The sequence below is a fragment of the Oncorhynchus mykiss genome, chromosome 2 (assembly GCF_013265735.2).
Source record: "Oncorhynchus mykiss isolate Arlee chromosome 2, USDA_OmykA_1.1, whole genome shotgun sequence".
In the NCBI taxonomy this organism is placed as follows: domain Eukaryota; kingdom Metazoa; phylum Chordata; class Actinopteri; order Salmoniformes; family Salmonidae; genus Oncorhynchus; species Oncorhynchus mykiss.
The window spans coordinates 13,969,659-14,085,928 of NC_048566.1; the positions used below are offsets into that span (position 1 = coordinate 13,969,659).

Consider the following 116,270-nt stretch of genomic DNA (forward strand, 5'->3'; position numbering starts at 1 on the left):
CTGGCTGGAAGGGGCAGAACATCAATTTTCGGTATGGACTGACTAGAATAATTTAGAATAACTCTGCACTGCCAAGCGCCTTAACTCCAGGCAAGCCCGTTGGGCCCTGTTATTTACCAGGTTCAATTTCACCATCTCCTACCGCCCAGGGTCCAAAAATGTGAAGCCGGACTCCCTTTCCCGCCTGTACAGTTCCTCTGCCACACCCTCTGAATCAGAGACCATCCTCCCTGCTTCATGTTTGGCTGTGGTCCACAAAGCACAACGTACCCAGCCGGACGATGAGGTGGGGGCCCGTCTAACCGGATGTTTGTTCCTGATTCGGCCCAGCCTCAAGTCTCGGAAAGGGCTCACTCCTCCAGGCTTACCTGTCATCCTGGTGCTCGCCGTACCCTGGCTTCCTCCGACAACACTTCTGGTGGCCCACCATGGCTTCTGATGTCTCAGCCTTTGCCGCTGCTCAAAGCAAGACTCCGCGGCAAGCTCCATCTGTCCTCCTTCAGCCACTGCCTGTTCCTCATCGCCCCTGGTCCCTCATCGCCCCTGGTCCCTCATCGCCCCTGGTCCCTCATCGGCCCTGGTCCCTCATCGACCCTGGTCCCTCATCGCCCCTGGTTCCTCATCGCCCCTGGTTCCATATTTCCCTGTATTATGTCACTGGGCTTCCTCCATCAGATGGGAACACCACCATCCTGACAGTGATTGACAGGTTCTCCAAGGCCGCCCATTTCATCCCTCTTCCTAAGTTACCTTTAGCCAAGGAGACGGCCCAGCTCATGGTGCAGCACGTCTTCCGAATCCATGGACTCCCGGTCAACATTGTCTCGGATCGGGGTCCTCAGTTTTCGTCTCGATTTTAGGGCATTCTGCACCCTTATTGGGTAGTCGGCCAGCCTGTCCTCCGGGTTTCATCCCCAATCCAACAGCCAGCCGGAGCGAGCCAATCAAGACGGCACTCCGGTGTCTCGTTGCCAGTAAAACCCCACCACCTGGAGTCAGCAACTGGTCTGGGTGGAATATGCCAGGAACACTCTCCCCTGCTCGGCCACTGGACTCTCCCCCTTGTAATGCTCCATGGGGTATCAGCCTCCGCTCTTCCCAGAGAAAGAAGTTGAGGTCAACATACCTTCAAGCCCAGATGTTCGTCCACCGCTGTCGGCGTACCTGGAAAAGAACTCGGGCGGCTCTTCTCAAAACCCCCTCCAGGTATCGTCGACAAGCAGATCACCACCGGACTCCGGCTCTCCGCTATCGTATCGGGCAGAGGGTATGGTTGTCCACTCGGGACCTGCCCCTCCGGGTGGAATCCCGCAAAATTTCCCCCCATTTCATTGGTCCTTTCCCCATTTCTAGAGTCCTTAGTCCCACTGCTGTTGCCCCGTACCCTCTGTGTTCACCCTACTTTTCATGTGTTCAGGATTAAGCCCTTGTCTCACAGTCCTCTGTCTTCTATTTCTAGGTGCCATGTAAGCCTAGATACAATGTATTGTAATGACAAAGCGTTGTCTGCTTGTAATAATGATGCACAAAATGATCAATACAAATGATTGTGCTGTTTAAGCCGACTGTCATCGCTTGCACTGATGACTGAGTAATGTTTGTACTGATGACTGAGTAATGTTTGTAGTGATGACTGAGTAATGTTTGTACTGATGACTGAGTAATGTTTGTACTGATGACTGAGTAATGTTTGTAGTGATGACTGAGTAATGTTTTTACTGATGACTGAGTAATGTTTGTACCGATGACTGAGTAATGTTTGTACCGATGACTGAGTAATGTTTGTACCGATGACTGAGTAATGCTTGTACCGATGACTGAGTAATGTTTGTACCGATGACTGAGTAATGTTTGTAGTGATGACTGAGTAATGTTTGTACTGATGACTGAGTAATGTTTGTACTGATGACTGAGTAATGCTTGTACTGATGACTGAGTAATGTTTGTACTGATGACTGAGTAATGCTTGTACTGATGACTGAGTAATGTTTGTACTGATGACTGAGTAACGTTTGTACTGATGACTGAGTAATGCTTGTACTGATGACTGAGTAATGTTTGTACTGATGACTGAGTAACGTTTGTACTGATGACTGAGTAACGTTTGTACTGATGACTGAGTAACGTTTGTACTGATGACTGAGTAATGTTTGTACTGATGACTGAGTAATGTTTGTACCGATGACTGAGTAATGTTTGTACCGATGACTGAGTAATGCTTGTACCGATGACTGAGTAATGTTTGTACTGATGACTGAGTAATGTTTGTACTGATGACTGAGTAATGTTTGTACTGATGACTGAGTAATGTTTGTACTGATGACTGAGTAATGTTTGTACTGATGACTGAGTAATGTTTGTACTGATGACTGAGTAATGTTTGTACTGATGACTGAGTAATGTTTGTACTGATAACTGAGTAATGTTTGTACTGATGACTGAGTAATGTTTGTACTGATGACTGAGTAATGTTGGTACTGATGACTGAGTAATGTTTGTACCGATGACTGAGTAATGTTTGTACTGATGACTAAGTAATCTTTGTACTGATGACTGAGTAATGTTTGTACTGATGACTGAGTAATGTTTGTAGTGATGACTGAGTAATGTTTGTACCGATGACTGAGTAATGTTTGTACCGATGACTGAGTAATGTTTGTACCGATGACTGAGTAATGTTTGTACTGATGACTGAGTAATGTTTGTACTGATGACTGAGTAATGTTTGTACTGATGACTGAGTAATGTTTGTACCGATGACTGAGTAATGTTTGTAGTGATGACTGAGTAATGTTTGTACCGATGACTGAGTAATGTTTGTACCGATGACTGAGTAATGTTTGTAGTGATGACTTAGTAATGTTTGTACCGATGACTGAGTAATGTTTGTACTGATGACTGAGTAATGTTTGTAGTGATGACTGAGTAATGTTTGTACTGATGACTGAGTAATGTTTGTACTGATGACTGAGTAATGTTTGTACTGATGACTGAGTAATGTTTGTACTGATGACTGAGTAATGTTTGTACTGATGACTGAGTAATGTTTGTACTGATGACTGAGTAATGTTTGTACTGATGACTGAGTAATGTTTGTACTGATGACTGAGTAATGTTTGTACTGATGACTGAGTAATGTTTGTACCGATGACTGAGTAATGTTTGTACTGATGACTGAGTAATGTTTGTACTGATGACTGAGTAATGTTTGTACCGATGACTGAGTAATGTTTGTACCGATGACTGAGTAATGTTTGAATGGTTTTAGACTAGTTGTTTTGGTTTGACTGCTTTACCAATGAAAATGGTTGGCTACTGGCAGCTCAATGCAGTATGAACAAAACAAGCTCAACCACAGTTTAATTGTTTTCTAGGCCGATATTTATTATTGTCACGTTTTTTGTGTTGTTTATCAGATGATTTATTTTGGGGCTGTTATAATCAAGGATACTCATTTGTTAATATTTAGTTGTTTTTTTTATCACTTTTTTTTATCACTTACCATTGATGTGTCCCAAGAAACTTGAAAAAAATTTATCATCAGTCATTCTGTTCCAGTTCCTAATATTGTTCTATAGAAACGGTTATTTTATACACAATGTAGCCGATTTATTGTCCATAGTGTTTCCTGGTTTAGTTAAGTTTTAAGTGAGAATATGGAGCATACTATTGGTAGCGTATTAACAAGCTTATTTCCATTAGGGGGTAGATTATGACCTGGTGTAGCAGTCCATTTTAGAGAGTGTATTCTTCATTAGATTATGGTTAATCATTGTCCGATTTCTTATCAGATAAAATCTTTACATACAGTGTATAAAAGTTATGTTCCTCATCACATCTAATAGGATCACTTCTTATCAGCATACAGTCATAGTTACTGGTTGGTTTGTAGTTCCCCTTGATTCAATTAGCTATGCTGTTTTGCCTTTTTAAAGTCCCATGAACTATTACATACCTTCTGTGACAAGAGACAATATGGGAGTGACAGATATGAGGTAAGGAAAGTGAAACTTAAGGAAAGATAAACTCATACATTGTAATAATACTAGCCTCACTCAGTCAGTCCCATGACTGCTGAAACTCTTCACTAAGAAATACATCACATGCCAGACAGAGCACACCATGGGCGTCCAGGGATTGACCAGCTTTATGGAGGAGAATGGAAACATTTTAAAAGATGTTCACCTCAGAAACAGCAAGTTGATCATCGATGGTAGTAATCTGTTCAACTTGCTTTATTTTGACTCAGGTTTGGATCAGAGTCATGGAGGGGATTATGATGCTTTTGAGGACCAGGTCTGCAAGTTCTTTAAGGCTCTGAGAGACTGCGACATTGACCCCTTTGTGATTGTAGATGGGGGCTCCGACTACACCGACAAAAAGTTTGAAACAAAAAAAAACAGAGCTCTATCAAGGATCAACAGAGCGAAAAGCTTGTCCATGGGGCTTCAGGGGAGCGGTGGTATATTACCAACCCTCATCAAACATGTCTTCAAACAGGTCCTCATCAGCCTGAATGTGCCGTACGCACAGTGCATTTGTGAGGCAGACCAAGATATAGCCTCCCTGGCTCGAAGTTGGAACTGTCCAGTGCTGTCCAATGACAGTGACTTTTATATCTTTGACATCCAGGCAGGATTTCTGCCCACCTCCCATTTTCACTGGCAGAGAGTGTCTATGCAACGCGGGAGCTCTATAAGATACATTCCCTGCAAGCAGTACACCACAACAAGCTTCTGCAGACACTTCAACATCAACAGACAGGTTCTCCCAGTCTTCGCTGCCATGTTAGGAAACGACTACGTCAAGTTGCATAACATGGGTGTTTCCCTCAGGTGGGAAGAATACACGTCAATGGAAGGAAGGTTTGCCCGCTTCGACGGCTTGCTGAATTGGCTGGCCCGCTTCCATGGGCAGAAGGATGCCTTGGACTCCGTGCTCAGGCTCATCAGTCATTGTAACAACAGACAGAAAACAGGTGCTGTCCTCCATGGCCTCTCCCTGGGCATAGAAGAGTACCATCTTCCCCCTAGTTGCCTGGAGCGGTTCTTCAACGATGGAGTGGGACCAGGGCCCGGCCGTCTCCCAGAGCCTCTGAGGGTCCTTCCAGACTGGACCCTGCTGCCATTGATGGAAGGTAGACTTCCCTCCTGCATGGTAGACGTGCTGCTGCTGGGAAGGATGATGCAGGGTGCCCAGGTGGAAGATCCCAGCTTGCCATGTGGGAACAACACCTCTCGGTCCATACGACAGGTACTCTACGGGCTGCTGCTGGGTGGGAGGAGGGCAGACCACAGCCGTCAGAGACCCCCAGTGGATGAAGTGGAGGAGTATTACAGGGAAGGCAAGAGCCTGACCAGCAGCATGGTTGAAGCCATCCTTCCCAGTGCTGCAGAACATATACAGCTAGACACTCTGCATCAGGTATGTATACATGTGCATGATATAGTATACAGTATATTCAAACATACTGCTGTTGATTCTCATTATCTTGCTGTGTTCCTTAGGCTCCAAGGTTAGTGCAGCTTAAGGTGTTTTTGGAGACACTTGGTGTGTCCCAGTCCACTTTGAGCGGTGTCCCGCCTCATCTGCGTCTTCCTGTGGCTGTCACCTGCTACTGGCTGAGGCACGCCCATTCCCCTCCAGAACTCCCTGTCCTGCAGGCCCTGCTACTAGGATTGGTGTATGGAGAGCTCTGTAGAAAGAGAAAGAGCCAAAGAGGTATGGCCCAGAGCATCTACGAGAAAACACACCATTTAGAATTGATGAATATCGAAGTGTAGCCACTGACTCCTCCTTTTGTGTAACAGGGTTTATGGAGGGACCAGTGTTGGAGAGGCTGAGAGGGCTGATTCAGAGAGGTAGAAGGAGCCTAGACCTGGGTGTGGCCCACGCCTACAGCCAGTGGCAGTGCTGCCTGAAAGAAAGCCTTCACCTCAACCAACTGCTGTGCTTCCCTCTAGACGAGCCTCAGTGTGCCTGGTAAGGTGTCCCTTCCTAAGTCAACCCTTGGCCCTAAACTTAGAGCAGTGGGATTCATTCACATTGCATTTCATCCCAGCAGAAACAGAGATAATTCAACCATCTTTTGTTTCCTGGGTGGCGTCTAGGCTGTACAAGGGCACTCTGGTGCACCAGCTTGTGACCAAACTGAGAGGGGGGTTAACCCCGGATTCTCTCCTGATGGGAGACCTTGGCTCTGGACAGCTGTATAGGGCCATGCTGGGAGCCATACTCAACTCCCATGATTCTCATGAGGCAGCTGTCATCCCATTTGTGTCTGGGCTGCAGAGGGCCACACCTCCATCCTTGACACAGCCACTGGACGATCTGACGGCCCATCTACACATTCTGGCTCTGGAATATGATGATGATGATGGTGCTGGAGGTGGGAGCAAGGCCAAGTCAGAGGACGATCTGGGTTGGACTTTGGTCTCAGTGCGGACCCGGCACAAGAGCAAGGACAGATTCAACCGAGCTAGGAATCCAGAATTCTCCCGGAAGCAGGGGCGGATCGGCTGGGAATAGGGAGGGACCATTATATAACGGTTTAGATATATAGACGTTCTGCTCAACTCTTCAATGTTTTTATTGTTCTTGTGTGTACCTATTATGACTTAATTTACATTTTATTAGCATGAACTATAATAGAAGTTATGATAAGTTTGACTTTATTTAATATGTTTTTATTTCTTTGCTCTCTACTGTAAAAACTTATTTTGGTCTTTGAAAATAGCTCTATAAATCCCATTTATTGTTACGATTATATTACTGCTGCTCTTGAAATATTTTATCATCAAAATGAAAAATAACATTTAAACCAGCTATTCTTGAGAATGATTGGCTATACACACTAAAGTATATCTCTGCTTTGACAGTATATTTTAAATTAAATTCTTATTCTGAACAAATCTTAGATAGTCATTTTTACCTCTATGAGCAAAAAATGTGTTACTTCAGTGACGCTGAAAACGTATGCCACCTAAACTGATTATACAGTACCAGTCAAAAGTTTGGACACACCTACTCATGCAATGTTTTTTTAAATGTTTGTTTTTACATTTTCTACATTGTAGAATAGTGAAGACATCAAAACTATAAAATAGCACATATGGAATCATGTAGTAACCAAAAAAAGTGTTAAACAAATCAAAATATAATTTATATTTTAGATTCCTCAAAGCAGCCACCCTTTGCCTTGAAGACAGCTGCACACTCTTGTGAAAAGACTGCCTGCATCACTTCATGTTTTTATAAGAAACATTCATGTTTTGGAAATTCCAAATTGTTTGCATAGTCAACTTACACACTCATTCTCCGGACATGCTTTTTTTCCGGATGCCCCAAACAATCGGAAAGTGGATTCATCAGAGAAAATGACTTTACCCCAGTCCTCAGCAGTCCAATCCCTGTACCTTTTGCAGAATATCAGTCTGTCCCTGATGTTTTTCTTGGAGAGAAGTGGCTTCTTTGCTGCCCTTCTTGACACCAGGCCATCCTCCAAAATTCTTCGCCTCACTGTGCGTGCAGATGCACTCACACCTGCCTGCTGCCATTCCTGAGCAAGCTTTGTACTGGTGGTGCCCTGATCCCGCAGCTGAATCAACTTAAGGAGACGGTCCTGGAGCTTGCTGGACTTTCTTGGGCGCCCTGAAGCCTTCTTCACAACAATTGAACCGCTCTCCTTGAAGATCTTGATGATCCGATAAATGGTTGATTTAGGTGCAATCTTACTGGCAGCAATATCCTTGCCTGTGAAGCCCTTTTTGTGCAAAGCAATGATGACGGCACGTGTTTCCTTGCAGGTAACCATGGTTGACAGATGAAAAATCAAAATCAAATCTAATTTATTTATATAGCCCTTCGTACATCAGCTGATATCTCAAAGTGCTGTACAGAAACCTAGCCTAAAACCCCAAACAGCAAGCAATGCAGGTGTAGAAGCACGGTGGCTAGGAAAAACTCCCTAGAAAGGCCAAAACCTAGGAAGAAACCTAGAGAGGAACCAGGCTATGTGGGGTGGCCAGTCCTCTTCTGGCTGTGCCGGATGGAGATTATAACAGAACATGGCCAAGATGTTCAAATGTTCATAAATGACCAGCATGGTCAAATAATAATAATCACAGGCAGAACAGTTGAAACTGGAGCAGCAGCATGGCCAGGTGGACTGGGGACAGCAAGGAGTCATCATGTCAGGTAGTCCTGAGGCATGGTCCTAGGGCTCAGGTCCTCCGAGAGAGAGAAAGAAAGAGAGAGAGAAATAGAGAATTAAAGAGAGCATACTTAAATTCACACAGGACACCGGATAGGACAGGAGAAGTACTCCAGATATAACAAACTGACCCTAGCCCCCCGACACAAAATACTGCAGCATAAATACTGGAGGCTGAGACAGGAGGGGTCAGGAGACACTGTGGCCCCATCCGATGATACCCCCGGACAGGGCCAAACAGGAAGGATATAACAATGATTCCAAGCACCACCCTCCTTTTGAAGCTTCCAGTTTGTTATTCAAACTCAATCAGCCTTGTCCTCTTCAAGACTCACACCTGTGTTAACGAGAGAATCACTGACATGTCAGCTGGTCCTTTTGTGGCAGGGCTGAAATGCAGTGGAAAGTTTTTTGGGGGATTCAGTTCATTTGCATGGCTAAGAGGGACTTTGCAATTAATTACAATTCATCTGATCACTCTTCATAACATTCTGGAGTATATGCAAATTGCCATCATACAAACTGAGGCAGCAGACTTTGTAAAAATTAATATTTGTGTCATTCTCAAAACTTTTGGCCACGACTGTACTATATGTAGAGGACTTCTGTTGCCTTAGCCATAAAAACTAATTTCTCAAAGCAACATCAATGAATTAGCTACCTTTCCTGGTTCATATCTAAAGGTCGACTTGGAATGGGTATGACTCAATACTCAAATAACCCATAATCAACTGAACCAGTCTTTATAATCCTGGGAATTCAGTTATATTTAATCCAAATGATTATCAAAACAAGCTTGTTAATTGATCGATTCTGCATTGTGAAATTTAACCCACGAATGTCTCGCTGTACCAAACCAGGCAGAAATACAGTAAGCAAAATGTGTTTTTGTGTATGAGCCTGTGTTTGTGTTGCTTCACAGTCCCCGCTGCTCATAAGATGTATTTTTATCTGGTTTTTAAAAAAAATCTAAATGTACTGCTTGCATCAGTTACTTGATGTGGAATAGAGTTCTATGTAGTCATGGCTCTATGTAGTATTGTGCGCCTCCCGTAGTCTATTCTGAACTCTATTCTGGACTGTGAAGAGACATGGTGGCATGTCTTGTGGGGTATGGATGGGTGTTGGAGCTGTGTGCCAGTAGTTCAAACAGACAGCTCGGTGCACGCAACATGTCAATACTTTTCACAAATACAAGTAGTGATGAAGTCAATCTCTCCTCCACTTTGAGCCAGGAGGGGGTGTAAAGCCATAACACATACGTTTTTCCAGCACCAGACTATGATCGATAATTTCAAAAGCCGTACTAAAGTCAATCAATCAAATGTATTCATAAAGCCCTTCTTACATCAGCTGATGTCACAAAGTGCTGTACAGAAATCCAGCCTAAAACCCCAAACAGCAAGCAATGCAGGTGTAGAAGCACAGTGGCTAGGAAAAACTCCCTAGAAGGGCCAGATCCTAGGAAGAAACTTAGAGAGGAACCAGGCTATGAGGGGTGGCAAGTCCTCTTCTGGCTGTGCCGGGTGGAGATTATAACAGAACATGGCCAAGATGTACAAATGTTCATAGATGACCAGCAGGGTCAAATAATAATAATCACAGTGGATGTCGAGGGTGCAACAGGTCAGCACCTCAGGAGTAAATGTCAGTTGGCTTTTCGTAGCCGATCATTCAGAGTATCTCTACCACTCCTGCTGTCTCTAGAGAGTTGAAAACAGCAGGTCTGGGACAGGTAGCACGTCCGGTGAACAGGTCAGGGTTCCATAGCCGCAGGCAGAACAGTTGAAACTGGATCAGCAGCAGGCCAGGTGGACTGGGGACAGCAAGGAGTCATCAGGCCAGGTAGTCCTGAGGCATGGTCCTAGGGCTAAGGTCCTCCGAGAGAAAGAAAGAATTAGAGAGAGCATACTTAAATTCACACAGGACACCGGATAAGACAGGAGAAATACTCCAGATATAACAGAATGACCCTAGCCCCCGACACATAAACTACTGCAGCATAAATATTGGAGGCTGAGACAGGAGGGGTCGGGAGACACTGTTACCCCCGGACAGAGCCAAACAGGTAGGATATAACCCCACCCACTTTGCCAAAGCACAGCTCCCACACCACTAGAGGGATATCTTCAACCACTAACTTACCATCCTGAGACAAGGCCGAGCATAGCCCACAAAGACTGCCACCACGGCACAACAAAACAGCCCCCACAATCATCAATTTCTCTCAGACAATCATCAGTCATTTGTGTGGGGCTAGGGTCAAGTGCTGTGCTTGTTGACTCTCCTTTATAAGTGTGCTGAAGGTCTGTTGTCAATTTGTTTACTGTAAAATAGCATTGTATCTGGTCTACTAAGCTAATCTATATCGCTGGAAGTTTCCTTACTAAATAAGATCAAAAGGAAACTATCATAAGTGATCACATGCCAGACACTCCTCCACTAGAGCATTACTGGCATATTTGTTTTCATTTTCATACGGTCCATCACATTGGTAGGTGTTTTTGCCCTGTAGTAGGCCAGGTACTCTACGGGCTGCTGCTGGGTGGGAGGAGGGCAGACCACAGCAGTCAGAGACCCCCAGTGGATGAAGTGGAGGAGTATTACAGGGAAGGCAAGAGCCTGACCAGCAGCATGGTTGAAGCCATCCTGCCCAGTGCTGCAGAACATATACAGCTAGACACTCTGCATCAGGTATGTATGTATACATGTGTATGATATAGTATACAGTATATTGAAACATACTGCTGTTGATTCTCAAATTGAATCTCTTGCTCTGTTCCTTAGTCTCCAAGGTCAGTGCAGCTTGAGACGTTTTTGGAGACCTTGGTATGTCAGTCTACGTTGCCACGGGTTGAGGCATGCCCATCCCCCACCAGACCTGCCTCTTATTTGACCTGCCTCTACATTTTATGGCTGTCATTGACATATTTCATAGTTAATGCTAAAAACAAGTTTATAAAAGATAGATGTAGATTATAAAATGATAAAGACAGAAACTTTTATATATAAAAAGCTCATGATAAGTTTGACTTTGTTAAATTTGCTTTTATTTCTTTGCTCGTTGCTGTAGTGTATTTGGGCTTTGAAAATAGCTCTATAAATCCCATGTATTGTTACTATTATATTACAGCTGCACTGGAAACATTTTATCATCAAAATGAAAAATAACATTTTAACCAGCTGTTGTTGAGAACTATTGGGTATACACACTAAAGCCTCTCTCTGCGTTGGCAGTATATTTTATATGGAAATCTTAAACTGAAAAAAAACAAACAGATTTGTAAATTTTAGCTCAATCTGAGCAAAAATGAGATTATCAGAATCGGTGTCAGTGACACTGAAAACATGACACAAACCCTCCACCCAGTTAAAACACACTTCAAATATATATATATATATATACACACACACATTTTCATTAATGTACAGATTTATTCTCATACCATCACAACAGAGTACTGTCTTCAGCTGTGCAACACACACAACAAATCATAAATAAACAATTAAAATAATTGTAGCTGATTTGGCCTGTCAAATGGACCAAAGCAGAGAGTATAACCTCTTGTAAAATAAAGAACGTGTAATAGAAAGAGCTGGCGATGTTAGCCTGTACCCGCTAGGTGCTGCGGTAGGTAGAGGACTTCTGTTGCCATCCATAGCACAGACAAAAACTCATTTGGAAAGCAACATCAATGAATTAGCTCCCGGTCCTAAAAATGCTGAAACAACTCCATCTCCTGGTTCATAAAGAAATAAACCTGGAATGGGTATGACTCAAATAACCCATTATCAACTGAACCTGCCTTTATAAACCTGGGAATTCAATTATATTTAATGTAAATGATTATCAAAACAAGCTTGTTAATTGAGTGATTCTGCATTGTGAAATAAAACCCAGGTATGTCTAGCTGTACCAAAACAAGGCCTCGGAGGCTTCTGGAAAGAGCACGAAGAGAAAAATGTGCTTAAAATGGCCACTTTTGACCCAAGACACAAGCAAAATGTATATGAACAGTGCATGTACAGTAAATGGTTGTCATGGAGATAAATATTTGCACTTAATTTACAGTGTGTAAAATAGAGGCAGAATATTAAAAGGCCCATTTTTTTTTATCTCAATATCAAATCATTTCTGGGTAACAAATAAGTACCTTAAAGTGACCTTCTTCAATCAAAAAGCAGTCAAAAACAAACTAAAATAGCTTCCTAGCAAGAGGAATTTCCTCAAGCTAAAATGTTGCTATGACTGTCTAGGAGTGGCTGAGTGGGGAGGGGAAAACTGAAAACCAGCTATTATTGGCATGTCATCAGGCAGGCCAAAACTCCATTCCACCAAAACAGGCTGGCATTTTTCAAACAGCTCTGACACTAAAAGAGCACTAATCATCATTTCACAGTACTATTCCAACCTCATAGTGTGAAAATATATATAAAACACAGGAAAAATAACATGTTTGACAGCACTGGACCAAATACCTCTGTGCCTTTCATTCAAGGCAAACAGTTAATTCCCTAAATGGAAAAAATAATGTAGGTTTGATACAGGGCAAGTGAAAGATTTTGGGGAGGCAGACCGTGGCTGGGAGGGTGGGGACTGGGATAGAATTAACTGTATAGTACTGCTTGATCACTGGGAAAATAAACTGCTGAGTGATGGTCCAAAACACAGAATGTCTCCAGGGGCAACTAAATAGATAGCCAGAGTGGAATTAAATGACGCCAAATGAAGGCCATCAGCCCTAATATGTGAGAAAAACCAAACCAAACGTATCTTCTGAAGAAAATGTATTATATTCATCCACCAAAATAACACGGTTTAGTGGTCAACTCTTCCTAAAGTCTATACCAAAACAAAAGTATGCTCACAATTATCAATCCTAAATTGGTTGGAAGTTGATGGTGAGATTGCTACTAGCATGAAAAGCTGGAATGCATGAAAGTAACATCTCTAGACTTCTACAAAGCTATGGTTAGCTACCTGCACTCGAAGCAAGGTGATGACGAATAAGAACAGTTACAAAATTCCATTTATGTTCATGAACCCCAAGACATGAATAGTTGCTCTACAAACAATTATGCTGTCCTTAATTGGTCTTAAAACCTAGACGTGAGTAGTTGATCTACGAGCAGTAACATTGTCCTCTCAGATCACGACACCATAGACATGAATAGTTGCCACATGAACAACAGTTACAATGTCTCATAAATAAATCCCCTCCTGAGTTCCTGGAGGATGGTACAGTCTGAAAGCAGCACGCCAATGCTTCTTGCAGGGGAGAGGTGGAGGGCAGGGGGGCACTGTAAGGTTGAGATCCTCTTCGCCCACTTCCAATCCATGACTGAACAGTGAATACCAGCGAGGGACAGCAACTGTTTGAGTTCTCTCTCCAGTCCCTGTGTTCAGACCAAATAACCATTGCATCCCATCTACATGTACCCCCCCACCCACAAACAACCCAGCCCCGCCCCCTCCTCTCCCCTATCTACTCTGTCACACAGAACGCAATGTGCGTCATACATCGTGGAAGGAGTCTTCTTCAGACACTGTGGTTCTCCTCTCCCTCACTGCTCTCCACCTCTCCACCCACTTTATGGCCTCAGAGACCATGCAGACAGAGGACGTGAGGCCCACCAGGAACAGCAGGTCTGGAAGGGAAGAAGAGATGGACTGTTACTACAGCACATATAAACCATCACCTCCATCACTAACAGACCAGGGTCCGTCCCAGAACAGGAGAGCTGATGTAGGGATCAGCCCCCCCCCCCCCGTCCATTCATTACGGCGGCAGGAAGCCGAGGTTAGAGCGTTGGGCCAGTAACCGAAAGGTCGCTGGTTTGAATACCGTGAAAAGTATGTCGCTGTGCCCTTGAGCAAGGCACTTACCTAATTTGCTCCCAGGGGCGCTGTACAATGGTTTCCATTTCACACTCGTGTGTAACAGGACAAATATAAGCACCCTCGAAATGATTGTGATCTAAAAAGGCTAAACTGATCCTAGACCAGAACTCCTATTCTGAGATGCTTTATGAATACAGGCCCTGAAAGCTTAGGTTTAATCTTTAGCTCAGTGGGCTAACATGTATTTCTTACCAAAGATGCTGAGGCTCTCTGTCTGGAAGACACTCTGCAGTGGAGGGAAGTAGATGACCGCCAGCTGGCCCATGATGGAACCCAGCACCGCGTAGCAGAACATCTTGTTACTGCACAGGCCCATCTCATGGACCATACGAGTCTGACAGACAGATAGCGAGAGAGACAGCGAAACAGAGACCGTCATCATGAATCAACAATAGATCCTAGGTGACATGTTTCTGCCCACTAATCTCTCAGATCCTTCATCCTGTACAGGGTACAGCAGAGCACCAACCTGTGAGCGTGAGCTGAGGGCGTTGAACATGTCGAAGAACACAAAACAGGTGAAGGTCATGGTGGTGTCTCTGGGAGTGATCAGATTGTCCTGCAGCTGAGAGGAGGAGAAACAAACACATTGATGGAAATAGAAGTCAACTGATACAGGAAATAGGTAGGGATTGGCTTCGATTCACTATTAAATGTGATCAGTGTGTTTTATTTTTTGGGTTCACACATTTATTAATCTGAAAACACACGTTCCACATCAAAAGTAAATCAGCAGACCGCGTCATTACAGTACACAGTAGACCGCGTCATTACAGTACACAGTAGACCGCGTCATTACAGCACACAGTAGACTGCGTCATTACAGCACACAGTAGACCTCGTCATTACAGTACACCGCGTCATTACAGTACACAGTAGACCGCGTCATTACAGTACACAGTAGACCGCGTCATTACAGCACACAGTAGACCGCGTCATTACAGTACACAGTAGACCGCGTCATTACAGTACACAGTAGACCGCGTCATTACAGTACACAGTAGACCGCGTCATTACAGTACACAGTTGACCGCGTCATTACAGTACACAGTAGACCGCGTCATTACAGCACACAGTAGACCGCGTCATTACAGCACACAGTAGACCGCGTCATTACAGTACACAGTAGACCGCGTCATTACAGCACACAGTAGACCGCGTCATTACAGCACACAGTAGACCGCGTCATTACAGTACACAGTAGACCGCGTCATTACAGCACACAGTAGACCGCGTCATTACAGCACACAGTAGACCGCGTCATTACAGCACACAGTAGACCGCGTCATTACAGCACACAGTAGACCGCATCATTACAGCACACAGTAGACCGCGTCATTACAGTACACAGTAGACCGCGTCATTACAGCACACAGTAGACCGCGTCATTACAGCACACAGTAGACCGCGTCATTACAGCACACAGTAGACCGCGTCATTACAGCACACAGTAGACCGCATCATTACAGTACACCGCGTCATTACAGTACACAGTAGACCGCGTCATTACAGTACACAGTAGACCGCGTCATTACAGCACACAGTAGACCGCGTCATTACAGCACACAGTAGACCGCGTCATTACAGCACACAGTAGACCGCGTCATTACAGTACACAGTAGACCGCGTCATTACAGTACACAGTAGACTGCGTCATTACAGCACACAGTAGACCGCGTCATTACAGCACACAGTAGACTGCGTCATTACAGTACACAGTAGACCGCGTCATTACAGTACACAGTAGACCGCGTCATTACAGTACACAGTAGACCGCGTCATTACAGTACACAGTAGACCGCGTCATTACAGTACACAGTAGGCCGCGTCATTACAGCACACAGTAGGCCGCGTCATTACAGTACACAGTAGACCGCGTCATTACAGTACACAGTAGACCGCGTCATTACAGTACACAGTAGACCGCGTCATTACAGTACACCGCGTCATTACAGTACACCGCGTCATTACAGCACACAGTAGACCGCGTCATTACAGCACACAGTAGACCGCGTCATTACAGCACACAGTAGACCGCGTCATTACAGCACACAGTAGACCGCGTCATTACAGCACACAGTAGACCGCGTCATTACAGTACACAGTAGACCGCGTCATTACAGTACACCGCGTCATTACAGTACACCGCGTCATTACAGCACACAGTAGACCGCGTCATTACAGCACACAGTAGACCGCGTCATTACAGCACACAGTAGACCGCGTCATTACAGCACACAGTAGACCGCGTCATTACAGCACACAGTAGACCGCGTCATTACAGCACACAGTAGACCGCGTCATTACAGCACACAGTAGACCGCGTCATTACAGCACACAGTAGACCGCGTCATTACAGCACACAGTAGACCGTGTCATTACAGCACACAGTAGACTGCGTCATTACAGTACAGAGTAGACCGCGTCATCACAGTACACAGTAGACCTCGTCATTACAGTACACCGCGTCATTACAGTAAACCGTAGACCGCGTCATTACAGTACACCGCGTCATTACAGTACACAGTAGACCGCGTCATTACAGTACACAGCAGACTGCGTCATTACAGTACAGAGTAGACCGCGTCATTACAGTACACAGTAGACCTCGTCATTACAGTACACCGCGTCATTACAGTACACAGTAGACCGCGTCATTACAGTACACAGCAGACTGCGTCATTACAGTACAGAGTAGACCGCGTCATTACAGTACACAGTAGACCTCGTCATTACAGTACACCGCGTCATTACAGTAAACCGTAGACCGCGTCATTACAGTACACCGCGTCATTACAGTACACAGTAGACCGCGTCATTACAGTACACAGCAGACCGCGTCATTACAGTACACAGCAGACCGCGTCATTACAGTACACAGCAGACCGCGTCATTACAGTTCACCGCGTCAATACAGTACACAGCAGACCGCGTCATTACAGTACACAGCAGATTGTAACAGGCCAGTCATACTACTACTGATTGTAACAGGCCAGTCATACTACTACTGATTGTAACAGGCCAGTCATACTACTACTGATTGTAACAGGCCAGTCATACTACTACTGATTGTAACAGGCCAGTCATACTACTACTGATTGTAACAGGCCAGTCATACTACTACTGATTGTAACAGGCCAGTCATACTACTACTGATTGTAACAGGCCAGTCATAATACTACTGATTGTAACAGGCCAGTCATAATACTACTGATTGTAACAGGCCAGTCATACTACTACTGATTGTAACAGGCCAGTCATACTACTACTGATTGTAACAGGCCAGTCATACTACTACTGATTGTAACAGGCCAGTCATAATACTACTGATTGTAACAGGCCAGTCATAATACTACTGATTGTAACAGGCCAGTCATACTACTGATTTGATAGAAGTTTGAATGATGAAGAACACTACTATGATTATAGCTACTTGCCTCTCTCCAGAAGACGAACAGGGTGCCGCATACGATGACGAGTGCCGACACCAGCACCTTGACTAACAGACTGCGTGTGAGGATGCTGTCCTGCACATTCCTCGGAGGCTTCCGTATGACATCCTTATCCACTGGCTCCACTCCCAGACTACGGATGACAGAGGATTACATGGATTTCCATCTACGGTAATTACCACTAACTATTTTTACACAAAGGATCAGTAATTGTGACTTTAAATCTGGTAGATTTAAATATGAAAGCAGCACGTAGCCTAGTGGTTTGAGATTTGGGCCAGTAAGCGAAAGCTCGCTAGTTTGAGTTCCCGAGCTGACAAGGTGAAAAAAAAAAATCTGTTGATGTGCCCTAATTGCTCCAGGGTTACCGTTGATAATGGCTGACCCTGGCCGTGACCCCACTCTCCGAGGGTTGGGATATGCAAAAAATACATTTCCATTTCACACAAATGCGTATAATACACACTTGTGTGAAACAGGACAGATATAAATCACCCACCAAATTCTTAAATTATTATTATATAAAATCTTGTGAAACTGAAACAAGACCATTTTCATGACAAAAGAATACAGTTCCCATAATGCTTTGTGTTGTCTCACCTCTGAGCGGGAGGTCCGTCCATGATGATGTTGATCCACAGGATCTGCATGGCGTTCAGAGGGTTGGGGAAGTTCATCAGCGTTGCCAGGGAGATGAGGGTGAGCGCTGCAATGCTCCTAGGAAACACAATAATGCCAATTTAATAATATTTACAAGAAAGTGGCCCATATAGCATTGTTTCAAGGAATCTCTTTATCAAAAAGGTAGCTCTCCATCACTCACGTGCTTAGCTGGAAGCGGACAAAGTTTTTAATGTTGTTGTAAATGCCTTTCCCTTCCTCGATGGCAGACCTAGGACGAAACAGAATGACAGAAATATAACTCATTTAGCTAAAGACACATTTCTCGAAATCATGATGGCTTTGAAGACCAAAATAATGAACAAACTGGGTAACATTATAAAGTGTTACTGCAAACTGTTTCCTCACAAGATGGTCTGAAAGTCATCGTCCACTAGGATCATGTCTGCTGCCTCTTTACAAACGTCAGTGCCAGTCTGGCCCATGGCAACGCCGATGTCTGCTGCTTTCAGCGCTACGGCATCATTCACACCATCACCCGTCATCGCCACCACAGCACCAATGTTCTGGAGAGACTGGAATGAGAGGGAGCGAGCAGATAGAAGTCAACCCTTGTAATAAATCCACATTATAGTCATGAATTAAACTCCTGAAAGAACACAACAGTTTTTAGTTAATGAATCGAGTTCCCTGATCTTGGTTGAACTCATTCCTTTAGATTAAAGGGATCTGAAATGATGGAGTGTATTTTCTAATAATTGTGTGATTTTCATTTTCTTCACTAGCACTCGCAACACTAGCGACTGGAAAACTACCAGGTATACCGTAGACACTTCCCCGTGACTGAATGTCACAAATTGAGGTGGGAGTTTCTAGAGACTTCCCAGGGCTTTGGAGCCACATGCTGCCAGGCCAGGCTCTGCCTACGCAGAACGGGCATTCACACATCATCTCATGCCAGCTGGCTGACACTTGGCTGGGTTCTCACCTTGACTATCTTCAGCTTGTGTCTGGGGCTGGCCCGGTAGAACACCACGATCTGGAGGAGGCAGAGACATCACCCTGTTAACCCAGCCCTGTTGGACATCACCCTGTTCACCCAGCCCTGTTAGACATCACCCTGTTCACCCAGCCCTGTGATAGTGAGTGATATCAGCAAGAGCAGCGTGTGGGTTTCTCTGTTTCTTGATGCGAACATAATGAAGGTATTCAATTCAAATCCAACAACTTAAATTGTCCACTTAGGACAATTACTATGTGAAGCCGGTACACTCTGTACTATTTAAAGAATAAGGATTGTGAGTCGGAGAAAGTCACAGTGTATTAGAGCCTGCGTTTGTTGATATGTTCCTACCCTGGGCACCATCTGAGACAGCTGTTGGAGGTCCATCTGGTCCACCTCCTCTCCAGACAGAGACTGGGAGCCCTTGGTGTAGATTCCCAGACGGCCCGCTGAGGACACACAAGGACACACACGCACGGTCAGATATTGCATCCCCATTTCATCATACGTTCTTGCAAAAAATGTATCTCGGAGGTTGCAAGAGGGAGATTACAAGTTACAAGTGGGGGGAGATTACAAAAGGGAGATTACAAATTACAAGAGAGAGATTACTAAAGGGAGATTATAAATTACAAGAGGGACAGAGAGATGAAGATAGAGAGGAAAAAAGTGCGCCTCACCTATGGACACAGCGGTCTCCTGGGAGTCTCCAGTGATCATCTTGATGGCCACTCCTGAGCTGATGAGCGTGCCCACAGCCTCTTTGACCCCTGACCTGGGCGGATCGATGATGCCCACCAGGCCCAGGAACGACAGGTTGCCCATTTCCGAACCCGACGCAAAAGCCAGAACTGCACCGGAAAACAAGACAGAAGATTACATTGTTGTTACTTTAGCGACCCCGAAGGAGAAAAAAAGGTAGGGCTTTACTTGGAATCGGGAATGACACCAACCCCCCTTTACCTCTGAGGCCTGAGGATCCCATGTAACTCTTCTGCTGCTGGTAGAGCTCCCTCTGCTGGTGGTTGAGAGGTAGTGTTGCACCTTTGCTGTGGTAGTAGCTACAGAATCGGATGACCTGCTCGTAAGCCCCCTTCATGTAATACACACCTGGCTGGTCCTGAGGTAACACATCATCAAGGACAGAAAACACCATGACACATTCATCACACTGAACCGCGTCGGACAACACTACTACAGATAAAATGGCTCTTCGCTGTGTCCATGTTACGTAGAAGAGACAGTGAATGTGGAAAGGAGTAAGGGTGTTGGCGCTCTGGACTGACTGACCTGCTGAGTGCGGTGGACACAGCGGACGGCCATCCACTTCTGTTCTGAACTGAAAGGGTTTTCCTCCAGACGTACATACTCCTGCTGCTGCCCTTCTAGACCCATCTGCAGGGAACGTACTTTAGTGACTGGCTTCTGTTCATCTTTGTGTGTGTGTGTGTGCCAGAGAGAGTGAGCATGTAATAGTTTCTCCCTCTGCGGACTGGTTAGTTTTCTAGTCACACCTGTAGGAGTGTGTATTCTCGTTGGTGACACACAGTCATCGAACCGAGTCTGGAAGTGTCTCACCCACATACATACGCGCACACACACACACACACACACACACACACACACACACACACACACACACACACACACACACACACACACACACACACACACACACACACACAGAGTGAAGAGCTACAAGCATTTGGGTCTTTAATCTGTCACTAGTTTGGGCATTTCCATCTCCAATTGTAATAATGATGCATTGTCAAGTCCCACACTGTTACCAAGGCAGTCGCTACCACAGGGCATGAAACTTGGTCCTGCTAGTCTACTGCTTTTGTCTGTGATACTGTGTTAATAATCTGAAGGGGTCTCGCAGACACACATATTTATTTAACCTTTATTTAACTAGGCAAGTCAGTTAAGAACAAATTCTTATTTACAATGACGGCCAACCGGAAGGCAAAAGGCCTCCTGCGGGGACGGGGGCTGGGATTAAAAATAAAAAAAATAGGACAAAACACACGTCACGACAAGAGAGACAACACAGCATATAACCCCTATGTGTTAATAATCTGAAGGGCTCTCACAGACACACATATAACCCCTGTGTGTTAATAATCTGAAGGGCTCTCACAGACACACATATAACCTCTGTGTGTTAAATAATCTGAAGGGCTCTCACAGACACACATATAACCCCTGTGTGTTAATAATCTGAAGGGCTCTCACAGACACACATATAACCCCTGTGTGTTAATAATCTGAAGGGCTCTCACAGACACACATACAACCCCTGTGTGTTAATAATCTGAAGGGCTCTCACAGACACACATAACACCCCTGTGTGTTAATAATCTGATGGGCTCTCACAGACACACATATAACCCCTGTGTGTTAATAATCTGAAGGGCTCTCACAGACACACATATAACCCCTGTGTGTTAATAATCTTAAGGGCTCTCAGACACACATATAACCCCTGTGTGTTAAATAATCTGAAGGGCTCTCACAGACACACATATAACCCCTGTGTGTTAATAATCTGAAGGGCTCTCACAGACACACATATAACCCCTGTGTGTTAATAATCTGAAGGGCTCTCACAGACACACATACAACCCCTGTGTGTTAATAATCTGAAGGGCTCTCACAGACACACATAACACCCCTGTGTGTTAATAATCTGATGGGCTCTCACAGACACACATATAACCCCTGTGTGTTAATAATCTGAAGGGCTCTCACAGACACACATATAACCCCTGTGTGTTAATAATCTTAAGGGCTCTCAGACACACATATAACCCCTGTGTGTTAATAATCTGAAGGACTCTCACAGACACGGATATAACCCCTGTGTGTTAATAATCTGAAGGGCTCTCAGACACACATATAACCCCTGTGTGTTAATAATCTGAAGGACTCTCACAGACACGGATATAACCCCTGTGTGTTAATAATCTGAAGGACTCTCACAGACACGGATATAACCCCTGTGTGTTAATAATCTGAAGGACTCTCACAGACACGGATATAACCCCTGTGTGTTAATAATCTGAAGGGCTCTCAGACACACATATAACCCCTGTGTGTTAATAATCTGAAGGACTCTCACAGACACGGATATAACCCCTGTGTGTTAATAATCTGAAGGACGCTCACAGACACGGATATAACCCCTGTGTGTTAATAATCTGATGGGCTCTCACAGACACACATATAACCCCTGTGTGTTAATAATCTGAAGGACTCTCACAGACACGGATATAACCCCTGTGTGTTAATAATCTGAAGGGCTCTCAGACACACATATAACCCCTGTGTGTTAATAATCTGAAGGACTCTCACAGACACGGATATAACCCCTGTGTGTTAATAATCTGAAGGACGCTCACAGACACGGATATAACCCCTGTGTGTTAATAATCTGATGGGCTCTCACAGACACACATATGACCCCTGTGTGTTAATAATCTGAAGGGCTCTCACAGACACACATACAACCCCTGTGTGTTAATAATCTGAAGGGCTCTCACAGACACACATAACACCCCTGTGTGTTAATAATCTGATGGGCTCTCACAGACACACATATAACCCCTGTTTGTTAATAATCTGAAGGGCTCTCACAGACACACATATAACCCCTGTGTGTTAATAATCTGAAGGACTCTCACAGACACGGATATAACCCCTGTGTGTTAATAATCTGAAGGGCTCTCAGACACACATATAACCCCTGTGTGTTAATAATCTGAAGGACTCTCACAGACACGGATATAACCCCTGTGTGTTAATAATCTGAAGGACTCTTACAGACACGGATATAACCCCTGTGTGTTAATAATCTGAAGGGCTCTCACAGACACACATAACACCCCTGTGTGTTAATAATCTGATGGGCTCTCACAGACACACATATAACCCCTGTTTGTTAATAATCTGAAGGGCTCTCACAGACACACATATAACCCCTGTGTGTTAATAATCTGAAGGACTCTCACAGACACGGATATAACCCCTGTGTGTTAATAATCTGAAGGGCTCTCAGACACACATATAACCCCTGTGTGTTAATAATCTGAAGGACTCTCACAGACACGGATATAACCCCTGTGTGTTAATAATCTGAAGGACTCTCACAGACACGGATATAACCCCTGTGTGTTAATAATCTGAAGGGCTCTCAGACACACATATAACCCCTGTGTGTTAATAATCTGAAGGACTCTCACAGACACGGATATAACCCCTGTGTGTTAATAATCTGAAGGACTCTCACAGACACACATAACGCTTGTGTGTGCTTACTGTTTTGTGGCCAGGGTGCTAACGGCGTCGGCTAGCAATGTAATGTGTATATATATGTATGTATGTATGTATGTATGTATGTGTGTATGTATGTATGTATGTATGTATGTATGTGTACCTTCATGGCCAGGGCGATGAGGGCCCCCTCAGTGGGGCGTCCCATCAGGGTGTTGTTCCTGATGACAGCATCATTGCATATGCAACCAGCCTATCAGAGAGCAGAAGGACAGGTGGTTATGACATCAGATGCTAGCCCAGATCCTTTACACATGCCGTCGTAGAGGGACAGTTCACCACATGTTCTGTGTCTCTCCAGCGGTATTAAATGAGTGCAGACCAAGTCGTCACTTCAGAGTATTGAGATTTACCACAATGAGCACGTATCTGTCCCAGTTTCTCACCTCTACAATCTTGCTGACGGAGATGTTTGAGAAGCCGTGGATCTCCTCCCCGTGCAGTAACACCTCCCCAGCTCCGTTGTAACCCACGCCTGTCACCTGGCAGAGAGGACAACATGGAGGACACAGCAAAACAATGAAGATCAACAAACATCCCCCCAAAATATTTTTGATGTAAACCCTCATTTCACAAGATAAATTGACTGTGAACACATTCTGATTTACGGTAAGGACCTTGCCAGATGACTAAATAACAGTCCTAAACTAGGCAGGAGGAACTAGCCTCACACACAGTGTACCTCAACATGAAGTCCATCGGCGGTGAACAGGTGAGTGACGGTCATCTCGTTCTTGGTCAGAGTCCCCGTCTTGTCTGAGCAGATGACGTTGCAGCAGCCTGGATGATGGAGGAAGTGATGGGGTCAAATTAAACTAGACACACACACACACACACACACCAAACTGAGTGTTAAAGGCAGAGCTCGGCTCATTTCACCTCCGCCAGACCCTACCAAGTGTCTCCACGATGGGCAGCTTCTTGATAATTGCCCTCTTCTTGACCATCCTCATCACTCCGAGGGCCAAGGTGACCGTCACCACGATGGGTAGACCCTCGGGGATGGCTGCCACCGCCAGGCTGGGGTAAGAGGGGAGGAAGGAGACGAGAGCGGAAAACAGTCTTTACTTGAAGAGAGTGCACAGTGTGTACATTGGTATTCCTACCAACTTTATTCACAACACCTCACTTCACCTTCCAGGTGTGAGAAAAGAACACTTTCACTGTAATGTAAATACAGGTTAACAAGGTTAGCTGCTCACCCCGAGGTACTGACGGTGCAAAGAAGAGATATGGAACGATAAAATCTCTGATCTCTTGATAAAATCACTGTCTTGCTAAAATCACCACAATGACGTGACCCCAATTGTGTGGCTGTATTAAATTGTTTTCTTTACTTAAAAAAAAAAACAAAATGCACTGACATGACAGTGTAATCTTAACCCTTACACTACTGCGCTCACCTCCGTATCCAGGCACATGACAACAACCATCAAATCCCCCATTACTCTCTGCTAACCTACTCAGATGTCACACTGAATAAATGAGTGTTATCAAAAGATCTTGCACATGGCATTCTACCCTGGGGAACACTAAACATACTGTGTTGTTGGATTAGACGTCTATGGGAGAGAATATGCCCATATATTGGGATATGTTGACAACGACAGAAACAACGGCAACACATCTTTTATACAAACACTGTACTATTTGCATATATGGAATATACAAATTGGGGCTCACCTGACACCGATGGTGAACATGTCTAATAAGCGTTTCCCCTGGAGCCAACCAACCAGCATGATCACCCCTGAAACCCACGGCAACACTCATTAGTGGTGGTTAGCCATGTACTGGCTGGGAGCATTAACACTATATAGACGGCATTAACACTATATAGACGGCATTAACACTATATAGACAGTATTAACACTATATAGACAGTATTAACACTATATAGACAGTATTAACACTATATAGACATCATTAACACTATATAGACATCATTAACACTATATAGACAGTATTAACACTATATAGACAGCATTAACACTATATAGACAGCATTAACACTATATAGACAGTATTAACACTATATAGACAGCATTAACACTATATAGACAGCATTAACACTATATAGACAGCATTAACACTATATAGACATCATTAACACTATATAGACAGTATTAACACTATATAGACAGTATTAACACTATATAGACAGTATTAACACTATATAGACAGCATTAACACTATATAGACAGTATTAACACTATATAGACATTAACCGTCTGGGAGCATTAACACTATATAGACAGCATTAACACTATATAGACATCATTAACACTATATAGACATCATTAACACTATATAGACATCATTAACACTATATAGACAGCATTAACACTATATAGACAGCATTAACACTATATAGACAGTATTAACACTATATAGACGGCATTAACACTATATAGACAGTATTAACACTATATAGACAGTATTAACACTATATAGACAGCATTAACACTATATAGACAGTATTAACACTATATAGACAGTATTAACACTATATAGACAGTATTAACTCTATATAGACAGTATTAACACTATATAGACAGCATTAACACTATATAGACAGTATTAACACTATATAGACATTAACCGTCTGGGAGCATTAACACTATATAGACATCATTAACACTATATAGACAGCATTAACACTATATAGACAGCAGTAACACTATATAGACAGCATTAACACTATATAGACAGTATTAACACTATATAGACAGTATTAACACTATATAGACAGCATTAACACTATATAGACATCATTAACACTATATAGACAGCATTAACACTATATAGACAGCAGTAACACTATATAGACATCATTAACACTATATAGACAGCATTAACACTATATAGACATTAACCGTCTGGGAGCATTAACACTATATAGACAGCAGTAACACTATATAGACATCATTAACACTATATAGACAGTATTAACACTATATAGACAGCATTAACACTATATAGACAGCATTAACACTATATAGACAGCAGTAACACTATATAGACAGCATTAACACTATATAGACAGTATTAACACTATATAGACATCATTAACACTATATAGACAGCATTAACACTATATAGACATCATTAACACTATATAGACAGCATTAACACTATATAGACAGTATTAACACTATATAGACAGCATTAACACTATATAGACAGTATTAACACTATATAGACATTAACCGTCTGGGAGCATTAACACTATATAGACAGTATTAACACTATATAGACAGCATTAACACTATATAGACAGCATTAACACTATATAGACAGCAGTAACACTATATAGACATTAACCGTCTGGGAGCATTAACACTATATAGACAGTATTAACACTATATAGACAGCATTAACACTATATAGACAGTATTAACACTATATAGACATTAACCGTCTGGGAGCATTAACACTATATAGACAGTATTAACACTATATAGACAGTATTAACACTATATAGACGGCATTAACACTATATAGACAGTATTAACACTATATAGACGGCATTAACACTATATAGACATCATTAACACTATATAGACAGTATTAACACTATATAGACATCATTAACACTATATAGACAGCATTAACACTATATAGACAGCATTAACACTATATAGACAGTATTAACACTATATAGACAGCATTAACACTATATAGACATCATTAACACTATATAGACATCATTAACACTATATAGACAGTATTAACACTATATAGACAGCATTAACACTATATAGACATCATTAACACTATATAGACAGCATTAACACTATATAGACAGCATTAACACTATATAGACATCATTAACACTATATAGACAGCATTAACACTATATAGACAGCATTAACACTATATAGACAGCATTAACACTATATAGACAGCAGTAACACTATATAGACAGCATTAACACTATATAGACAGTATTAACACTATATAGACAGTATTAACACTATATAGACAGTATTAACACTATATAGACAGCATTAACACTATATAGACAGTATTAACACTATATAGACATTAACCGTCTGGGAGCATTAACACTATATAGACAGTATTAACACTATATAGACAGCATTAACACTATATAGACAGCATTAACACTATATAGACAGCATTAACACTATATAGACGGCATTAACACTATATAGACGGCATTAACACTATATAGACAGTATTAACACTATATAGACAGCAGTAACACTATATAGACGGCATTAACACTATATAGACAGCATTAACACTATATAGACAGCATTAACACTATATAGACAGTATTAACTGGCTGGGAGCATTAACACTATATAGACAGCAGTAACACTATATAGACAGCATTAACACTATATAGACAGCATTAACACTATATAGACAGTATTAACACTATATAGACAGCAGTAACACTATATAGACAGTATTAACACTATATAGACAGTATTAACCGTCTGGGAGCATTAACACTATATAGACAGCATTAACACTATATAGACATCATTAACACTATATAGACATCATTAACACTATATAGACAGCATTAACACTATATAGACAGCATTAACACTATATAGACGGCATTAACACTATATAGACAGTATTAACACTATATAGACAGCAGTAACACTATATAGACGGCATTAACACTATATAGACAGCATTAACACTATATAGACAGCATTAACACTATATAGACAGTATTAACTGGCTGGGAGCATTAACACTATATAGACAGCAGTAACACTATATAGACAGCATTAACACTATATAGACAGCATTAACACTATATAGACAGTATTAACACTATATAGACAGCAGTAACACTATATAGACAGTATTAACACTATATAGACAGTATTAACCGTCTGGGAGCATTAACACTATATAGACAGCATTAACACTATATAGACATCATTAACACTATATAGACATCATTAACACTATATAGACAGTATTAACACTATATAGACAGCATTAACACTATATAGACATCATTAACACTATATAGACAGCAGTAACACTATATAGACAGCATTAACACTATATAGACAGTATTAACACTATATAGACAGTATTAACACTATATAGACAGCATTAACACTATATAGACAGTATTAACACTATATAGACGGTATTAACACTATATAGACGGTATTAACACTATATAGACAGTATTAACACTATATAGACAGTATTAACACTATATAGACAGCATTAACACTATATAGACAGCATTAACACTATATAGACATCATTAACACTATATAGACAGCATTAACACTATATAGACAGCATTAACACTATATAGACGGCATTAACACTATATAGACAGCATTAACACTATATAGACAGCATTAACACTATATAGACAGCAGTAACACTATATAGACAGCATTAACACTATATAGACAGTATTAACACTATATAGACAGTATTAACACTATATAGACAGCATTAACACTATATAGACAGTATTAACACTATATAGACGGTATTAACACTATATAGACGGTATTAACACTATATAGACAGTATTAACACTATATAGACAGCATTAACACTATATAGACAGTATTAACACTATATAGACAGTATTAACACTATATAGACAGCATTAACACTATATAGACAGTATTAACACTATATAGACAGCATTAACACTATATAGACATCATTAACACTATATAGACAGCAGTAACACTATATAGACAGCATTAACACTATATAGACAGTATTAACACTATATAGACAGTATTAACACTATATAGACAGCATTAACACTATATAGACAGTATTAACACTATATAGACGGTATTAACACTATATAGACGGTATTAACACTATATAGACAGTATTAACACTATATAGACAGTATTAACACTATATAGACAGCATTAACACTATATAGACAGCATTAACACTATATAGACATCATTAACACTATATAGACAGCATTAACACTATATAGACAGCATTAACACTATATAGACGGCATTAACACTATATAGACAGCATTAACACTATATAGACAGCATTAACACTATATAGACAGCAGTAACACTATATAGACAGCATTAACACTATATAGACAGTATTAACACTATATAGACAGCAGTAACACTATATAGACAGCATTAACACTATATAGACAGTATTAACACTATATAGACATCATTAACACTATATAGACATCATTAACACTATATAGACAGCATTAACACTATATAGACAGCATTAACACTATATAGACAGTATTAACACTATATAGACATCATTAACACTATATAGACATCATTAACACTATATAGACAGCATTAACACTATATAGACAGCATTAACACTATATAGACAGCATTAACACTATATAGACAGTATTAACACTATATAGACAGCATTAACACTATATAGACAGCATTAACACTATATAGACAGCATTAACACTATATAGACAGTATTAACACTATATAGACAGCATTAACACTATATAGACAGCATTAACACTATATAGACAGCATTAACACTATATAGACAGCATTAACACTATATAGACAGCATTAACACTATATAGACAGTATTAACACTATATAGACATCATTAACACTATATAGACATCATTAACACTATATAGACAGCATTAACACTATATAGACAGTATTAACACTATATAGACAGTATTAACACTATATAGACAGCATTAACACTATATAGACATCATTAACACTATATAGACAGCATTAACACTATATAGACATCATTAACACTATATAGACAGTATTAACACTATATAGACAGCATTAACACTATATAGACATCATTAACACTATATAGACAGTATTAACACTATATAGACAGCATTAACACTATATAGACAGTATTAACACTATATAGACATTAACCGTCTGGGAGCATTAACACTATATAGACAGCAGTAACACTATATAGACAGTATTAACACTATATAGACAGCATTAACACTATATAGACAGCATTAACACTATATAGACATTAACCGTCTGGGAGCATTAACACTATATAGACAGCATTAACACTATATAGACAGTATTAACACTATATAGACATTAACCGTCTGGGAGCATTAACACTATATAGACATCATTAACACTATATAGACAGTATTAACACTATATAGACAGCATTAACACTATATAGACAGCATTAACACTATATAGACAGCAGTAACACTATATAGACAGTATTAACACTATATAGACAGTATTAACACTATATAGACATTAACCGTCTGGGAGCATTAACACTATATAGACAGCAGTAACACTATATAGACAGCATTAACACTATATAGACAGTATTAACACTATATAGACATTAACCGTCTGGGAGCATTAACACTATATAGACAGCAGTAACACTATATAGACAGCATTAACACTATATAGACAGTATTAACCGTCTGGGAGCATTAACACTATATAGACAGCATTAACACTATATAGACAGTATTAACACTATATAGACAGCATTAACACTATATAGACAGCAGTAACACTATATAGACGGCATTAACACTATATAGACAGTATTAACACTATATAGACAGTATTAACACTATATAGACGGCATTAACACTATATAGACATCATTAACACTATATAGACATCATTAACACTATATAGACAGTATTAACACTATATAGACGGCATTAACACTATATAGACGGTATTAACACTATATAGACAGCATTAACACTATATAGACAGTATTAACACTATATAGACGGCATTAACACTATATAGACGGTATTAACACTATATAGACGGTATTAACACTATATAGACAGCATTAACACTATATAGACAGCATTAACACTATATAGACGGCATTAACACTATATAGACAGTATTAACACTATATAGACAGTATTAACACTATATAGACAGCATTAACACTATATAGACGGTATTAACACTATATAGACAGCATTAACACTATATAGACAGCATTAACACTATATAGACAGCATTAACACTATATAGACATCATTAACACTATATAGACAGCATTAACACTATATAGACAGCATTAACACTATATAGACAGCATTAACACTATATAGACAGTATTAACACTATATAGACATTAACCGTCTGGGAGCATTAACTATAGATACAGTACCGTTCAAAAGTTTGGGGTTACTTAGAAATGTCCTTTTTGAAAGAAAAGACCATTTTTGTCCATTAAAATAACAACATATTGATCAGAAATACAGTCTAGGCCTTGTTAATGTTGTAAATGACTATTGTAGCTGGAAACGGCAGATTGGCGAGTTTCAGAATAATTTGTTTCTGGTCATTTTGAGCCTGTAATCGAACCCACAAATGCTGATGCTCCAGTTACTCAACTAGTCTAAAGAAGGTCAGTTTTATTGCTTCTTTAAATCAGTACAACAGGTTTCAGATGTGCTAACATAATTGCAAAAGGTTTTCTAATGATCAATTAGCCTTTTAAAATGATAAACTTGGATTAGCTAACACAACGTGCCTTTGGAACACAGGAGTGATGGTTGCTGATAATTGGCCTCTGTACGCCTATGTAGATACTCCATGAATAATCTGCCGTTTCCAGCTACAATAGTCATTTACAACATTAACAATGTCTAGACTGTATTTCTGATCAATTTTAAATGGACAAAACAAGGACATTTCTAAGTGACCACACACATACACACACACATAATTAACTGGCTGGGAGCATTAACAGTCTCAGGGTTCTCCACAGGATTTTTAATAAGGTGGTGTTTTTTCAACACCTGTAACTGCCATTTCATGCAATCTAGAGCAAAAAAATGCCTTAATGATATCAAATAAAGTTACAAAAATATATAAATAATGATATATTTTTATGATTATATAGTGGCGCTGCCTGTCCGGAAGGTGGCGCACTGCCCGCCTTACATTCTTTGGGGGGGAACTCTGAGTATACAATATACCTGTATATACAGTATAAACTGGCTTGGAACCGTATATATACACACAGTATAAACTGGCTTGGAATATACTATATACACAGTATAAACTGGCTTGGAGCAGTATATACAGTTGAAGTCAGTTTACATACACTTAGGTTGGACTCATTCAAACTCATTCTTCAACCACTCCACAAATTTCTTGCTAACACACTATAGTTTTGGCAAGTCGGTTAGGGCATCAACTTTGTGCATGACACAAGTCACTTTTCTAACAATTGTTTACAGACAGATGATTTCACTTATAATTCACTGTATCACAATTCCAGTGGGTCAGAATTTTAGATACAATAAGTTGACTGTTTGGAACAGCTTGGAACATTACCGAAAATTATGTAATTGCTTTAGAAGATTCTGATAGGCTAATTGACATAATTTGAGTCAATAGGAGGTGTACCTGTGGATGTATTTCAAGGCCTACCTTCAAACTCAGTGGCTCTTTGCTTGACATCATGGGAAAATCAAAAGAAATCAGCAAAGACCCCAGAAAAAAATTATAGACCTCCACAAGTCTGGTTCATCCTTGGGAGCAATTTCCAAATGCCTGAAGGTACCATGTTCATCTGTACAAACAATAGTACGCAAGTATAAACACCATGGGACCACGCAGCCGTCATACCGCTCAGGAAGGAGATGCGTTCTGTCCCCTAGAGATGAATGTACTTTGGTGCCGAAAAGTGAAAATCAATCCCAGAACAACAGCAAAGGACCTTGTGAAGATGCTGGAGGAAACGCGTACAAAAGTATCTATATCCACAGTAAAAACAAGTCCTATATCGACATAACATGAAAGGCCGCTCAGCAAGGAAGAAGCCACTGCTCCAAAACCACCATAAAAAAGCCAGATTACGGTTTGCAACTGCACATGGGGACAAAGATCGTACTTTTTGTAGAAATGTCCACTGGCCTGATGAAACAAAAATAGAACTGTTTGGCAATAATGACCATTGTTATGTTTGGAGGAAAAAGGGGGAGGCTTGTAAGCCAAAGAACACCATCCCAACTGTGAAACCGGGGGGGCAGCATCATGTTGTGGAGGTGCTTTGCTGCAGGAGGGACTGGTGCACTTCACAAAATAGATGGCATATTGAGGAAGGAAAAGTACGTGGATATATTGAAGCAACATCTCAAGACATCAGTCAGGAAGTTACATCTTGTTTGCAAATGGGTCTTCCAAATGGACAATGACCCCAAGCATACTTCCAAAGTTGTGGCAAAATGACTTAAGGACAACAAAGTCAAGGTATTGGAGTGGCCATCACAAAGCCCTGATCTTAATCCCATAGAAAACTTGTGGGCAGAACTGAAAAAGAGTGTGCGAGCAAGAAGGCCTACAAACCGGACTCAGTTACAGCAGCTCTGTCAGGAGGAATGGGCCAAAATTCACTCAACATTGTGGGAAGCTTGTGGAAGGCTACCCGAAACGTCTGACCCAAGTTAAACCATTTAAAAGGCAATGCTACCAAATACTAATTGAGTGTATGTAAACTTCTGACCCACTGGGAATGTGATGAAAGAAATAAAAGCTGAAATAAAATCATGCTCTACTTTTATTTTGACATTTCACATTCTTAAAATAAAGTGGTGATCCTAACTGACCTAATACAGGGAATTTTTACTCAGTAAACGTCAGGAATTGTGAAAAACTGAGTTTAAATGTATTTGGCTAAGGTGTATGTAAACTTCCAACTTCAACTGGCTTGGAGCAGTATATATAGACACAGTATAAACTGGCTTGGAGCAGTATATCTACACAGTATAAACTGGCTTGGAGCAGTATATATACACAGTATAAACTGGCTTGGAGCAGTATATATACACACACAGTATAAACTGGCTTGGAGCAGTATATATACACACACAGTATAAACTGGCTTGGAGCAGTATATATACACACACAGTATAAACTGGCTTGGAGCAGTATATATACACAGTATAAACTGGCTTGGAGCAATATATCTACACAGTATAAACTGGCTTGGAGCAGTATATATACACAGTATAAACTGGCTTGGAGCAATATATCTACACAGTATAAACTGGCTTGGAGCAGTATATATACACAGTATAAACTGGCTTGGAGCAGTATATAGACACAGTATAAACTGGCTTGGAGCAGTATATATAGACACAGTATAAACTGGCTTGGAGCAGTATATATAGACACAGTATAAACTGGCTTGGAGCAGTATATATACACAGTATAAACTGGCTTGGAGCAGTATATATAGACACAGTATAAACTGGCTTGGAGCAGTATATATAGACACAGTATAAACTGGCTTGGAGCAGTATATATACACAGTATAAACTGGCTTGGAGCAGTATATACACACAGTATAAACTGGCTTGGAGCAGTATATATACACACACAGTATAAACTGGCTTGGAGCAGTATATATACACACACAGTATAAACTGGCTTGGAGCAGTATATATACACACACAGTATAAACTGGCTTGGAGCAGTATATAGACAGTATAAACTGGCGTGGAGCATACAGTATGTCTATAGAAAATACCTCTTGGAGAGGCAGACAAGAACATGCAATACCCTTTGGTAACGTTACCAATGTTCTTGAATGTTCTTGTCTGCCTCTCCAAGAGGTATTTTCTATAGACACATATATAAATATTTGCAAATAAATTCATTTTAAATCCTACAATGTGAACCTATCATGAAAATTACAGGCCTCTCTCATATTTTTAAGTGGGAGAACTTGCACAATTGGTGGCTGACTAAATACTTTTTTGCCCCACTGTGTGTGTGTGTGTATATATATATATATATATATAGCGACTTACAGTCATGCGTGGATACATTTTACATATGGGTGTTCCCTGGGAATCGAACCCACCAATCCTGAAGTTGCAAGCGCCATGCTCTACCTACTGAGCCATTCAGGACCATAAGAACATGTGCACATTTGAGAACAACAAAAAATATGTATTACCTATGATTCCAAAGGAATAAAGTGAGAGCTGTTTTCCAAGAAGGTCCATGCTTTTCTGTAAAGGTGTTTTAGGGGCCTCCTCTGCTTGCATCATCTTAAAAACCTCTCCAAATTCAGAATTTTCTCCTGTGCCTATGACGATACCCTATAAAGACAAAAACAAAAAAGTTACACAATGATATAAGACGTTATTAATCACAATCTGTAACTTTAATTTCCAGCCAGAAGTGCTGCTCCATAATTTATTGGTAAACTGTTGGGATGGGTCATGTGACATTGTGGTCAACCATGACCTTCAACAGACATCCTAGGTACCTTGGCTTTGCCACATCGCACCAGGGTTCCCATGAAGGCCACATTGCTGCGGGAGGTGATGTCATTGTTGGTGGGCTGGTGGGACGTGGACTTGGAGCAGGGCGTGGTCTCTCCCGTCAGACTGGACTCATCCACTGATAGGTCAGTTGCCTGGGAGAGAGAGAGGGGTGAAAGGGTTGCCAGTCACTTCAGCAATTATTTTGCTGCCAGCTTTTTGTTGTTGTGTAGAGCTAGTGAAGTCTCACCCTTTGCAGATCTATATTTATGTGTAAGAGTGAGGACGACAATATCTTTTACAGCTTCTGAACAGGTGTGAGTGTATAACATACCTCAAAGAGTCGTAGATCAGCTGGGACTCTCTCCCCAACAGAGAGACAGACCGTGTCTCCAGGGACCAACTCCCGAGCCAGCATGCGCTCCAGATGTCCTTCCCTCACACTAGAGGGGGGAGAGATGGAGAGAGACAGAAACGGGAAGAACAAGACAGTGAGCGAGACAGAGAGCGAGACAGAGAGCGCACGAGAAGAGAGAGAGACAAACAGGGAGAACGAGACAGAAGACGAGATAAAGAAAGAGCGAGACAGAGAGCGAGACAAAAGATAGAAAGCGAGACCGAGAGAGAGGAGAGGGAATTGAACTGTAATCAGCAATGACCATGCTAATGCTACAGTATGCAAGCTATCCTGCACTATGCTAGTTCCACCACCAGCATCCAAGGGCAACAGCTTGTAGCAGCCTGGGGATATGGAAGAGAGAGTGTGTGTGTGTGTGTGTATTTTGAGGGGAGGGGGGGATCTTGTGTTTGAAGTGCAAATCTGGCCCTCTGGATCCTGTTTGAAGTGGAAATTACATCCATATCTCCATGTCCCCTTTACACTTCTTTCAGGAGGCACCAGTGCTTTCTTTATCCCAGGATGTGTGCACTAAGTCTATGGGAGTGACGATGGTCCTAAGCTGCTTCCACTGTCATGTTTGACTGTCATTCCATATGTAGATACAATTAGTGATGGGTGAGTAAGAAAAACATAGCAGAGAGCATTGGGGCTGAGAGAGGCAGTGCTCACCAGTGGCATTCTGGAGGCACAAGTTTTCCCAGCTCTTCAAGGGACTTCTCGGAGCGGTATTCCTTCAGAGAAACAGAGCGAGCATAGCTGAAACAACTCTCTACGAATGTCTTTGATCAGTTCTCATGCCCCTCATAAATGATGGAACAGCAATGCATTTCCAATGTTCTCTCTACGGAGACGAGCCCCACACACACACACCCGTCTGTTCTGTACCACTGTGATCCATTTGGCATCTGGCTTTGTGCTCTGAGAATACACCATGACATCTGCACAGAAACACACTGACTGACTCCCTGTCACAACTAACACAGTTCACAGAGTGAAGGCAAATACAGAAGTCTCACCTGGACAAAGGCAACTGTAACCACTATTATAATGGCCTGTCAAGGAGAAAAAGAGGGATGGGGGAGAGAGAGAGATATATAATAGGTTAGCGCTTAACTCCCCATTCTCTGTAGTACCCAGTCTAATCCGTTGTCAGACACATTTCTGGAGCACCATAGAATTACTCACATTACTAAATGGTATACTATAAATAACCTGTGTGGTGATGGGGTTCCTTACCACTGTGATGCTGATGGCATCATCAAACTGGTGCATGAGCACACTGATGACAGCAGAGGCCAGTAGCAACATGATGAGAGGATCCTTAAACTGGGGGAGGGAGAGAGAGAGAGAGAGAATACCATCATTGAGCTGCTGCACTGCACGATCAATACCAATGTTCCACATCTGATGTGATCCGTAGTGACTTGTGTGAGTGTGTGTGACTGAATGAGTGAGTGTGTGACTATATAGAAGAGACACAGAATAAGGGTCTCTGTACAGAGAAAGTCAGAAGCCCATTCATTTGTCAAACAAGGTCCTGGAAGCTGCCGGAAGGTTGTCACACACACATAAGGTATACTGTATCTCAATGACACAGTAATACTTTCAATGACACGGCAAACCTCCAACACAGTCAGAAACTACATCTCCTCTACATGTGAAACTTCTCTGGCAGGCAGAGCGAGAGTAATTGCTGAATGTAGCCTGGTTCCTTTGGCGGACAGAGAGACAGAGAGAGACCAAGGGAGACAGACAGAGAGAGAGAGTAATGGTTGAATGTTGCCTGGTTCCTCTGGCAGATAGAGAGAGAGACAGAGACACAGAGAGAGACAGAGCGAGAGAGAGTGTAATGGCTGAATGTAGCCTGGTTCCTCTCTGGTTTCTTCCTAGGATCCTGCCTTTTAGGGAGCGTTTCCTAGCCACCACGCTTCTACATCTGCATTGCTTAGCGTTTGGGGTTTTAGGCTGACTTTAGAGGCGAGGGGAGACTGACTGATCTACAAATCACCTTGCATCATAAATAACTACTTAATATTATTTGCAGATCAGTCAGTCGGTCACAATGGACATCATGGCTTTGATGCTCTCAAATACGGCCACTGACTGCAAAGTGGGAGGACAGGTCCAATCTGTCATGTCTGGGCAAGACACTAATTAGCCAGCCAATGGCGCTGTCGCTCCCTTTGCCAGGATAATTGAGGCGGCATGGCGAGCGGACAAAGCGCTGAGTCTACAGTAATTGTGTTCAATACTTACATAGGGGTTCAAAATCAGGTAGGAGTGACAGTGTTTGATTAAAGGCCTCCAGAGCCCTGGTTTCCTGGTTACTTCTGACAAGAACAAGATCCCCCTATAGGCCCATTACCTTCCTAAATGCTGACATCACACTCTGGGATTTATCCTGTACACACAATTACCTCTGTAGTCAGTAGGGCTCCCTGTAGTCTACTAGCATCTGGAATTCAACTGCTCTGCAGTTACTTGTCTGTTCTGCCTTTCACATGAATTAACACAAGGACATCACAGTCTTTGACCACTATGTACCCACTGTTGGACTCTCAGAGAGATGGATTCAACACCACTATGTACCCACTGTTGGCCTCTCAGAGAGATGGATTCAACACCACTATGTACCCACTGTTGGCCTCTCAGAGAGATGGATTCAACACCACTATGTACCCACTGTTGGCCTCTCAGAAAGATGGATTCAACACCACTATGTACCCACTGTTGGCCTCTCAGAGAGATGGATTCAACACCACTATGTACCCACTGTCGGCCTCTCAGAGAGATGGATTCAACACCACTATGTACACACTGTTGGACTCTCAGAGAGATGGATTCAACACCACTATGTACCCACTGTTGGCCTCTCAGAGAGATGGATTCAACACTCTATGTACCCACTGTTGGCCTCTCAGAGAGATGGATTCAACACCACTATGTACCCACTGTTGGCCTCTCAGAGAGATGGATTCAACACCACTATGTACCCACTGTTGGCCTCTCAGAGAGATAGATACAACACCACTATGTACCCACTGTTGGCCTCTCAGAGAGGTAGATACAACACCACTATGTACCCACTGTTGGCCTCTCAGAGAGATGGATTCAACACCACTATGTACCCACTGTCGGCCTCTCAGAGAGATGGACCAATAGGTACAGTGCTTTTTAGAGCGCAGTCTGATAACAGTGATAAATGACTCTTCACGCCACCAGTTTATCCTTTGGGATGCTAAAAATTGATGAAAATCTGTAGCGGCAACGAGGTGCAGCGATGGGGGAGATAATGATGATGATGATGCCAAACTAAAGCCTTGTGCTGCTTTCTCACTTTGCTGCTAAAAATACTGGTGAGAAGATCACACACACAAAATTTGGATCTGAGCTTATAATGGTATCATCCAAGAGACAAGGGAGAGATGGAACTGATGGTGGGATCCTCCAGGAGACAGGGAGAGATGGAGCTGATGGTGGGATCCTCCAGGAGACAGGGAGAGATGGAGCTGATGGTGGGGTCCTCCAGGAGACAGGGAGAGATGGAGCTGATGGTGGGGTCCTCCAGGAGACAGGGAGAGATGGAGCTGAGCTGATGGTGGGAGCCTTCAGGAGACAGGGAGAGATGGAGCTGATGGTGGGATCCTCCAGGAGACAGGGAGAGATGGAGCTGATGGTGGGATCCTCCAGGAGACAGGGAGAGATGGAGCTGATGGTGGGGTCCTCCAGGAGACAGGGAGTGAGGGAGCTGAGCTGATGGTGGGATCCTCCAGGAGAAAGGGAGAGATGGAGCTGAGCTGATGGTGGGAGCCTCCAGCAGACAGGGAGAGATGGAGCTGAGCTGATGGTGGGATCCTCCAGGAGACAGGGAGAGTACCACATTGCTGCTCTGTTCTGTACAGATAACCTGCCTGACTGGCACAGCCCAAACTAGTGACAGATTAAAGACCCGAATGCTTGTAGCTCTTCACTCAGTGTGTGTGTGTGTGTGTGTGTGTGTGTGTGTCAATACTGCTTATGACAGATTTCACACACACACACACACAAACAAATTAGCTAGCTAGACTGGACCATCTCTGGTAGTTCAGTAACTCAGTAAAGGCATGTCAGGCCTCAAGCCATAACACAGAGGAGGAATCTGATCTGGCAACAGAGGAGGAATCTGATCTGACAACAGAGGAGGAATCTGATCTGACAACAGAGGAGTCAGGGGAGTGGGGGAATGGCACCCTCCCAAGTCAGACGATAGGGAGGGATGAATACAATAGTGGTGAATGAATACCCTGATTAATATTCTAGATAATTGTTATATGTAATCTTGAGTAGTGCCCTGTACTGGGCAGTACTGCCTTTCTATGGACGCTGACCCTGTCACCTAGGGGAGTTAGGTTTGGGTCTTACGCATTTTGGGACAAATGGTGTTGAGAAAATACCATAAAATGGAGAATGGAGAATGGAAAATGGTGCTACTGATAACCAGATCAGAGGCTGTTCTGGTTCAATCTGGCTAGATCCAAAGTGCCTCAGTACTTTAAAAAATATATATATATATATTTTTTTTTTTAAAAAGGATTTCCCCCCTGCAATTTAAACCAACCAAAGCTCCGAAGTACAGCAATGGTTCATGGCATAATTACGTATTTTTCTATATGTTTCCATGGCAACAGGAGGGTGCATCTCACGTCAACCACGTGATGAGTAAGTGGCTGATCTTTCATCTTCAGCAGGGTGTCAAAGGGGGTGAAACAAAGAAGGAACAGAGAGAGAGGGGGTGAGAGAGACGGGGGGGAGAGAGCGGGTGGGGGGGAGCAAGAGAGAGGGGGGAGAAAAGAGAGGGGGGGAATGAGAGAGAGGGGGGGCGCGAGAGAGAGGGGGGAGAGCAAGCGAGAGAGAGGGGGGAGAGCGAGCGAGAGAGAGGGGGGAGAGCGAGCGAGAGAGAGGGGGGAGAGAGATTGAGAGAGAGGAGAGGGGGGGGGGGGGGGCAGCATCCCTCATTCTCTCCATCTCTCAGTGTGAAGGAGAAAAACAGCCTCTCAGGGCGGCAGCTCTATATTTATCCGACCGCTCATCACTTTGCTTCTGGCCATGGAAGACAGAAACCAGGCAGAATAGAGCGGCCCAGTTTTTTCCTCCTCTTCTCTCCCTCCCTCCCTCCTACCCCAGAGGACACTGGGAGCTTTTGTCCTTGCAAAAGAAGTCAAGAGCAATCCAAGAGCGGGGCGGAGGAGGACAGCAGGTGATCTGTGATATTTCACATGTACTAAACACTACAGCATGTAGGGAGCTGCTTCTGAAACCTGAATCCCTACTGCAGCTTCGGCTTCAGCACTCGCTGGAAATGTCTTGTCAGTGGTGGGATGCTGTGCTAGAACTCCTGTATCAAAGCCAGGATGTATCAGGTGAGGGTGTTCCCCTTTCTGCTTATTTAGGCTTCACACACATGTACTACAACGCTATAATAACGGTATGAATTTCAGCTTTCGGTAGCTTCCCTTCACTCTTCAGGGAATTGTACTTTTTCAGCTTGACGTTGACAAGCGATTTGTAGTTCTATCCTTCACTCTCCAGGGAGTTGTACTTTTTCAGCTTGACGTTGACAAGGGATTTGTAGTTCTATCCTTCACTCTCCAGGGAGTTGTACTTTTTCAGCTTGACAAGACATTTGTAGTTCTATCTGCCACTCACCTGGGAGATGTACTTCCTCCAGAGAGGCTCCTCCTCATTGATGTCGAACTCATTCCAGCCATGGTAGGCACGGCGACGGGTGACCTCACTGTGGGTCAGGCCGTACTGCAGGTCAGCCTGAGGGAAGGAGCATGGTTACCAACAACAACGGTGTTAGGTGACTAGCGTGTGACGATGAGATGAGGGACTCACCCTTCAGTGTGCTGGTGCTGTTTGACAGTTCAGTGATGCTGACTAGGCCTAACTTGTGTCACCTAGCCATCTTAAGATGGATGCACTAACTAAGTCGTCTGGATAAGAGTGTCAGTTAAACGACTCAAATGTCTATGCACTAATGGTAATGGAATAAAATGTTAGTAAATTGTACATTTTTCACTGTGCCATACGTACCTGCAGGACACACGTTACTTCGTTCACTGGTAATTCACTGGCTTTTTTTGAAGTTAGTACTGGAACCATGGTCTCATCTTCACATTGGGGTTGTCTCTCAGAAAGCTGCAACAGACAGACAATAACATTAGGAGAAACAAGACATATCCATTATCCTTGTATATAGCCCCGGTATTGGTATTTTATCATGTTACTATTTCCTTTAGTTTATTTAGATCATTTTTCTTACTTTTTTAAAATTCTGTATTGTTAGTGAAAGGCTGGTAAGTAAGCATTTCACAGTAAAGTCTACATCTGTTGTATTGCACATGTGACAAACAATTTGATTTGATTTAACACAATCAAAAATGTAATCCCTTGCATATTTAGTGTAGTCCAGGCAGCATGATGCTAAAACTACACCCACAGAGATTAGATGGTAGCCCTTCTCATCACACCATGACCTTTGCTATATCATAGCTTGAAGATGAAGGCTGCACTTCGCTCCACTATGCTGATGTTCTGCCGTTAGGTCAGATGTTCTACTGACCCCCAGGTTCACCAGGCAGCATGATGCTAAAACTACACCCACAGAGATTAGATGGTAGCCCTTCTCATCACGCCATAACCTTTGCTATATCATAGCTTGAAGATGAAGGCTGCACTTCGCTCCACTATGCTGATGTTCTGCCGTTAGGTCAGATGTTCTACTGACCCCCAGGTTCACCAGGCAGCATGATGCTAAAACTACACCCACAGAGATTAGATGGTAGCCCTTCTCATCACGCCATAACCTTTGCTATATCATAGCTTGAAGATGAAGGCTGCACTTCGCTCCACTATGCTGATGTGCTGCCGTTAGGTCAGATGCTCTACTGACCCCCAGGTTCACCAGGCAGCCAAACAATATCACTCATACGATGTCACCAAGATCAGGCATACCAGGACTAAGGCTCAAACATGTTTCATGACAATCAACAAATCAACAGCTTTTTTGTGATAGTTTTTTCAAAAGACAAAAAAAGCATGCTGGGAAAAGAGTACTTCACAACAATGTACCATGTGCCAACTGGTTGCAATGCAGAGCTAGGTTATCTAATCCATCAACTGAGGTCCAGCAAAAGGCAGTCTGCTGTGCTCCCTCTGCCAACATAGACAGTCAACACCTGTGGTTACTCGTCAGTCCTCCTCGTCAAACAAACCATCTCACTCTGTTACCGTAGAGAGGATTGTAGGCAGGCGATGACACAGCAACCGTATGACAGGCAGGGGGATGAATGACCTGTTCTGTGCATCTTCATCTCTCCCGGCCACACCTCCTGGTCCTGCCCGTAACATCTACTGCTAAAAAGGTATCCAACCAACATCTGTCTGTGTGTCTCACAACTCCCCCAGAACAACCAAAATCCCACTCCTTCTCCTCCCTCGCCTGGTGTCTTCCCTCTCCTCTCCACCATTCAGATGAGACAAAGTATCTTACATAAGTAAGGAGGCTGGAGAGTGTTCTGTTAGCCTGAGAGGATTCCATCTAATTAAGAGTGACAAGAGCTTAAACATGGATCAGATTCTCTCTGTCTGTCTCCCCTCATCTTCACTCCCTCTCCCCTTCTCCCCCCCTCTCACTCCACTTGGTGTAGAATAATGAATGAAAAGGTCACACTTCTTTCTGTGGAACTGAAGAGCTCTAGAAGAAAATCTGTAGAGAAGGAGAGGGCCTAGAGGCATGGAGGAGTGAATGAGTAGAGAACCCTCGCTCCTCCTCTCCTCGTCCTTCCTCTCTCTTTACCATCTTCCAACCGCTCTTTACTGCTCTCTCTCTTTAGTCTTCCCCCTACTCAGGTTCTGACAAGAGGCAGAAATTCCCCCTCTACAGGGTTACTCATTTCCTGGCCAGCCAGATAGGCCTGCAGGTCTTCCAAACAAGTTGTGTTCTCATCTATAGATTCAGAATAATGAGGCAAGTCAAAAACCTACTGCTCGATCAATCAAAAAAGCCAACAAAACAAATGTTTATCTATTTTACACAGAAAGACACTATAGTTAGCTAAATTAAGAGATTAAGTGTCCTTCTTATACCAGGGGAACATCCCCAGAAAGGGTTTGCATTCACTTGGTGTAATATAACCTAACAGACACATACAATTGAATACACCCTAACAAACACACAATCTATCAAAGCTCTCCAATAGTGCTGAGCGATGTCTTTTAAACAACTAATTGACCTGTGTTTTTTTTCTGTGAGCTCAATGCACACATTGCACAGTTTCTCTAGAGATGAATCAGATCCAAGTCTGAACCGTGCGATGTAATGGGGGGTTGTAGTTTCCCACAGGCCAATAATATACATAGTTTAGAGCATAAAACGTGGTAATTAACTACAATGACCATAATCCATTGCGCATCTTCTTGTCCGGTCTGTGTTTATTTTACGCCTGCTACAGGAGAATAATGCACTATTGTGAGGGGATATAGAGAGCCGCTGTTGCATCACGAGGTATCATCTAAGTGATTGATAGTTGATAGTCAGCAGTCATAAAAGTATGTCTTGTTTACTTTGAATAACTACTCAAATATCTCTATAGAGATGAGATGACTTGGAATGAAATAATAAAGTCATCAAATAAAAAAAAAGTGTAATATACACTAATATTTTATTAAAGTAAAGTGTTGTGAATAACTGATAAGCAGTAATGGACAGTCACTAAAATCACGGGACTTTTATTAATTGTTTTATTCTGTGTTGTTACAGCATTTCAACCCACATAATGCATAGTGCATTTAATATTGTTTAAAAAAAATAAAAACCCTTGATAATTATTTATTTTAAATCGAACCGAAATCGAACAGACCTCAAAAAGCACTAATCACTCAGCACTACTCTCCAACCCTGGTCCTGGAGAGATACCCTCCTGTAGGTTCACACTCCAACCCTGGTCCTGGAGAGATACCCTCCTGTAGGTTTTCACTCCAACCCTGTTCCTGGAGAGATACCCTCCTGTAGGTTTTCACTCCAACCCTGTTCCTGGAGAGATACCCTCCTGTAGGTTCACACTCCAACCCTGGTCCTGGAGAGATACCCTCCTGTAGGTTTTCACTCCAACCCTGTTCCTGGAGAGATACCCTCCTGTAGGTTTTCACTCCAACCCTGGTCCTGGAGAGATACCCTCCTGTAGGTTCACACTCCAACCCTGGTCCTGGAGAGATACCCTCCTGTAGGTTCACACTCCAACCCTGGTCCTGGAGAGATACCCTCCTGTAGGTTCACACTCCAACCCTGTTCCTGGAGAGATACCCTCCTGTAGGTTTTCACTCCAACCCTGTTCCTGGAGAGATACCCTCCTGTAGGTTTTCACTCCAACCCTGTTCCTGGAGAGATACCCTCCTGTAGGTTCACACTCCAACCCTGTTCCTGGAGAGATACCCTCCTGTAGGTTTTCACTCCAACCCTGTTCCCAGGGAGCTACCCTCCTGTAGGTTTTCACTCCAACCCTGTTCCTGGAGAGATACCCTCCTGTAGGTTTTCACTCCAACCCTGTTCCCAGGGAGCTACCCTCCTGTAGGTTCACACTCCAACCCTGTTCCTGGACAGCTACCCTCCTGTAGGTTTTCACCCCAACCCTGTTCCTGGAGAGATACCCTCCTGTAGGTTCTCACTCCAACCCTGTTCCTGGAGAGATACCCTCCTGTAGGTTCTCACTCCAACCCTGTTCCTGGAGAGATACCCTCCTGTAGGCAGTGGCAAGTTGATACCGTGAGAAAGGGGCTTTGAAAGAAAGATGAGGTTGGTGATAGGGCTAGGTTACTGCTGTACGCTGACTCACCTTCCCCTATGCTCACTACCAGCTTCTTAGTGTAAACACAGAGCCAAATCAAACAGAAACGGAGCTATACGTCAGCGTTCCTACTCTCGCTTCAGAACAACTGTGATTAGGAAGACAAAGGAGGAAGGATTTTCCCTACTACAATTTGATCATAAGTTAATTCATCCACTCCATCCTGTGTCCCTGACTGTGTCAATCCATCACATTTCACTCCACATCACCTTGTCAATCCATCTTGTTGGAGACCCCTGCCATAAACTAACCCTACATGGACACAGTGACAGACTAACCCTACGGACACAGTGACAGACTAACCCTACGGACACAGTGACAGACTAACCCTACGGACACAGTGACAGACTAACCCTACAGACACAGTGACAGACTAACCCTACGGACACAGTGACAGACTAACCCTACGGACACAGTGACAGACTAACCCTACGGACACAGTGACAGACTAACCCTACGGACACAGTGACAGACTAACCCTACGGACACAGTGACAGACTAACCCTACGGACACAGTGACAGACTAACCCTACGGACACAGTGACAGACTAACCCTACGGACACAGTGACAGACTAACCCTACGGACACAGTGACAGACTAACCCTACGGACACAGTGACAGACTAACCCTACGGACACAGTGACAGATTAACCCTACGGACACAGTGACAGACTAACCCTACGGACACAGTGACAGACTAACCCTACGGACACAGTGACAGACTAACCCTACGGACACAGCGACAGACTAACCCTACGGACACAGTGACAGACTAACCCTAAGGACACAGTGACAGACTAACCCTACGGACACAGTGACAAACTAACCCTACGGACACAGTGACAGACCAACCCTACGGACACAGTGACAGACCAACCCTACGGACACAGTGACAGACCAACCCTATATGGACACAGTGACAGACCAACCCTACGGACACAGTGACAGACTAACCCTACGGACACAGTGACAGACTAACCCTACGGCACAGTGACAGACTAACCCTACGGACACAGTGACAGACTAACCCTACGGACACAGTGACAGACTAACCCTACGGACACAGTGACAGACTAACCCTACGGACACAGTGACAGACTAACCCTATGGACAGTGCAACAACAGTGCTGTTAATTTGACTAAACTTTCTAACCCATTGGCAAACCGCATTTAGGCTATGTTACCACCAAGCAAACAAAGAGAACTTAGTAACCTAGCCCACAGAGAACTCAGTAACCTAGCCCACAGAGAACTCAGTAACCTAGCCCACAGAGAACTCAGTAACCTAGCCCACAGAGAACCAAACACACAGAGCAATCTGTCTCTCACACACACACACACACACACACACACACACACACACACGGTGTTGGGTCCAGGTCCATTATAGGACCAAGCAGGCCAGGGTTCAAATGCATAGAGTATTTAAATATTTGTATTTAAAAATAAAAATGTGTCTGTGTATTTGAGTATTTTCAAATACATGCCCAAACATCAAGTTTATTTACAAATACATTCTAATATTAAAAATACTTGTATTTTCAAAGAGAAAATATCTAAATACTTACAACATGTCTTTGAAATAAGGCCTTATTGAAATAGCCTAAATGGTATTTAAACCCTGGTCTGTTTACAGTAGTGCATTCATCACAAGGTAGCTAGGTGAGAGAACAACACACTACAGGTGTTGTTTCCTGGTCTAGGTCAGTCATTATCTTTATAAATCAGGCTGCTACCTGTCAATATAAACAGGTTGAGTGGCTGAATCACAGTCTGGGGAATCTGTTTCTCCCTCTTTCTCAAGCAAACAAAGAGAAAATCAGTGGCCTATCACACAGAGAACCAAACACACAGCTGCAAATTGTCTCACGCACACCCTCTCTCACAAAAAGACAGGCTAGACTTGACAGACTGCACATACTATTATAGGTGTAGTTACCGGGTCCGGGTCCTGGATGGCCATTATCGTTGTAGATCAGTACCTGTCAATATCAACAGGTTGACTGGCTGAATTAGTTTGTCTCTCTCTCTCAAGCTAATAAGAGGCAATAGGTACAATCGGAGTATTGTGCTTCCACAGGGTCTGATCTGAACATGGTCAACACACGCCTACTTTAACACACGCCTACTGAGTAGCCATAGGGAGGAGGAGCACCAGGATCAAATAGGAGCAATCAGCTCAAATATGGAAAGGAAAGATCGGATCAAACAAGACCTGTTGAGAGGTCAATGGAAAGGAGAGATCAGATCAAACAAGACCTGCTGAGAGGTCAATGGAAAGGAAAGATCGGATCAAACAAGACCTGTTGAGAGGTCAATGGAAAGGAGAGATCAGATCAAACAAGACCTGTTGAGAGGTCAATGGAAAGGAGAGATCAGATCAAACAAGACCTGTTGAGAGGTCAATGGAAAGGAGAGATCAGATCAAACAAGACCTGTTGAGAGGTCAATGGAAAGGAGAGATCAGATCAAACAAGACCTGTTGAGAGGTCAATGGAAAGGAGATATCAGATCAAACAAGACATTGTGAGAGGTCAATGGAAAGGAGAGATCGGATCAAATAAGACATTGTGAGAGGTCAATGGAAAGGAGAGATCAGATCAAACAAGACCTGTTGAGAGGTCAATGGAAAGGAGAGATTAGATCAAATAAGACATTGTGAGAGGTCAATGGAAACACCACACGAATGCAATAGAGTTCAAGAGATGGCCATGAGTTTTTGGAACACTACAGGAATCGAGCTGGGCGGTACGGGCAAAAATCCATATCGCAATAAATTGCCCTGAATTGATGAGATAACGATAAATAGAATAATAGGTTTATGACATTTAAAAATATATATATGATATACTAGTTTGATGGTTGTAGCCATCAATTGTCCCATTAACAATCACCCATATTAGTAAACTTACTTCAATTCAAACTTCAAATGTTTCTAGTATAGGCTCGTAATGAACAATATCAGCAAAATGCCTGCGGTAAGTGATCGGTGTTGATCATTTTTGGTTTACTGTCCCAGCTCTATACTGGAATGTTTTGTACTAAAATATACAAATATTATTATCTGACATTGTCCAGACGTTCCAGGTAGAGGGAAGGAGTGTGCAGAGAACATTTCAATAACAGCTAGCCAGGCTAAGATGCTTTCATAGTGACTCAGCGAAACATAGAAGCCATGCCAATGAACAAACAAAGACTGCTCTTTGCACCGATAGAGGGCTGCTAGGGACTGTCACTGTTACTTGTGGGTAAGTCTGCAGTCAAGACAGAAGAAGAGACAGAGATTGGAAAATTCCTACAAATCGCATGACTTCCGCTTGTTTCCACCCAGAACAATGCTAGATGCTAGAGGTCGACCGATTATGATTTTTCAACGCCGATACCGATTATTGGAGGACCAAAAAGGCCGATACCGATTAAATCGACCTATTTTTTTTTGTTGTTTTTTTAAATAATAATGACAATTACAACAATACTGAATTAACACTTATTTTAACTTAATATAACACATCAATAAAATCAATTTAGCCTCAAATAAATAATGAAACATGTTCAATTTGGTTTAAATAATGCAAAAACAAAGTGTTGGAGAAGAAAGTAATATGTGCCAATATGCAATATGTGCCATGTAAAAATGTGTGCCATGTAAAAAAGCTAACATTTAAGTTCCTTGCTCAGAACATGAGAAAATATGAAAGTTGGTGGTTCCTTTTAACATGAGACTTCAATATTCCAAAGTAAGAGGTTTTGAGTTGTAGTTAATATAGTATTTATAGGACTATTTCTCTCGATACCATTTGTATTTCATTAACCTTTGACTATTGGATATTCTTAGGCACTATAGCATTGCCAGTGTAACAGTATAGCTTCTGTCCCTCTCCTCGCCCCTACCTGGGCTCGAACCAGGAACACATAGACAACAGCCACACTCAAAGCATCGTTACCCATCGCTCCACAAAAGCCGCGGGGGGAATAACTACTCCAAATCTAAAAGCGAGTGACGTTTGAAACGGTATTAGCGCACACCCAGCTAACTAGCTAGCCATTTCACATCGGTTACACCAGCCATCAGGCTGATAGGCTTGAAGTCATAAACAGCACTGTACTTGCGAAGAGCTGCTGGCAAGACGCACTAAAGTGCTGTTTGAATGAATGATTACGGGCCTGCTGCTGCTCAGTCAGACTACTCTATCAAATCAGACTTAATTATAACATAATAACACACAGAAATACGAGCCTTTGGTCATTATTATGGTATAATCCGGAAACTATCATTTCGAAAACAAAACATTTATTATTTCAGTGAAATATGGAACCGTTCTGTATTTTATCTAACGGGTGGCATCCCTAAGTCTAAATATTCTTGTTACATTGCACAACCTTCAATGATATGTCATAATTACGTAAAATTCTGGCAAATTAGTTAGCAATGAGCCAGGCAGCCCAAACTGTTGCATATACCCTGACTCCGCGTGCAATGAACACAAGAGAAATTACTAGGCAAGTCAGTTAACCCACAGTTCCTAGGCCGTCATTGAAAATAAGAATGTGTTCTTAACTGACTTGCCTAGTTATATAAAGGTATAAAAAAAAATATTTTACAAATATCGGAAATCGGAGCCCAAAAATACAGATTTCCGATTGTTATGAAAACTTGAAATCGGCCCTAATTAAATCGGCCATTCCAATTAAATCGGTCGACCTCTACTAGATGCTATTGTTAAAAAAACACAATAGCATGGGCGTTATAATATTTACCGTCACATCAGTGTGAATAATGATGTGTGCCAGCTGATGGGTGTGCCAGGTAAGCAGGCACACAATGAAGATTGTAGCCTAACTCTTCAGCCTATGAAAGAGCTCACCTTGCAGGTCATTCTTAAGGATTTGCAAAGAAAAAAACATTTCATCCAACGTTTTCTACATAGCAAAACACGCCTATACACAACACAGGGGCACAAAGAGAAACTGTTGAAAATGACTAGGATCATTAATGTTCTGACCTTGCAATACAGAGGCAGGGACTCAGGTGCCCTTAAGAAAGGCCTTATTATGTCCTTCTACAATGTGTTCAGAGGGGCCATTGTTGAACAAGACAATAGCGATTGAGATACGCAACCTGACAAGGGTTTCAGAAAAAGCCCACCCATTACCTACTGTAGGAAGTCGCTGGCTTCAGCCCACCCATTACCTACTGTAGGAAGTCACTGGCTTCAGCCTACCCATTACCTACTGTAGGAAGTCGCTGGCTTCAGCCTACCCATTACCTACTGTAGGAAGTCGCTGGCTTCAGCCCACCCATTACCTACTGTAGGAAGTCGCTGGCTTCAGCCCACCCATTACCTACTGTAGGAAGTCACTGGCATCAGCCTACCCATTACCTACTGTAGGAAGTCACTGGCATCAGCCTACCCATTACCTACTGTAGGAAGTCACTGGCATCAGCCTACCCATTACCTACTGTAGGAAGTCGCTGGCTTCAGCCCACCCATTACCTACTGTAGGAAGTCACTGGCATCAGCCTACCCATTACCTACTGTAGGAAGTCGTTGGCTTCAGCCTACCCATTACCTACTGTAGGAAGTCGCTGGCTTCAGCCCACCCATTACCTACTGTAGGAAGTCGTTGGCTTCAGCCTACCCATTACCTACTGTAGGAAGTCGCTGGCTTCAGCCTACCCATTACCTACTGTAGGAAGTCGCTGGCTTCAGCCCACCCATTACCTACTGTAGGAAGTCGCTGGCTTCAGCCTACCCATTACCTACTGTAGGAAGTCACTGGCATCAGCCTACCCATTACCTACTGTAGGAAGTCACTGGCATCAGCCTACCCATTACCTACTGTAGGAAGTCACTGGCATCAGCCTACCCATTACCTACTGTAGGAAGTCGTTGGCTTCAGCCTACCCATTACCTACTGTAGGAAGTCGCTGGCTTCAGCCCACCCATTACCTACTGTAGGAAGTCACTGGCATCAGCATACCCATTACCTACTGTAGGAAGTCGTTGGCTTCAGCCTACCCATTACCTACTGTAGGAAGTCGCTGGCTTCAGCCTACCCATTACCTACTGTAGGAAGTCGCTGGCTTCAGCCCACCCATTACCTACTGTAGGAAGTCGCTGGCTTCAGCCTACCCATTACCTACTGTAGGAAGTCGCTGGCTTCAGCCTACCCATTACCTACTGTAGGAAGTCACTGGCTTCAGCCCACCCATTACCTACTGTAGGAAGTCGCTGAAGTAGTTGAGCGGCCTTTCAGGTTATGTTGATATAGGCCTTGTTTTACTGTGGATATAGATACCTTTGTACCTGTTTCCTCCAGCATCTTCACAAGGTCCTTTGCTGTTGTTCTGGGATTGATTTGCACTTTTCACACCAAAGTACGTTAATCTCTAGGAGACAGAACGCATCTCCTTCCTGAGCGGTATGACAGCTACGTGGTCCCATGGTGTTAATACTTGTGTACTATTGTTTGTACACAAGTCAACTTAGTGTATGTAAACTTCTGACCCACTGGAATTGTGATACAGTGAATTATAAGTGAAATAATCTGTCTGTAAACAATTGTTGGAAAAATTACTTGTGTCATGCGCAAAAACTACAGTTTGTTAACAAGATATTTGTGGAGTGGTTGAAAAACAAGTTTTAATGACTCCAGCTAAAGTGTATGTAAACTTCCGACTTCAACTGTAGGTATTCGGTATAAACATGCAATCTAACCATGTGTAGAACAGAAACAGGTGATGACAAATGTTGATCTGTGGTGCAAATGACAGATCTGCTTGAGGGGGCATGAGGGGGCATGAAAATAGTGTGCTGCTGAATCTAGTTAGGTTAATAATAGAAAGTGGGCTATCTTGGACACTGGGCAGGGTCTGCTGGTCCAGTGTATAGACTCAATGCCTGAGGGCCAGATAAATGATTAGACCACAGGCTATTACCGTCCTTCTCTCACCCTGGGATTTACTGGCATGGGGGGGGGGTTGGGCGGCGGAAAAAAAGAAAGAAAGCATTCTGGTAATAGAGGCCCAATTTGCCTAACAAAATGTGCACAAACTAATAGCGAAATCACAGATGCTATTAGCTAAATGTTAACGAACGAACGAAAACAAACAAACTACTTGCAAAGACAGGCAAATCCAGCTCCTAATGCTATACAAGCATAGCCAGTAGCTACCGAATGTCATTTACAAGAAAGAGTGAATGAGAGAAATTGTGCAAATTAACAAAGTTGTGATGAAGGCTTTTCTGAAGGAAGAGCAGCGTGTTTTCGGGTGGCTCCAGAGTGGCGCAGCGGTACTGCATATTAGTGCAAGAGGTGACACTACAGTCCCTGGTTCGAATCCCAGCTGAATCACATCTGGCCGTGATTGGGAGTCCCATAGGGAGGCGCACAATTGGCCCAGCGTCGGTCGGGTTTGGCCACCATGGTAAATAAAAATGTCTTCTTAACTGACTTGCCTGGTTAAATAGAGTTTAAAAACAGAGGAGAGGGGAAGAAGAACAGAGGAGGAAAAAAAAAACAAGTCGGAAGCACAGGGAAAAATGGCAATGTACAGATAACTCACCCAGAACTTTTTGATTTCTGGCAGAAAGACATTATAAGATATCAGATGGCAAACATTTAATAGTGAATTGTAGTGTAAATTCATCTCATGTGCGCTGCAGATTTTGCAATTTTCAAATACCCCGGTATAAAGTACAGTGCATTCGGAAATACACCGTAGGGACGGTGCCAGGTTTCCTCCAGATATGACGCTTGGCATTCAGGTCGAATAGTTCAATTTTAAGTTTCATCATGAACTAAGAGTCCTTTAGGTGCTGCCATGTGCCTTTTACTGAGCAGTGGCTTCCGTCTGGCCACTCTACCATAAAAGCCTGATTGGTGGAATGCTGCAGAGATGGTTGTCCTTCTGGAAGGTTCTCCCATCTCTACAGAAGAACTCTGGAGCTCTGTCAGAGTGACCACTGGGTTCTTGGTCACCTCCCTGGCCACTGTGTTCTTGGGGACCTTCAAAACTGCAGAAATTTTTTGGTACCCTTCCCCAGATCTGTGCCAAGATGCTATCCTGTCTCAAAGCTCTACGGACAATTCCTTCGACCTCATGGCTTGGTTTTTGCTCTGACATACACTGTCAACTGTGGGACCTTATACAGACCAGTTTATGCCTTTACAAATCATGTCCAATCAATTTAATTTATCACAGGTGGACTCCAATCAAGGTGTAGAAACATCTCTAAGATGATCAATGGAATCAAGTCGCACCCGAGGTCAATTTCGAGTCTCATAGGAAAGGGTCTGAATACTTATGTAAATAAGGGAAGGTTTAAATGTTTTATACATTTGCAAAATGTTCTAAAAAACTGTTTTTGCTTTGTCCTTACAGGGTATTGTGTGTCCATTGATGAGGATTTTAATTTGAATTTAATCAATTTTATAATAAGGCTGTAACATAACGTGGAAAAAGTCAAAGTCAAGAACGCACTGTATATACAGTATCCCACCAAAGCCTAACACAAGTTCTAGGTGCTGCTGTCTGGAACAGGGGTCTGGAACAGAGGTGGGTTTAAGGCCACAGTGAGTGACAGCAGTCAGGCTGGGAAAGAGAAAGACAGGACTGGTAATAGAGACATGTCAGTCCACAAGGGAGTGATTAGACAGGTGGAAAGGGGTGGATTGAAGGATTGTGAGAGTGAGGATAAAGCTGTACAATTTAAGCCCTAAAGACATGGAGTTACAGGGAGAAAAGATGGACAGAGAAATATGGTGAGTGCAAGAGAGGGGAAGAGGGACAGTGAGAGCGAGAGAATATGGTGGGCCTGGGGAGTTGAGAGAAAAATAGAACGAGGACAGCGAGAGAGCGAGGACAGACAGAAGAGCAAAGAGAGCGAGGACAGACAGCAGAGCAAAGAGAACAGACAAGAGCAAAGAGAGCGAGGACAGACAGAAGAGCAAAGAGAGCGAGGACAGACAGAAGAGCAAAGAGAGCGAGGACAGACAGAGCAAAGAGAACGAGGACAGACAGAAGAGCAAAGAGAGCGAGGACAGACAGAAGAGCAAAGAGAACAGACAAGAGCAAAGAGAGCGAGGACAGACAGAAGAGCAAAAAGAGCGAGGACAGACAGAAGAGCAAAGAGAGCGAGGACAGACAGAGCAAAGAGAGCGAGGACAGACAGAGCAAAAAGAGCGAGGACAGACAGAGCAAAAAGAGCGACGACAGACAGAGCAAAAAGAGGGAGGGGGCTTGGGCAATGGCTGTACCAGTCCCGCCTCCCATTTCACTTTGCCACCACACCCCTCTCCCTCCCTTTGACAGGCAAACATAAAGAGCAAACACACTAACTCCACACCTATTCCCAACAACACGGATACAGCCCCCTTCCTGCCCGGCATCCTATCTGGACTGAATAACTTTACAGGGTCAAGGATGGTTGACTTTATTATAGGCGCCTAGCCGCCTACTATTTTGCTTTTGTTAACCTATCACCACGGCAACTTGCAGAGAGCAGATTTCATAACACTGCATCGAAGAATAAACACAGGTGGTAGCCTAGCATACTCAACTGAACAACTTGAGTTACAGTGGGCACTGACACAGCCTAGCTCATTTTAAGGATACCATTCTCATCCTAAACAAGTAAAAAAATGTTTCTGCCGTTAAACAAAGTGGTGTGCATCTGACCTGTGAACGGAGAGCTTTTACTCATGAGTCAGGTTCTTGCCAGTTAGACACTGGCGGAATTTTCAGTTTGCAAAACAGCGCTGAAAGGCTCTGGCATTTCTCACAATACTTTGCAGTGGAAATGAACTAAACCGCTTTTTATGACGTCTGTGAGATGAGGGCACCAGGTCTAATTTTTCAGGACAAGTGATTATCTTAGACACCCACTGTAGGATATGGCTGTTAATGCCTGTTTCATAACTATTTAATTATTTTGCGTAAACTTATCACCAAGGCAACATGCACTGAGCAGATTTCATAATACTGTCTCTCTTTGCATCAGAGAACAAACACCCTGACTAACCTGGTACATGACCCTCTCAGAAACACCAGGTAGCTTAGTCTACTCAACTGAATCAACTTCAGTAACAGATGGCATGCATACTAGGGAAGGTCATTTCGGGGACATAATATTATTATCCTCCTCCACTAAAGAAAACAAAGTTTCCCACACAAAGTAGTGCATATGTGTGTGTGTTCGCAGTGTTTCCCCTGCATGCATTTAGCAGATGGTAAAATGTTTTCAGTTTAAACTTCAAAACGACTAAAACCAGATATAAATTATGTCAAAAATATAATTGAACAATGTATTTTTAAATAACATTGTCTTTGAGAACTAACAACACAAAAATTGTTAAACTAGACATTCAGGGAGAACCTAAAATGTAAAAAATAAAAAATGGCATGGGACCCATTGATTTTGTTATAATGTTTAAGTCACTCAGATAGCATAGGAACATGACATAAGCCATGGCAAAATGGCTTCTGTAGGATGTGTAGGAAATTAGATTTAACACAGAAACATGTTGTCTCTGCAGCCAATAGGAGGGCTGTGGTTAAAAACGTTGTGGGATAGGCTAATCAAAGTTCAAAAAGGTCAATATGAACTCTTGTCCATCGTTTATAGGCCCAGTTATTAACACAGGTCTAGTTTATATGACGTTATTAATCTATGTAAATGGTGCACACACCAACACGTACATCTAGCTATTGCCAAACTGGTCATTGGAAGTGTTGCAAATGTGCAGGCCTAATTATAAACACGGTTTAGCTAAGTACACAGTCTAAATGCATCACAAAAGTATTTATATACATTGTCAAGGCAATTTTGAAGCTACAGCACTTAGCCTAGTCTGCAGTTGGCTTACTGTGCACGCCACGCTAGTTGAACATTTTTCTGTTGTAGTAATGGGTGGTCCTCTTTGACCCCAGAGGCTCTCTCTCTGAGAAAGAATAGCATGTTTGTCGATAATGATAAACTTCAGGTTGCTCTCTCTCTCTCACACACACACTCTCTCTCTGATGTAGGCTGTCTGTCTGTGAATGACTTGATACACCCATGCAGCCCCATTCAAATGACTATGTATGTATGTGTGTCTGTAGGCTAATTGTTCGTGTTTGTTTACATGGCTGGTTGCATTGCCTTGCTGGATTCTGAATTTAATTCAGTCAATTGGCAAACACCTCCTGAATTAAATTCAGTCAACATCCCCTGAATTAAATTCAGTCAACTTTATGAACCTGTCAGAAACAAAAACACAATGCTCGATAACAAGGACACCGTGAACACTGAATGCAACCAGGCTTAGCCAAAGCTACACCCTCGTGGTTAGTGTGTGTTGTGCTATCTAGGTCATTGCTCTACCTACTATTGCATTGACACATTTTATTGATCAGCAAAATTCAACATGTTGTTTAGTTGCTTGCAAATAGATTTGTTTAACATTGTAAGAAGAACAAAACTATTCGTGTATTTAAGGTAGTATCACCAGGGGGTTAGTAACATCGCCGTTCCGTGCTAGTGGAAAACGACAGCAATAAAGTGGGCCGGCCAGGGCAATATAACGCTAACTTTACTTTATATAACCGTCATAGATAGCTATGAGGATATGGTTGTTGGGCTATGGCAAACTACAAGCTCTTGTACCTAGATAGCTATTGTTGGTTTTGTTGTTCTTTGACATGAAGCTGCACATGTATCCCTGAACCAGCTCAAAGTTCGCTGTGACAACAAACAACTAACGTTATCCTGTATGACAGCAATTTATACATGGCAAGTAAACAGTATTTTTAGCGACACAACACCACGCTCACCTCTCGTGATCATGGAGCTCTCGACAGTAACATTATACTGTACTGTAGCTAGCTAACGTTACATTGTCTTTCCTTTGCGCCAGCTCCCCCCACTGTCCTTTTAGAACAAAACCATTGTCAACACATTGCTTTATATCTAAATACAACTCACTATTGGGTATATACTATGTTTTAAATATATGAAGATATGAATATAACATTCAGAAATCCGGAAACTTACCAGCCGCTCCTGTTTCTTCAGCATCTTCCGTAAAATCCACTGTCGCTTCTCTCTGACGGACGGTCACCGGTGAGATCAGCACGCTAGTCGCGTAGAAGGGGCGGGGATAAAGGGCTGTATTTGAATCATCTAAACAGTTCCTCTCCTCGTCCCTTTTTCTCGTTTATTGACATTAGGCAACTTATCAGACGAAAGCATCAAACAAAAAACATGTAACGTTAGGCTTCTAACATATTGCTTTCGCATCTAGTTTGTGTTTTGAAAGTGAAATCTAGAACCGGAAGTGACGCTTGTTTACGTGTCTATGCACCCTGCGGAGGGATATTATATATATATTTTTGTATCTTATTGGATTTTACAGGAAATGCTACTTTCCTTCAACTGTCAGCTGAACCCACGGAATAAGCTAAATCTCGACGCTCAATTTATATATTTTTTCAAATTGAGTCGTCTTAGCAAAATGCATGGGGATGACATATTAGAACCGATGAAGTTAGCTAGATGCTAACCAGATACGAAGCCAAACAGCACTACACCGCATCTCAACCATCTGGTAAACAATACCCTGCACTGTAATTTCATCAACGTCACGTGCATTCTGTGTTCCATTTGTATTGTAAGTATATCAAACTGCATGTACTATTCGGTTTTTATGCATTTTTCTTCTTTGTTTAGTAGACTGACATATTCATGCGCATGTTATTGCACTGTCATCATCACAGTGTACCGTCCTTACATGATGAGCCAATGCATTTGATCCCAATTTCATGGCAGAGTAAGTAGCACTTAACGAGTTTGAAAGCAGCTAACTAGATATCAATTTGTAGCCAGTACTGTAACCACAGTTATTATTTACCTAGCTGTGCTATTTACATTCATACATACTGTTGCTGTTGTTATACATACACATGTTTAGCAATGTTATTGCGGGTATGTGACAAATAAAATTGGATTTGATAGCCCACCTTTGTGGTTGCTCTCTGTAACTGTGTAGCGAATCCTTTTTTTATTGTATGGGAAGGGTTTCCGGCTAGGTGTATTGTTTATTTTGAGCCGGGTAGTTTGGATACTGGATGCTGATTGGCTAAAACAGCATTCAGCCGTGTGTATGAGAGACCATATACCACGGATATTACAAAACATTTATTTTTACTGTTCTAATTATGTTTGTAAGTATTTTATAATATCAATAAGACACTTTGGGTGTTTGTGGAATATGACCAACATACCACAGCTAAGGGCTGTATCCAGGCACTCTGCTTTGCGTCTTGCATAAGAACAGCCCTGTGTTTGATTGTTCATGTCTATGTCAACCCAGGACCCTGGTCAGAGTGAAGCAGAACCATGGGGAATCAGCTGGCAGGGATCGCTCCTGCCCAGATCCTATCTGTCGACAGCTACTTCTCTGACATCAATGATCACGAGTACGACAAGAGCCTGGGCAGCACCCGCTTCTTTAAGGTGGCCCGCGCCAAGCACAGGGAAGGCCTGGTGGTGGTGAAGGTGTTTGCCATCCAGGACCCATCTCTACCTCTCACCAGCTACAAGCAGGAGCTGGAGGAGCTAAAGATCAGACTGCACTCGTGCCAGAACTGCCTGCCCTTCCAGAAGGCCTCCCTCACTGAGAAAGCAGCCATCCTCTTCCGCCAGTATGTCCGGGACAACTTGTATGATCGCATCAGCACGCGACCCTTCCTCAACAATGTGGAGAAGCGCTGGCTAGCCTTCCAGATCCTCACCGCCGTAGACCAGGCGCACAAATCGGGCGTGCGCCACGGTGACATTAAGACAGAAAACGTGATGGTGACCAGCTGGAACTGGGTGCTGCTCACAGACTTTGCCAGCTTCAAGCCCACCTATCTGCCTGAGGACAACCCAGCTGACTTTAATTACTTCTTTGACACGTCTCGACGGAGGACATGTTACATCGCCCCCGAGAGGTTTGTGGATGGGAGTATGTTCACCACAGAGAGCGACCAGAACACCCCTCTGGTGGACCTCACCAGCAACAGCCAGAGGAGCAGGGGAGAGCTCAAACAGGCAATGGATATCTTCTCAGCAGGTAACTTTCATAGCTGAAACATATTTTCTGTTTAGGGGCAATAGAGAGAGAGATAAGTGGATGCCATGGACTCTGATCGACATTGAGAGTGTTTAAACATCTAATGTACATTCAAATTCCCTGGCTGTTATTTCATGTGTTTTTTAGGTTGTGTGATCGCAGAACTCTTCACAGAGGGAGTACCACTGTTTGATCTCTCCCAACTTCTGGCGTATCGCAAAGGACACTTCCAGACAGAGCATGTTCTCATGAAAATAGAAGACCATTACATCAGAGAACTAGTAATAGTCTATATGTTTTATCTTCACGTGAAGATGTTCTTGTGAAATACTAAATTCATCCAGAGCACCAATTGTTAAGTGTACCGCTGTCTCCTGGTAACCACCAAAACCCTCTTTTCGCCTCCTAGGTGGCCCAGATGGTGCAGCGGGAGCCGGAGAAGCGTCTGACTGCGGAGGAGTACCTGAAGCAGCAGAGAGGTAACGCCTTCCCAGACATCTTCTATACCTTTCTGCAGCCCTACATGGCCCAGTTTGCCAAGGAGACCTTCCAGTCGGCAGACGAGCGTGTGCTGGTCATCCGCAAGGACCTGGATAACATCCTCCATAACCTCCGCGGGGGAGGGTCAGGTGGGTCGACGGAGAAGCCTGAGAAGGGGGACCAGGAGTCTAGTGTGGTGTCGACCAAGGAGGAGCAGGGTCTGGTGGTGCTGGTGTCTGTCATCACCTCCTGCCTCCAGACGCTGCGTTCGTGCGACTCCAAGCTGGCGGCTCTGGAGCTGGTGCTGCACCTGGCGGGCCGCCTCAGGGTGGAGACGCTGCTGGACCGCATCACGCCATACCTGCTGCACTTCTGCAGCGACCTGGCGCCACGGGTTAGGGCCCAGGCCGTACGCACCCTAGCCAAGGTGCTGGCGCTGGTGAAGGAGGTTCCCCGTAACGATGTCAACATCTACCCAGAGTACATCCTGCCAGGCATTGCCCACCTGGCGCAGGACGACGCCACCATCGTCAGGCTGGCATATGCAGGTCAGTTGGGCTGACAATGACCACGGGTCGCTCTAAATATGATTACACACTTAATTGTCCAAAGGTTGACAGTATTTATGTTGTTTGTAATGCCTATCCATTCGCCTCTCTCCTTTTCTCAGAGAACATAGCACACCTGGCTGAGACAGCTTTGCGTTTTTTAGAGCTCGTTCAGGAGAATAACCTGAATATGGAGCACGACTTGAATGGGGAGGACACAGAGGAGACCCTCCACCCCAACGAGAACTACGACTCTGGTAATTTTAAGGCCTCCTCTCTCTCAAATATCAGATCGGAGGTAGAGGTTTATCACCGAAACATGGATACTGAATGCCCCACCGAACGCTCCCTTGGGAAAATTATATTCTGTTCTGACTTCCTGTTCCTCCTGACAGAGCTGCAGGCGCTTCATGAGATGGTGCAGCAGAAGGTGGTTACGTTACTGAGCGACTCGGAGAACATCGTCAAGCAGTCTCTGATGGAGAATGGCATCACGCGGCTCTGCGTCTTCTTCGGCCGGCAGAAGGCCAACGACGTGCTCCTGTCCCACATGATCACTTTCCTGAACGACAAGAATGACTGGCACCTCCGGGGAGCCTTCTTCGACAGCATCGTGGGTAAGGGGCAGGACTGTGTCACAGACACGGTGCCCACACTTAGTCACTCAAATATGCTAATGGTCAAAGCTGGATGTGTACATGCAGGAAGTCTCCGAGATATAGAGATCCTAAAATGTATTTTCTCTTCAATGACCCGTCTTTCGCTTTCCACTCTCGCCCTGCCTCCCCCTTCTCCCCACTTCCTCTTGGTCTCTGTCTTTTAATTTTCTCTTTTACTCTCCCTCTTTCCATCTCTCTCCCTCTCTTTCCATCTCTCTCCCTCTCTTTCCATCTCTCTCCCTCTCTTTCCATCTCTCTCCCTCTCTTTCCATCTCTCTCCCTCTCTTTCCATCTCTCTCCTGCTCGTTCCATCTCTCTCGCTCTCTCCCTCTCGTTCCATCTCTTTCCCTCTCTCCCTCTCGTTCCATCTCTTTCCCTCTCTCCCTCTCGTTCCATCTCTTTCCCTCTCTCCCTCTCGTTCCATCTCTTTCCCTCTCTCTCTCTTTCCATCTCTCTCTCTCTCTCCATTTCCTCCAGGTGTGGCGGCGTACGTGGGCTGGCAGAGCTCATCCATCCTGAAGCCCCTCCTGCAGCAGGGTCTGAGTGATGCGGAGGAGTTTGTCATCTACAAGGCCCTCAACTCTCTCACCTGCATGTGCCAGCTGGGCCTGCTGCAGAAACCACACATCTACGAGTTTGTCAGTGACATCGGTGAGATGGGGTAGAGAGGAGCTTAGAGATGGCAGGAGAAGGATAATGTTGTCACTATATTATGTATAAAAGGCACTTTTTGTAATGAACTTTTCCCCTTATTTTGAAAGCCCCATTCCTGTGCCACCCCAACCTGTGGATCCGCTACGGGGCGGTGGGCTTCATCACCGTGGTGGCCCAGCATCTCAACATAGCAGACGTCTACTGCAAACTGATGCCTCACCTCAACCCCTTCATCACCCAGCCCATCATACAGGTAAGACTTCCACACACGCTCACTTACCATCTTCACGTGTAACACATTGAAAGAATCTCCCAGACTCTTATTAAATTATGTTATGTGGTGCTATTCTATGGTGTGCTGTACTTTGCTATGCTTGGTTATGGTGTGCTGTATTGTGCTATGTTATGGTGTGCTGTACTTCGCTATGTTATGAGGTGTTATGGTGTGTTGTACTGTGCTATGTTATGGTGTGCTGTGCTTCGCTATGTTATGCTCTGCTATGCTAGGTTATGGTCTGCTGTGCTTTGTTATGGTGTGCTTTGTTATGCTGTGCTATGCTAGGTTATGGTCTGCTGTGCTATGCTATGGTGTGCTGTGCTATGGTATGGTATACTATGCTATGTTATACTGTGCTATGTTATGGTGTACTGTGCTATGTTATGGTGTGCTGTGCTATGTTATTGTGTACTGTGCTATATTATTCTGTGATGTACTGTGCTATATTATTGTGTGATGTCCTGTGCTATGATATGGTGTACTGTACTATGTTATTGTGTACTATGCTATGTAATGGTGTGCTATACTATGTTAGTGTATACTATGCTATGTTGTACTGTGCTATGTTATGGTGTGCTGTACTATGGTGTACTGTGCTATGTTATGGTGTACTATGCTATGTTATGGTGTACTGTGCTATGTTATGGTGTATTATGCTATGTTATGGTGTACTGTGCTATGATAAGGTGTACTGTACTATGCTGTGTTATGGTATACTGTACTATGTTATGGTGTACTGTGCTATGTTATGTTATGGTGTGATACTGTGCTATGTTAAATGAGGCTGTGTTTCCTCTCAGATTGATAAAGAGATAGTACTTCTGAGTGTGCTGAAGGAGCCAGTGAGCCGCTCCATCTTCGACTACTCCCTGCGCTCCAAAGACATCGCCAGCCTCTTCCGCCACCTGCTGCTGCGGCAGAAGAAGCGCAGTGGCTCACTCCCAGAATGCCCCATTCCGGAGGACCCCGCCATTGCCCAGCTGCTTAAGAAACTGCTCTCTCAGGTCAGAGGGCGGGGTGATGTCTCAACGTTACATGGATGGGAAATGTAATGTTTCCATATAATGCACAACGTTTGACCATTATTGTTATGATGATGATGATGATCACAACGATGGTGATAATTGTTTATTCTAGGGGATGACGGAAGCTGAAGAGGACAAGCTGCTAGCACTGAAGGACTTCATGCTCAAGTCCAACAAGGCTAAGGCCAACATGGGAGACCAGAGCCACCTGGGGGAGGCAGTCCAGAGCGGGGTCATTGACCTGGCCACGCTGGGCATCATGGGACGCCAGGTGGACCTGGTCAAACCTAAACAGGAGGCCGAGGACAAGAGAGGTAGGGACGCCACTGACACCTGGTGGTGAAAGTACACCCCTGTAATAGCAGAGGGGTATACAAACCCAAAGGCTGCATTTACACAGACACCCCAATTCTGATCTTTTGCCCAATTATTGAAGAAAAAAAAAAACACTTGTGTGTAGACACTGAAAAGATTGGATCGGTTGATTTATAGTTGTTATATTTTCCCCATGTTTGATATCAATGACCTGTCATTTCTGTTTGCAGACTTCATCGCCACAGCATCTGGTATATTGCTGGTGTGGTTTAGCCTGTAATGATGTGCATAACAAATAATCCCATACAGACATCATTTCCCCCAGATTACCCACATCGCCTCATTACATTTAATTCACTAGATGGGTTAAACTGCATCAGGACAAGCAGAGTTTTCGCATTTTCTCATTACCTCTGTGGCTGTCTACACACGACAGAGCAGTACATGTTAGTGTTCAGTTCAAACCTTTATTTGGCTATTCCTGCGGCAGCACACAAACATCTTCTTTTCCCTGTAGTCAAATAAAATGTCCGACTGGTCTTGAGTTTTGTTAACATACCAGGCAGACTCCCCCTAGGGCAAATCACGTTTTGTTAAAAAGGCGTGTGTGCTCTCTGGCAGTAGTGTAAACAGTGGATCTAAGGCCCTTAGTCTGTTTAAGTAACACTATACCGGGTTAAATCCCATATGGGTCTAGACTCCATGGTATTCAATAGAAAGTATTTATTCAGGGACATACTGAAAGATTGTGTTGTGTATCTACGCCATAGGATAACAGGTACAGTATATTAACATCTAACCTGTTTGGCGTTTTGGAGTGTTTTTTTCATAGGCACTGTTAGTAGCTTGTCTGACACAATTTACCCTGGGCTAAAAGTAACTGTGTGTTGCAGCTGGTATGTTTCAATCGCATGGAACTGTCCTTTTGGAGTGTTGGACTGCTGCTGGTGACTAATTTAACTACTCACTATAACATGTCCTGTGATTAGCATATCTCCCAGCTCCCAATTGCTTCACGTAGTCTGGTGGTCTTAAAACCTGTTGTATCTGCATTGGCCTTCAACTCCTTTTAATGCCTGCCGTCTCCCGTTAGTATTTTCATTAGATGTTTGAAACCGTAGTGCCTTCCCCATTGCTTATTGGAATAGCTGAAAATAGGGAGCTCCCTTCAACTTAATGACTATTTAATCCAACAGTCCCCAAGCTTTTGACCTCCAGTGCTGAATGCTTCTTAACTAGTGTTTCTTAGCTTTTTCTGTATTTCTCTTTCTGTCTTCAGCCCGGAAACACACCAAACAGGACTCCAACATGAATGAAGAGTGGAAGAGCATGTTTGGCTCTCAGGAGTCAGCGGCTACGGCACCACAGCTCCCCACGGTACATAACGGGTTAACCTATGATGTCTGCTAAGAATAAGCGGGGACGAGGGTTGAATGATCTATTGATTAATATACTAATTGATTTATTTTATAGCCTGGTCCAGTCTGGTAGTCTACCTTCTATCTCTGTGTACTCCACCAGGTTCCTGAAGGGGCGGGGACTCAGACCAGGAAGACCACAGCCTCCCTTGGTGTCCCTGTGGGGCAGTCTGCAGGCGCAGTCTCAACCTATCAGCGTCGTCTCAACACGTGCAAGGCGGAGCTTCAACATCTGGTGCAGCAGAAGAGGGAGCAGTGCAGCGCAGAGCGCATGGCCAAGCAGATGATGGAGAGCGCTGAATGGGAGAGTCGTCCGCCTCCGCCAGGTAAAGTAGTGCCATAAAGTAGTGCCATGTCCCTGTAAAAATAAAATAAAGTCAAACTATTGACTCCACAAGGTATTCTTTTTTGGTCATTATATTATTGAATATACCACTAGAGGTGTGTTTCTTGCCAATTTGGACTAAGCACAGCAGAAATGTCAACAAGCAGTAGGTTTAGTCAGGGCCCCTCCACATCCACATTGTGTTGTTGTTTTGCTCTGCAGGGTGGCACCCTAAGGGTCTTCTAGTGGCCCACCTCCATGAGCACAAGTCTGCTGTCAACCGAATCCGTGTGTCAGATGAGCACTCCATCTTCGCCACGGCCTCCAACGACGGCACCGTCAAGGTCTGGGACAGCCAGAAGATGGAGGGCAAAACCACTACCACCAGGTACGCCAACCAAATAGTAACCAATAACCAACCAGTTAACCAAGTAGTAACCAATAACCAACCTGTTAACCAAGTGGTAACCAATAACCAACCAGTTAACCAAGTAGCAACCAATAATCAACCTGTTAACCAAGTGGTAACCAACAATCAACCAGTTAACCAAGTAGTAACCAATAACCAACCAGTTAATCTAGTAGCAACCAACCAGTTAACCAAGTAATAACCAATAATCAACCTGTTAACCAAGTGGTAACCAACAATCAACCAGTTAACCAAGTAGTAACCAATAACCAACCAGTTAATCTAGTAGCAACCAACCAGTTAACCAAGTAATAACCAATAATCAACCTGTTAACCAAGTAATAACCAATAACCAACCAGCTCCAGTTTAGCTAAAGCTGGAATCTGTAGCGGTGAAACTGACACGTCCGCTCGCAGTACTACAACAACAAAGACGTTACTTCAAACATATTTTTCACATCATTGAACGTGCGACAGAACAGCAGATTATGTACTGTGATTTTTGTTCACCACGATGCAGGATGCTCCGCTGCCACATTTAAAAACAATAACAAACGAGCCTGCGGCCACCAGTGGTGCTGCTTCACCTTATGCAGATCTCAGCTTTAAGGAGTGGCTCTGGGGTGGGTTAGACCGTCATTGGGGTGGCTTAGACCATCATTGGGGTGGGTTAGACCATCATTGGGGTGGGTTAGACCATCATTGGGGTGGGTTAGACCATCATTGGGGTGGGTTAGACCATCATTGGGGTGGGTTAGACCGTCATTGGGGTGGCTTAGACCATCATTGGGGTGGGTTAGACCATCATTGGGGTGGGTTAGACCATCATTGGGGTGGGTTAGACCATCATTGGGGTGGGTTAGACCATCATTGGGGTGGGTTAGACCATCATTGGGGTGGGTTAGACCATCATTGGGGTGGGTTAGACCATCATTGGGGTGGGTAAGACCGTCATTGGGGTGGGTTAGACCATCATTGGGGTGGGTTAGACCATCATTGGGGTGGGTTAGACCATCATTGGGGTGGGTTAGACCATCATTGGGGTGGGTTAGACCATCATTGGGGTGGGTTAGACCATCATTGGGGTGGGTAAGACCGTCATTGGGGTGGGTAAGACCGTCATTGGGGTGGGTAAGACCGTCATTGGGGTGGGTAAGACCGTCATTGGGGTGGGTTAGACCATCATTGGGGTGGGTTAGACCATCATTGGGGTGGGTTAGACCATCATTGGGGTGGGTTAGACCATCATTGGGGTGGGTTAGACCATCATTGGGGTGGAAGGGGTTGTATTTTAGAAGTGCTCTTACAAAGGATCTTGAGACTTTCTCTGCATGTGTAGAGTGATGGCAGTTCCAGATTGGTGTGTGTGTAGATGGTAGGTCCAGATTGGTTTGTGTGTAGATAGTAGGTCCAGATTGGTGTGTGTGTAGATGGTAGGTCCAGATTGGTTTGTGTGTAGATGGTAGGTCCAGATTGGTGTGTGTGTAGATGGTAGGTCCAGATTGGTTTGTGTATGTGTGTGTTTATTTATTTTTTGATTTTACCAGGCAAGTCAGTTAAGAGCAAATTCTTATTTTCAATGACGGCCTAGGAACAGTGGGTTAACTGCCTTGTTCAGGGGCAGAACGACAGATTTGTACCTTGTCAGCTCGGGGATTTGATCTTGCAACCTTTCGGTTACTAGTCCAACGCTCAAAACACTAGGCTACACTGAAACCAAACTATAGTTTTGCAAAGTGGTTTAGGACATCTACTTTGTGCATGACGCAAGTCATTTTTCAAACAATTGTTTACAGTCAGATTATTTCACTTAAAATTCACTGTATCACAATTCTAGTGGGTAGGAAGATTTAATGATGTAATGTTTCAACTAATTAATCTGGTTATGTTCTTAACTTTTTTTATTCTAAACCAATTAGATATTTTGTTGACAGTTATGTTTAAGTTCCCACTAGTGGACAATTTCAAACTGCAAAAAATCTTTGGTGTTAAGGTTAGCCTCCACATAAACACATTTTTCAGATATTTTTAGTTCCTCTCAGATAATTTTACATCAAATATGATCTCTTAAGAGATTCATGTGCTGATATGTGCACATGATAGTATATTTCATGAGCATTCATTACTAGTTCCTGCCAATTTCAAATCACATTTTATTTGTCACATACACATGGTTAGCAGATGTTAATGTGAGTGTAGCAAAATGCTTGTGCTTCTAGTTCCAACAATGCAGTAATAACCAACGAGTAATCTAACCTAACAATTTCACAACAACTATATTATATACACAAGTGTAAAGGGATGAGGAATATGTACATAAAAATATATGAATGAGTGATGGTACAGAATGGCATTTCACATGACTGGGAAGGGGTGGAGCCATGAGTGGGCCTGGGAGGGCATAGGTCCACCTACTTGGGAGCCAGGCCCACCCATTGGGGAGACAGGTCCTGCCAATCGGAATTAGTTTTTCCCCACAAAAGGGATTTATTACAGACAGAAATACTCATCACTCAAGACATTTCAGCTTTTCATTCAGAATTCATTCAGGCTGTATCACAACAAAATGTGAAAAAAGTCAAGGGGTGTGAGTACTTTCTGAAGGCACTGTATATGGAAGTGTATTAAAACCTGTTGCGACTCTAAGGGCAGTATTTTCATTTTTGGAAAAAAAACTTTCCCGTTTTAAATGGGATATTTTGTCAGGACAAGATGCTAGAATATGCATATAATTGACAGCTTTGGATAAAAAATACTCTAACGTTTCCAAAACTGTAAAGATATTGTCTGTGAGTATAACAGAACTGATGTTGCAGGCGAAAGCCTGAGAAAAATCCAATCCGGAAGTGCCCCATATTTTGAAAGCGCTGCGTTCCAATGAGTCCCTATTGAGCTGTGAATGTGCTATCAACCAGATTACGCTTTCTACGTATTCCCCAAGGTGTCTACAGCATTGTGACGTAGTTTTACACATTTATGTTGAAGAATAGCCGTAGGCGGCTACATTGCGTAACTGGTCACCTGATGACTCCCAGGGTGACTCTCGTGTAAAATACAGAGGTAGCCATTACTCCAATCTGTCCTACTGAAAAACGAATTGTCCTGACGGATATATTATCGAATAGATATTAGAAAAACACCTTGAGGATTGATTATAAACAATGTTTGCCATGTTTCTGTCGATATTATGGAGATAATTTGGAATATTTTTCGCCGTTTTCGTGACTGCAATTTCCGGGCGATTTCTCAGCCAAACGTGAAGAACAAACGGAGCTATTTCACCTACAAAAATAATATTTTGGGAAAACTTTGGCTCTCTACCTGGGAGTCTCGTGAGTGAAAACATCCGAAGCTCATCAAAGGTAAACAATTTAATTTGATTGCTTTTCTGATTTCCGTGACCAAGTTACCTGCTGCTAGCTGGACAAAATGCTATGCTAGGCTATCGATAAACTCTAGCTTTGGCTGTAAAGCATATTTTGAAAATCTGAGATGACAGGGTCATTAACAAAAGGCTAAGCTGTGTCTCAATATATTTCATTTGTGATTTTCATGAATAGCAATATTTTCTAGGGATATTTATGTCCGTTGCGTTATGCTAATTAGTTTCAGGCGATGATTACGCTCCCGCATGCGGGATGGGGAGTCAGTAGAGGCTCATCGGAGGAGGAACAGACATCAGCTCACCTTTTCACTGATGTGCTATACCTGTGTTGACCATCTTAGATTTCCTTGGAATGCACTTGGATAAGGGCGTCACTCTGGATAAGGGCGTCACTCTGGATAAGGGCGTCACTCTGGATAAGGGCGTCACTCTGGATAAGGGCGTCACTCTGGATAAGGGCGTCACTCTGGATAAGGGCGTCACTCTGGATAAGGGCGTCACTCTGGATAAGGGCGTCACTCTGGATAAGGGCGTCACTCTGGATAAGGGCGTCACTCTGGATAAGGGCGTCACTCTGGATAAGGGCGTCACTCTGGATAAGGGCGTCACTCTGGATAAGGGCGTCACTCTGGATAAGGGCGTCACTCTGGATAAGGGCGTCACTCTGGATAAGGGGTTCACTCTGGACAAGAGCGTCTGCTATAAATGACCAAAACGTTGATGGAAAAACGAATGAACAACAGGCCTCAATCCAACCTGTGTGAATGTTTTGATGCTGTCTTACAGGTCAGTGCTGACGTACTCCCGCATCGGGGGCCACGTGAAGACGTTGACCTTCTGTCAGGGGTCACACTACCTGGCTGCTGCCTCAGACAACGGTTCCATCCAGCTCCTGGCCATCGAGGCCAACAAGCCCCCCAAATCACCCAAAGTTAACCCCTTTCAGACCAGGTATGTACTATCCATCAGGGGTTGATCAAGCATAAAGTTGGTTTTATTTACTGTAGTTGATATAATTATTATTTATTGGATTTATATAACGCTTTTCTACTGAGGTACACAAAGCACTTTGGAGCTGGAGACTTATATTTCCCTCACTAACTTTAAACATCAGCCATCTGAGCAGCTAACCGATCGCTGCAGCTGTACATAGTCCATCTGTAAATAGCCCACCCAATCTACCTACCTCAAACCCCATATTGTTTTTATTTACTTTTCTGCTCTTTTACACACCAGTATCTCTACTTGCACATCATCATCTGCTCATTTATCACTCCAGTGTTAATCTGCTAAATTGTAATTATTCGCTACTATGGCCTATTTATTGCCTACCTCCTCACGCCATTTACACACACTGTATATAGACTCTTTTTTTTATTGTGTTATTGACTGTACGCTTGTTAATTCCATGTGTAACTCTGTGTTGTTGTATGTGTCGCACTGCTATGCTTTATCTTGGCCAGGTCGCAGTTGTAAATGAGAACTTGTTCTCAACTAGCCTACCTGGTTAAATAAAGGTGAAATAAAATAATGAAAAATAAATCAACTTTACATAGTAGGGGGAAACTCACCTCATCCACCACCAATGGGCTTGCAGTATCATGTAGTTATCATTATCATGCAGTAAATTCTGCATTATCATGTAGTTATCATTATCATGCAGTAAATACTGCAGTATCGTGTAGTTATCATTATCATGCAGTAAATACTGCAGTATCGTGTAGTAATCATTATCATGCAGTAAATACTGCAGTATCATGTAGTTATCATTATCATGCAGTAAATACTGCAGTATCATGTAGTTATCATTATCATGCAGTAAATACTGCAGTATCATGTAGTTATCATTATCATGCAGTAAATACTGCAGTATCATGTAGTTATCATTATCATGCAGTAAATACTGCAGTATCATGTAGTTATCATTATCATGCAGTAAATGCTGCTGTTCATGTGGTTATCATTATCATGCAGTAAATACTGCAGTATCATGTAGTTATCATTATCATGCAGTAGATACTGCAGTATCATGTAGTTATCATTATCATGCAGTAGATACTGCAGTATCATTTTGATGCCACAATGTAATATTGAGTTACTCCACATTTGACTGTTATATCGACTGTCCTCTCAGGTTCCTGGACCAGAAGGATGACGGCTGCGTGGTGGACGTCCACCATTTTAATTCTGGAGCCCAGTCTGTGCTGGCCTACGCCACGGTGAACGGCTCCCTGGTGGGCTGGGACCTGCGCTCCAACTCCAACGCCTGGACCCTCCGCCACGACCTCCGCCTGGGCCTCATCACCTCCTTCACCGTGGACATGCACCAGTGCTGGCTCTGCCTGGGTGCGTGGGTGTTGGTGTGAGCACGTGGGTGGATGTGGGTCATGTGTGGTGCATGTTGTGTGTATGAAAATGTTGAATGAATTTCATCTGAAAACTGCATTGAAAACTTAAACAGAGTTGTGACTTATCTGACATGCACTTAACAGGAGTCCACTGAATCCTATTCTGATTCGTCCACACACAGGTACAAGCAACGGCACTATGGCATGCTGGGACATGCGGTTCCAGCTCCCCATCTCAAACCACTCCCACCCTACCCGAGCACGAATCAGACGGCTGCTCATGCACCCGCTTTACCAATCCTCCGTCATTGCTGGTGAGACTCGATGTCATCATATTTTTAATCTTTATTAACAAAACCTTTCTTTGAGGGGCAAATCAAACTATTATTTGTGTGTTTTGTTGCTGTTTTGTAGCGGTCCAGGGCAACAATGAGGTATCCATGTGGGACATGGAGACTGGGGACAGGAAGTTCACGCTGTGGGCCAGCTCTGCTCCCCCTCTCTCAGAGATGCAGCCGTCCCCCCACAGTGTCCATGGGATCTACTGCAGCCCTGCAGACGGGAACCCCCTCCTCCTCACAGCCGGCTCCGACATGAGAATCAGGTATGTTTGCAATACTCTCGACTGGACTAACCATCCTTCTGATATATTTAACCCAGTTCTGACCATGTATGTTTGCCGGATGACATTTAAGTTTGTGTGTGACAATTTGGCTTAGCCAAGAAGTGTGTTGGATGGCGTTAGCTTGTTTGTTTTGTCAGTCAAGTCTTATTTCTATACTGTGTTCTGTGTTATTACCAGGTTCTGGGACTTGGCTTACCCAGAGAGGTCCTACATCGTGGCAGGTGGAGCCAATGAACCGCTGCACTGTCCCTCAGTCCTCTACAGCCGCAAGATCATCGAGGGCACCGAGGTTGTACAGGTATGCCCTGATAGGACGGTGGCAGTGTATTCAGTGTATTCCTCTAAGCACCTGGTCCTACAATGAGGTGTTCAATACATAATTTCTGTCCCCGGGAGAGCAATTTATGTGCAGTGTTATAAACATGTATGAATAAGAAACCACAAGACAGGTAGAGATTGACCTACATTCCCTGTCCTGTCAGGAGATCCACAGCAAACAGAAGAGTGGAGCCACAGAAGACGCACCCCGCAGGGGCCCAGAGTCCCTCCCCGTGGGCCACCATGACATCATCACTGACATCGCCACTTTCCAGACCACACAGGGCTTCATCGTCACTTCGTCCAGAGACGGCATCGTCAAAGTCTGGAAATAAACTGCCCCTTTCAGGCCCTCGCACTCTCGCTGACACACACTCACACACCCAACCAACCACACACACTAGTCCTCAACATCTTCACCCCAGAGTTTTGATCTATGTTGTAGACTTTTGTACATAGTATATTTTAAAGCTAATTAATATAAGAGAAGCTTCTGGAAATCCTGTCGCAAAATACGAGTAGATGTTAACCCTTTGTTTGTAATGACATTCACTGAAGTCACAATTATGCAATGCCTGATATCTGTTTATGTTAAACTGCTCAAGAAGTGTCAATTAAGTTTGGTATGATGAATGAACCCTTTATGAACTGCTATTATGAACTCTATAGTTTTTAGTGTTTATTGAGCACTATAGTCTTCTCTCATAGTCTCAAAGTTGTAACGTTAACAAACCAGGCCATGACCAGGACTGAAACCAACCCTTTGCATTAACAGTGTCCACATTCTCAAACCATAGCTGTTATCAATGACTGTCACAAGTTTAATTTGTATATCAAAACACAACAGCATATCCATTCAGGGCAGGATTAATGCAGGGGCTTACCGGGGCTGAAGCCCCTGGACCCAGGCCCGTAGGGGACCCAATAGGCAGCAAAAAATAAGGAAATATATACAGTATTATACAGTCTGTAATTACAGTGGGGCAAAAAAGTATTTAGTCAGCCACCAATTGTGAAAGTTCTCCCACTTAAAAAGATGAGAGGCCTGTAATTTCCATCATAGATACACTTCAACTATGACAGACAAAATGAGGAATGTAGGATTTTTAATGAATTTATTTGCAAATTATGGTGGAAAATAAGTATTTGGTCACCTACAAACAAGCAAGATTTCTGGCTCTCACAGACCTGTAACTTCTTTAAGAGGCTCCTCTGTCACTCTCACTCTTTACCTGTATTAATGGCACCTGTTTGAACTTGTTATCAGTATAAAAGACACCTGTCCACAACTTGAAACAGTCACACACCAAACTCCACTATGGCCAAGACCAAAGAGCTGTCAAAGGACACCAGAAACAAAATTGTAGACCTGCACCAGGCTGGGAAGAATGAATCTGCAATAGGTAAGCAGCTTGGTTTGAAGAAATCAACTGTGGGAGCAATTATTAGGAAATGGAAGACATACAAGACCACTGATAATCTCCCTCGATCTGGGGCTCCACGCAAGATCTCACCCCGTGGGGTCAAAATGATTACAAGAACGGTGAGCAAAAATCCCAGAACCACACAGGGGGACCTAGTGAATGACCTGCAGAGAGCTGGGACCAAAGTAACAAACCCTACCATCAGTAACACACTACGCTGCCAGGGACTCAAATCCTGCAGTGCCAGACGTGTCCCCCTGCTTAAGCCAGTACATGTCCAGGCCCGTCTGAAGTTTGCTAGAGAGCATTTGGATGATTCAGAAGAAGATTGGGAGAATGTCATATGGTCAGATCATATCAAAATATAACTTTTTGGTAAAAACTCAACTCGTCGTGTTTGGAGGACAAAGAATGCTGAGTTGCATCCAAAGAACACCATAGCTACTGTGAAGCATGGGGGTGGAAACATCATGCTTTGGGGCTGTTTTTCTGCAAAGGGACCAGGACGCCTGATCCATGTAAAGAAAATAATGAATGGGGCCATGTATCGTGAGATTTTGAGTGAAAACCTTCTTCCATCAGCAAGGGCATTAAAAAGAAACGTGGCTGGGTCTTTCAGCATGACAATGATCCCAAACACACAGCCCAGGCAACGAAGGAGTGGCTGCGTAAGAAGTATTTCAAGGTCCTGGAGTGGCCTAGCCAGTCTCCAGATCTCAACCCCATAGAAAATCTTTGGAGGGAGTTGAAAGTCCGTGTTGCCCAGCAACATCCCCAAAACATCACTGCTCTAGAGATCTGCATGGAGGAATGGGCCAAAATACCAGCAACAGTGTGTGAAAACCTTGTGAAGACTTACAGAAAACATTTGACCTCTGTCATTGCCAACAAAGGGTATATAACAAAGTATTGAGATAAACTTTTGTTATTTACCAAATACTTATTTTCCACCATAATTTGCAAATAAAATCATTAAAACGTCCTACAATGTGATTTTTTTCTCATTTTGTCTGTCATAGTTGAAGTGTTTTTTCTCATTTTGTCTGTCATAGTTGAAGTGTACCTATGATGAAAATTACAGGCCTCATCTTTTTAAGTGGGAGAACTTGCACAATTGGTGGCTGACTAAATACTTTTTTGCCCCACTGTATATATTTAGTATTTTTTTTACCAGCACCGCCAACGATGGGATGATTCAGGAGCCCACTCTCAAGGAGTGTAGACGACCTGCTGCCGCTCTGCTAATCATCAAATGAGGGGAGGAGGTAGGGGGCCCACATGGGTAACTGGGGGGTCCTGCCTTGATTGGGTAACTGACTAATACATCATTTCTTTGTGTGAGTCGGGCTGGGCCCAAGAGGCAAAAACAAATGCAAATAAAAAATTGAAATCTTTAAAAAAGAAATCCTGCACAGGAGCCCACACCAACATAAAGTGTTTTATAGGGGTGTTAGGCCACGAGCTGCCAGAACAGCTTCAATGCGCCTTGGCATAGATTCTAGAAGTGGACCTAAACCATGCCAGGAAAATGCATCCCACACCATAACATATACTTTGTATCCCTCATTTACTCAAGTGTTTCCTTAATTTGGGCAGCTACTGGTATGCCTACAGCCGGGAAGGGCACAATTTGGGCAGCATATGCACCAAATATAGGCTACAGCTTGTTTCGTTGTGGCCATAGACAGATAATCCATAGAAGAGTTTTGGAATCTCTTACCCTGGCAATTTGACTGTTATACTCATGGGTACTAGCAATAGCTACCAGTCCTGATTTGAATGGGAACAGCCATCTATGGATTACATTTCTATGGTAGGTTGCTGCTGTAGGTTTGCCTTTTGCAGATTAAAAAATAATATTGTAGGAAAAAAACGTACAGTTTGGAAAGCAAATGCATACACCTGAAAGAAGACTAATCAGCCTGTAAAACCAATATAAATAAATTAAACTCCCATTTTTTTTGTGAACAGCAGCACTGTTTTAAAAAGTAGCTCATCTTGAGATAGGCTATCGCCATGACGACGAGTGCATCGTCCATCACCGTGAGTAGCCCTTGGCTTCATCATCATTAGGTGAGTCAGTGTTCCACTGAAAATTGTATTTAGTAACTTACTGTATGTATACATACGCATGTATTTCCTTCTAATATTGGACATATCTGTGTCTCTTCATTGGCCTGGGCTATTGTTATGATTTCTTAATCCGGCCCAGTATCCATTCAGAATCAATATCAGTAGAATAAGGTCATAAGAGCATCAAAAATACACTGACCGCTAGGGAATTTGTGGAGTTTTATTTCCAACACTTAGCATCAAATCAAATGTATTTGTCACATACACATGGTTAGCAGATGTTAATGAGAGTGTAGCGAAATGCTTTTGCTTCTAGTTCTCATAATGCAGAAATAACCAACGAGTAATCTAACCTAACAATTCCAAAACTACTACCTTATACACACACACAAGTGTAAAGGGATAAAGAATATGTAGATAAAGATTAATGAATGAGTGATGGTACAGAACGTAATAGGCAAGATGGAGTAAATGGTATCGAGTACAGTATATACATATGAGATGTAGGGTATGTAAACAAAATGGTCAAGTTAGAGGAAACAGACACAGTGCAACAAATCCTATTTACAAACACTGAGCGGATGACATACAGCCTGAATTTACATCTACGGTTAACATCCAAGTTAACAGTGCATTGCCTGGTGCTGGACTTGGTTTGGTAGCTGTTGATCTGTGATGATGGAAAATAGCCACAAGAGACAACAGGTTATTTCATTGCTTTAAAGTCCTTCTCACAAAAGCAGCAGTGCCCTTATGCATGTTTGTTGCATGACTGCATGAGAGTCAGATCCGTTACTTAGGTCTGCTTGAACAGACTTGAATAAAAGAGAGAAATATTCATACTTCTGTTTCAGTAATTTCCATTTTTACCCAAAAGGAGAACAACTAAATGCTAAAGATAAGGGCCAGAGTTATTTACACAGACAGTGTTGTTTTTGATGTTCACACCTTGAATGAGACATTTGTTTGGCTGGTTTCTGGCGTGATCTTCTTCAATTCACTCTAATCAGGGTTTTACATGTGTGGAGTTCCTCCTCAGACAGAGGCCTTCACAAGCCTCCTGCGTCTCGAAACGGTTAGCGTTGCCGCCACAGCCGCCATACCAGAAACGGGAGCACTCGCTCTGTGTCGTGTCAAAGTACCACTTCAGAGTGTAGTTCTCACAACCTCCCTTGTCCTGTTTGAAGAAACATGCATCTGGGGAAGAGGGAGAGGAAACGGGGCAAAGGGGAGAAATGGGAGATAGAAAAAAGGGGATAGGATTCAGGAGAAAACAAAAGAAAGGGGGGAGAGGAAAGAGAGAGAGGAGAGGAAAGAGAGAGAGGAGAGGAAAGAGAGAGGAGAGGGGAAAGAGAGAGGAGAGGGGAAAGAGAGAGGAGAGGGGAAAGAGAGGAAAGAGAGAGGGGAGAGGAAAGAGAGAGGAAAGAGAGAGAGGAGAGGAAAGAGAGAGGAGAGGGGAAAGAGAGAGGGGAGAGGAAAGAGAGAGAGGAGAGGAAAGAGAGAGGAGAGGGGAAAGAGAGAGGAGAGGGGAAAGAGAGAGGAGAGGGGAAAGAGAGAGGAGAGGGGAAAGAGAGAGGGGAGGGGAAAGAGAGAGGGGAGGGGAAAGAGAGAGGGGAGGGGAAAAAGAGAGGGGAGGGGAAAGAGAGAGGGGAGGGGAAAGAGAGAGGGGAGAGGAAAGAGGGGAGAGGAAAGGAAAGAGAGGAGAGGAAAGAGAGAGGGGAAAGGAAAGAGAGGAAAGAGAGAGGGGAGAGGAAAGAGAGAGGGGAGAGGAAAGAGAGAGGAAAGAGAGAGAGGGGAGAGGAAAGAGAGAGGAAAGAGAGAGAGGAGAGGAAAGAGAGAGAGGAGAGGAAAGAGAGGAAAGAGAGAGGGGAGAGGACAAAGCCAAAGGTTGAGACTCATGCCTTTTACACTATTGTACAGACCCGAGCCTGCTGTCTTTTCACATGTATTATTGCATACAAAATTAGAGAGAGATGTGGTCCTTACCCTGGTTAAGAACTGTACTTTCCTCTGTCCTCAGGAGGGTTGTGTGATCTGTGAACACATAACATTAGAAGAAAATCTCTGGCGTAGTGCTGTGAATGATGACCTCGCAGCTGACATGACAACACGACAACACGACAACACGAAACAACATGACGTCATGACGTCAAATGGCATCACAACTTTTGTCATTTCAAACCTGCAATTGCCATACTGTTTAAACAAGGTATATTACAGTCACTAATGTTAGGGGTTCAGCTCATTAGAATTATCTCAACTGAAAGCCTCCTGATTTGAGAATGCAAATAGAACAACTAGTGTTCTCTTCTCATGCAGCATTTTGTGATTCAGCATTTGACAAACATCACAACAGTCGTTGTAACTCAGATTGTGGCTAACAGAGCTCTACATCTATGACCTCCACATGATGTTCAGTAGAGGGCTGGGGGGACTTCCTGGAAGTGCCACACGTCTCAAAACATTCGTTTTCCGTGCTAAAACGGTTGGCGTCAGCGTCGCAACCGCCGTACCAAAAAGGCAAGCATGCACTGTTGTAACTTTAATGTGTTACAGAGTTAATGTTTAAGTTTATTCTTTGAGCTGTATCTAAAGATATTTCTTTAGATTTATTTGCATATGTAATTGTATTGGGTTGTGTTGAATTACGCTTTTTGACTGCAAGTCCCAGAATGCATTGCGAGAGGAAGGAGAGAACGCGCCAATTATGTGCAGGTGCAGTGGATTGTGGCTGTCTTTCCGATAGCATCTTACCTGCATTGCTCTGAACCAAAACAAAGTTGTTAAATGTAACGTAAACAAGTATTCTTACTAAAAGAAGCTTTCGTATCAAACCCGACGTCCCGAGTCATTACTTTGAAGTTAGTTCATCTAAAATGCACAGAGCATTTTGTTAAAGTGCCATCGCTGGCCATAGTCCCCGCAGTTAGTGTCACTGTCCACATCCAACTTACAGTGGGCTAAAAGCAGAACAAGCAGGTTTGTAAACGGGGAGGAAGATATGCAGTATGAGGTTGCAAACTGAGACTACTCATGCAGTGGGATACGAGGGAACGTGAGGGAGAGAGGGAAATGTTATAAATGTGGGGTTACTGATTACCATTAGAGTTTGGCTGTGGCCGGGGGGGTGAAGTGGCTCCATCTCCCCTGGAGAAGGCATGTATAGTGTCAACCTGGTCAAGAGCTATCTGAGTCGGAAATACACCAGTGTGCTCCAGGAACTCCTCCTCATCTGTGTACTCCTCTTCCTCTTTCCACACATCCCACTCTGCCTGTCCTTGTCCCTGTCTGTGTTCCTGTCCCAGCATCAGATCACACTTGAGTTTGAGATGGGCAGGAGGGTAGCTGTTCCCTCCCTCTGAAATAGTGAGGGAGAAGTGAGAGAGTTAGGACACACAGTAACACTGCCTTGGCAGCAGCTAATGGGGATCCCTAATAAATACAAATGCAAATGTTAAAATGTATGATTTGTTCTGGCATAATTATCTCTCCCTCAAGAGACAACCAGATGAAGAAGCATGCTATTGTTCCTTACTACTGAGGACCCTGAGGAAGGCCCTGAAGAAGCGCTGTGCGTAGCCTCTCTCCCACTCCTTCACATGCCACAGATGGAGCAGGTGCTGCTCTGACGGCGTGCTCGCCAACTCCTCCACCTGAGTGCTGTTGTAATGGTCGCCCACTGCGATCACAAACAGGGAAACGCCCTGACACTTGGCCTTCTGGGAAATGTAGGCCAGCTTGGCCTGGTCCCAGTGGGCTGTCTCGGCCCCCACCACAGCCAGCACCACTCTACTCTTCCTGGGCCTGGTGGCCTTGAGGAACACCTTGCTCAGAGCGTACTCCAGGGTCTGCCCCAGAGACGACACTCCTCCATGCTGCTGCATGCTCCTCAGGTGTGTCTGTAGACCAATGTGGTTGTGGTACTTCTGCAGGTCAAACTCTACCGTGACGGCCTGGGAAGTCTGGGGGAGCAGAGAACTACTGGTCTGGAGAAGGGCCACTCTGGCCCGGCCGTCAGCCACGCTGGGTTTGGGGCTCCAGGCTACCTGCTTCACCACTGAGCCCAGAAGCTCCTGGACGCCAGCGTACTGATCGGCCCGGATCTCCCTTGAACCGTCCACCACCAGGGTCAGGTCCATATCCACCACCAGGGGCCGCTGAGTGTCAGTAAAATCACACCCCTGGGCTGGTTTACAGTGGTCTGATGGACACACAGAGTGTAGTAGTAGTACAGTAGTAGTACAGTAGTAGTGCAGTAGCATCAGTAGTAGTAGTACAGTAGTAGTACAGTAGCACAGTAGCCTCAGCAATAGTCGTACAGTAGTAGTGTAGTAGCATCAGTAGTAGAAGTATAGTAGTAGTGCAGTAGCAGTAGTACCAGTAGTAGTAGTACAGTAGTAGTACAGTAGCAGTAGTACAGTAGCATCAGTAATAGTAGTACAGTAGCATCAGTAGTACTGTAGTAGTAATAGTATTAGTAGTGCAGTAGCATCAGTAGTAGTATGAGGAGTAGTACAGTAGCATCAGTAGTAGTAGTAGTACAGTAGCATCAGTAGTAGTACAGTAGAATCAGTAGTAGCACTGCAGAAGTACAGTATAATCAGTAGTAGTACTGTAGTAGTACAGTAGCACAGTAGCCTCAGCAATAGTCGTACAGTAGTAGTGTAGTAGCATCAGTAGTAGAAGTATAGTAGTAGTGCAGTAGCAGTAGTACCAGTAGTAGTACAGTAGCAGTAGTACAGTAGCATCAGTAATAGTAGTACAGTAGCATCAGTAGTACTGTAGTAGTAATAGTATTAGTAGTGCAGTAGCATCAGTAGTAGTAGTAGTACAGTAGCATCAGTAGTAGTACAGTAGAATCAGTAGTAGCACTGCAGAAGTACAGTATAATCAGTAGTAGTACTGTAGTAGTACAGTAGCATCAGTAGTAGTATTAGTAGTAGTACAGTAGCATCAGTAATAGTAGTAGTAGTAGTATTAGTAGTAGTACAGTAGCATCAGTATTAGTAGTAGTAGTATTAGTAGTAGTACAGTAGCATCAGTAGTAGTACAGTATAATCAGTAGTAGTACTGTAGTAGTACAGTAGAATCAGTAGTAGTAGTAGTAGTACAGTAGCATCAGTAGCAGTACAGTAGCAGTACTGTAGTAGTACAATAGAATCAGTAGTAGTAGTAGTAGTAGTAGTAGTAGTATTAGTAGTAGTACAGTAGCATCAGTAGTAGTGTATTAGTAGTAGTAGTTGTAGTATAGTACAGTAACATCAGTAGTAGTAGTAGTAATGTAGTAGTAGTAGTACAGTAGCATCATTAGTAGTGTAGTAGTGTAGTACAGTAGCATCATTAGTAGTGTAGTAGTAGTAGTAGTAGTAGTAGTAGTAGTACAGTAGCTTCAGTAATAGTGTAGTAGTAGTAGATAATTATTTATGCCCAAGGGGAATATTGGTTCTACAGCAGAATTAACCATAAAAACTAAGACATACATTGATACCAAATAAGACTATATTTTATTTTGTCCCTGTGTGCTTACCGTAGCAGATGACGCAATTTTTGATTCTTGTCAGCACAGCATTTTGGTCCTGTGACCTATCCACCAGCCGAACAAGGATGAAGCTGCCCGTGTCATCAGCCTGCGCCACAACAAAACAAAAACATACATGGGCTGCATTTCAATTCACCAGCCTTTCCGCTGCCCTGTTCACTATCCCATAACCAGAAAGCATCTGTTAGCAATTGTACCTCAAAAGCCCGTTGAACATCGGGGGAGTTCCTCAGTGCGATGACAGCAGGAGCGATGTTCAAGGCCTTGAACTCCATGGCGGCCGTGACGATGGCAGCGCTGTCCACAGAGGGCCCGTTGGTGAAGAACACTGCCACCTTCCTCATCGTCAACGCTTTACGGGTTCGCTTGAAGACATGGCGCCCCACAAAGCGCATGGCCTCCCCAAGATGGCGCTGGTTGGACGTTCGTTCCAGTGCAATGTTTTGGATGGCCTCCAACAACTCCGGCTTGCGTTGGTAGTCCTGGAATCGGATCAGGTACTTGGTGTTGGCACTATAGGATACCACGGCAACACGTGCACCCGTCGGGCAGTTGCTCTCGGCGATGGCAACGTCATCCAATATGGAGAGGAGAGCGGAGCGCATCCTCTCAAACGTGGCAGGCTCCACATCCTGTGACATATCCAGAGCAAAGACCAGCTCTGTGGGGTAGGCTGGGCACGCTGCCTGGCCTGGGGGATAGAGTGAGAGAGGGACAGAGAGAGACAAGGGGAGAGGAAGGGAGAGAGGGACAGAGAGAGAGGATAGAGGAAGGGAGAGAGGTACAGAGAGAGGGAGAGAGGTACAGAGAGAGGGAGAGAGAGGGAGAGGTACAGAGAGAGAGAGATGGGGAGAGGGAGAGAGGGGGTGAGGGGGGCAATGGTATTTTTAAATGACACCCATTCATAACATCACTTTGCCAAGAGTTCTGGTTTGATTACACCAGAATCTTCAGTCAAGTACATACATTTATTTGGACGATGAATGGTTAATGGAGACATACCTTGAGAGCATGCTGTTTGGGGGAGAAAAATATCATAGTTTAGAGACAAAATTAGGAATGAATTCATCTTTGCTTATGAAAACATGACCTTACCAGCAATAAAGCAATTGACACAGCAGATCTTTTTTTACAAAAAATATAGAGTAGGAATACCAAGAGCTTACCACAGTTATCACGGATATAGGTGGTCAGCTGGCATTCCTAGGGAGACAAATAAAATAACATGTTAAATAGCTCTCAAGATTCTCTACATAAAATGTTTTAGCGTTAAATTGGAACAAAAATCAGACAGAATACACATACAGACATGGCTCTCTCTCCTGGTCTGCCTCTAGAGCCCTAGATAGAAATAGAGAATTAGTCAGAAATCCACATGGAAACAGTGAATATCTTACCAATACTTATATCTTACAATACAACCAAAACTACAACTACTATTATTATTCACTTGAAACAAATAACAATAATAAAACAACTAATACATGAGATTTGTAAAGTTCCTTTAAAAGATCCAAAAACGCAAATGAAATACTAACAGTGTGTCCCGGTGGTCCAATGGATCCGGGATCTCCTGACTCACCGGATCTGCCCGAGTTCCCCTGGTTCAATCACATCGTAACATATGGCCATTTTAACAGAAGATTGTATACATGTCAACACATATTAGTACCTGTGGCACAAGCAAATGTCACAATGTTTGAAGTACAACACCTGAGAATATAAGCAGTGGTGTTAGACACTCTTTGACTCAAGCATAGAGACTCTATGTGTGAGTATATACAGTTCTGGAGGGTGACACTTTAGTCCCACGAAGATAGTTTGTAGATGTTCAATAACTGTCAACAACATATCAACTAACTATCCACTAACCCTAGCCCTTACCCTTATTCTAAAACTAACCCTTACCCTTATTCTAAAACTAACCCTAGCCCTTATTCTAAAACTAACCCTAGCCCTTACCCTTATTCTAAAACTAGCCCTTACCCTTATTCTAAAACTAACCCTTACCCTTATTCTAAAACTAACCCTTACCCTTATTCTAAAACTAACCCTAACCCTTATTCTAAAACTAACCCTTACCCTAACCCTTATTCTAAAACTAACCCTAAATCAAAACCTAACCCTATCCCTAACTGTAACCTTAACAAGCAGTTGCTTATCAACAGATAGTTTGTTAATAGTATGACCATCTGTAGAGCATCTACACTGAGTGAACAAAACATTAAGGACAGCTTGCTACTATTGAGTTGCACCCCCTTTCGCCCTCAGAACAGCCTCCATTCGTTGGGGCATGGACAGTACAATGTCTCCAAAGCGTTCCACAGGGATGCTGGCCCATACTGACTGACTCCAATGCTTACCTCAGTTGTGTCAAGTAGGCTGGATGTCCTTTGGGAAGTGAACCATTCTTGATACACCCAGAAAACTGTTGAGCTTGAAAAACCCAGCAGCATTGCAGTTCTTGACACAAACCGGTGCGCCTAGCACATACTACCATACCCTGTCCAAAGGCAATTACATCTTTTGTCTTGCCCATTCACCCTCTGAATGGCACACATGCACAATCCATGTCTCGAGGCTTAAAAATCCTTCTTCAACCTGTCTCCTCCCCTTCATTTTAACTGATTTAAGTGGATTTAACAAGTGACATCAATATGGGATCATAGCTTTCGCCTGGATTCACCTGGTCAGTCTATGTCACGGAAAAAGCAGACGTCAATGTTTTGTACACTGGGATTATCCAAATAAAGTGTGACCGTTCTGGGCACTAAAAATGTAGCGGTATTGACTTAACAATTACAGCAATGCATGTGCAACAGGACACTCTGGGGTCTTCTAGCGATAGTGTGTGTGAGTCTCACCCCTCTGCCTCGGTTTCCTTTGGGGCCTGGACCTCCTTTGACTCCAAAATCACCACTTTCACCCTGAAGATGACAAACAGGAAAAGGGGATTGTTTACTTTTTGTGAGCTTCAGAATGCAATGTGCCATGATTGGATTCCAGCCTTGTTCTCTTATCCATTCTGAAAGGGGAGATTTTATATCAATAACTGACCTGTAATCCAGGGTAACCATGGAAACCAGGCTCTCCCTTTAAAGTAATCACAAAACACAAGGAATCATTTATTAGTGTCCATCAAACATGTCTGGAATACAAATCTACTGTATATTAAAATCCTTTAATTTGAATGAAAAGATAATAGGCAGAATCTAGCACACAACCAGATCTGATTAGTGAAGGTGCTGGAGGAATAAAACGACACTAGAGAAGTAGGAAAAAGTCTCTGAACACTTCCAGTCAGATGCACATTTATTTCATTTAGCTGAGCTTTCGGTCAGTCGACCATCATTTAGATGAAAAGAGAAATTTTATTTTATGATCTACTAAGTACATGAACAATATTTTCCAAAGGGGAAAACCTCATCAACTGCTAGGATGTCTATGGACAGCAGCTGTTGATCTGAGTACTGAGTAAGTGTACCTTACCTTCATTCCCTGGGGTCCGGGAGGCCCATGGCCGTCACTGCCATCAAGACCCTGTATTAAAGAAAACACACCATCATGTCCCATTCTTACATGACCTTACAAACACATACAGTCTTGCAGTGTGTGTACAGCATGTGCATGTCTACCTGCAGGTGAAGTGTGTAATGACAAGGCAACACCTTACCGGCATCCCTCTTGGCCCAAGTGTTCCAAGGGCTCCGTTGACCCCGAGGTCCCCAGGTTGGCCCTGTGAGGAAACCACACAGTATTGGGTTGGAAGAAGGGCTATAAAACATTATTTTACAGACATGTTTTAATGTATACTTTTTATGTGTCTATATGTAATATGTTTCTGTTGCTCTGCAGGCCTGGTAACAAATTGTCCTACCAAGACGGCCAATGTTTTGTATTGTAATGTATTACATAACTGTAGGTCAAAGGTAATGGAATATTTAGAAGATACACAATGCAGAGTTTGAGGGTTTGAGAGGACGAGCGTACTAAAAGTCCTAATGGTCAATAGGGAATTGGGTTTCAGTTCAACATCTGTTTAGAATCTGTCGAATGTCACTCCTGAACTCAGAGTGACGTGTGCTACGTTCTATACATGGAGTCTGGGGCAGGATACTATTTATTTGGCCATTGGCTAAGTTGTACTGCAAGGACTTCTGATTGGTCAACCCTAAACTAGGATGGGGGTTATTAAATGGCATCTTGTTCCTTTGTTCAGTGGGGAAAAGCTGAGGACAGGGGAGACTGAACATCTGAACATCTACCTCCCAGCATAACATCTTGATTTATCCTTCTCAAATAAAACTATTTTTCTCCCCCTGATTTGCTTTGTAGTTTGTGTTATTCAAGAATAACATAAATTGCTAACAAAGGCAATGCACCTTCTGTCCATTCATCCCTCGTCTTCCTGTTGAACCTTTGCCACCCATAGTTCCAGGTGTGCCCTGAGGGAAAAGCCATTCATACGCCATCATTACATGTCAACATCACATAACAGTAGGATTTATGCATCAGGCATCCTCAATGTGGTCAGATGGGATGGAAGTAGAAAGGTAAGAAAAGTGACCTGAGGTCCAGGTAAACCCTGCAGGCCCCTGGGTCCGGGCTGGCCCAAGTCTCCTCTTATACCCTGTGCACACAGGAGAGAAACATGTTCAGCAACAGTAGGTATTGGGGGGACTGTTCCAAATGCAACAGAAGTGCATCAGTAGTAGCATTACTGTGGAGTTGTGGATGAGGGGAATGGGTATATATTACTTACCTGTGGTCCAGAAGGGCCAGGAATTCCTTGGAGGCCTACAACTCCTGGATCCCCTGGTGTTCCCTAGACACACACACGCAGGCAAACATACACACAAAACACACATACACACACAAAGAACACAGTAATGGGTACATACAGTAAATATAGATAGTAATCCTAGGGACTGTTATTCATGAAGTAGCTTTGTTGATAATGCTGCCTACTGTACATTTGGACCAGGGAGACCTCTTCTTCCTTGAGGACCCTACAAAGCAGGACACAGGACATAATCATCACTTGACAATTGACCAAAAAGGTGAGACAACATCAGTATAACAGGACAAGGACAGCTTAGCAGAAATGAAACTTCGCTCACTGGGTTTCCGACGATTCCACTTTCTGCTCGACTGCCCTCCTCTCCTGGGTCTCCCTGTCGGTGTGGAAAGGGAGACGAGAAAAAAGGTGTTTTTTAATGTTTTTGAGGGAGAGAGAGGATGAGAATAACAGCAGTGTTGTCACCCTCCAGGACGGTAAGGGAATCCTGCTTTACTCACTAGAAAGAGCCAGTCAAAATTATTTTTTTTTTATTTTTTTTATTTCACCTTTATTTAACCAGGTAGGCTAGTTGAGAACAAGTTCTCATTTGCAACTGCGACCTGGCCAAGATAAGGCATAGCAGTGTGAACAGACAACACAGAGTTACACATGGAGTAAACAATTAACAAGTCAATAACACAGTAGAAAAAAGGGGAGTCTATATATACATTGTGTGCAAAAGGCATGAGAAGGTAGGCAAATAATTACAATTATGCAGATTAACACTGGAGTGATAAATGATCAGATGGTTATGTAAAGGTAGAGATAGAGATATTGGTGTGCAAAAGAGCAGAAAAATAAATAAATAAAAACAGTATGGGGATGAGGTAGGTGAAAATGGTTGGGCTATTTACCAATAGACTATGTACAGCTGCAGCGATCGGTTAGCTGCTCAGATAGCAGATGTTTGAAGTTGGTGAGGGAGATAAAAGTCTCCAAATGATCTGGTACTTGCAAATGAACTTGGTGAATAAGCGATTCTGATTCTTAGATCAGTACATTGACAGTGGCCAACTACAAGCTACATACCGGTAGTCCTGGGTTTCCCCTTCCTCCTTTGGGACCCGCGACAATGCTGTCCACTCCAGAGTCTCCCTAAAAGACCAGAGACTAACTTTTAGTAGCAGTTAGAAAATAAGATATAGAAACACAGCATTTGTTACAGTCTAAACTACAACTGTCAAACTCATTCCAAACTCGTTCCGAGTCTCTGTGGGTTTTTGCTCCTCCCTTGTACCTGATTGATGAATTAAGGTCACTAATTAGTGAGGAACTGCCCTCCTCTGGTTATCTAGATCTTAATTGAAAGGAAAACCTAAAACCAGCAGATACTGGTCCTTGAACCATCGTAAATCATTTGCACTGTTAAATGGCGTCCATAGTTTATGTGACTTACAGGGTCACCTCTAAGTCCACGCTGCCCCTTCACTCCTGGCTCTCCTATGAGGCCGCTGTTGCCCTGCAAGAGAACCCACCATCAATAGGTTAGACATTAGAGAAGAGAATCTAGTAAGAGTAGGATATTGGGGACATAGGAGAAGTATATTGGTGACAGGAAAATGACATTAGTGATATAGGAGAAGTAAACTGGTGACATAGGAGTACTATACTGGTGACATGGAAGTAGTATATTGTTGACATAGGAGGATGAAATTAGTGACATAAGAGCAGTATACTGGTGACATAGGAGTAGTATACTGGTGACATGGAAGTAGCATATTGGTGACATGGAAGTAGCATATTGGTGACATGGAAGTAGCATATTGGTGACATGGAAGTAGCATATTGGTGACATGGAAGTAGCATATTGGTGACATGGAAGTAGCATATTGGTGACATAGGAGTACTATACTGGTGACATGGAAGTAGCATATTGGTGACATAGGAAAAGCATATTGGTGACATAGGAGTAGTATATTGGTGACATAGGAGTACTATACTGATGACATGGAAGTAGTATATTGGTGACATAGGAGTAGTATACTGGTGATGTAGGAGTAGTATATTGGTGACATAGGAGTAGTATATTGGTGACATAGGAGAACGATATTAATGACATAGGAGTACTATACTGGTGACATAGGAGTACTATACTGATGACATGGAAGTAGTATATTGGTGACATAGGAGTAGTATACTGGTGACAGGAGTAGCGTATTAATGACATAGCAGTAGTATATCAGTGACCTAGGAGTAGTATATTAATGACATAGCAGTAGTATATCAGTGACCTAGGAGTAGTATATTGGCGAAATATATGTAGAATATGAGAAAATGTGTTTACTGGTCTTCCTGGGTTTCCTCTCTCTCCTGCAGCTCCAGCTGTTCCAATCAGACCCTGTTCACCGTCAACCCCATCAAGGCCATGGTCTCCATCATCACCCTGCCATGGTAATGTGCACACTGATTCACAACACACTCAACAACAGCAGACGTCCACACAATTAAAAAAAGAAAGCACCATGGTAAACCTGGTTTTCCATCGGTTAAGACAAAATACCTAGTATACTGCACATAGAAAGGTTTCTACTGTACACTACATTTAGCTGTGTGAACGTGGTATCAACAGCTTCATTCACTTACCCTGTCCCCTCTGTAGGCTCTTGAGCCCTGTAAAAAAACAGAGATCAGATTAGATGGGATTATTTTGGACTGGTAACTCCAGCGCATCATGGTTCAGAGATCAGATGGGATTATTTTAGACCGGTAACTCCAGCGCATCATGGTTCAGAGATCAGATGGGATTATTTTAGACTGGTAACTCCAGCGCATCATGGTTCAGAGATCAGATGGGATTATTTTAGACCGGTAACTCCAGCGCGTCATGGTTCAGAGATCAGATTAGATGGGATTATTTTAGACAGGTAACTCCAGCGCGTCATGATTCAGAGGTCAGATTAGATGGGATTATTTTGGACAGGTAACTGCCCCAGGGTCACGATTCAGAGGTCAGATTAAATGGGATTATTTTGGACAGGTAACTGCCCCAGGGTCATGGTTCAGAGGTCAGATTAGATGGGATTATTTTGGACAGGTAACTGCCCCAGGGTCATGGTAAAAGGTGATCTAAAAGCAGATGTCGGGAAGACATCTAATGGGAAACATTCCAGACCAGACGGTCTATAAACATAGATTTTTGGTTAGTCAGTAGTCCATCTGCTCACCTTGAGGCCTCTCCTCCCAGAACAGCCCTGTAGTCCCTGTGGGCCAGTGGGACCTGGTGGACCTCTCTCGCCCTGTGGCAAATCAGAGAGCGAGGACAAGGGTCATTGGTTTTAAGGTCAAAGGTCACAGGTTATTAAACTGACTTGTAGACCTTGCCCACCATCCACGATTCATATGTTTTGATTTGTCAGATGTCTGAATACCACACTGAGAATTATTCTTCCCTCCCTGAAAATACACACTTACAATTCCCCCCTCCTCGCCAGGGAAGCCAGGGTGTCCTTTCAGTCCTGGCTGACTCTGTAAGATGAGAAACAAAAAACAAATGAGGAAACTGAAACTGGCAAAGGGAGGACTGATGAAGTACATAGGCCCACATCTTCTTTACAGTATTTTAACAGTGTTAAATTACTGTGTCACGTCACATCTTAAACACTGTATAATTTTATAAAGAAGGCTCAGAGGGCCTCACCTTTGTCCCTGGGCGTCCTCTGTTGCCACGGATACCCTCATGTCCGGTGCACTTACACATCACATTGCAGCACTCCCTCTCAGCCACTGTGTCCTGGAGAGAGAAAGGGAGAGGGGGAAGAAAGAGGGAGAGAAGGAGAGAGTGGGATAGAAAGAGAGAGAATGAGACCATGTGTTATTAAATCCAATATGTCATTTGTTGACATACCCTCATAATTGGAGACACCTTTGGAGGCACTCATCTCAAAAGCCAATCTAAAAACAACCAATCACGTCACTGCTCTGTTTTTCTTGTCTCCAGTGGCTCCTGTTGCTAAGTACATTTCTAGCAAGTGACGACTCTATTTCATGGTGTACTATATCCCATTTCCCATGACCTCAGAGTTCTAGTTTTGATGCTTCCAACCTGACTGACAATTCCTTTCTGTCATTTCTGACATCCTTCAACAATGTTTCTGTTTAAAAAAGCAGAAACATTTGTCATTGTACTGTCATTGTACTGTATGACCCAAAATACGCATATCAGAAATACTTCTCTATCCCTACAGCTGGGAATATGACTGGAAATGGAATTACTGTAGATAGAGACATAAAGGACTTACATGTCAGCCCAAAGAGTCTTAGCCAGTCTAAGTGACATACAGTATTACTACAACACAGGGAGATACAACTAAAAGGGTTGTTCTGATCCTGTTGTCACAAAATGATGAACCACTTACTATTTGTGTCAACAGGGTGTTTCCCAAATTGTGCATGCCAATGTTGAGCGGCTGCTTGTAGCCAAATCCTCGCCCAAACTCCACCATCTGAAAAAGGTTGGCATTTTGGACCCCTTCTAGGGCGACTGTAAGCAGGGCGTTGATACCTTTTCCGGAAATGTGACATGGAAGACAGAGATAAAAGTATAACCGATTTGAATGTTAATTTTTGTCTCATGAATGTTCTTAAATTTGTCCGTTTCGGTGAGTTTCCCCTGGTTCTTTAACCTTTAGTGCGGAGAAGTTCCGACTCCTGCTCCAGTTTCACCACGTCATCATCGAGTCCGTCTGAGAAGATCACCAGCACCTAAAGGACAGAGTAGTTGTGACATTGTAATTACAATGTGAAATAACCAACAAAATATGTTATGAAATTAACATTTTTGGAGTCTGGGATCAACCACACAGGAGACATAATGTTTGGGCCCACCTTCACGCCAGCATTAGATTTCTGGAACTTATCACTAAAGGAGCGCAGGAGGAAGGAGTTGAAGTATGTTGTCTGGGAGGTCTGCAGGGCCATAACCTTCTCCACAATTTTCTCGTCGTACTTCTCGAAGTTGTAGTCGTAGAGAACCTTTCCATCCTGCTCCACCACGCGGAAGCCAATGTTAGTCTCAATGGAACCATCTCCCGCCACGCAGCACAGGCCCTTCAGGTTGGACACATAGCGGATGATCTGTGGCAGGAAGGCCTGTAGCTGGGCTTGGCCATCGAAGAGCCCCTGGGCGTTGGCCCTGCGTGTAATATCGAACCCCATGGCGATGTCTATGGTGCAGCCTATTGGACACAGACACACTCATTATTACTTATCATCCAAATGAACCCCTTTAACAAGTCCAAAAGCTTTATGTGTTAGGTTTACTCAAGGATAATATGAGACAATGTAAAATAGCCTGTTTTTCAAACACTAACAAGCATTCTTTGACGAGGATTTTACATTGAGTCAGGAGAGACAGAGGAAATAAAACGTGCATACGGTTTACTCACCCGCTGGAGTGGAGGAGCATATAGTATCCACCACCTTCTTCTTGATCTTGTCCAGGCTGGCAAAGTCCTGCACAGAGAAGACCCTTTCCGGGTTGAGAGTGATTTGCCCAAGCTCAACAGGTTTGTGGTCTTTCCCGATACCGATGGCAAACACCTCAATGTTCATGGCCTTGAGCTTCTCTGCTGCATCAACAACATTATCATCTGAACGTCCGTCAGTGATCACAACCAGGTTCTGAGAGACCTTGGCATTGATACGGCTCCCTCTAGCTGGTTGGAAGTACTCTGTACGGATGTAGCGCAGGGCCTTTCCGATGTTCGTTGTGTACGGAATCTGCATCGTATTGTTTATCTGGATGTTCACCTCTGCTTCTGTGTAATATTCATTCAAGAAGAACTCCTTTTTAGGATCACTGCTGAACTGGGCGACTCCCACCCGGAAGGACTGCTCTGCAATGTTGAAGCTGGAAACAAGGTCTGTGGCAAACTTTTTCATGATAGTGAAGTCGGTGGTGCTGATGCTCTCTGAGCTGTCAATCAACAGGACCAGATCCCCCTGCGTTTTTTCACAGACTAAGAGGAGAAGAGAAGACGTCAGATCATGTTGAACCATCTAATTTCAAAATGCTTATGCTACAAGGCTTTGTACTTTCAGCTTAGATGTTTTTACAGTTGGATTCTGTCTTACCTGGTTTGCTGGTTTGGCAGAATTCAAAGGAAATATTTTTCTGCAATGTATTTAGTTTATGGAAGTCATCCACAAAGAAAACCTTATTCGTGTCCCCTGCCATGAGCTCAAGCGCTTGCTTATTTGCTCCAACCACTCCGATGCTATAGACTATGATCCCATTGTCCCGTAGCTCCTTGGCTGGCCCAGCTAGGCTATTGTGGTCAGTAGCCTCACCATCTGTGATCACCATCAACCACTGGGGAACATTTAGGGCCTTTCGCCCACCGTACTGTGCACCAAAATAACCCAAGGAATACTTGAGTGCCTTTCCAGTGTTGGTGTCTCCACTGGGCTCTCTAAGCTTTGTGATGGCACTATTGACGTCTCGCTTAGATTTGTATTCGTTGAGTGTGAATTTAGACTCTGGGTTGTCTGAAAAGACAATCAGACCATAGCGGGTCTGCTTCTCCCCAACAGAGGTTTCATTGACCACGGACATCATGAAGTTTTTCATTATGTCAAAATTATCTGAGCTGATGCTGGTGGAGCCGTCCACCAAGAAAATTATGTCTGCGATCTCCGTCGTCACACACTCTGGTGGAAGAGAAGAAGAGATAGAGGAAAATATCAATGTCAAAATCTAAGAAATGTGAACTCATTGTTGCTTTTAAGTAATGTTTCTTGAACCAAGTGACACTCACCTCTCTCCGGATCACAGATTGCCAATGCCAGTTGGCTATCCAAAGCCTTGAGTGCATCAAAGTCCCTCTCGGAGTAGACCCTCTCCTGTGCGCCACTGATCTCCAGTAACTGTGTATTGTTGGCATTGACCACCCCAATAGCGTAGATGATCACACCCTTGTCTTGAAGTTTCTTGGCTGGAGACATTACCTCATCCTGCGCCTCACCATCGGTTACAACAATCAGGAACTGCTTCACGTTAGTGCGCCCTCCTTTCGGTGGGTCAAAGAACTGTGAGGTGTAGGACAGGGCTTTGCCGGTGTGTGTGCCCCCGCCTATCTGTTGCATCGTTTGTAAATCCTGCAACATGTCTTCCTTATCGTTATGCTTGTTGAGAGGGAAGATCACCTGTTGGCTGGTGCTGAACTGTATGATGCCCACGTGCACTTTATCCAGGCCTATGTCAGATTTGTTGATGATGGATTGCATGAAGACCTTCATCTTCTGGAAGTCTGGGTTGTTAATGCTACCTGAGCTGTCGATCAAGAAGAGGACGTCCCCCTTCATGTCCTTGCATACTATGAATAGAGAACAAATATTAATTTAGCTGTTGTTATAACTCAATGTGTGCTCATAATCAATCCCTGGCAAGAGACAAGGTGTTTCATATTTTTACTGAAATCAGAAAATAAATAAGATGTAACACTTAAAAACAATAGAGATGCCCTTACTATCAGGGGAGCAGATATCTGTGATGATGTCATTTTTTATTGGTTTCAGAGCGTCAAAGTTGTTGACAAAGAACTTCTTCTCTTGGCTGCCAGCAATCTCCAGCAGCTGTGTATCATTAGCTAGCTTCACCCCAATGGCATATATGGTGACGCCCTGCGCCCTCAGCTTTGCTGCTTGATCCTTCACGTTGTCTTCAGACTCTCTGTCTGTGATGACAATGAGGTACTCGCGAACTTTGTTACTACGGGTGGCCTTAGCCCGATCAAAGTGGGGACCCATAGAGTTCAGCGCTAATCCGGTCTTTGTCCCGCCTCCAAGTTGGATGATACCATCCACTGCTTTCTCCACTGAAGGTTTGTCAGGGTAGGTTGTCAAATCAAACTCAAGAGCTGGTGTATCAGAGAACTTTACCACACCCACGCGGATATGATGCGGTCCGATGTGGAATGTGTTTATGAATTTGTTAATAAATGTCTTCATGTCAGCAAAGTCTGGATATTTAATACTCCCTGAGTGGTCGATCAGGAAGAACATGTCTGCTTCATCTGTCTGCAAACAGCCTAGAATCAAAAGAGAAAAGAAAGCACTAGTGTCATCTCGGAGATCACATTATATCTGTATCAACATTCTTCTACAATTTAAACAACAAGAAGCATTGTTACAGTCATTTTGATCTCACTTTGCTTGGCAGTGTATGTCCTTGCGTTGTCTTTGACTGCTTTTTTAAGGATGTTGTAGCACACGCTCCTCTTCAGGCTCTTCTCCAGGGTCTTGAGCTTGGCATAGCTGTCCACATGCAATACGTGCTTGTTAGGGGGATCTGAAGCGATCTGTCTCAGCTCGTTCTCGTCAGCATCCTTGATCCCCACTGCATAGACAGTGACACCAGCTCTGCGCAGTGCAGCGGCATGAGAAGTTACGTTGTCCTGGGACTTTCCGGTGATGACTATAGCCACCTGCTGCACCCCCTGTTCTTTCCGGCTGCCCCTCTCCTTGATAAACATCTTCTCCCTGGCATACTCCAGGGCCTCGCCAGTGTATGTGAGACCGCGACGGTAGGGCAGGATCTTGATGAACTGAAGGATATCTGTTTTTTCTTTGAAGGAGTTGAGGTAGACCTGGGCCGAGGCCTTGTTGCTATAGAGGACAATGCCCACCCTCACCCTGTTGCAGTCTATATCTAGGCCGTCCACTATCTTGTGGATGAATCCACGAACCAGCTGGAAGTTTGCAGTACTATTGCTCGAAGACTCATCAACTATAAACACAATGTCAGCCAGTGAAGCTTCACTGCAATCTGCAATAGATAGGAAATTGTTAGTCAACAGCAATCTGTTATCCTTTGTGTATAATGAACAACTATTTCACAAGAGATCAGATATTCACTTAATTCAGCAAAAATCCACAAATGCCCTTACCGTCAGTCACAGTGACCACCTCTTCAGTCTCAAAGACAGTCTTTAGCACAGAGGTGATGGATGTAGTCTGGTAAAAGAATGGCGAAGTGGCCATTAACTTTAGCTCTGGAAGTGTAGATTCACCCAACCCGATAGACACAATGGTTGTCCCTTCAGATTTGATAGTACGTGCCACCTTCATCACGTTATCCTTCGAATCCCCCCCTGTCACCGTGACTAGAAACTGCCGGTAGCCTTGTTCATTACGGCCACCAGACGCTGTGGTGAAGAAGTGTGCACGGGCGTATTCCAGGGCATCGCCCAGGTGACGAGACCTGTTGGGACGCAGCGGCAGCCTGAATTTCCTAAGAGCTGCCAAGTACTCTTCCTTGGTGTTGTGGGTGTTCAGTAAGAACTCCACCTTGGTGTCCTGGGCAAACTGGGCCAGACCCAGGCGCATCGTTTTAGTGCTCGGGTTGAGTTGGTTGACCAGTCGCATCAGAAGGGTTCTGACCAGCTGGAAGTCTGCCTGCATCATATTGCTGTCCACCAGGAAGAAGATATCAGAGAACTTTGGGATTAGAGCTGAAAAAATAAAGAATAATTGCTATGACAACAGTGTGAATGTATGTCATATTTTATTTTCATTTTTAGAAATGGTCCTTTGAATGTTGACTTTAATGTTGGCACAAGCGGCCGTAACCAATGTCTGCTTCTCAAGGTTGCATACTTTTGCTTAGAATGGTATCCCATGGTAGAACAAGTCACTTGGATTACATAGTTTGCAAGTTCAACATTCACAATTTGTTACAACATACAGTATGTTTCCTTATAAAAGTCCCTTACCCATCCTCTGGTTCTCCATGGTAACACAGACAGTCTGCAACAGACCCTGAGAAAGTGTTTGTAGGGCCTGGAAATGTTCTATGTTGACCACGAAATGATCATGGGGCCTGTTAGCGATATCCTTCAGCTCGGTGATGTTGGCTGCTCCAACTCCAATAGCAAACACAATGACCCCTTGCTGCCTTAGCGCCTTGGCTGGCAGCGTTACCTTGTCCGCAGACGCCCCGTCGGTGAGCACCACAGCAATCTGAGGCACCCTCTGATCAGCGCGGCTACCGTTGGCCTTGGTGAAAAACTCTTCCCGAAGGACAGTAATGGCTTTGCCGGTGGCTGTGCCTCCCTCGAGCTGTACAAGCCCGTCCACATGCTCCAGTAGGGCCCTTTGGTCCATATGTTCCCCCAAATGGAATTGCTTCTGGATCTCATTACTGAACTGGGCCAGTCCTATGTGAACCTTGTCCGCTCCGATATCCAGCCCCTCGATGAAGCTGTGGAGAAACCTCCGAACCTCCTGGAAGTTGTCTTTGCTGATGCTGGAAGAGCCATCCACAAGGAACACAATGTCAGCCAATGTGGCGTTGAGGCACTCTGGAGATTAAGGAAAATAATAATATAATTTATTTTGTAAAGAATATTTTTCAAATGGAAACAATAAATACACTGTTATAGTACCTTGTACCACTTTGGATATTGATCTCTTTGCCTCATCTACGGTAGTACATAGCCCCTGGATGAGGCTCTGGGAGATCCCCTGCAGCGCAGCAAAGTCCGACACGCTGTACACGTGCTGGTTGTGAGGTGTAGTGGCAATCTCCTTCAGCTGATCTTCGTCTGCTTCTTTGATCCCGATGGCGTACAGCGTGACGCCCTGCTTCTTCAGCTTAAGGGCATGCAGCCCCACATTGTCCATTGATTTACCGTCAGTGATCACCACGCCGATCTGGGGCACGTTCTCATTCACCCGGCTCCCTGCGCGGTCAACAAAGAGCTCGTTCAGTAGGAAGTCCAGGCCCAGGCCCGTGTTGGTTTCACCACCCATATAACGCAGGTTGTTAATGTACTGCAGGATGTCCTGTTTGTCCTGGAAGGTGTTGAGGAGGAACTCGGTGCGTGGTGTGTTGCTGTACTGGACCAAACCGATGCGCACCTGGTCGGGGGCCACGTCAAAGCTGTTGACCAGCGTGTACAAGAACTGGCGAATCTGTTTGAAGTTCTCTGAGCCGATGCTCCATGAACCGTCCACCAGGAAGACGATGTCGGCCACGGCCTCTTCCTTGCAGACTGGGAGGGGTAGAAAACAATCGTCAGCCTATGGAATTCCGTACAAGTGTCTAAACCACAAGGTTTTTTGTGCATTGGATGAGCAATGAAAGCAATTAATCAATAAATCAATCTATTAATCAAATATTATTTTTATTGTGCTTTTATAAAAACCCATTTCTTATAACTGCTCAGCAGTCTAAAGCCCCAAAGAGTTGGTCATAATTTTGCATTTGTGTGGTATTTCTTCAATGCTTCTATGTTTATGCCATTCTGGACTGTGGTCTGCATTCTGGAATGATTCAGATGTCAGGAGACAAACATGCTTACCTGCTTTTTGTGCTCCGTTAACCAGAAAACATGTTGCTATGGTGAAGATGGCCAGGAGGCCCTGTGTCCCCTCCATGTTGGAACGTTTCTCTAGTCTCTCTCCTTGAACACAAACATGGACAGATCAACTGTTGGAACACAGAAAGTTGCTGTTTATCAGATCAAGTTGTGTTGACAACAGATTCAACTGAAATGTGGTTAGATCTAATTTAAACATAGCATCCTGTGACATCCTGGCCTTCATTTATAAATGTTTCTTACACGATAACAGATTATTTTGCTCTACTCATGCTCATGCTCAGGGTTGGGGAGTAGGATTACATGTACAGATACATCTGAAAAACGACATGATTACTTCAAGGATTATTTTTAAATTCAGAAAGGATGTTTCTGCGAAATAAACAAATCTAACACTTCTGTTTTTTTTCAATGACATTCAAATCAGCATTGAAAAAAAGGAGCAAGTTTAAGTTTGTTCTACCTGAGCGAGTCTGACCACAAATCAGAGACCAATATGTGTTTGATGGATTGCGGAAAAAGAGCAGGAATGGGCTTCTGTAGTCTACAGTCAAAGCTATGTCTTCTAATGGTGCGACTGCTGTCGGCTTCAAAAGATTATCCAACTTGAATGCTTGGCGGTAAGGATGACAGCAGTGGTCTAGTCTACGGCGATACGGATATCACTTATTATTGATATCTACATAGCGCATTGATGTGAATCACACTGCTGCTCTCTCTTTTAGCTATTTGCGCCTTATGGATTGTTGTTGTTGTGGATGGCTGTTCCCAAATCTATACGTGTATTTGAACCCAATAAATGTTTGAATTCAAGAAGTTAAAGCTGCCTATCAATCATTGTTTTTGAAACCAGTGGACAGCCGGTGAAAAATGTGGTCTTGCAACATCTGCATAATGCGGATCCCAGTCTATGGAATAAAGGTGGGGCTTTTATTGCTCAATCTAATTCATGCTAATCCCAAAAAAATCCATAGGCCTAATGGACACATGCTCAACCTTGTACACTTTTAATAGACTTACAAGGGACAATCTGTAGTTGCTACATCCATTTTTAGACTTATAAATTGTATGTATATGTGCCTCATGAGCTTAATTCAACTGTCACACTTGTCATGACGTTGCCCTCTTTGGGTACAGCAAGCCCCATCCCCCTCTCCCTGCCTCCTACAACTCGGCTGCTGTGGTCAGAGAGGTCGTAAATTCCTGGAAGAGATTATCTCCTCATGGCCACAGTATAGTGACAGAGTGAATTTTCAGAACAAAGGAATTTCTTCCAACTCACAGAACTTGAGGTCTGAACAACATTTATGTTCCGGAGAAGGTATAAAAGATCGGTGAAGAATTCAGCTATGAACTGGTCCGTTTGGTACAAGTTTGTAAAACTCATGAGAGACGGTGCGGCCACATTACCATAACACTGTTAATATAATAGCCTCAGATATGAGGTTTACATCTAATTGTTGTATAAGATGAACGAGTGAGGATGATACTGTAAAATTGTGTAATGTGATTTTGGACTGTTTAATGAAGGACACTCCAATTCCCTTTTGAGTTTTACTAAATCAGAGGACCGCCCATGAGCCCAGTTCGGGTCGGGCATCCTGGGACAGGCCCTTTTCTGCAACTCACGAATAAAACCCCAACTTTGAGAAGTTTTCAACAGACCATGTTTTCTCTCAATCACGAGAGGACAAAGGTTGCAGATGATTGCTGAATCTTTTAACCATACCACGTGGTTAAACTCTTAAGACTATCGATACCGACAGAATAAGAACAAGTCTTTGATATTAATTACTAGTCTGCAGCTAGGAATTCGGTATCATTGAACGTGAAGAACGACAACCGCCGAAACGTGAATGAATGTCACTCTGAACCAACCACTCTAACCACGACAGAGAGAGACGGACAATCCTACAAAATAAACAAACTTTTCAACAGTGATCAAGACAACACACTGAGCGTAAATATATATATTGATTGCAATTGTTCCCGAATGAGTGAGCGTTCATGTGCAAAGGATTAGCATTTCAATTGTTATAATTATCACTCTGTAGTGACTTCTCAGCTGACCCCCACTCCCCTTTCGTCTAACAAGTCGCCATGCCGGTTTACACATTCCCCCTATCATTTCTTGTAAACATATTTACTTGTTTGTTTATGCACTTCTGTGATTGTTTAGTTAGTTAATAAATAAATGATTTAAGACAATTGATGTATGACTCATAGTGAAGACTGGGTTCATGCAGATAGGCAACAATTTACGACGTTTGGAATGAGACTAACGTGAGGTAAAATAATTAATTAATTAATTCGAAGACTAATTGATCAGATATAAAATATCTGAAAAGTTATATTAGGAAATGATAACTTTGTAATCTGAATAATTTCCTTGGTGCCCCGACTTCCTAGTTAATTACAGTTACATGATTAATCAGTTGATTGTGTAATAATAATTACAGAGAATCTTTGATAAAAACAATAAGTCTTCAATTTAATGATAGTAAAGACACGACACTCTCCATGAGAACTCAAAATATGGCGCAGTGGTTAAGGGCACTGTACTGCAGCGCCAGCTGTGCCATCAGAGACTCTGGGTTTGCGCCCAGGCTCTGTCGTAAACCGGCAGCGACCGGGAGGTCTGTGGGGCGACGCACAATTGGCCTAGCGTCGTCCGGGTTAGGGAGGGCTTGGTCGGTAGGGATGTCCTTGTCTCATCACCAGCGACTCCTGTGGCGGGACGGGCGCAGTGCGTGCTAACCAAGGTTGCCAGGTACACAGTGTTTCCTCTGGCACATTGGTGCGGCTGGCTTCCTGGTTGGATGCGCGCTGTGTTAAAGAAGCAGTGTGGCTGGTTGGGTTGTGTATCAGAGGACGCATGACTTTCAACCTTCGTCTCTCCCGAGCCCGTACAGGAGTTGTAGCGATGAGACAAGATAGTAGCTACTACAACAATTGGATACCACGAAATTAGGGAGAAAAAGGGGGGGGAAAAAACTCTATAAGAATGTTTTACTCCATTGTTTGTAAACATTGTAAATGTAATCCAACACTGCCTCATATCATGGATGATCAGTCATTTTGATATCATGGATATCATCTTTGTCTATTAATCTGAGTGGTTACATTAGCTTTTTATCAAAACAGAGCAAAACAGCAACCGTTTTGTTATTGTTTCATCTGTGGATTTGCCATTTAAACATCTGCATATTATCAAGATATTAAAGTGTCACCAACAAAAAGGTAAACAATAGGCCTATAGCAAGTGCAGCATATGACATTCATTTTTCCCATGTACATTGCACTTTTCAGTAGTGCTCAAAGCATGTCATTCCATGAGCGAAGAATTCATCTTTCAACTCAAATCAATGAGCCCAATCAATCCTCCATGACAACAAAATCATAAACAACAGAGTAGAGCTGGCTAATAAGTCCTTCATTTTGGGGTCATGCTCAGATAAAACAATTTGGCTAATCTATACTTTCATATTTCCAAGTCCTATTCTTGAAGATCAAGGGGCATAACATTTATTGGAATGACTGGAATTGTGATAGATTTTTAATGTAAAAATAAAATGTAATCGTATTATTATATGTAGTAGAAAGTGATGGGTTAGAAGAAGCCTACATAACCAACCCATAAAGTCAAATTTAACATCCATATATGGCCAGCTATGTAAACTTTAACATTGATTTATCCTGCAATAGATGTCGTTCAATTGGTAACATACATTTTTGGCTTCTTCTAATGCCGCTTAAGGGAAAGTAACCAAAAAGTGTAATCAAAATGTAATCAGATTACATTACTGAGTTTGAGTAATCCAAACGTTACATTACTGATTACAATTTTGTACAGGTAACTAGTAACTAACGCATTACATTTAGAAAGTAACCTACCCAACCCTGCTCATGCATGTGTAACAGTGTTGCTCCTGTCACTCTCCTCACCCCAACCTGGGCTAAAAAATAGGGATCCTATGAACACATCAACAACTGCCTCAGACGAAGCATCGTTACCTATCGCTCCACAAAAGCCTTTACATTAGTACCTTGGACCACTGCAGAGCAAGGGAAACAACTACTTCAAGGTCTCAGAGAGTGTTGTCACCGATTGAAATGCCACTAGCGCGCACCACTAACTAGCTAGCTAGTTATTTCACACTGGTTACATATCAGTGCCTAAATTAGATCACATTTTTTAAATAGTTTGTGGCAATGTGGAGGTGGAGGAAAGGGTACTGTGACAATTTGTGTCATACAGTAAAATCAAGGTCAAACATTTAATGACTTCAGAGCACAGTTGGCCAAACATGAAGCATCTGGATGAAATAGATTTCTCTGGGTTGCTGCTCTGTAAATAGATAGCCAATCAGTTCCAGGTGCAGTGCATCGACAACATCTAAGGGCCCTGATTGCTTGTGTGTGTGTGTTCGTGCGTGTTTGTATTAATGTGTGCGTGTGTCTATGTGTGTTTGCACACGATTGCACATGCATGTGTGTGTGCGTGTGCATGTACCTCAGAAGTGTGGGCGATGACACTGGATTGATGGATTGACTGGATTGGCATACTCTTGACTGATAATATTTAATCATATTTTGAGTGAATTGGCAGTAGAGTTGTTTCCATGTTACTCTAAATTGAGTAAATTACAGTTTGTAGAGTTAAATATAAACACCGAATAGAGTAGAAATAACTCTCAAATCAAATCAAATTTTATTTGTCACATACACATGGTTAGCAGATGTTAATGCGAGTGTAGCGAAATGCTTGTGCTTCTAGTTCCAACAATGCAGTAATAACCAACAAGTAATCTAACTAACAATTCCAAAACTACTGTCTTATACACAGTGTAAGGGGATAAAGAATATGTACATAAGGATATATGAATGAGTGATGGTACAGAGCAGCATAGGCAGGATACAGTAGATGGTATCGAGTACAGTATATACATGAGGTATGTAAACAAAGTGGCATAGTTAAAGTGGCTAGTGATACATGTATTACATAAGGATGCAGTCGATGATATAGAGTACAGTATATACGTATGCATATGAGATGAATAATGTAGGGTAAGTAACATTATATAAGGTAGCATTGTTTAAAGTGGCTAGTGATATATTTACATCATTTTCCATCAATTCCCATTATTAAAGTGGCTGGAGTTGAGTTAGTGTCAGTGTCAGTGTGTTGGCAGCAGCCCCTCAATGTTAGTGGTGGCTGTTTAACAGTCTGATGGCCTTGAGATAGAAGCTGTTTTTCAGTCTCTCGGTCCCAGCTTTGATGCACCTGTACTGACCTCGCCTTCTGGATGATAGCGGGGTGAACAGGCAGTGGCTCGGGTGGTTGATGTCCTTGATGATCTTTATGGCCTTCCTGTAACATCTGGTGGTGTAGGTGTCCTGGAGGGCAGGTAGTTTGCCCCCGGTGATGCGTTGTGCAGACCTCACTACCCTCTGGAGAGCCTTACGGTTGTGGGCGGAGCAGTTGCCGTACCAGGCGGTGATACAGCCCGCCAGGATGCTCTCGATTGTGCATCTGTAGAAGTTTGTGAGTGCTTTTGGTGACAAACCGAATTTCTTCAGCCTCCTGAGGTTGAAGAGGCGCTGCTGCGCCTTCTTCACGATGCTGTCTGTGTGAGTGGACCAATTCAGTTTGTCTGTGATGTGTATGCCGAGGAACTTAAAACTTGCTACCCTCTCCACTACTGTTCCATCGATGTGGATAGGGGGGTGTTCCCTCTGCTGTTTCCTGAAGTCCACAATCATCTCCTTAGTTTTGTTGACGTTGAGTGTGAGGTTATTTTCCTGACACCACACTCCGAGGGCCCTCACCTCCTCCCTGTAGGCCGTCTCGTCGTTGTTGGTAATCAAGCCTACCACTGTTGTGTCGTCCGCAAACTTGATGATTGAGTTGGAGGCGTGCGTGGCCACGCAGTCGTGGGTGAACAGGGAGTTCAGGAGAGGGCTCAGAACGCACCCTTGTGGGGCCCCAGTGTTGAGGATCAGCGGGGTGGAGATGTTGTTGCCTACCCTCACCACCTGGGGGCGGCCCGTCAGGAAGTCCAGTACCCAGTTGCACAGGGCGGGGTCGAGACCCAGGGTCTTGAGCTTGATGACGAGCTTGGAGGGTACTATGGTGTTGAATGCCGAGCTGTAGTCGATGAACAGCATTCTCTCATAGGTATTCCTCTTGTCCAGATGGGTTAGGGCAGTGTGCAGTGTGGTTGAGATGGCATCGTCTGTGGACCTATTTGGGCGGTAAGCAAATTGGAGTGGGTCTAGGGTGTCGGGTAGGGTGGAGGTGATATGGTCCTTGACTAGTCTCTCAAAGCACTTCATGATGACGGAAGTGAATGCTACGGGGCGGTAGTCGTTTAGCTCAGTTACCTTAGCTTTCTTGGGAACAGGAACAATGGTGGCCCTCTTGAAGCATGTGGGAACAGCAGACTGGTATAGGGATTGATTGAATATGTCCGTAAACACACCGGCCAGCTGGTCTGCGCATGCTCTGAGGGCGCGGCTGAGGATGCCGTCTGGGCCTGCAGCCTTGCGAGGGTTAACACGTTTAAATGTCTTACTCACCTCGGCTGCAGTGAAGGAGAGTCCGCTCTAAAAATGTAACTCTGCAACAAGAGTTATTTTTACTCTATTTAGACTGGGACCAAATTATATATTTTGTAGAGTATAATTGTATTCAATTTACTCAGATAAATTTACTGTGTAGGAGAACCCTTTAAAGAACCCTTTTTGGTTCCATGAATAATCCTTTCCATAGAGGGTGCTACATGGAAAAAGGGTTCCACCTAAAAACCCAAAAGGTTTCTACATAGAACCAAAAAGGGTTCCCCTATGGGGATATCCGAAGAATCCCAGCATCATATGGTGCTAACACCCCAGCATCATAAGGTGCTAACACCCCAGCATCATAAGGTGCTAACATCCCAGCATCATAAGGTACTAACATTCCAGCATCATAAGGTGCTAACATCCCAGCATCATAAGGTGCTAACACCCCAGCATCATAAGGTGCTAACATCCCAGCATCATAAGGTGCTAACATCCCAGCATCATAAGGTGCTAACATCCCAGCATCATAAGGTGCTAACATCCCAGCATCATAAGGTACTAACATCCCAGCATCATAAGGTGCTAACATCCCAGCATCATAAGGTACTAACATCCCAGCATCATAAGGTGCTAACATCCCAGCATCATAAGGTGCTAACATCCCAGCATCATAAGGTGCTAACATCCCAGCATCATAAGGTGCTAACATCCCAGCATCATAAGGTACTAACATCCCAGCATCATAAGGTACTAACATCCCAGCATCATAAGGTACTAACACCCCAGCATCATAAGGTGTCATCCATTGACAAACTTCATTAGTGAACAAACATACTTTAACAGGGGAATGGTCTATTATGCAACTGTACAGCATGGTGATTAATGGTGGGTAGTATGATAAGCATGATCTGCAGTAGTCTGGAGTGTCTGTGAAATACTGTTACAGCATCCAGCTGGCAGGAGGCTCCACTACCAGTGAACACCATTTATCTACAACCAACACACCCATTTTGGGAACAAAGACTGTCACAGAATGTTTGAGAAAGTTATCCAAATGTTCTCAGAACATGATTTTGGCAAATGGACAAGAATTTCTTACAATTAATTTCAAGCACATGCACGTACGCACACATACCATTCTACTGTTTATTTTTGATCCGGTTTATCCACGGCAAAGAGATATATTTTCCATAATAATTTGAACCTAATTAATTTGGTCAATACACTCTTCAAACATGTTGAACATACAAATTGCGCATGCTGTCTATAGCCTAACTATAATCAACAAGGCAGCTGTATTATCTTTGTAGCCCTAAATGTTTAACATTTCAGAGTAGACTATTCACTTGCTGAACTTAAATGAACGCAAACTGCGACGACAGGTAGGCCTATCCAATGGACACTGTAGTGGCTTAACACTTAGTACTTATTTATATAATAAGAAAGACAAGCAACTGAACTGGAGCTTCACTTTTACTCAAGCGTTAGTACCAGAATAACATAGAACAACACTGCGCATGACCAAGGGTGCTCCATCCTTAAAGGGGACATCAGTAATTAACAGAACATAACATTCCTTCTCTTATACAATCAGAGTTACTTTTACCAAACCGCAACTGAAACATTTCCCAGAACTTGTAGTTATTCTGCATCTTTTAATTTGAACAGTTCGTGTTTGTTTGTTTGTTTATAAGTCTAGTCTGTCTGGTGGACAGTGCCTTCGTTCTGGGTAGCGCCTCGGATTGTCTGGAGGCTCTTGAACATCCTCAGTGTGTGCTTGTTCCATTATAGCTTCTGCTATAGCAGCACCTTCATCAACACGTTCCCTTCTTTCAGCCTGGGGTCTCTTTACTGCCCCACCATCCTCTACAGTTCCCTGTGTGTCACTCTCAGGATCTCTCTGTGCCTTTTCCCTCTCGATTGTTGTGCTGTTTTCCGTGGAATGCATTTGGTTAATGTGACGCTGCCACATTATGTCTGGGCTCACTTGAACCTGGTAAGTTCTGGGTCCCGTTTGTGTGTCTCGCACCATCACCTCCTGTCCTGTTTGGAGATGCCGCTCCCGGCCACCGGAGAGCATCTTGGCTTGTTTGTTCAGCACTTCATTACGCCTGTTTGGCTTCATGATGTCCAGCTGTGTGCGGAGAGGCCTCCCGAACATCAGTGCGGCTGGGCTTTCATTTGTCGTGGCATGTGGGGTGTTTCGGTAGAAGGCCAGGAACTTGGCCAGTTTTGTTTGCAAAGTCCCTTCGTCTCGTTTTGCTGCACGGAGTCCTTGCTTTAGGGTTTGCACAAAGCGTTCTGTCAGCCCATTGGTGGCAGGGTGGTACGGAGCTGAGGTTGAGTGTTTGATTCCATTTACTGACATGAATCTTGTAAACTCGTCACTTACAAACGCTTGCGCGTCACTTACCAGCTGCAGTGGCAAACCGAAGCGTGCAAACGTTCTGAGACACTATCGTCTGAGATGAGGTGGAGGAGTCAGTGCAAAACACCTCTGGCCATTTGGAATGGGCATCAACTATAACCAGAAACATGTGCTTTTCAAAGGGACCAGCGTAGTCCACATGAATTCTCTGCCATGGCTCTGCGGGCCATTCCCATGGGTGGACTGGGACAGGAGCAGGCATGTGGAGGGTTTCCAAACACCCGCTACAGTTCTTTGCCATATTTTCTATCTGTTGGTCCAGACCTGGACACCAGAAGTGGCTCCTTGCGAGCAGCTTCATTTTGACAATTCCAACATGACCTTCATGTAGTTGCTGCAAAACCTGATGTTGGCATTTCTGGGGTATCATGACTCTCATTCCCCACATCAAACATCCTTGGTACGTTGTAATTTTGTTTCTCCGCTGGAAATACGGAGTCAGCTCCTTTCTGCCAGTAGCTGGACATCCTGACATGGTGTAAGTGTACACTTTTGACAAGGTCACATCTTTCCTTGTCTCCTGTTTGATAACTGTGCTTGTGACCGGTAGGGCCTCGAGCTGAGCGGTATGGAACATGTCCACTGCATCCACCCTCCTTTGTCTTTCTCTTGTACACGGCAGTCTGGATAATCCATCTGCATTTGTGTGGAGGGATGACGGCTTAAACTCAATGTCATACATATGACTGGCAAGGAACAGGGCATATCGCTGTAACCTGGCTGCTGTCATTGCCGGAATGCCTTTCTTTGGACTGAAAATAGAAAGCAACGGCTGGTGATCTGTAACCAGTGTGAAACGCTTGCCATATAGGTATGGGTGGAATTTCTTGACGCCCCACACTAGTGCCAGTGCTTCTTTGTCGATTTGTGAGTAGTTTTTCTATGCATCATTCAATGTTCGTGATGCGAATGCAACTGGCCTCTCTGACCCATCTTTCAGTGTGTGTGAAAGGACGGCCCCTAAGCCATAAGGGGACGACGCATCACAAGCCAACTTCACTGGCATTTCAGGGTCGTAATGCATCAGGACCTGTTCAGATGTTATGAGCCGTTTTGCCTCCAGAAATGCATTTTCACACTGCTCTGTCCACCGCCATGTCCTATTCTTTTCCAGGAGCTGATTTAGAGGCTGGAGTACTGCTGAAAGGTTTGGGAGGAATCTTCTGTAGTAATTGATCAGTCCCGTGAAAGATCTCACTTCTGTGATATTTTGTGGTCGTGGTGCCTGTACCACTGCCTTGATTTTGTCCTGTGTTTTGTGCAATCCATTGCAGTCAATTTCATGTCCACAGAAGACAATCTTGTCTTTGAAGAACTCACACTTCTGTAAGTTTGCCTGTAGACCATACTCTTTCAGTCTTTTCAGGACCTCTTCCAGGTTAGCCAGGTGCTCTTTGTCATTGCGTCCTGTTATGATCATGTCATCCAGGATACATTGGGTTCCTGGGATTCCTTGCAAAATGTGGTCAATAGTTCATTGCCAAATGGCTGGGGCCGATGCAATGCCAAAAACCAGGCGGTTATACCTGTATAGACCTTTGTGTGTGTTTATTGTCAGGTACTGTTTGGAACTCTCTTCAACCGGTAGCTGCAGGTAAGCCTGTTTCAGATTGATTTTACTGAAGTGTTTCCCACCAGCTAGTGCAGCGAAGATGTCATCCAGACGTGGCAGGGGGTATTGGTCCACATGCAACATTGAATTCACAGTTACCTTGAAGTCCCCACACATTCTAACAGACCCGTCTTTCTTCACAATAGGAACTATGGGTGTGGCCCATTCGCTTCTGTCCACTTTCATCAGGATCCCTGTATCCTGCAAGCGATCGATTTCCGCTTCCACCTTTGGTCTCAGGGAGTATGGAACAGATCTGGCTTTGCAGAATTTGGGGGTTGCATCATCTCGCAGTACAAGTTTGGCTGTGAAGCCTTTTACTGTTCCCATCTAATCACTGAAAACTGTGTTGTATTTCTTCCACAAGTGTTCCAGTGTTTGGTCTGTGCCTTTCTCTTTGGACTGGAACGTGTGGAGCATTTTCAACTCACACCAGGTCAGATTTATTTTTGAAAGCCATTCCCTGCCAAATAATGGGGGGGCCAGTTCCAGGCACCACATACAGCTGTAACTGCTGTGTTTGCCCCCCATACCGCACTCTGACCTGCAATGCCCCCATTGGGCTCAATCTATCTCCTGAGTAGGTCTTCAGCAACACATGTGTTCTTCAGCTTGATAGCCTTGAAGTGCTCATTGTAGACAGTAGTGGAAATTATAGACACTGCAGATCCTGTTTCCAGCTCCATTTTGAGGGGTTTGCCTTCGATATCTGGTGTCACCCATATCATGCTACTGCTGGGAGAAATCACTGTGTTTAACTCCATTGTACCAATGAATCGTTCATCTGAATCACTGCCACTGTTCTCTGCTAGTGCATTCACAGACCCTTTATTTTTTTCAGTTTTCCTGTTGTGACTGAATTTTGCTCTGCATGCTCTTTGAATGTGCCCCCTTCTACTGCATTTGTGACAAATTTCGTCTTTAAAACGGCAGTCCTCTGCTCTGTGACCATCTGTCACACCTGTTGCATTTTTCGGCCACACGGGGGCGCTATCGGCTGTTTGAAAACTTATGCAGAGAAGTTTGTGAAAGGCCAGTAATTATTTTACTTTGCAACTCAACTGCATCTTTAGTCGCGATTTCCATTGTCACAGCAATTTCAACAGCCTTTGCAAACGTGAGATCTGATTCTGTGAGCAAACGTTTCTGAATGTGTTCATGTTTCAGTCCACAAACAAATCTATCCCTTAATGTGTCATTTAGGTTCTCTCCAAACTGGCAATGTTCCGACAGTTTCTTCAACTCAGCTACATATGTACTAACACCCCCTCATTCTGATCTCTCTTGTGGAAACGAAAACTTTCAGCGATGAGGAAGGAGTGGTTTAGGTGATAGGTGATTTTGCAATATCTCCACAATCTCTGTGAATGTTTTATTGGAGGGCTTCAGAGGGGCAGTCAGATCTCTTAGCAAACTGTACGTTTTTGGGCCAATTAAACTCGAACAATGCTGGTACTCTCTTGTTATCAGCAATGAAGTACTGTTCCAGTCGTTCAATGTAACTTGCCCAGTTTTCTTGCGTGTCATCAAACACATGCTAGCCATTCTCTTTAACTCCGGCTCCACGGGTCTTTGATATGCCGCCTCGTTCTCGTCAGCTCTCCCCTCGTCTTCACTGCTTTCTAGCTGTTGTGCTACAGGGTCAAAATCTTCCTCTCTTCCTACGAGCTCCATCTGTATTCGTGATGCACACTGCAGGTAATCATCCTCGTCGCCATTGTAGTGGTTTAACACTTAGTACTTATTTATATAATAAGAAAGACTCTGAAGACAAGCAATTGAACTGGAGCTTCATATTCACTCAAACGAGTTAGTACCAGAATAACATAGAACAACACTGCGCATGACCAAGGGTGCTCCATCCTTAAAGGGGACATCAGTAATTAACAGAACATAACAGACACCATCAATAGAGGGATTTGTGATCAATTCACTTCAGCCACGATTATTTTACATTTACATTTTTTTACTTAACTTTGCACTTAAAATAACATCCTCAAAACCACCCATTGAATTCAAAAGTGTGTCTATAAAAACCTATATTATGTTTCCAAGTATGTCCCTCAAAAGGATAATTAGGCATATACACTGAGACATTGTGAGCTAATTCGTTAAATCACAACATTTTTGTATTATTTAAATGTAGACGAGGTTTGCATGCACAACAAACAAAAAAAAGCGTATGGAAAATGTATAAACTTACAATGTGGCTGAAGCACTATCTGGTGCGCGCAGGCAGGAATCCCATTCCCTTATAGAACCCAAAGCCCAATCTTGTTCTGCAGAAATTGGTGCGGCAGGCCACTCCTCACACCCCGCCCCGAATCATCGAATGGTTAGGCAAAGAATAGCCTACAGTATTCATCCCGCTACTATTCGGTATAGTCTACACGACCTGTGCGTCATACACACCCCTACATCCCCCTGAATTAGTTCTACCGGGAAACTTGATGTTCGGAGCGAAGGGAAGGAATTCTAAGGAAATTCTGAAGCAGGTAGAAATAGTAAAGTGATGTAACAGGAGTGGTTATTTGTACCAGGAGACTAACACCATTACATATTGGTGTTATAATATTAGCCTTTACAATATAGGCCTAGTGTTGTTGGTCTTTATCGGTTATGCAAGGCTATCTCAATTTGGATGAATTGGTGCCTCTGGGGAAATTCAAACGGCTGATTGAGGACCGTTTGTTTTCTACGATTGTGTTTTGCAAGAGGAGCGGGAATGTGCCTCCAGTGCTATATGCTCTTCAACGTATAATGAGATTTACAAACCTCACAACTGTCACGACTCAGACCGAAGATGGCTCCCCTTCCCGTTCGGGTGGCGCTCGGAGGTCGTCGTCACCGGCCTACTAGCTGCCACTGATTCTCTTCTACCCCTCCTTATGTGTTTATTGATTACGCCTGTTTTGAGTTTGTTGTAATTATTTGGGCTTTATTAGTCAGCCGGCCCACCCGTTTCTTTGTGCGGGATTGATTATTGTAACCCTGGTGTTTGATACAGACGAACGTGTTGGTTTATGTTATCGTTCCCCGTGTCTGGGGCATTTTGTTTTGAGCACCCAGTGTTTAGTGGGGGGGGGCGTGGTTCACCGTGTCTGGGGCATTTTGTTTTGAGCACCCAGTGTTTAGTGGGGTGGCCGTGGTTCACCGTGTGCGCATTAAAAGAGCACTATATTGAACTCTCTGTTTTCCCGCGCCTGACTTCACACCCACGACACCCAGTACCTTACAACAACCTTGCCAAACCTCACAACCTTGTCTTGCTTTTCTGTAACTTTCAGTGACAATTACTAACACCTTTGATCATTTTGCTGTTACCTTTCCAGACCTAGCAGGATAGGTGAAATATAACTGCACCTCTCTGCTCTAGTACACCCCACTCGAAAACACACCTTCAGTGAACTCCATCCCATTTCTGACACCAGTGCAGAAGAAGTTGGGGCTCCCGAGTGGTGCAGTAGTCTAAGGCACTGCATCTCAGTGCTTGAGGCATCACTACAAACACCCTGGTTCAAATCCAGGCTGTATTAAAACTGGCTGTGATTGGGAGTCCCATAGGGCAGCGCACAATTGGCTCAGCATCATCTGGGTTTGGCCGGTGTAGGCCGTCATTGTAAATAAGAATTTGTTCTTAACTGACTTGCCTAGTTAAATAAAAAAAAGTTGTGATGCCAAGAGGTCTGACTCTGAAACCTTTTTCACTCAGCAGACATTTATCCTTGGGCAACACTTGTCAAGGTTTAAACTCAGTCCAGTTACCATGCTAACCCCACACTGGCATATAGTAGCCTAGGCCAGTGGTTCCCAGCTCCGGTCCTCCAGTATCCCCAACAGTACACAGTTTTATTGTAGCCCCGGACAAGCACACTTCAACTTGTCAACTAATCATCAGGCCCTCAATGAGTTGAATCAGGTATGTTTGTCTGGGCTACAACACGTGTGCTGTGGGGGTACTCGAGGACTGGAGTTGGGAACTGCTGGGCTAGGCTACAACTAGTTACATTTATGGCCTCATTTAGCATGCTATAAAACTCACCACAGAACTGCAGCAAACACAACCCTTTTTACATAACTATTTTTTATATTCAATGAATTGCCTCCCACGCCACTCTGCCTCCTGAACAAAGAAATACATTTGTTTCCAGATCATTGCATTTTGGTCTACACTCCCTGAATGTAATAGCTGAGTGAGTTAGGAATTGAGCTCAACCCTGCATCTTTTTTAATAAACATGACAGGACTGATTTCTCAACATAAAAAATGTACTACCAGTGTACTTGTATTTGGCAACTCATGTTTAGATGTCATAGATGTGACAGGATAATGGGCTGATGAATACTTTGCGGTGGGGTTTTCTTAGTTTGTTCAGACATGTGCGAGCATAGCCACGGGAAGTAGGAGTACTGAGGAGTTGGGAAATCAAATTTATCAACCCATGGAGGTCTGGATTTGGAGTCACACTCAAAATTAAAGTGGAAAACCACACTACAGGCTGATCCAACTTTGATGTAATGTCCTTAAAACAAGTCAAAATGAGGCTCAGTAGTGTGTGTGGCCTCCACGTGCCTGTATGACCTCCCTATAACGCCTGGGCATGCTCCTGATGAGGTGGCGGATAGTCTCCTGAGGGATCTCCTCCCAGACCTGGACTAAAGCATCCGTCAACTCCTGGACAGTCTGTGGTGCAACTGTTGGTGGATGGAGCGAGACATGATGTCCCAGATGTGCTCAATTGGATTCAGGTCTGGGGAACGGGCGGGCCAGTCCATAGCATCAATGCCTTCCTCTTGCAGGAACTGCTGACACACTCCACGCCACATGAGATCTAGCATTGTCTTGCATTAGGAGGAACCCAGGGCCAACCGCACCAGCATATGGTCTCACAAGGGGTCTGAGGATCTCATCTCGGTACCTAATGGCAGTCAGGCTACCTCTGGCGAGCACACGGAGGGCTGTGCGTCCCCCCACACCATGACTGACCCACCGCCAAACCGGTCATGCTGGAGGATGTTGCAGGCAGCAGAACGTTCTCCACGGCGTCTCCAGACTGTCACGTCTGTCAAATGTGCTCAGTGTGAACCTGCTTTCATCTGTGAAGAGCACAGGGCGCCAGTGGCGAATTTGCCAATCTTGGTGTTCTCTGGCAAATGTCAAACGTCCTGCACGGTGTTGGGTTGTAAGCACAACCCCCACCTGTGGACGTCAGGCACTCATACCACCCTCATGGAGTCTGTTTTTGACCGTTTGAGCAGACACATGCACATTTGTGGCCTGCTGGAGGTCATTTTGCAGGGCTCTGGCAGTGCTCCTCCTGCTCCTCCTTGCACAAAGGCAGAGGTAGCGGTCCTGCTGCTGGGTTGTTGCCCTCCTACGGCCCCCTCCACGTCTCCTGATGTACTGGCCTGTCTCCTGGTAGCGCCTCCATGCTCTGGACACTACGCTGACAGACACAGCAAACCTTCTTGCCTCAGCTCGCATTGATGTGCCATCCTGGATGAGCTGCACTACCTGAGCCACTTGTGTGGGTTGTAGACTCCGTCTCATGCTACCACTAGAGTGAAAGCACCGCCAGCATTCAAAAGTGACCAAAACATCAGCCAGGAAGCATAGGAACTGAGAAGTGGTCTGTGGTCACTACCTGCTGAACTACTCCTTTATTGGGGGTGTCTTGCTAATTGCCAATAATTTCCACCTGTTGTCTATTCCATTTGCACAACAGCATGTGAAATTTATTGTCAATCAGTGTTGCTTCCTAAGTGGACAGTTTGATTTCACAGAAGTGTGATTGACTTGGAGTTACATTGTGTTGTTTAAGTGTTCCCTTTATTTTTTTAAGCAGTGTATATATAGCTGGGCTAGGGGTGCCTAGCCCAGCAGTTCCCAACTCCTCAGTACTCCTACTCCTCAGTACTCCTATACCAAAATATATATATACATGTGCGAGCATAGCCACGGGAACTAGGAGTACGGAGGAGTTGGGAACTGACATCCTCCTCCCTCATGTGGTACCCTTCCTGCAGGCTCATCCTGACACGACCCTCCAGCATGACAATGCCACCAGCCATACTGCTCATTCTGTGCGTGACAGACAGACCCTCACAGCATCCTCAGAGACAGCCCTTACAGCATCCTCAGAGACAGCCAGCCTCTCAAACCATCCTCAGAGACAGCCAGCCTTTCACAGCATCCTCAGAGACAGACCCTCACAGCAGCCTCAGAGACAGTACAGTACGTTCTGATGGCATGACGTGTGTACAGAAGTTTAAGGGCATCTAAATACACCTCTCTTGAAGTAACCCTCATTTTGACAGCGACACACTGTAGCCATGCTCTTCGTATCGAAAAATTCCTCAACTTCAACCCTCTAAAGATGTTTTCATCTTTGCTTGCAATACAATCCTTTAACCACTAGAAGTCGTGCTTATGCATAGACACTTTCCCATCATTTATCAGGTGCGTACAAACAAAAAACACTAAACCTTGTGTGCGCCTGTTTTCCTCAAAGATTGGTATTTATCCATTTGGAACTTGATGGTACTGTGATGTTCTTACATTTTTTGAACAATTTCTTTTTTTTACAGTATAAAACATCCAAATACAAACTAGAACATACAGACAGTAACATTGACTAAATCACCCCTGCCCAGACCCACCTGCTCACACCCCCATCTCCAGCGTCTGTGTCACTCTCCGCCACATTACTTCAAACGGCACCATTTTGTTTCTCTCCGTCACCGCCCACGCGCTTTCAACATTTAGATAATAACGACCTTTCCATTGTGTTACTGCTGGAAGATTGGTTGATTTCCAGTTTTTAAGTATATGGTTTTTTTTCAAGATTATTGACAAGTAAAATTTTGTCCAATCTATGTTGTATCTCCACGCTCATGTGCCATGTCTTGAAATATTAAGACAGGAGGATTAAAAGTGGATTTACATTGTAATACTTCTGACAGCCAACTTCCTAACTCCGCCCATAACTTTGGGATTTTATAGCATTCCCAGAATGCATGGATTACTGAGTAATTGTTAGTTTTACATTTAATACATTACTCTGCCTTGTGCTGTAGAATTTGTGAATGTTGTCTCTTGTGTATTAAATTATATACATTAGTTTATACTGGATTAACTGTACATTTTAGTTAACTGTAATTTTGTTAGTGCTGTTCCAACATTACCTCCATCTTGTGCAAATTTCAGTTATTTTTAAATCTTGGTAGATTATATATTTGTCAGTTGGAAAGTGTGCATTTTTCCACAATCAGCTCAGACCATGGTTATGCACAAATTGTCGTCTACTATCTCACATAGTATGTCGTATAATATTTATTTGACTTCTATCACAGTATATAGGCCTAAATCATAGCCTGATCATATCATATTTCCTCCCCTATATATGTCACTCCCTTCGGGTCCTTCCCTATATATGTCACTCCCTTCGGGTCCTTCCCTATATATGTCACTCCCTTTGGTTCCTTCCCTATATA

General features: G+C 43.5%; 4 protein-coding genes across 13 annotated transcripts in view; 2 read left to right on the plus strand and 2 right to left on the minus strand.

The window, feature by feature from the left end:
• LOC110535330 (protein asteroid homolog 1) overlaps positions 1 to 6,903 on the plus strand; it is a 15,542-nt gene extending 8,639 nt beyond the window's left edge. For both annotated transcript variants that reach the window (XM_036961964.1, XM_021620271.2), the window contains 4 exons: positions 4,250 to 5,424; positions 5,508 to 5,721; positions 5,811 to 5,982; positions 6,111 to 6,903. In XM_036961964.1, coding sequence (XP_036817859.1) covers positions 4,250 to 5,424; positions 5,508 to 5,721; positions 5,811 to 5,982; positions 6,111 to 6,528 — 1,979 coding nt within the window. In that variant the 3' untranslated portion in view covers positions 6,529 to 6,903. The remainder of the gene's footprint in view (positions 1 to 4,249; positions 5,425 to 5,507; positions 5,722 to 5,810; positions 5,983 to 6,110) is intronic.
• Positions 6,904 to 11,627: 4,724 nt separating this feature from the next.
• On the minus strand, positions 11,628 to 58,220 carry LOC110534084 (calcium-transporting ATPase type 2C member 1). Of its 4 annotated transcripts, none has more exons than XM_036961932.1 (26): positions 58,132 to 58,220; positions 42,284 to 42,388; positions 41,894 to 42,010; positions 37,445 to 37,534; positions 37,225 to 37,260; positions 36,878 to 36,939; positions 36,143 to 36,251; positions 35,814 to 35,963; positions 35,499 to 35,643; positions 25,206 to 25,272; positions 24,418 to 24,542; positions 24,205 to 24,302; positions 23,909 to 24,004; positions 23,626 to 23,715; positions 20,481 to 20,585; positions 20,154 to 20,310; positions 19,871 to 20,041; positions 19,542 to 19,639; positions 19,176 to 19,226; positions 18,596 to 18,762; positions 18,390 to 18,458; positions 18,167 to 18,283; positions 17,552 to 17,699; positions 14,584 to 14,679; positions 14,307 to 14,448; positions 11,628 to 13,861 (listed from the first exon to the last, which is right to left on the minus strand). In XM_036961932.1, exons 1-26 carry the CDS (start codon positions 58,153 to 58,155, stop codon positions 13,728 to 13,730), a joined length of 2,769 nt encoding a protein of 922 aa, XP_036817827.1. In that variant the 5' UTR covers positions 58,156 to 58,220; the 3' UTR covers positions 11,628 to 13,727. The 4 variants fall into 4 exon arrangements, with proteins under 4 accessions (XP_036817827.1, XP_036817832.1, XP_036817828.1 ...); XM_036961937.1 differs by lacking the exon at positions 58,132 to 58,220 and adding an exon at positions 57,912 to 57,934; XM_036961933.1 differs by lacking the exon at positions 58,132 to 58,220 and adding an exon at positions 48,036 to 48,140.
• Positions 58,221 to 58,307: 87 nt separating this feature from the next.
• LOC110534090 (phosphoinositide 3-kinase regulatory subunit 4) lies at positions 58,308 to 73,985 on the plus strand. Of its 5 annotated transcripts, none has more exons than XM_036961817.1 (21): positions 58,308 to 58,747; positions 58,854 to 58,906; positions 59,450 to 60,193; positions 60,341 to 60,474; positions 60,603 to 61,221; positions 61,344 to 61,478; positions 61,617 to 61,838; positions 62,358 to 62,531; positions 62,642 to 62,787; positions 63,612 to 63,815; positions 63,949 to 64,150; positions 64,382 to 64,402; positions 65,431 to 65,528; positions 65,673 to 65,895; positions 66,117 to 66,282; positions 70,475 to 70,639; positions 71,823 to 72,034; positions 72,219 to 72,350; positions 72,451 to 72,640; positions 72,839 to 72,959; positions 73,144 to 73,314. In XM_036961817.1, exons 3-21 carry the CDS (start codon positions 59,476 to 59,478, stop codon positions 73,312 to 73,314), a joined length of 4,053 nt encoding a protein of 1,350 aa, XP_036817712.1. In that variant the 5' UTR covers positions 58,308 to 58,747; positions 58,854 to 58,906; positions 59,450 to 59,475. The 5 variants fall into 5 exon arrangements, with proteins under 5 accessions (XP_036817712.1, XP_036817717.1, XP_036817721.1 ...); XM_036961822.1 differs by having other exon boundaries at positions 58,308 to 58,684; positions 58,810 to 58,906; XM_036961826.1 differs by lacking the exon at positions 58,854 to 58,906 and having other exon boundaries at positions 58,308 to 58,684.
• Positions 73,986 to 76,681: 2,696 nt separating this feature from the next.
• Positions 76,682 to 111,142, minus strand: LOC110535427 (collagen alpha-6(VI) chain). 2 transcript variants are annotated; one of them, XM_036961811.1, is made up of 39 exons: positions 110,981 to 111,142; positions 98,156 to 98,257; positions 97,238 to 97,846; positions 96,566 to 97,153; positions 95,741 to 96,304; positions 95,002 to 95,619; positions 94,322 to 94,882; positions 93,611 to 94,168; positions 92,928 to 93,503; positions 92,240 to 92,812; positions 91,680 to 92,029; positions 91,478 to 91,556; positions 91,211 to 91,356; positions 90,493 to 90,585; positions 90,267 to 90,320; positions 90,020 to 90,091; positions 89,439 to 89,465; positions 89,140 to 89,238; positions 88,252 to 88,314; positions 87,885 to 87,950; positions 87,136 to 87,189; positions 86,989 to 87,024; positions 86,778 to 86,840; positions 86,583 to 86,645; positions 86,398 to 86,460; positions 85,689 to 85,751; positions 85,505 to 85,555; positions 85,073 to 85,108; positions 84,880 to 84,942; positions 83,554 to 83,616; positions 83,321 to 83,356; positions 83,182 to 83,218; positions 83,018 to 83,029; positions 82,213 to 82,706; positions 82,004 to 82,103; positions 80,012 to 80,677; positions 79,577 to 79,834; positions 78,463 to 78,510; positions 76,682 to 77,673 (listed from the first exon to the last, which is right to left on the minus strand). In XM_036961811.1, the coding sequence occupies exons 2-39, from the start codon at positions 98,229 to 98,231 to the stop codon at positions 77,483 to 77,485; spliced, it is 8,169 nt and encodes a 2,722-aa protein (XP_036817706.1). In that variant the 5' UTR covers positions 98,232 to 98,257; positions 110,981 to 111,142; the 3' UTR covers positions 76,682 to 77,482. The 2 variants fall into 2 exon arrangements, with proteins under 2 accessions (XP_036817706.1, XP_036817703.1); XM_036961808.1 differs by having other exon boundaries at positions 98,156 to 98,283.
• Positions 111,143 to 116,270: the final 5,128 nt, after the last annotated feature.

Coding starts and splice junctions, on each gene's coding strand:
- LOC110534084 (XM_036961928.1), bottom strand. CDS start 48,059: ATGGCCATCCAGGACCCGGACCCGGTAACTACACCTATAATA. Junction 19,640..19,870: donor GGAGACCGCTGTGTCCATAG/GTGAGGCGCACT, acceptor GTGTGTCCTCAG/CGGGCCGTCTGGGAATCTAC. Junction 17,700..18,166: donor GACGGACCTCCCGCTCAGAG/GTGAGACAACAC, acceptor TGTCATCCGTAG/TCTGGGAGTGGAGCCAGTGG.
- LOC110535427 (XM_036961811.1), bottom strand. CDS start 98,231: ATGGAGGGGACACAGGGCCTCCTGGCCATCTTCACCATAGCAACATGT. Junction 96,305..96,565: donor CATGGAGAACCAGAGGATGG/GTAAGGGACTTT, acceptor TTATTTTTTCAG/CTCTAATCCCAAAGTTCTCT. Junction 85,109..85,504: donor CCGGACCCCAGGGAATGAAG/GTAAGGTACACT, acceptor ATTACTTTAAAG/GGAGAGCCTGGTTTCCATGG.
- LOC110534090 (XM_036961817.1), top strand. CDS start 59,476: ATGGGGAATCAGCTGGCAGGGATCGCTCCTGCCCAGATCCTATCTGTC. Junction 61,479..61,616: donor CAACGAGAACTACGACTCTG/GTAATTTTAAGG, acceptor TCCTCCTGACAG/AGCTGCAGGCGCTTCATGAG. Junction 66,283..70,474: donor GGCAAAACCACTACCACCAG/GTACGCCAACCA, acceptor GCTGTCTTACAG/GTCAGTGCTGACGTACTCCC.